At 31.0% G+C, this 132,333-nt stretch overlaps 9 protein-coding genes, 3 long non-coding RNA genes and 1 pseudogene across 20 annotated transcripts in view; 5 read left to right on the top strand and 8 right to left on the bottom strand.

Moving 5' to 3' along the window:
• The first annotated feature begins 14,148 nt into the window (after positions 1-14,148).
• LOC137823451 (uncharacterized) lies at positions 14,149-14,932 on the top strand. The gene is made up of 3 exons (XR_011083130.1): positions 14,149-14,220; positions 14,690-14,770; positions 14,853-14,932. It is a non-coding gene; the product is annotated as an uncharacterized lncRNA (long non-coding RNA).
• A 571-nt stretch (positions 14,933-15,503) lies between these two features.
• Positions 15,504-21,168, top strand: LOC137827106 (probable disease resistance protein At4g27220). Its single transcript, XM_068633317.1, has 4 exons — positions 15,504-18,653; positions 19,605-20,340; positions 20,424-20,546; positions 21,025-21,168. Exons 1-3 carry the CDS (start codon positions 15,582-15,584, stop codon positions 20,429-20,431), a joined length of 3,816 nt encoding a protein of 1,271 aa, XP_068489418.1. The 5' UTR covers positions 15,504-15,581; the 3' UTR covers positions 20,432-20,546; positions 21,025-21,168.
• A 5,515-nt stretch (positions 21,169-26,683) lies between these two features.
• On the bottom strand, positions 26,684-27,466 carry LOC137825427 (uncharacterized). Its single transcript, XM_068631095.1, has 2 exons — positions 27,015-27,466; positions 26,684-26,882 (listed from the first exon to the last, which is right to left on the bottom strand). Exons 1-2 carry the CDS (start codon positions 27,464-27,466, stop codon positions 26,684-26,686), a joined length of 651 nt encoding a protein of 216 aa, XP_068487196.1.
• A 2,909-nt stretch (positions 27,467-30,375) lies between these two features.
• On the top strand, positions 30,376-40,960 carry LOC137825426 (probable disease resistance protein At4g27220; annotated as a pseudogene).
• Positions 40,961-50,265: 9,305 nt separating this feature from the next.
• LOC137825423 (disease resistance protein SUMM2-like) lies at positions 50,266-55,096 on the top strand. Its single transcript, XM_068631092.1, has 2 exons — positions 50,266-53,346; positions 54,326-55,096. The coding sequence occupies exons 1-2, from the start codon at positions 50,266-50,268 to the stop codon at positions 55,094-55,096; spliced, it is 3,852 nt and encodes a 1,283-aa protein (XP_068487193.1).
• A 53-nt stretch (positions 55,097-55,149) lies between these two features.
• On the top strand, positions 55,150-56,012 carry LOC137823612 (uncharacterized). The gene is made up of 2 exons (XR_011083153.1): positions 55,150-55,273; positions 55,750-56,012. It is a non-coding gene; the product is annotated as an uncharacterized lncRNA (long non-coding RNA).
• A 2,630-nt stretch (positions 56,013-58,642) lies between these two features.
• On the bottom strand, positions 58,643-63,713 carry LOC137823728 (protein NETWORKED 4A-like). 2 transcript variants are annotated; one of them, XM_068628969.1, is made up of 4 exons: positions 63,387-63,713; positions 62,474-62,522; positions 62,254-62,365; positions 58,643-60,777 (listed from the first exon to the last, which is right to left on the bottom strand). In XM_068628969.1, the coding sequence occupies exons 2-4, from the start codon at positions 62,486-62,488 to the stop codon at positions 59,036-59,038; spliced, it is 1,869 nt and encodes a 622-aa protein (XP_068485070.1). In that variant the 5' UTR covers positions 62,489-62,522; positions 63,387-63,713; the 3' UTR covers positions 58,643-59,035. The 2 variants fall into 2 exon arrangements, with proteins under 2 accessions (XP_068485070.1, XP_068485071.1); XM_068628970.1 differs by having other exon boundaries at positions 62,657-63,586.
• Positions 63,714-72,377: 8,664 nt separating this feature from the next.
• LOC137827179 (eukaryotic translation initiation factor 2 subunit beta) lies at positions 72,378-76,993 on the bottom strand. The gene is made up of 10 exons (XM_068633401.1): positions 76,849-76,993; positions 76,063-76,112; positions 75,723-75,831; positions 75,566-75,621; positions 75,389-75,443; positions 75,159-75,247; positions 74,465-74,610; positions 73,444-73,586; positions 73,151-73,236; positions 72,378-72,679 (listed from the first exon to the last, which is right to left on the bottom strand). Exons 2-10 carry the CDS (start codon positions 76,105-76,107, stop codon positions 72,602-72,604), a joined length of 807 nt encoding a protein of 268 aa, XP_068489502.1. The 5' UTR covers positions 76,108-76,112; positions 76,849-76,993; the 3' UTR covers positions 72,378-72,601.
• Positions 76,994-98,319: 21,326 nt separating this feature from the next.
• Positions 98,320-100,338, bottom strand: LOC137827235 (pathogenesis-related genes transcriptional activator PTI6-like). Its single transcript, XM_068633497.1, has one exon. It carries the CDS (start codon positions 99,484-99,486, stop codon positions 98,644-98,646), a length of 843 nt encoding a protein of 280 aa, XP_068489598.1. The 5' UTR covers positions 99,487-100,338; the 3' UTR covers positions 98,320-98,643.
• Positions 100,339-103,978: 3,640 nt separating this feature from the next.
• LOC137826066 (uncharacterized) lies at positions 103,979-104,844 on the bottom strand. Its single transcript, XR_011083399.1, has 2 exons — positions 104,613-104,844; positions 103,979-104,177 (listed from the first exon to the last, which is right to left on the bottom strand). It is a non-coding gene; the product is annotated as an uncharacterized lncRNA (long non-coding RNA).
• Positions 104,845-107,774: 2,930 nt separating this feature from the next.
• Positions 107,775-113,298, bottom strand: LOC137827234 (probable inactive receptor kinase At5g58300). Of its 5 annotated transcripts, none has more exons than XM_068633496.1 (4): positions 112,637-113,164; positions 111,719-112,194; positions 109,784-111,132; positions 107,775-108,719 (listed from the first exon to the last, which is right to left on the bottom strand). In XM_068633496.1, the coding sequence occupies exons 3-4, from the start codon at positions 111,117-111,119 to the stop codon at positions 108,088-108,090; spliced, it is 1,968 nt and encodes a 655-aa protein (XP_068489597.1). In that variant the 5' UTR covers positions 111,120-111,132; positions 111,719-112,194; positions 112,637-113,164; the 3' UTR covers positions 107,775-108,087. The 5 variants fall into 5 exon arrangements, with proteins under 5 accessions (XP_068489597.1, XP_068489593.1, XP_068489594.1 ...); XM_068633492.1 differs by having other exon boundaries at positions 111,719-112,570; positions 112,637-113,129; XM_068633493.1 differs by lacking the exon at positions 111,719-112,194 and adding an exon at positions 112,397-112,570 and having other exon boundaries at positions 112,637-113,103.
• Positions 113,299-126,655: 13,357 nt separating this feature from the next.
• LOC137825540 (uncharacterized) lies at positions 126,656-129,903 on the bottom strand. Of its 4 annotated transcripts, none has more exons than XR_011083310.1 (3): positions 128,887-129,903; positions 128,414-128,545; positions 126,656-127,092 (listed from the first exon to the last, which is right to left on the bottom strand). XR_011083310.1 is itself a non-coding variant. In XM_068631231.1 (2 exons), the coding sequence occupies exon 1, from the start codon at positions 129,743-129,745 to the stop codon at positions 128,960-128,962; it is 786 nt and encodes a 261-aa protein (XP_068487332.1). In that variant the 5' UTR covers positions 129,746-129,903; the 3' UTR covers positions 126,656-127,092; positions 128,912-128,959. The 4 variants fall into 4 exon arrangements, 2 of the variants coding, with proteins under 2 accessions (XP_068487332.1, XP_068487331.1); XR_011083311.1 differs by having other exon boundaries at positions 128,912-129,903; XM_068631231.1 differs by lacking the exon at positions 128,414-128,545 and having other exon boundaries at positions 128,912-129,903.
• Positions 129,904-131,368: 1,465 nt separating this feature from the next.
• The window catches only part of LOC137823897 (root phototropism protein 2-like), a 3,309-nt gene continuing 2,344 nt past the window's right edge, over positions 131,369-132,333 (bottom strand). Inside the window, exon 4 of the mRNA XM_068629218.1 lies at positions 131,369-132,143. Coding sequence (XP_068485319.1) covers positions 131,649-132,143 — 495 coding nt within the window. The 3' untranslated portion in view covers positions 131,369-131,648. The remainder of the gene's footprint in view (positions 132,144-132,333) is intronic.

Genomic DNA, 132,333 nt, shown 5'->3' with positions numbered 1-132,333 from the left:
TATGCAAGTTTGATCATATTTGAAATTAATATAAGACATTTTTTTTTCAAACGAAGAAAATCACTTTTAAGATGATAAATGTGACTCGTGTGAAATTGTTTAGTTTATAGAAGTTAATACACTTACTTTCATATTTTTTTCCTGTAAGACTCATGATTTTCTAAATTTTAGCGCAAATACACAAGTAAAATTTAATTTTTGTAACTGACAATGTTTTTTCCTCTGCATATTTTGAAGTTCTTCAAATATTTCTTTTTAAAAAATAACTAACGCTAACTCACTGACCCACTAGTCTATGACACACATTTTGGAGAAGGAGCATAATATTAAAACATTAATACTAATTATTTTATAGGGATACAATTGCTGGAGGGAAGCAGAGTCTAGTGACGACTTAAGGGTGTGGGGGTAATATTAAAATCTGTATATAAATAATCAATAACAAAAAGAAAGTTCTTTGTGTTAAATATTTATCTCTGTGAGTGTTTATTTTCTTGTTTTAGGATTCAAGAATTTGATAGGGAATTGGTGATATTCTAAGATGCCTATGTCTTATGTGTGTATTGTGTAATATGAGACACTTAATGTTATATGTAAGTGTTTGATTCTTTTTTCTTTGAATTAATTTTTTAGAATGATTCTCCAAATATTTTGATATTTATCAATTCATATTATCGGAGCTAGTTAGCAAATCCATGTAAGAACTAAGGAAATCAAGTATTGAAATCCTGATAGCCTAAAACACATGTGATTGGTAGTTCAAAAGTACATGGAATGCACCATCATAAACTAATCTCCGTGTTGTTACAAAATTGATTAATTATAACTAACTACTCAACCATGTTGAACTAAGTGGTGTTCAATGTTTTGAAGAATCCAAATCCTTTGAAAGGATGTTGAAGCCTCTGTTTTGCTTGATGCTGCTGTGCTGGTTTAAAGCTTTGTTCTGGGGTAGTTTAATGTTGTAATCCACCCTTAGATTAAATCTCAAAGCAATTAGCATCTCAATCTTTAACAAAGTAAAATGTTTTTCAAACTAAGTTGAAACAACCGATTGTTTTGTCGAAACAACCGATTGTTTACACTTAGGTGTTTTGACAAAATTTGAAAATTGTTTTTGAATGGTGAAATCTGTTAACTAACAAAACAACCGATTGATTCGAGGAAACAATCGATTGTTTGTTTTGAAAACATAACAGAAAAACTGTTTTCTTTGACTGAGTTTTAAATGCTTTAATTGAATACGCTCCAGTCATTAAATGCTTTGACCAATCAGTTTTAAAAGCAATTAAGAGTTTGTTAAGATTTGATAACAAACTATATCTTTGAATATATTCAGAAAAACTGTTTTTATGTATCAAGAATCTTGAGACAAAGTTTTTGACTAAGAGTTTTTCAAAGAGTTCTGAGATTGCTTAAGAGTTGAGAGATTGATCAAGGTGCTGGAATAGGATTCTACTTGTATTGATTTCAGATATTCATTTGTAACAAGTGTAATCTTTGTAAACTGCTGAACAATTCGTTTTGTGTGTTTTGCTGAGATTGGCTGTGTGTTCTTGAGGTGTTCAAGATCAGCAATCTTAGTGTTGGCCAAGGAGAGTGTGTTTCTTGAGGTTTTCAAGGTCATTCTCTTGGTTGTTGTGTAAGTGATCACGGTGTGGTTGCTTAGTGGATTTCCTCAGGGTTTCTGAGAAGACTGGATGTAGCTCTGGTTTGGAGTGAACCAGTATAAACAACTGTGTACAATCTCTCTATCTCTATCTCTTTAATTTCAGTTTGTTTGTTGTTTGCTGGTATAAACAACCGATTGTTTCGAAGAAACAACCGATTGTTTTTTTCTAGTACTACAGTTTTGCTTGCTGTTTTGGCTAACTGAATTGCTGAATCAATTGGTTTCTGAAATAAATTCATTCTAGTTTTGAAAAGTTTGCGAAAACCCCTTTAAACAATTCACCCCCCCTCTAGTTTAAAGCCATCTTTTCTAACAATTGGTATCAGAGCTTGGTTCTTGAAAGTCATTCAAGTTGATCCTAAAATCTTTTAAAATGGCTGATAGACTACCGTTTGGGGAAGGTGCCTCAATAAACAGACCACCCTTGTTTTGTGGTTTGAATTACCAGTTTTGGAAAGTTAGAATGAAAATATTTATGGAATCTTTTGACAAAGGAATTTGGGATGCAATTGAAAATGGTCCTTTTATCCCAAAGTTTGAAAAAGATGGTTCTGTCATTGAGAAGCCATGGTCTCAATGGACTGATGCAGAAAGTAAAAAGGCCAAATTCGATTGCATTGCCAAAAATATTATAACATCTACTTTAAATTCTGATGAGTTTTTCAGGGTCTCAGAATGCAAATCATCAAAAGAAATGTGGGATACTTTGGAAGTCACTCATGAAGGAACAAATGAGGTGAAAAGAGCTAGAAAGCATGCTCTCATCCAAGAGTATGAGATGTTTAGAATGCTTAAAGGTGAAACAATAGCTGAGGTGCAGAAAAGGTTTACACACATCATCAATCACCTTATGAGCCTAGACAAGACGTTTGACAAAGAAGAGCAAAACATCAAGATCTTGAAATGTCTTGATAGAGCATGGCAACCAAAGGTAACTGCTATCTCCGAATCTAAAGATCTAACATCATTAAGTGTTGCTTCTTTGTTTGGAAAGCTTAGGGAACATGAGCTAGAGATGAATAGACTCAATGTTCAAGAAAGTGAAGATAAGCACACAAGGAGCATAGCCTTGAAAGCATCCAAACACAAGGGAAAGCAAGATTCAAGTGATGAGGAAAATCTCAGTTTGCTGTCAAGAAAATTCAGCAAATTCCTAAAGAGAAACTGCAACAAAGACAACAACAAGGATAGGTATGGAAACAAGAAACCCAATGAATTTAATTCAAATAAATATACTTGTTTTGGTTGTGGTGAGCAAGGTCACATAAAGGCAGATTGTCCCTACAAAAGAAAAGAGAAAAAGACAAGCTACAAGGAGAAGAAAGGCAAGACAAAAAGAACCTACATAGCTTGGGATGAAAATGAGGTGTCATCATCAAGTTCTTCATCAAGTGAAGATGAAAAAGCTAACATATGTTTAGTAGCTGAGGATGATGATGATTCTTGCAGTTCAAGTGAGGTAAGTTCATGTGCTTCCTTAAATGAACAAAACTATAGTGAATTGCTTGAAGCTTTTCAAGAAAAACTTGATGAAGCTAATAGATTGGTTCTTTCAAACAACCGATTGAAAGATCTTAACAATGGGCTTGAAAAGAAAGTTAAATCACTTGAAGAGGATATGAGAAAAGCAAAAATTGATTTTGAAAATTTGGAAAATCATTTCAAAAATGCCTCTTGCAAGTGTGATACTCTCATTTGCACAAATTGTGAAAATCTTGAGAAAAAGGTTCACTATCTTGTTGAAACTGTGGACAAGCTTTCAAAAGGGAAGTCAAACTTTGAGAATGTCTTGGCATCTCAAAGTTGTGTTTTTGGAAAAGGCTGGTTTTCTGGTGACACTAATCTCATTGAGAAGTATAGGTATGAAACATGTGTCAAGAAGATAAACAACCCCAAGGTTGTGTGCTTTGACTGGCTGAAAAGTCAAAAGCTTGACAATGTGAGGAGGCTTCTCAAGGACCAATCACTCAGAAAGTTTCTGGAGCTAAAAGGGAACATCTATCCAGATTTGGTGAGGGTATTCTACACCAACTTGAAGTTTGAGGGAAACAATCTAGTTTCTTATGTGAAAGGTGTGGAAATGGAGATAACTCATGAGGTTTGGGCTGCTGTTACTAGGCTTAAGTTTTCTGGACTAAGAATCAACAAGGAAAACCTTGGTGTGGTGGAAGATTTCAACAAAATCCAGTTCTACAAAAGTTGCTTGAAGAACAATCAATCTCAAGTTAGCACATGCTCGGTTGGAGGTTTGAAGCTTGATGAGAGGTTGCTTGCTTTCATTGTAACTTGGATTCTAACTCCAAGGTGGAGTAATCACTCTGTGTTGACTGAAGAAGATCTGGTTTACATCTTCTGCATCACCAAGAAAGTGAAGATCAATTGGATTCACATAATCAAAGAACATATGCAAAAAGCTATGAGGTTAGGCGATTACCATTATCCCTATGCTGTTTTAATATCTAAGTTTCTACTCTATTTTGAAGTTAATCTTGAAGATGAAACTTCTGAGCTGGTCAAGTCAACTCAAGAGTTGAACAATGGATCACTCAGCAAGATGGGCTTTACAAAAATAGGTGGAAAATGGTTAAGTAAGGATGGTGATCATGGTGCCTCATCTAGTGGTGCTGCACATCTTGAACAAGATGAACCTGCTGACATGGATGTTCAACATGAAGATCCAGCTGAAGCTTTTCAAGATGCAGGACCTAGTGCTGATGATTGACATCAAGGAGAAAGAATGCAAACCATGTCTCCTTTTGAAAGACTCATGGTGAATAGGCTTGATAGTTTTGCTGAAAATCAAAGGAGCCTTCATGAACTGTGTGTTAGTAATTTCCAGAGGATTGACACAAGGTTTGACAACATGGATGCAAGGTTTATGACTCTGGATGAACAAATTGAAGCTGTCCAGAATCAAATCTTTGATCTTCAGTTTGCTGATGAAGAAGAATGAAGGAAAAACAACCGATTGGTCATCAAAACAATCGATTGTTTTTTGGCTGTTCTTTTCTGGTTTTAAAATTTCTTTTCTTCTGTTGTTGCTATTTTATTCTGATGTAATGAAAACAATATGTTGCTTTATCTCTTATCTTTGTCTATTTGTGAAGACAAATAGAGGGAGATATATGTTGTGTTTACAATTTGTTTTAAGTTTCTGTTTTTCAAGTTGTTAAAAATAGTTTGGGTGATGTTATTTGGTTCTGATATTAGATGTTTTAAGCTTTAAATGTTTATCTGTATGCTAACAGAATCTCAGAAGTTCAATGTATTGCTCAAAGTTCTATTGCAGGAACTGCTTCAGATTTAATCAAGTACAACACAAGCATCAGGGATTTGTCTTCATCAAATAGGGGGAGATTGTTGAACCAAGTGGTGTTCAATGTTTTGAAGAATCCAAATCCTTTGAAGGATGTTGAAGCCTCTGCTTTGTTGATACTGTTGTGCTGGTTTAAAGCTTTGTTCTGGGGTAGTTTAATGTTGTAATCCACCCTTAGATTAAATCTCAAAGCAATTAGCATCTCAATCTTTAACAAAGTAAAATGTTTTTCAAACTAAGTTGAAACAACCGATTGTTTTGTCGAAACAATCGATTGTTTACACTTAGGTGTTTTGAGAAAATTTGAAAACTGTTTTTGAATGGTGAAATCTGTTAAGTAACAAAACAACCGATTGATTCGAGGAAACAATCGATTGTTTGTTTTGAAAACATAACAGAAAAACTGTTTTCTTTGACTGAGATTTAAATGCTTTAATTGAATACACTTCAGTAATTAAATGCTTTGACCAATCAGTTTTAAAAGCAATTAAGAGTTTGTTAAGATTTGATAACAAACTATATCTTTGAATATATTCAGAAAAACTGTTTTTATGTATCAAGAATCTTGAGACAAAGTTTTTGACTAAGAGTTTTTCAAAGAGTTCTGAGATTGCTTAAGAGTTGAGAGATTGATCAAGGTGCTGGAATAGGATTCTACTTGTATTGATTTCAGATATTCATTTGTAACAAGTGTAATCTTTGTAAACTGCTGAACAATTCGTTTTGTGTGTTTTGCTGAGATTGGCTGTGTGTTCTTGAGGTGTTCAAGATCAACAATCTTAGTGTTGGCCAAGGAAAGTGTGTTTCTTGAGGTTTTCAAGGTCATTCTCTTGGTTGTTGTGTAAGTGATCAAGGTGTGGTTGCTTAGTGGATTTCCTCAGGGTTTCTGAGAAGACTGGATGTAGCTCTGGTTTGGAGTGAACCAGTATAAACAACTGTGTACAATCTCTCTATCTCTATCTCTTTAATTTTAGTTTTGTTGTTGTTTGCTGGTATAAACAACCGATTGTTTTTTCTAGTACTACAGTTTTGCTTGCTGTTTTGGCTAACTGAATTGCTGAATCAATTGGTTTCTGAAATAAATTCATTCTAGTTTTGAAAAGTTTGCGAAAACCCCTTTAAACAATTCAGCCCCTCTAGTTTAAAGCCATCTTTTCTAACAAACCAATCCTCTGTCAATTTATCATACAAGTAGCACAAAAAGAAGAAATGAAAATTAGTAAATTTGGTTTCATTGTTCAATTCACAAGTTACTAAACATCCTCATATCCAGTCAACTTTTTTATCTAAAGAAAGATATAATTTTTCAACTTCTATCTTGGCTTGATGGTTGGTACACTTCCACTGACAGGTCACAACCTGACACATCTCCTGAAATAAATGGAGTATTTTTATAGTAGATGATGAAGGTTGTGAATTCAATAATGTACTTGAAGAATCACTTGTAACATATTCAGTTCCCTTGGAATCTGGCTTAAGTAACATAAAATCGATGTATTCAAGCTCTTTAGCCACTTCTACCATTTTAGGCCTCTCATCTGGTAAATCTTTGCAACAACTTAAGGCTAAAGTAAAAAATCTCAGTGCATACTCAAATAGATAAGACTTAATACGTTTATCAACAACAAGAGAAATCCCACCAAATTGGTGTGCCACATTAACCTGAAATTAAAAAGGAACATTACAAGAAAATGATTAACTATAACTAATTTAGAAAAAAAAAAAGTTTCTATAATAACTAATTTAGATATGATTTTATAAACTAAAAATTATTGGATACTAAAATAGTATTTATAAAAATTATAATATAATTAGATATTATATTTTTGGTAATTAATAATATTAAAAAAATAAAAATAAAGTTTAGAGACAATTTTTTAATCTCTTGTTAAGATGTAATTGGAAATATTTTTTAAGTCACTTTTAATCTATTTTAGATATTAGTTTTTTTGTCTATAAAAATAATAAAATTAGAAACTAATTTTAGTTTCTAATCATCATATAATTAGATACTTAAATTTTTAGTCACTATTATTTAAATTTAGATACTAATTTTAGAGTAATTAAATTTTATAAAATTAATTATTAATTTATAAAATATTTTAAATTGATATGAATAAATTTACTAATTTGTTAGTTTTAGTATAATAAAATAATTAATATCAATTTAAAAATTATATTTAAAATGGTATTTTAATCTTTTAATTGTATTTAAATATATAATTAAATTAATAATAAATTAAAAATTTAATAAATTAATTTAAATAAAGATGCATATTTTCAAAAACTTATTTTATTTTTTAAAATCTGAACAAATAGTCTAATTTCAAAGTTTATCTACTCATATCTAAGCAACGCACTCTGCAATTAGACCGCAAACCCTGCGATAACACCCTACGTACCCGCGACGGAACGCATCCTGTGACGATAACGCATCTTGTGACGACAACGCACCCGCAACTGCAACGCATCTGTGACGACAACGCACAATGCGACAATGACGCTTCTATGCTTCGAAGGAGGCCAACCTCTTTAAACTTATCATCGTAAGTTTCATTATCACTCCATAAATTCATGTTCCATTCTCAAGCTTCACAACTTTCTTTTCTATCTTAAAACCTTAGATTCTCAATAGGGAATGACCTGCGTTCAAGAATAATTAGGAATTATGTTGGTTCAAATGTCTAGTTTCATACGCCTGCATTTGATTTCAAATCATTTTTTCCTTTTATTTTTTATTCACTATGGTCCACTGTTCCTTATGCAACTCTTTTATTTATGCTATTTCAAAATAATATATCTATACTTTATTATTCATAGTGTATTACTTACAAAGTCATCCTCTAATCCTGAAGCTGGTGATATTTTAATGAGATTTTTGGGATCTGTCATTCTCTCATTTTCCTTCTCTATGTTCAAGCAAAGAAAGGTAACCATCGAAGTTTCCAGTAAATAAATCGTACACTGATGTAAAAAAATTAAGCGAATGAATACAATGTGTATACTGTCAAATGGTTATGGTATTTTACAATGTTTGACAAATTGCAATCAAACTTGTACCCAGCTATGTTTGATATGATATTTCTGAGTCGCTAATGATATAGAGTAATAGTTCTAATAATATACATTAATAGCTCAACAAGTGAGAGTACTTGATGTCAATTTTATTTGAACATTTAACCCTTGCCAGCCTCTCAAGATTAAAAGTGTGGATTGGTGATTTCATTTTGAATAATTTGAGTTGCATTCATTGAATTTGAGTAAAAGTACATCATTAATATTGTAATATCATATTGCAGTGATGTTAAGTCACCAGGGATGGGCTAATGAAGAGGGTTTTGGATAGTTTGCAAAAGGTTATAAGTACCCATGGTAAATCCTCCCCAAAGATGTCTAGATGCTAGTTTTTTTTTGGTTTTTTGTCTGGATATGTAATTTAACATGGTTATACCACTAGAAGCCTACCTATTTTATATATATATATATATATATATATATATATTCAATTTCTTTCTAAAGTAGCTAAGACTTTGAAAGGTGAATGGAATAGTTATTGGCTTATATGGAGTTTGATTTTATGTGAATATATGAATTCAATAGAGCTACGAGCTAAGAACATATCATATACCCTTCTACGCATAATGTTTCATTTAGCAATTATTAGCATGATTCATACCCAAATATCAAATTTGCTTTGTAACATTGTTTTGACATCTCAAACATGTGATAGATGAATCATTTTATCATTGGTTACTGTTTTTTTCCATCATTTTCAGCTTGTGAAAAGACATGAAGTTGAGATTTTCACCTCTGTCATCATCTCAACAGTATTCTCACTGTATTTAATTGTCTTAGAACATGACGTCCCACTATATTAGAATTGTTTCGTCGCATATACCAACAACAACGTAAAAACAACTCTTGGGTGGATAAAAAATTACTAATGATGTAAAGATAACTCTTAGTTGGATAAAAAATAGAACAAGTAAATATAATGAACTATTATCTTTTATTTTATTTGTTGTTTTCTGTTTTTTCATTTTCAATGATAAAGTTATTTTAAATCCAATCTCCAAAGTAAATTGTTTCATTTTCAATGTTAAAGATCATTAACGCAAATCCAATCTCCAAAGAAAATGTATTAAGTTATACAAAAAGCAAATAAAGCAAGTTGTCTTTGCAGTATTCCCAAGAGATAGAACAAAACATTGCTCCCCCACAATTTCGAAGAAATATAGGACAAAAAAATAAGTGTAAGTGGAATCTTCTTTTATGCCAACTTTTGACGTTTTAACTTTACATGATGTATCATAGGGCATACGTTAGACACGTACGTACACCAGTTTCAATGTATGTGTGTGTGTGTTAGTGGCCCTTATACGTGGCCAACTAGATTACTCTCCCTTCTGAGTAATGGCATGGTGACCATGAACATTTGACACCTCAAATTATTCTCACCATTCAAAGAAAGTGGTGGAACTTTCCACCATGAATGGATGTGTATATATGCTTGTTTATGTACCAAAAATATGAACTTATGAATCAATTTGAAATTTGATTCTGAAACAAAGAATTCTATTGACTATGCAACCTTAAACAATATATTAAATTTTTTTTCCAATGAATTAGTTAGATACATCTTTGTATTTTGGTTTCAAAAGATCAAAACATCAAACTTATTTCTTAAACTGTATCTAGAAGTACACTTCAAATTACAATATACAAAACACTAATATGACTGCCATAAGTTATTTTCTATGCATGACTGTCTAAGCAATCCCGCACTTTGAGTTCCTATCAAGATCAGACTCTCAATGTTTCATATGTGTTGATAGTAAACTTGAGTGTGAATACAGATAAGTATCCTTTTTTTTTCACCATTTTTCTGAAACTTCATAACTATATCTGGTGTAAAATTATCACTAGTTGAGAGAATAACATGTTTAAAAGAATGTGAAAATGTAGCAAGAGATACAAAAGACTTAATGGAACATTTGACTTTATTGTTATTCTCACAAAATGGCAAGAGTAGTCTCAAAATCATGAAAATATACAAGAATACTTCTAGTCCTAGTGAATCTTTAAAGAATATATTTATCAATAACATGATCAATATCAGGCTCAATATCTCCGGTCTCAATTTTAGTAACATTTTGATCATTGAGAATCTCAATATTAATTTAGCTTCTTCAAGAGGTAAAGAAATCTACAAGAAATTTCTATTTTTCTCAAAAGAATGTGTGTAAAGAAATTAATTTTCATAGATAACATTCCGATAAACATTATGAGGTAGAAGATCATAAAAAATATAACTTTAAGTATTTGGAAAAAACCTAACCTTAGCACACACTACAAGAAAAATGAAATAGAAACCAATTTTTAGAGACCAAAATAATTAGTTACAATAGGAACTAAAATAGAGACCATTTTAGAAACTAACAAAAAAAATTGGTTTCTAAATTAGTTTATATTATTTTCTATTATTGTTAAATAGTTTCTAAATTGGTATCTAATTAGCAACTAAGGTTTTAACTACCAATTATTTAATTTCTAAATTTGGTAGCAAAAACCTTGGTTGCTAATTAGATACCAATTTAGAAACTATTTAACAATAATAGAAACTAATTTAGAAACCAAATTTTTTTTAGTTTATGGTCTCTAATTTAGTTATTATTGCAACTAATTATTTTGGTTTCTACAAATTGATTTCTATTTTTTTTTTTTTTTTTTGATCAGCAAAAAATAAAATAAATTAAAGAGATACTTTAGGGGTATCCCAACCCGTATACAAGAAAAATCACTTTTGAACTTAGAACAAAGCACAAGCATTCTAAAACCCCTCCAACCAGTTTAAGCTTTACATAGTAATTCCCTTAGACCACAAAGAGAAGACCAAAAAAGTGAAGGAACACTTAAATCCAAACTCCAATTCATAAAAAGCTTCCCCGTACCTCCACCTGCACACTTATCCTACAAGAATTCAGCACATCCCTAAGATATCTTTCTAAACGAGATTAAAAACCCTTGAACTAGTATCCACTGTACCACACCACATTGAGAATTTTTATTAGTGTGATTTCTATTTCATTATTTTTCTTGTAGTGTGATTTTTTATTAGCAAAGATATTCGTGTGATCTTTTTATTAGCAAAGATAGTAGACATGTAACATAAATAACGTCTAAACACACCAATTTGACTTATATCAAACACTTTATCATATAATTTTTCAAAAGAAGAAAGGTTTTGAGAAATTTTTTTATCAAATGAACAACTTATTTACTTTATTTATAGAAAAACACACAAATCTTGTGTGTTTGTGAGAAAAGAAATTTTTTTATTTAAAATTATGATAAACTAATCTTAATGTAATGAGGTTGAATTAAAAAAAATAAAAATCTTACTCAGTTAAAATTTTTAGATACATAAATGAAAATGAGTTCAAAACTTAAAACTTTAGAATATTCGTTAAACTTTAAACTTATACGAAAAGGTCCTTATCCTTATCCTTAGTCGATGTGGGATCTCCAACAAGTTTTAGTATTAAACACTAAATGTTAATGCACAAATATATATGCTAAATGACCTGTTTGATCTCTATTTAGTTTATTCAATTTAAGCAATTCTAATATTAAAAAGTTCGATTTAGTTAATAGATTGGGTAAAAGAAGTTGACTCGTTGATTTTTCAAAATCGATACAGTGTTTTTTTTTAGATTCATTAAAATTAACGATCCTAAATTATTGCAATGATGTGATTCAATCACAGTCATTATTGTAGCAAGTTTTTAACTTTACATAATTTCTTGAAGTTACTGACAATGAACTATTATCGGGTGATAGTGTATAAAGATTTAACATATTATGTCCACTGAACTGAATAAAATATTACAAAAATAAAATAATAATAATAATAATAATAATAATAATAATAATAAATATTACAAATTTATAATAGAAGTGACGAAATAAAAAGCTTAAAAAGTATACCACCATAATAAAATAATAAAGTTTGGTGAAGACTTATTGTTTAACATTATGAACTACGGCGGAGAAACATAACGAAGTACACTCTTTCTTCCTACACTTCCATACCTTCTTGTCTCATCCTCATACTAGATATGAAAATATTATTTTATTCTTTTTTTTTCACTCCTTGAATTTGAAATAATAAGTCTATGGATTATGTAATCTGGATAAATTCTGGATTACATAATTCGAAAGTCAATTTCATATTTAGAAAAGACTTCCAGATTATGTAATCCGGAAGCTAATAACACATCTGAAAGACTTGGATTATATAATCTGGAAGTTAATCTTATGTATAGAAAAGACTTCTGGATTATGTAATTCGGAAGCTAATCACAAAAGACTTCCGGATTACATAATTCGGAAGCTAATTCTGAATCTAGAAAAAAACTTTCGGATTATGTAATCCAGAATATTGAAAAAGATATTTTTGGAATAAGAAAAATTTATGGGAGTGACACAAAAAGGTATGGAGGTGCAGGAAGAAGCAGCCAGTCCGAAGTCAACATAACCGACATATTTAATAAGAGATAGCAGAAGCCCAAAGAAAACTGATACTGCTACATTACCAATAACATTCTATATTACTGTAAGTAAGAGAATTCCAAATTTTAACTCTGCAGATCTCATTTTTTCCCAAGTACATCAAATCAAGAAAATATCTTATTGCATTTACATGTTTGAATTTTAATTCTAAGGTGGAAATATGGGTTGAATAAAAAATTAATCTAACACCTAAATAAATTTTAATTGCAATTATTTTTTTACCTTCCACAACAATATCATTTTCATTCTCAATTCTTACTTTAAAAATATTTGATTTCTTGAACCTTTATCATGAGTCATAATTTGTACAATCACTATTTATAAGTCTTTAAATTTGGTGAGACATATATTTTCAACATGTTTTTCACTAATCTTTTACACTTATGCTTGAAAGACGTGTATCAATTTTATTAAAGTAATTGTAAATAGATAATTTCCATTTTCAAATGAAACAATAATGTTTTTGTATCTCTTAACACAATTACCAAAATTTTCTCAATTATTATGGAATCAAGATACTCATTATCAAATGGTCTTAGACTCTTTCTTCCGCACAAACCCCCTTATCAAATTTAGCACTCTCATGCTTCAAATCTTCTCATTTCCTTCATATTTTCCTTTAAAATAATTTCAATTTTATTTGAGTGACTTTAGGATCATGATTATTATTTGTGAAACAAACAAACATGACTTCACATTTATTTATTTTTTGTAATTTTTTTCTTTTAAATTTTGATTCGGCCATGGTGTGATTATCAGTATGAAGGACTTTCTGATTTATTTTATTAATGTACTTTACATATATAAAACAAAATAATATCAAATCTTAACAATATATTAATCTTAACTTCCTAAATCTAAATAATAAATAAATACTTTCATCTTTATGTAAAATATATTTTAAAAAAATTGAAATATTTCCTAAAATTTACTTTAAATAAAATATATTAAGTAAATATTATCAAAATGTGTAACTTTAATAGTAGTACACATATAAACATGTAACATATAATGTCGGTATTTTTTATTATATATATATATATATATATATATATAAAAGAAGTTGACCTTAAAAAAATCATTAAATAAAAATTAATTTAAAAATAAAAAATAATTAGTTGTTATATTGATTAAATTAAATACTATTTTTAGAGACTAAAAATATTATTAATATTTAAAATAATTTTTACTATTATAAAATAAGTTTTAAATTAATATTTAATTAATTACTAAACTTTTAAACTACTAATTAATTTAGATTGTGAAGTTAGTAAATTTGCACATCCGAGTTCTTTTTCAAACATTGTTTGTGTTTTGTTTATTTTTTGTTAGCTTATATTTGGTTTAAGTTAGAATTATTAATAATATGATGTCATTTAAAAGTAATAAAACATTTTGTCCTGATTTCTTGTATATTCGTAACTTGTGCAGAGGTGAAAGCAGAAACACAACAAAATTGGAAAAAGAATGTGTTGTTATTGATAAAGTGAAGAAAAATGAAGGAATGAATTGCATCTTTATGCCTTACTTGGAAACTGAGGAACTTCATGCTTCTTTCTTATCCCTTCTCATTCTTTAAAATTGCATCCATTCACTTCATATTGTCTTTCGCATCCTAAATTCTTCTTCTTCTTCACATTCTAACTATACAAATCCTCAGGTATGTTTCTCAATTCAAAATCATCAATTTAGTTACATTTTGTTACTCTTGTATTACTCCTATTTTACATCCATGTCAATCATATAAATTAAAATTACTTTCCAAAGTGGTTCATCTTTTGAAGATATTAGTCATGTACTTTTTAGGCTTAATCTTCTTTCTTTTATATAATTCTAGATTTACTTGTTTATTTAGCCTAATTAAATTTTTTATCTCATCTATAATCTTTTATTTACTCCTCATTTACACTAAGATGAATAATTTAATGTGATAATTAAGTCATACAAATAGAATGATAATATATTATATACAATATTCATTATTTTTTCAAAATATATTTTTAAGAGTCTGAATTTCAAATAGACCTATAAATATATGGTAATTCTCATAAAGTACACATTAAACTCTTATACTCATCTATCCCCACACAAATCTCCTAATCTCTTGAGTGTCAAAAATTCTTTTATAGGTGGATTCGTCCCTCCTCTCTTTCTTTTCTTCGGTCAACATCAAACAACTTCACATCTCCAAACTCCAACGTTTTATTCCGGTAACTCTTTATTCCAACAAAAACAATTAAACTTAATATATATTTCTCTGAATAGTGGATTAATAAATCAAAAGTTTCGCAGCCAGGTTGGTCCTAAATTCTTCTTCTTCTTCACGTTGTATCTCTGCAGAAATCTATAGGTACGTTTATCAATTCAAATCATCAATTTAGTTAATTTTCTTACTCTTATATTACTCCTATTTTACATCCATCTCAATCTTATGAACTTATGAAATATATCATCAACTATTTCAATAGTGAAAGTTTATTAACAGTTTCAGTACCACCTTTCCGTTTCAATAATGAACAATATTTTCTTTATATTAATCTGACTATTTTAAAAATTTCAACTCAATCTTGATTTTTTACTTTTCTCATGTACGTACCTTTTAGGCTTAATCTTGTGTTTTTTTTTTATAAAGTCTAGTCACTTGATACTTAAAAGAAACTAAGTACGAGAAAAAAAATAACACTTTAAAACTAAAAACTAAACTGATGATTTATTTTCCTTTATATATATATATATATATATATATATATATATATATATATATATATATAAACAAAGCAATCGCACAATATTAATTTTAGTTTTTTCTTATATATAAAGATAAGGTAACTTGTAATAATAATTGCTTTTATCTCTATGTAATATAATAAGTATGACATAATTTTTATTTTTTATTTTTTATTTTTTATTTTTTATTTTTTTAATTATATCATTCTTTCTAGAATACATGACATAATAATATTTTATAACTAATTAAAGAATGATGAACTCATTCATGTTTAGAAAACTGTATCAATTCAAATGGAGGACTTTTTTCTTTCCATTGCGACAAAGATTGTAGAATATGCCGTATCTCCAATTTTAGATCATGCTCGGTACTTGTGTTGTTTCCACGACTTTGCTTTGAATCTTTCAAATGACAAAGAACAACTAGAATTGACACGAGACAGTGTGGAGAAGAAAATTAGAGAGCCCACCAATAGGATTGAAAAAGTTGAGCCACCTGTTGAGAAGTGGTTGAAAGATGTTGAAAAAGTCTTGGCTGAAGTGCGACTGCTAGAAGAAAGAATATCGATTGTAAACAAGAGCTATTTGAGAAGGAAATGTCAATATTCTCTTGCAAAAGAAATAGCAAGAAAAACAACTAAAATGATTCAGCTTAATCGTGATAGCAAGTTTGAACCGTTTTCTACAATTATTGAACTTCCAGGCATGAAATATTATTCTTCTAATGGTTTCTTTATGTTCAAATCTACAGAAGCATCATACAACAAGCTTCTAGAAATATTAGAGAATAAGAGTGTTTCCATGATTGGGTTAGTTGGATTAGGAGGCTCAGGAAAAACTACTTTGGCAAAAGAAGTGGGTAAAAAGGCTGAAGAGATGAAACTGTTTCATAAGGTTGTCATAACAACAGTGTCTCAACCGCTAGATATCAAAAGGATCCGAAATGAGATTATTTTACAATTGGGCTTGGATTTAAAGGAAGAATTAGATATAGGTAGAGCACAGAGACTATCACAGAGATTAAGAAAAGATACTACTCTTCTAATCTTGGATGATGTATGGGAAAAACTAAACTTTGAAGATTTAGGTATTCCATTTGATGAAAGCTACAAGGCTTGTTGTATACTCATAACAACTCGCAGTAAAGAAGTATGCACTTCTATGCAATGTCAAAGTATAATTGAACTTAATCTCTTGAGTGATAAAGAAGCATGGACTTTGTTCACACATTATGCAAACATAACTGATGTCTCCTCAGAAGCTTTGAAAGGTGTGGCAAGAAAAATTATTAATGAATGTAAGGGATTGCCCATTGCAATTGTGACGGTCGGAAGCACACTATGGGGGAAAACTATTGAAGATTTTGAGTTAGCATTGTCAAGACTAGAAAATTCTAAGCCACTAAATATTTCAAAAGGCTTGATAAGTCCTTATGCATGTCTCGAATTAAGTTACACTAATTTGAATAACCAATTGGCTCAATCTTTATTATTGTTGTGTTCTATGTTTCCAGAGGATTATGAAATAGATTTGGAAGATTTATTTCGATTTGGAAGAGGATTTTGCACAATTGGGTCGTTTGGAAAAATGGAGAATGCAAGGAGAGAGATGCATGAAGCCATTGACATTCTTAAGAGTTGTTTTTTGTTAATGCAAGTTGGAACAAAAGAAAATGTAAAAATGCATGATTTGGTTCGTGATGTAGCGTTGTGGATTGCATCTAAAAGTGGTCAAGCAATTTTTACAGGTACTGAAGTGGATCCAAGTGTGTTGGCAGATGATGAAATCATGAAAGATAAGCAAGCAATAGCCTTATGGAATAATGTCAGAAAAAATGGTTTTCTCAATTATAGAATAAATTGTCCGACTCTTGAAATTCTCTTGCTTTATTCTAGAAATCGCATAAAAGTATCAGATATGGGTCTTCAAAGCTGGGAAAAGATTAAAACCTTAGCAATCAAAAGTTTAAATATATACAGTGAGGATTTGTCTTTGCCAGAGTCACTGAAGTCATTAAAAAATCTTCGAACACTGTGCTTGAGAGGTCATGATTTAGGTGACATATCTTTTGTGGAAAGACTGCAAGCACTTGAGATTCTTGACTTGCGTGACTCTAATTTTGAAAAACTTCCTGTTGGGATTGTAGAATTAAAGAAGTTGAAGATTCTGGATTTGTACAGTTGTATTATTCAAGAAAAGAATGTTGAACCTTACAAAGTTGTAGGAAAGTGTTTGGCGTTAGAGGAATTGTATTTGTACTTGATCGATTCAAAAGAGTACTTTGGACATGATGTCTCTTTCTCCAAATTACAGAGGTATGTTATAAGAAACACCAGTTATAGTTTTGGAGATGAATTCGACAATACTACAATTATGAAAAAATATGCACAATATAGAAGCTTATTACTAGATAAGTTTGATGTTCCTGCTCAAAATTTTATATCACTACCAATCAAGGATCTCTTTATGAGAGCAGAGTTCCTTCATTTGGAGGACCTTAAGGGAAATTTTAAAAATATAATCCCATCCATGGATCAACGGGGCATGAATCAGTTGAATGCCCTAAGACTCAAATATTGTAAAAAGATAGAATGTCTCATTGATAGCACTATGAATACCAGCAACAACGTATTCTCTAAACTTGGTTACTTAAGTTTGGAAAGTTTACGTAGCCTTCAAAAGATTTTTTGTGATCCCTCTTCGCGATGTTTCCTCGAAAATTTAAGAGAGCTCTTGATAAAAGATTGTAGTAAATTGAACAATATATCTTTTCTAAGGAAGTCTAAGCTATGCAATCTGAAAGTCATTTCAATATCAACATGTCCTCTGCTAACTTCTCTCTTCGTGCCATCCAGTGAACAATCTCTAGTGTTGTTAGAGGAACTAACAATATCTTCCTGCAGCGCATTGAGGCACATAACAGAAGAAGTGGAAGAAAGGAACAATGTTCTTTCAAACACTCAAAGTCCTTCATCTTTGACGCTCCAAAAATTAAGGATTCTTCGTATTGAAAATTGCAACAATTTGGAGTATATATTCTCTGTGTTTTTAGCCGTAAGGCTAGTAAGTTTGGAAAGTGTGATTATTAATGAGAACAGGGGGTTGAAGTATGTATTTGGCAGTGAAAAGGAACGTAATCTTGCAGTGTACCCGAGTTTTCAGCAGACTGATACCAAAACTTTTTCTAATTTGGCTACTCTATCGTTGATGGACTTACCAAATATGATTGACATTTGGCCTGAATATTGTCGCCCACATCTTCCAAATCTTACAAATTTAGACTGCACTGGTTGTCCCAAATTGCTTGACTCTTCCATACTTGAGATGGTGACCGCTTCAAATCTCCACCAAAAAACAACTTCAATGGTAATATATTATTATTTATTATTTCATTAAATTGATTAAAAATAATGAGTTTTAAAGATAAATTAACCTTTTACAAAGATTATCAGGAATGAGTGTAGTTTCTCCAATGTTGTTGTTTAAATGCATTAAAAATAACAATCATATCGCAGTAGTTTTTTTATCATTACTTTTATTCTGATAATTATTTATATTCTTATTGTGTTTGAGTTGAAAAATATATTTATAAACAATCATAATTATATAAAATGGATAATCTTTTATCTAGCTAATAAACAAAGTATTTATCAATTTAATGAATTATAGTTTAATGAATTGTATTCAGACCCACTGATGATCTTTTTTCTTTCGATTAGTATTGTAATGTTTTTATAGGTATTTTAAATAATGAGTTTTGATCTAGTTTTTTTGTTTTCTTTTTTATTTTTTTAATACATTTTAGGTATGCTTCCTCACATTAAGTTTATTGAAAAATAATATATATTCTTTTCAAAGATGCAATACATTTAAATAAATAAAAAATCATACTATAATTACAAGTGATATATTTGTCAAACTAACTTCAGCGAGTTTCTGGTTTGATTAATGTCTAAACTTCTGGTATGTATGTACTCAAATAATAGTTGCTGATAAAGTGATGAGATTGGTCTTTGAATTTAAGTCGTTTTTTGGCTAATTGTGAGAAGGTAGACAAACATGATTTTCTTGAGGTATTTGTCTGTTTTGTTTTGTAAAAAAGTTAGATCATCATTAAAGTGGATCAAATTTATTATATTTTTTTGCTGATAAAAAAAAATAAGATTTTAAAGTGAGTTATATGATGTTTAGGGTTTAGTTATATAATGTCATATTCTATTTGAAGTACGTTAAATTGCTGATTTAATGATTGAAATATATAAAGGAGAATGAAGTGTAAAATGAAGATATTAAGAATGAATTATGTTGTGTATACAGGAGAATCAAATACCATGCTTCACCATTACCAAACTTGAACGCCTTTGCTTATCTGATGTTAGATTTAAAGGTCTCTTCCAATTCCAAATGGGAGAAGAAGGGGGCAGTGGAGAACTTCTTCCTCTAAACTTGGATATAACTTATCTACAATTGGAGAATCTACCTGAGCTCAACTTCATATGGAAGAGCCCCACAGGTTTTCTAAGCCTCCAAAACCTTGAAACTGTTTACATAGATGGATGTCCAAAATTGAAAACCATCTTCTCCATCACTGTTGTTACAAGTTTACCAATGCTGGAATTTCTGTATATAGATAACTGTGATGAATTGGAACAAATATTTGATTTAGGTGATGCACGACAACTCCAAATCCTGTATTCTTCCCAACAACTCTGCTTCCCAAAACTCTATTCCATTACAGTTAAAAAGTGCAATAAGTTGAAATGTCTTTTTTATAATCTATCGGCTAGTCATTTTCCCAGTCTGGGAACTTTGGAAATAGAAGAGTGCTCTCAGTTACACAAGGCTTTTGGTTTTGAACATGAAGTTGATGATGGTGGTGAAGAACAGACGGCTAAAAAGGGAGAACAAGTTCTACTACAGGAACTGACAGATATAACACTCAAAAATTTGCCAAACTTCGAAGAGATTCACCACGGATTTAAGTTAAAAGGAAATGTTGAACATAGCATAAAAGAATGTCCAAAGTATTCTCCAAGTTTATATTTACATCCAGGTAAAATTCACATGTCATTTTTCTAGACACAATTACATTGTCTTTGGATTATGATGTTGTTAAGTCAAATATTATTTTATCAGATATGTAAATAGAAGGCTACAATTAAGCATGCAGATTTAAGTATTGATTTAAAAAACAAAGTGTGCAATGGACAATGCAACAATGCCTCAACTTTTCACCCTCCGATGCATTAAATTGGTCAGGTAACTTTTTTTTTTCTTTTGCTATTTTAGCAATAGCATCATGTGGATAATATATATTTCGGCCTCTTTTACTCAGTAATTAAAAAGAGGTAGTGTTGCTTATATATGTGTTGTATAAATATGAAAGTTTGGTCATATTTGAAATTAATATAAAACATTTTTTTTTCAAACGAAGAAAACCGCTTTTAAGATGACAACCGTGACTCGTGTGAAATTGTTTACTTTATAGAAGTTAATACACTTTCATATTTTCTTTTCCTGTATGACTCATGAGTCATGATTTTCTAAATTTTAGTTCAAAAACATAATTTTTTTTTGTAATTGACAATATTTTTTCCTCTGTATATTTTGAAGTTCTTCAAATAAAAAAAAAAATTTAAATGACTAATGCTAACTCACTGGCCCCACTAGTCTATGACACTCTTTATGGAGAAGGAGCATAGTATTAAAACATTGATACCATATAATTATTTTGTAGGGAGACAATTGCTGGAGGAAAGCAGAGTGTTGTGACGAGTTGGGGTTTGGGGGTAATATTGAAATTTGTATATAAATAATCAATAACAGAAAGTAAGTTCTTTCTGTTAAATATTTATCTATGTGAGTGTTTATTTTCTTGTTTTAGGATTCAAGAATTTGATAGGGAATTGGTGACTGTGAGATGTCTAAGTCTTATATAATGTATCGTCTACTATAAAACACTCCATGTTATATTTAAGTGTTTGATTATTCCCTCTCTGAATTAATTTTTTAGAGTGATTCTCCAAATATTTAGATATTTATCAATTCATATCATCATAACTAGTTAGCAAATCCCGATAAGAACTAAGGAAGAAGAATTTGAAATCCTAATAACCTAAAAGACATGTGATTAGTACTTCAAAAGTACCTGGAATGCACCATCATAAACAAATCTTTGTCGTTGTTACAAAAATTGATTAATTATAACTAACTAGCCAATTCTCTGTCAATTTATCATACAAGTAGCACAAAAAGAATAAATGAAAATTAGTAAATTTGGTTTTATTGTCCAATTCACAAAATGAATAAATGAAAATTAGTAAATTTGGTTTCATTGTCCAATTCAGAAGGTACTAATTAACATCCTCATATTCAATCAACTATTTTTTCTAAAGAAAGATATAATTTTTTAACTTTTATCTTGGTTTGATGGTTGGTACACTTCCACTGACAAGGTCACTACCTAACACATCTCCTGAAATAAAAGGAGTTTTTATAGTAGATGATGAATGTTGTGAACTGAATATTGTACTTGAAGAATCATTTGTAACATATTCAACTCTCTTGGAATCTGGCTCAAGTAACATAGAACAGATGTATTCAAGCTCTCTAGCCACTTCTGCCATTTTAGGCCTCTCATCTGGTAAATCTTTGCAACACCTTAAGGCTAAAGTAAAAAATCTCACTGCATACTCAAATTGATAAGACTCGATACATTTATTAACAACCAGAGAAATTCCACCAGATTGATATGCCAAATTAGCCTGAAGTAAAAAAGGAAAAACAAAAAGATTAAGGTCTTACTTAGATAACTTCTCATTAAACACTTATATGAAGAAGAAAATAAGAAGGTGAAGCAAACTAATCTTCTCTTATAAGTTAAAGTTAAGTTGTACACAAGTTAAACCAAGTTGACTCAATTTACCTTTATTAAATTGTGAAGAAGAGAAACAGTGACATTGAGTATCTCCTGTCTATATCAGGCCAGTATCTCCAGTCTCAATTTTAGTAGCATTTTGATCATTGAGAATTCATTATTGATATTAGCTTCTTCAAGAAAATCACTAGCGAAATTAACTTAATCATTAGATAAACCGGTAAAAGAATTTACAATAAATTTCTTTTTTTCTCATAAGAATGTGTGTAAGGAAATTAATCTTCATAAAAGGTAATATTCCAATAAACGTTGATATTATGAGATAGAAGATCACAAAAAAATTATATAATCTTTAATATTTAATTTAATTCCAGAAAAAAAAAATCTAACCTTACCACAACGATCAAGTTTCTTTTTATTAGCACTCATAGTAGACATGCATGTAGCATAAACAACATCTAAACACACCGATTTGAGTTATATCATGTAATTTTTCAAAAGAAGAAAGGTTTTGAGAAAAAAAAATTGTCAAAGGAACAACTTATTTACTTTATTTATCAAAAAACACACACAAATCTTGTATGTTTGTGAGAAAAAAAATTACTTTATTTAAAATGTGATCAACTAATCTTAACTTAATGAGGTTGAATCCAAAAATAATAATTTTTTTTTATCAGAAAAAATTAATTAAATAATGGGACACTTAATCCTTATAAAAAAAATAAACACTACTTCCATCATGCTGGAAGCATATCAAAAAGCATGATACGAAGGAGGTTGATGAAGAATGAGATTGTTTCCTACTCCTAGTTAGTTAGACATTAGCTTGAAAGCTAAGGCTGTCTCACAAGAAAACCAAAACCTGCGAAACAGCTCCACAACATCCCATTAAGATTGGTTCTGATGGGAAAAACGCACGCGGAAACAACACACATAATCTCGAATTAACTGCAGACAAATAAACGACACAAGATTTAACATGGTTCGGTCGCCAACTGCAACCTACATCCACACGGACAACTATTAGGTTTACATTATATCCTTTTGCACACCAATTACAAGTACAATGATCTCTTTAAATAGAGATAATAAAGGGACACAATGATTAAGCCCACTCACTAAAACATGGTGTCTACTCAGTCCAACCCAATTTGTCCTGACTTCATACCCAACAGGTTCCTGGTGATGTTGTACTCCCCCTCCTTCACTCATTGCGGAAAACCATAGCCTCTACCCTTCATATATCTACCCTCTATCAGTTTATTTGGTGGTTATACCATCTGATATCAGGACCTTCAGATGCATCTACATAGCTCCAGACTTAAAACCAGCAGCGCCGAAACATAATGAAGTCCGAACTCAACATAACCCACATTTTTAATAAGAGATAGCACAAGCCCAAAGAAAACTCATACTGCTACATTACCAATAACATTCTATATTACTGTAAGTAAGAGAATTCCAAATTTTAACTCTGCAGATCTCATTTTTTCCCAAGTACATGAAATCAAGAAAATATCTTATTACATTTACATGTTTGAATTTGAATTCTAAAATTGTAGTACCTTACCTGCTCTCTCCTTTTCTCATCATCTTCTCTCACAGAACTGGGTTCATCATTCTTCAAATCTCAAAACAAAGACCTCTTCCAGGGAGTTATATTTTAGATTTCTAATCAATAATTTAAATTATAATAAAAACTAAATTTTAATTATTGATAATTTTTTTTAGAATTATTGAACATAAATTCACAAATAAATATAAAATATAAAAAATAAGTAGGTAAACAAGATAATATTTTTTAAAAAAATATTATTAATTAGAGATAATTTAGTGACCGGCATTTACTCTTTACAAATATGCTCACTAAATTAGTTTTTGTATTAATGATCAATAAATTGTTTATATATATATATATATATATATATATATATATATTAAATTAGTTTTTATATAATTATATAATATGGTAATTAAATTGATTTTTAATAATTGGTTACTAAATTGTTTTTATATTTTTTTATCAGCAATAAAAAATAAATAAATGGGAACCACTTCAGGAGTGGTCCAACCCTTTTACAAGAACACATAGAATTCAACTCCTAACTTGGCATGCAAAAACGTCGGACAAAGAACCAACCAAACCAAGCGCTACCTAGCTTTACCGAATCAGCCGTATATAGGCCAAAGGATCCATGACCCAACAGGGGTAGGAAAAGTAAACTTCGCAGGACTTTGCAGCAATCCAAGACCACACATTTACTTGCGCAGAGGCAAAAACTTCTAACACATTTGTCACTCCTCCATTAAAGACGACCGAGTTCCTATGCTTCCAAATTTCACTCACAATTCCAACCCAAATTGCCCCCCAAACATCATTAACTGAAACAGATGTCTGACTCAACCTGAACTGGATAAAATTTTGCATAGGATCCAAATGGATTACGAACGACACTCCAAGCCACTCAAAGCAAAGACACCAGACCCTCCAAGAAAAGTCACAAACGGAGAACAAGTGACTCGACGACTCTTCAACCTTCCCACACAAGCAGCAAACAGGGTTTTCAACCACCACCCCGCGCCTTACCAAATTAACCCTAGTCGCAATCCTATTTTCCAACACCCTCCAGGCCAAGAAAACAGCAGAAGGCAAGGCTTTACACCTCCACAACCTACAGTAGATCGGAGAGAATTCCCCATCACTAACCCTCCTTACCTTAAAATAAGCTGAGTTAACAGTAAAACTTTGAGACCCTTCAGCCTTCCAGACCCAGCTATCCACCCCTCCCGCAACCATCTTTATCCCTTGCAGCAACTGACTCAACTGCTCCTCCAACAACTTCTCCCAGTCAAAGAGGGATCTACGCCAGCACAAAAGCCACAACCAAACACCATTAGACCAGTTCCCGATCTCGGCCACCTTAGCAGCTTTAGCCGTGCTAAGCGAATATAATCTCGGAAACATTCCCTCCAGGGCACCACAATTCAACCAGTTATCTTCCCAGAAAGAAATATTCCCTCCATCACCAACTTTCCACTCAACCCCATCTTCAAAACTTCTGCCCCAGCCCTCTGAGGCCCAAACCTCCTTCAGGTCTCTCCACCATAGGGAACCCCTGCAAGGTTTACCTTTCGCTCTCAAATTCCTCCAACCACCATATTTAGAGTCGAGAATCTCTTTCCACAAACCTCCCTTGGCCGAACCCCACCTCCAAATCCACTTGCCTAGCAGGGCCAGGTTAAAAGTCCTTAAATCAATGATTCCAAGACCCTCGTAGTCCCGAGGCTCGCAGACCTTATTCCAAGAGGCCCAAGCGATTTTCCTTCCGTCAGAGCCCCATCCCCAAAGGAAATTCCTTTGGATCCGAACTAACATGTCAGCCACCCCAGATGGCATTTTAAAAAAGGACATAAAGAATAACGGGACTGAGGAGAGGACTGACTTAATCAAACAGATCCTCCCAGCCATCGACAACAACCTGCCTTTCCATCTCGACAGCTTGCCCTGAACTCTCTCTAACACCCCGTTCCAAAAGACACCGCGCTTGTGGCACCCGCCTACCGGTAATCCTAAATAAACAAAAGGAGTTACCATCACCTTACAGTTAAGAATAGCTGCAAAACGCTGAAGCGAACACTGATCCAACCCCATCCCGCCAATTCTGCTTTTTAGAAAATTCACCTTAAGCCCAGAGGCAAGCTCAAAGCAAAGCAAAATAGCCTTAATATTAAAAACACTTTTGGTATTTGCTTTGCAGAAGAATAAAGTATCATCAGCGTATTGTAACATATTAACCTTCACCTTAGCTCTTCCAACCTCCAGACTGTCAATCAAATTCTTCTCTTCCGCCATCCTAGACACCCCAGCCAACCCTTCAGCAACTATGAGAAAGAGGAACGGAGCAAGCGGGTCACCTTGACGAAGTCCCCTCCTAGGAGAAAATTCCCCAATTGGGTTGCCGTTCACTAATATAAAGACTGAAGCAGATTCTAAACAACACTTTATCCATCGAATCCATTGAGCACAAAAACCCAACCTTTCCAACATATAATATAGGAACTCCCAGCTAACCGAGTCATATGCCTTTTCATAGTCAACTTTGAAGAACACACAACTCTTCTTCTTCCTTTTATATTCTTCCAGCACCTCATTCGCTACCAGCACACTATCCAACAATCCCCTACCTTCAAGAAAAGCATACTGTCTAACATCAATCACTTTGCTAATAACCTTTTCCAAGCGTAGCGACAACGCTTTTGAGATAATTTTATACAAGCATCCTACCAAAGAAATAGGTCTAAACTCGCCAAGCTGCAAAGGATTTTCAACTTTTGGGACAAGACAAAGGAAAGAAGTGTTTGAACCTCTAGGCCAGTGGCTCTTTGTCGCAAAATCCTTCTCTGCTGACATCACATCCATCCTTAAAATTTCCCAACAAAACTTTATGAAACCAAAATTAAATTCATCAGGCCCAGGGCTCTTAGAGCTTTCACAATTCCAAACCGTAGCCCTAATTTCTTATTCAGAGAACTCCCCCACCAACATCTCATTGTCTGCTTCCGAGATAGAATTGAACCTTACATTATCTAACCTGACCTGACAAACATCGTTCCTGTCGAATCTATCCTTGAAGAAATCACGAACCTTGTCCATGATTACCCCCTTATCCTCACACCACCTACCCTCAACAAACAACCCGTGCAATTCAATCCTCGACCTTCTCCATTTCACAGATGAGTGAAAAAACTTTGCGTTAAGATCCCCCTGTTTCTACCATTTCTGTCTTGCTTTTTGAAATACAACCGCCTCTTGTTTAAACATGGCTTTGTTCAGATAAGCCAAGAGTGACCTTCTCTCCTCCCTTTCTGACTCTTCTAAACCATAATCATCATCCCGTGTGTCTAACTCATTAATCCTTCTTTGTAACTCCTCACTAGCAAGGTTCACATCTCCAAACACTTCTTTGTTCCAGATTTTCAACTCTGTTTTAAGCTTTTTCAATTTTTCTTTTAAGACATAAATTCCACTTCCTTGAACATCAAAGTTGTCCCACTTCAATCTCACAAAATCTTTAAACCTACTATCCTTTTGCCATACATCCAAACTCCTAAAAGGTCTTGGACCCCAGTCAACAGACACTTCCTTAAGGACAACTGCACAATGGTCCGAGATTGACCGGTTTAGGACGAACTGTTGGCAAAGTGGCCAGGCTTCGAGCCACTCTTTTGACACAAGAACCCTGTCAATTCTACTTTTCACCGATCCATTAGGCTTATACCAAGTAAACTTCCTACCAACCATCGGGATATCCACCAACTCAGATTTTTCTATAAACTCATTAAATCCTTTTATTTCTCTAGAATAGTCTATCACCGAGATCATACTCTTCCTCTCCTCTTGTTGTCTAACTGAATTAAAGTCTCCAATAACACACCAGGCCTTAGAGAGTTGATTCGACCTGAACCCAATGATCTCTCCCCATCACTTTCTTCTCCCATAGGGAGCCAGAGCAGTAGACATTCACGATGGAGACATGTAACCCATTGCCTATCTTCCAAAGGCCCTCAATGAAAGAGTAATTCCTTCCATTAACAAAACTAATTATCTGAAAAGTCGTATTGTTCCAGATCGTAAGTACCCCTCCAGCACTGTTTACCGCTTTGTTTTCAACCCAATCCACATTGTTATTTCCCCAAATAAGGCACACTTTCTCTTTACTAACTTCAGAGCATTTCGTCTCCTGCAAACACACCATATCCGCCCCTTCCTTACTTATCAAATTACTTAAATATTTTCTTTTCATAGTGCCTCCTAGTCCTCTGACATTCAAACTAATTATCTTCATCGACAAACTGACTAGTCTCCCCCCTTGACTTCCTTCCCTTACGACCATCCCGAAACGTCAAAGCTTGTAAACTACCAATAACTAAGTCTTCTCGCCCAGGGTGAGAATACCCAGCTTCTTTACCAACAATCCACACACTAGAGGCTTCGTTCTTGTCATTTTCCACCCAAAAAATTTTATATAATGGTAACTAAATTGATTTGTGAATTACAATCTAAATTGGTTTTTTAACATTGGTTATCAAAGTTTACTTACTTATTACGGTTAGATTTTAAATTAGTTTCTAATTAAACTAATGCCTAATTTTATTATTTTAAAGGTTAATAATTTAATTTTTAAAATTAATTTTTTAGTGATATTTTTAAAAGATTGAAATATTTTCTAAAAACTAATTTAAATAAAATATATTAAGCAAATATTCTCAATTAACAAATTGTGATTAATTTCATGAACATATAAGACATAAAAAATTAATCTTACACATGAATGAATCTTAATTGCAATTATTTTTTTTACCTTCCACAACAATATGATTTTCATTCTCAATTCTTACTTTAAAAATATTTAATTTGTTGAACCCTTTAAAAGGTTCTCTATCATGAGTCATGATTTGTACAATCACTATTTATAAGTTAATCTTTTTGTAAATTTGGTGAGACATATTTTCAACATGTCTTCTAATCTTCTTTGTTCTTATGTTTGAAAGATGTGTATCGCTTTTATTAGAGTAATTGTAAATAGGTTCTTTCCATTTTCAAATGAAACAATAATATTTTGTATCTCTTCAACACAATTACCAAAATTTTCTCAATTATATCTTGTTATTCAACAATTTTTTTTAGTATTTCTTAATGCTCTTAGACTCTTTCATCCGTACAAACTCCCTTATCAAATTTAACACTCTCGTGCCTCAAATCTTCTCATTTTTTTCATATTTTTCTTTAAAATAATTTCAATTTTATTTGAGTGATTTTAGGATCATGATTCTAGTGAGAATTATTTGTGAAACAAACACATATGACTTCACATTTATTTTATTTTTTTCATTTTTTTCTTTTATATTTTAGTTTGGGTCATCACTACAAGAAAATCATGAAATATAAACCAATTTTTAGAGACCAAAATAATTAGTTTCAATAGTAACTAAATTAGAGACTATTTTAGAAACTAAAAAAAAAATTGGTTTCTATATTAGTTTCTATTTATTGTTAAATAGTTTCTAAATTGGTATCTAATTAACAACCAAAGTTTTAAAGACCAAATTTAGAAACTAAATAATTGGTATTTAAAAGATTTGTTGCTAATTAGATAACAATTTAGAAACTATTTAACAATAATAGAAATTAATTTAGAAATCAATTTTTTTTTTTAGTTTCTAGAATGATTTCTACTTTAATTACTATTGCAACTAATTATTTTAGTATCTAAAAATTTATTTCTATTTCATATTTTTTTTTTTAGTGCATGGTGTGATTTTTCGGAAGTATGAAGGACTTTCTGATTTATTTTATTAATGTACTTTACATATATAAAACAAAATATTAACAATATATTAATCTTAACTTCCTAAATCTAAATAATAAATAAATACTTTCATCTTTATGTAAAATATATTTTAAAAAAATTGAAATATTTCCTAAAATTTACTTTTAAGTAAAATATATTAAGTAAATATTATCGAAATGTGTAACTTTAATAGTAATGCACATATATACATGTAGCATACAATGTCAGCATTTCTTCTTCTTTATTTATTTATTTATATATATATATATGAAGGGAATTCACTTAAAAAAAAACTTAATATTTCTCTGAATAGTGGATTAATAGATGAAAAGTTTCGCAGCCGCCAGGTTGGTCCTAAATTCTTCTTCTTCACATTGTATCTCTGCAGAAATCTTTAGGTACATTTATCAATTCAAATCATCAATTTAGTTAGATTTTCTTACTCTTATATTACTCCTATTTTACATTCATGTCAATCTTATGAAGTTATGTTATAAAGTCTAGTTTCACTTGATACTTAAAATGAAACTAATTACGAGAAAAAAATAACACTTTAAAACTAAACTGATGATTTATTTTCCTTTTATATATATATATATATATATATATATATATATATATATATATATATATAAAGCAAACGCACAATATTAATTTTAGTTTTTTCTTATATATAAAAATAAGGTAACTTGTAATAATAATTGCTTTTATCTCTATGTAATATAATAAGTATGACATAATTTTTATTTATTGTTTTTTTAATTACATCATTCTTTCTAGAATACATGACATAATAATATTTTATAACTAATTAAAGAATGATAAACTCATTCATGTTTAGGAAACTGTATCAATTCAAATGGAGGACTTTTTTCTTTCCATTGCGACAAAGATTGTAGAATATGTCGTATCTCCAATTTTAGATCATGCTTGGTACTTGTGTTGTTTCCACGACTTTGCTTTGAATCTTTCAAATGACAAAGAACAACTAGAATTGACACGAGACAGTGTGGAGAAGAAAATTAGAGAGGCCACCAATAGGATTGAAAAAGTTGAGCCACCTGTTGAGAAGTGGTTGAAAGATGTTGAAAAAGTCTTGGATGAAGTGCGAATGCTAGAAGAAAGAATATCGAATGTAAACAATAACTATTTGAGAAGGAAATGTCAATATTCTCTTGCAAAAGAAATAGCAAGAAAAACAACTAAAATGATTCAGCTTAATCGTGATAGCAAGTTTGAACCGTTTTCTACAATTATTGAACCTCCAGGCATGAAGTATTATTCTTCCAATAATTTCTTTATGTTCAAATCTACAGAAGCATCGTACAACAAGCTTCTAGAAATATTAAAGAATAAAAGTGTTTCTATGATTGGGTTAGTCGGATTAGGAGGATCAGGGAAAACTACTTTGGCAAAAGAAGTGGGTAAAAAGGCTGAAGAGATGAAATTGTTTCATAAGGTTGTCATAACAACAGTGTCTCAACCTCTAAATATCAAAAGGATTCGAGATGATATTATTGATCAATTGAGCTTGGAGTTAAAGGAAGAATCAGATATAGGTAGAGCACATAGACTATCACAGAGATTAAGAGAAAATACAACTCTTCTAATCTTGGATGATGTATGGGAAAAACTAAACTTTGAAGATTTAGGTATTCCATTTGATGAAATTCCATTTGATGAAAGCTACAAGGCTTGTTGTATACTCATAACAACTCGCAGTAAAGAAGTATTCACTTCTATGCCATGTCAAAGTATAATTGAACTTAATCTCTTGAGTGACAAAGAAGCATGGACTTTGTTCACACATTATGCAATCATAACTGATGTCTCCTCAGAAGCTTTGAAAGGTGTGGCAAGAAAAATTATTAATGAATGTAAGGGATTGCCCATTGCAATTGTGACGGTCGCAAGCACGCTAAAGGGGAAAACTATTGAAGATTTTGAGTTAGCATTGTCAAGGCTAGAAAATCCTAAGCCACTAAATATTCCAAAAGGCTTGATAAGTCCTTATGTTTGTCTTGAATTAAGTTACACTAATTTGACTAACCAATTGGCTCAATCCTTTTTATTGTTGTGTTCTATGTTTCCAGAGGACTATGAAATAGATTTGGAAGATTTATTTCGATTTGGAAGAGGATTTTGCATATTTGGGATGTTTGGAACAATGGAGAATGCAAGGAGAGAGATGCATGAAGCCATTGACATTCTGAAGAGTTGTTTTTTGCTAATGGAAGCAGGAAAAAAGAAGAAGGTAAAAATGCATGATTTGGTTCGTGATGTAGCCTTGTGGATTGCGTCTAAAAGTGGTCATACAATTTTCACACGTACCGAAGTGGATCAGGGAGTGTTGAAAAATGATGAAATCATGAAAGATACGAAAGCATTAGCCTTATGGGATAAAAAAGGATATGATTTTCTTAATTATAAAATAAATTGTCCAAAACTTGAAATTCTCTTGCTTTTTTCTTCTGAAGGTGGCCTAAAAGTACTAGATGCGTGTTCTCAAAGCTTGGAAAAACTTAAAACCTTAATCATAAATCCAATGCTGAAAAGAGATAGGCTTTTTTTGCCAGAGTCGATGAAGTCGTTAAAAAATCTTCGAACACTTTGCTTGAGAAATCAAAATTTAGGTGACATATCTTTTGTGGAAAGACTACAAGCACTTGAGATTCTTGACTTGCATGACTCTTCTTTGGAATATTTTCCTGTTGAAATTGTAGAATTAAAGAATTTGAAGCTTCTAGATTTGTTCCAATGTGAGCTTGAGAAAAGTATACTAGGTTATAAAGTTTACGAAGTTGTAGGAAAATGTTTGCAGCTAGAGGAATTGTATTTGTACTTTGTCAATTACGAAGTGGACTTTCCATATGATGTCTCTTTCTCCAAATTACAGAGGTATGATATAGTAAACACCAATTCTTTTGACCTTAGGCGTACCAGAGCTATGAAAAAATACGCACTGTCTAGAAGTTATGTTACTGTTGAAAATTTTATATCATCATCAATCAAGGATCCCTTTATAAGAGCGGAGTTCCTTCATTTGACGAACCTTGTGAAAGAATATTTTCTGTTTTATTCAATCTGTCTTTCATCTATAGCAATGATACATATATATAACCATAGCATTAGAACCGTACAGATTCTTTTTCTAACATAACATCTGTAATTAAGACTAATTATAGACCCATTAATAGTGATTATATTCTTATAATTAAGTCTAATTATAGACTCATTAATAGTGATTATATTCCTGTAATTAAGTCTAATTAAGTCTAATAATGATTTTGTCCGGTAATATCCCCTCAAGTTGGAGCATGTAAGTCTTGAATGCCCAACTTGACCAAGATGGCTCCAAACTTTTTAGCACCGAGAGCTTTGGTGAAAAGGTCAGCTAGTTGTGTATGTGTGGGCACATAGGATGGAAGAAGGCGCTTGTGAATGATTTCATCTCGAACAAGGTGGCAGTCAACTTCAATGTGTTTGGTGCGTTCGTGGAAGACCGGGTTTTTAGCAATGTGAAGTGCTGCTTGACTATCACAATAAAGACGAATTGGGTCAGGATGAGGAACATGTAGAGAAGCGAGAATGTCTTTAATTCACTTTAATTCTCGGGTGGTCTTAGCCATTGATCGATATTCAGCCTCAGCAGAGGAGGCAGAAACCGTTTGTTGTTTCTGGGTTTTCCAAAAGATTGGGGAAGTGCCGAGTTGAATAAACATCCGGTGAGAGATTTCCGTGTCAGTGGACAACTTGCCCAATCAGAATCACACCACCCAAAGAGTTGTAAGTTGTTCTCTCGAGGTAGGAGTATTCCTTGTCCAGGATGCCCCTTTAAATATCGAACAACACGAAGAGCAGCTTGCCAATGCTCGGAGCGTGGATTTTGCATAAATTGAGATAAAGCTTGGACACCGTAGGCAAGGTCAGGTCGAGTGAAACACAGATAAATTAACCTCCCAACAAGTCTACGATAAGTAGCCGGGTCAGAAAGAAAAGAACCAGTAGCGGAGCTCAATTTGTGATTTTCTTCACATGGTGTAGTGGCGGGCTTCGCACCCAACAATCCGACTTCAGTAATGATATCTAAGGCATATTTCCTCTGACAAAGGAAGATTTTGTTGGGGGAGCGAGCAACTTCAACCCCGAGGAAGTACTTGAGGCGGCCTAAATCTTTCATATGAAAGCATTGATTTAAGTAGCCTTTAAAACATTGGATGGCAGTACCATTATTCCCTGCAATCACAAGATCATCAACGTAGACTAGCACAACCAACTGTATGTCATTATTATTGAGAGTAAACAGGGAATGATCCTTCGGGGATTGTTGGAAGCCGTAACGAGTGAGAGAAGAAGATAGTTTAGCAAACCAACACCTGGGGGCCTGTCGGAGGCCATATAGAGACTTTTGAAGCTTGCACACTGTCCCTGGTTGAGATTCTTGGAAGCCAGGAGGGAGTTTCATATAAACCTCATCATCAAGATCACCATGGAGAAACGCATTGTGAACGTCCATCTGATGAAGCTCCCAATCTTTTGCGGCTGCTACTGCTAGAGTTGTGCGAATGGTTACCGTCTTTACGACAGGAGAAAACGTCTCGTTGTAATCCAAACCCTCCACTTGATGATTGCCAAGAATTACCAATCGAGCCTTGAATCTTTCAATTGTTCCATCCGAGTTGTATTTGATTTTGTAGATCCATTTACACCCAAGTGCCTTCTTTCCAGGAGGGAGAGCGGTGAGTTTCCAGGTGTCATTGAGTTCGAGAGCATGAATCTCCTGTGCCATAGCATCACGCCACCGGGGTTCTCGGACCGCTTGAGAAAAGAACAGGGGTTCCTGCTCGGTGTGTAAAGAGGTAAGAAAACTTTGATGATGTTTAGAAAAGGAATCACAATTCACAAAATCATGTATAGGATACGAAACACCTGAGGATTCTGTTGAAGGAGGTGACGGAACAGAGGGCCTTGACGGTATCGTGGTGGCTGCGACAAAATCGCGTAACCGTACGGAAGGCAGCTTCGCGCGATGCCCTCGCCCAAGGGGAACCGCGACCGTCAGCGGTGGTGAAGAAACCGACGGCGCCGTCTCCGTCGGACGCGGCGGTGGATCCGCGGGTAGCGTCGAGGCTTCTATACATGGATCGGAGTCATTGATAGTGTAGTCAAAGTCATCTGTGAGGGTAGCATCCTCCTTGGCTGGGATGGGAGATGCAATAGGTTGGTTGACGATGCATTCATCTAGGTTTGAGGAGGCAATTTCATGAAGAAAATGTGGGTCCGTTCCAGTTTCTAAAGAGTTGGCAATAATTGGGTTTTGCAATGGTGGTGCAGTGTCCATCTTTTTGGCTTCAAAATATGGAAATTTATTTTCGAAAAAATGTACATCACGAGAGACAAAGAAAGTTTCTGTTTCCAAATCAAATAATTTCCATCCTTTTTGGCCATATGGATACCCGACTAACACACATTTTCGGCTACGACTATCAAATTTATCCCGCTGTCTATTTTGATTATGAGCATAACATAATGAACCAAATACTCGTAAGTGCGCGTAACTGGGTACACATCCATGGATCACTTCATAAGGGGTTTTTCCTTTTAGAATGGAGGATGGTGTGAGATTGATTAAGTAGCCTGCAGTCAAAACGCATTCCCCCCAAAATTTAATGGGAAGATTGCCTTGAAACCGTAATGACCGAGCAACATTCAGAATATGCCGATGCTTGCGTTCGACGCGTCCATTTTGTTGCGGGGTCCCGACACAGGAAGTTTGGTGAAGGATACCTTGTTGAATGAAATATTGTTTTAGACACATGAATTCGGTTCCATTGTCAGAGCGAGCCATTTTAACACATTTGTTGTATTGCCTCTCAACGAGTGTGAAAAAAATTTTCAAAGTCACTGATACCTCTGTTTTTTCTTTTAACAAATAGATCCAAACTGTCCGTGAACAATCATCCACAATTGTCAAAAAATATGAAGCACCACAGGATGAAGGAGTTTTATAAGGACCCCATAAGTCACAATGAATTAAATCAAAAATATTCAAAGCTTGATGCGCACTTAAGAAAAACTTATCTCTCGTTTGTTTCGATTTTTCACAAACTTCACAAACTTTATTCAACTCATCACGAGTACATTTCCCACTTATATCAGGAAGCATTTGCACAATCTTAAATGACGGATGTCCTAATCTTTGGTGCCAAAGTGCTAGTTGATTTTCCATCTTGACATGACATGCTTGAGTCTTCCGTACCCCACGATACCAATAAAGCCCATCTTTCCGTTCACCTGCTCCAATCAGCGTCCTCGAAGTGCGGTCCTGTATAATACACAATTTATCAGTGAATGTTGCAACACAATTTTCTTCATCCGTCAATTGAGGTACTGAAAGTAAATTGCATTTTAATTTGGGAACATAAAGGACATTTTTCAATTCCAGTCCTTCTTCAAGAGTCACTGTTCCCTGTTCGCAAGCTAGAACACGTTCACCATCGGGTAACCCTACGGGGCACCCTTGTATAGTTTCCTTTTCACTCAAATTTTCCAGTGACCCGGTCATATGGTTTGATGCCCCACTGTCAATAATCCACAAATCCCAAATGCTCTTACCAGTCATTTTCTCTGATTCATTTGATTTTTGTTTGCTGATCATATCAACCAGTACCTTCCATTGTTCATTGGTCAGACCTGCCATCTCAAGTTTCTTGTCGTCATTGTTGGCTTGACTGTTGCTTCCACTAGCGTGTGCCACATTTGCACGTGTCGGGTTACCTTTGTTTCGCATCCCTTGGCGTCCCCTGCCGTTCCATTTGCCTTCACTTTTTGGTCTGTCACCCCACCATTCGGGATATCCGATCAATTGGAAGCATCCCTTCATGTTGTGACCATTTTTACCGCAATGACTGCACGTCATTAATTTTTCTACCATATCTCCACGCCCTTTTTCTTTATAGTTGGCCTGCATCGCGAGACCCACGACCAACCCCCTTTCTTCCGTTGATTTGGCCATCATTCTCACTCTTTCTTCTTGTACCAACATAGCATATACGCGGTTCAGAGACGGCAATGGGTCTGAGGCCAGAATGTTTGATCTTACTGTCCCGTAGCTTGTGTCATCCAACCCCATAAGGAGTTGATGAACCTTCTCCTCCTCCCTTCGTTTTTCCAACTGAGCACCAATCCCACACTTGCATCCACCACACGTACAAGATGGAATTTTGTCACTGTTAACAAGCTCATCCCAAAGGACCTTCAATTTTCCAAAGTAAGTTGCCACCACCATTCCCTCCTGCTTGCATCTTGACAAGTCCGACCTTAGTTGTTGAATTCTAGGTCCATTCACGACCGAGAATCTTTCTTTAATGTCTTCCCACAAGTTATGTGCGGTCTCAGCATATGCTACTGTGGATCGTAAGCTTGGTTCAATGGTGTTTAGAATCCAAGAGACAATCATGGACTGCACGGTCCACCAATCTTCAAGGTCGGGTGCCTCATCCTCTGGTTGGATATGTGTTCCATCAATGAAGCCCCATTTTCTCCGGGCACGAAGCGAGATCTTTACTGCTCTTGCTCATTCGTCGTAATTTTCTCCGCGCAATTGGACTTCCGTGATTATGTTTCCGGGATTGCCACTCGCGTTGAGATCATATGGCGAGTAGGTCTTCTTAGCACCTCCTCCTTCGTGCTCTGCTTTGTTGGCATTATTCTTTTCTGGTGCATCTGCCATGGTTGTGCATCGTTGCCTTTGCTTTGTGTTTGTCGGGTATCAGAGTTTTGTGCGCTGATACCATGAAAGAATATTTTCTGTTTTATTCAATCTGTCTTTCATCTATAGCAATGATACATATATATAACCATAGCATTAGAACCGTACAGAACCGTACAGATTCTTTTTCTAACACCTTGGGGAGATTTCAAAAATAAAATCCCATCCATGGATCCACAAGACATGAATCACTTGATTGTCCTACAACTCGTATAGTGTGAAAAGATAGAATGCCTAATTGATACTAACAATATCAACAACAATATTGATTTTCTTCAACTTGAATTTGTGCTCCCTAAACTTGTTTACTTAAGGTTGGAAAGGTTATGGAACCTTGGAGAGCTGTTTTGTGATCCCTCTTCCCGATGTTCCCTCGAAAATTTAGAAGAGTTCTTGATAGAAGATTGTAGTAATTTGAAGAGCATCTCCTTTCCAAGGAAGTCTAAGCTATGCAATCTGAAGGTCCTTTTAATATCTGATTGTCCTATGCTGACTTCTCTCTTCGTGCCATCCGATTTCCAATCTCTAGTGTTGTTAGAGAAACTAACAATAATTAACTGCAACGCCATGAGGCACATAATAGATGAAGTGGTGAAGAAGGAAATGATGTTCTTTCAAGCACCCCAAGTCTTTCATATTTGACGCTCCAAAAATTAAGGATTATTTGCATTACTCAATGCAACAATTTGGAGTACATATTCTCTGAGAATTTAGCCGTACGGCTAGTCAGTTTGGAAAGTGTGGACATTCAATTTTGCTTGAAATTGAAGTATGTATTTGGCAGTGAAAAGGAATGTAATCCGACTAATTTCATAAATTTTTCTAATTTGCATACTCTAAGCTTGTCATATTTACCAATTGTGATTGACATTTGGCCTCAATATTATCGTCAACAACTCCCCAATCTTAAAAGGATAGAGTACTATGAATGTCCCAAATTGCTTGACTCTTCCATATGTAACATAATGACTGCTTCAAATCTCTTGCAAGAAACAACTTCAAAGGTAATATATTATTTTAAAATCATGTATCTTCCACATGAGCTTTTATAGAAATATAGTTATTATTTATTATTTCATTAATAAATGAATTTTCAATATGAATTAACATAGAAATGTTTAGGAATCAGTATGCTTTGTGAAGTGATGTTGTTTAAATGCATTAAGAATAACAATCATATCGTAGTAGTTTTTTATCATTATTTTTATTCTGATAACTATCAAGATTACAGTTTATATTCTTATTGTGTTTGAGTAGAAAAATATATTTATAAATTAATCATAATTCTATGGAATGGATAATCTTTTATCTAGTCTAATAAACAAGTATTTATTGATTTAATCAAATATATTTTGTTGAATTGCATTCAGACGTACTCATAATCGTTTATTTTTGGGATTAGTATTGTAATTTTTTTATAGGCTTTTTATATAATGAGTTTTGATCTAGTTTTTTTTTAATACATTTTAGGTCTGCTTCCTCACATAGAGTTTATTGAAAAATAATGTATATTCTTTTTAAAGATGCAATACATGTAAATAAATTTTTTTTTAAAAACGATATTGTAATGACAAGTGATAGATATAAGATTTTGAAGTGCGTTATATAGTGTGATATTTGAATTGCGTTAGATTGATAATTTAATGATAGAAATATACGCACTTAGTCCTTTATAAGGCAAAAATAATAAATTAAATCTGTACAAAATTCCATGCTTTGTATAAAAGAATATACTTATTTCCTTTTCATTACATGTATAAAAGAATATACTTATTTTCTTTTCTTTTGACTTAGAGACAACTGTTTTTTGCTATTTTTAATGGTGAAGGAATTTAGATTGTTTATTCAGAATTTGAAAATACATTGTTTACCCTTTATTGAGTAATAAAAAAGTCATTGCTAGAAAATTAATTCCGCAGAAATTCAATCCTTTCGTATGATTTTATGAAGTCATTAACGTAGTTAGCTAAATAAAATTAAGAGAAAACTTTTCCCCATATTTTAGTAAATGTGCAATTTTATTCATAATTTTTTTCAAAAACAAGTTTCTTGATTTGAATTAGGCATAACTTATGAATTGTAAAATGTAAGATATTAAGAATGAATTATGTTGTATATACAGGAGAATGAAATAGCATGGTTGATTACCAACACATTCAACCAATTGGGTTCTCTATTGTTTCCACTCCAACTTCAAAAGCTTAAATTGTCTCATCTTAGAGTAAAAGGTCTCTTCCAAATCCAAATGGGAGAAGAAAGGGGCAGTGGAGAACTGCTTCCTCTAAACATGGATGATCTATCCTTGAGGAACCTACCTGAGCTCAATTTCATATGGAAGGGCCCCACAGGTTTTCTAAGCCTCCAAAACCTTGAATATGTTACTGTGGATGGATGTCAAAAATTGAAAACCATATTCTCTACTTCCGTTGTCAAAATTTTACCAAAGTTAAAAGAACTGCTTATAGATAACTGTGATGAATTGGAACAAATATTTGATTTAGGTGATGCACAACAACTCCAAACCCTATATTCTTCCCAACAACTCTGCTTTCCAACACTATCAAGTATTAAGGTTAAAAAGTGCAATAAGTTGAAATGCATTTTTTATAATCTATCGGCTAGTCATTTTACCAGTCTGAAATCTTTGACAATAGAAGAGTGCTTTCAGTTACACAAGGCTTTTGGTTTTAAGCATGAAGCTGATGATGGTGGTGAAGAAGAGACTGGTAAAAAGGGGGAACGAGTACTACTACAAAAACTGAGAGATATAACACTCAAAAATTTGCCAAACTTCCAAGAGATTCACAACGGATTTAAGTTAAAAGAAGACGTTGTACATATCATAGAGGAATGTCCTAAGTATTCTCCAAGTTTATATCTACATCCAGGTAAAATTCACTTCTCCTTTTTTCTAGACACAATTACAATGTCTTTGGATTATGATGTTGTTAAGTCAAATATTATTTTATCAGATATGTAAATAGAAGGCTACAATTAAGCATGCAGAGTTAAGTATTGATTTAAAAAACAAAGTGTGCAATGGTCAATGCAACAATGCCTCAAGTTTTCACCCTCCGATGCAATAAATTGGTCAGGTAACGTTATTTTTTCTTTTGCTATTTTAGCAATAGCATCATGTGGATAATATATATTTCGGCCTCTTTTACTCAGTAATAAAAAGAGGTAGTGTTGCTTATTTATGTGTTGTATAAATATGCAAGTTTAATCATATTTGAAATTAATATAAGACATTCTTTTACTTTCATATTTTCTTTTCCTGTATGACTCATGAGTCATGATTTTCTAAATTTTAGTTCAAATACATAAAAAAAATTATAATTGACAGTATTTTTTCCTCTGCATATTTTGAAGTTCTTCAAATAAAATAAAAACATTTTTTAAATGACTAATGCTAACTCACTGGCCCCACTAGTCTGACACTCATTATGGAGAAGGAGCATAATATTAAAACATTGATACCATATAATTATTTTGTAGGGAGACAATTGCTGGAGGAAAGCAGAGTGTTGTGACGAGTTGGGGTGTGGGGGTAATATTGAAATTTGTACATAAATAATCAATAACAGAAAGTAAGTTCTTTCTGTTAAATATTATCAATGTGACTGTTTATTTTCTTGTTTTAGGATTCAGGAATTTGAATGGGAATTGGTGATATTGTGAGATGTTTAAGTCTTATGCCGTGTATTGTGTAATATGAAACACTCAGTGCTATATTTAAGTGTTTGATTATTTTCTCTTTGAATTAATCTTTTAGAGTGATTATCCAAATATTTAGATATTTATCAATTCATATCATCAGAGCTAGTTAGCAAATCCCTGTAAGAACTAAGGAAGAAGAATTTGAAATCCTGATTGGTACTTCAAAAGTACCTGGAATGCACCATCATAAACAAATATATCTTGTTGTTACAAAATTGATTAATTATAACTAACTAGTCAATCCTCTGTCAATTCATCATACAAGTAGCACAAAAAGAATAAATGAAAATTAGTAAATTTGGTTTCATCAATTCACAAGGTACTAATTAACATCCTCATATCTAATCAATTATTTTTTTCTAAAGAAAGCTATAATTTTTCAACTTCTATCTTGGCTTGATGGTTGGTACACTTCCACTGACAATGTCACTACCTGATACATCTCCTTAAATAAAAGGAGTCTCTATAGTAATAAAGGTTGTGAACTAAATATTGTACTTGAAGAATCACTTGTAACATATTCATCTCCCTTGGAATCTGGCTCAAGTAACATAGAACAAATGTATTCAAGCTCTTTAGCCACTTCTGCCATTTTAGGCCTCTCATCTGGTAAATCTTTGCAACACTTTAAGGCTAAAGTAAAAATCTCACTACATACTCAAATGAATAAGACTCGATACATTATGAACAACCAGAGAAACTCCACCAGATTAGTATGCCTTAACCTGAAATAAAAAAGGAAGAAATAAAAGCATTTAGGTCTTACTTGGATAACTTCTCATTAAGCACTTAAATAAAAAAATATTAAACCAATATTCTTAACCGTCTGTGTGAATATATATTTATAACTGTTATATTATCGTCGAAATTATTTTTTAATCTATAAATACTAGATACGGCAGAAAGTAAGTAAAATAAAAATATGAAAAGAAAGAGCAATTTAGTTTCAATATTTTTTCCTTTTATTCTACATTTCCTACATAAGTTGCATTAGCTATCATAAAACTAAGTTCTTGAAGGTTACCAACCAGCTTCACCTTTAGAATACCACCGACATTATCATATCTTGATTTGCTGATTAAAAAAAATATCATATTTTGATATTTTATACTGATCCGCATGAAAGGCATAGCCATCTGGACACTGTCTCGGAGATAGGTTCGGTGAAATAAACATGTTTGTGAAGATGTGGACTACATGTACTTGGACAGAAAGAGCCTATGAAGCTTCACTGTTTTCTGAGATTGACTTTGGGCTTTTCCTATGCAGCTTAGGTGGAAGGCAAAGAAGGCCTTCTTCTGGAGTCAAATCAGTGAGATACCACTCTGGAAGAGCTAGAATTCTAACATTGTGCAGGACCTACGGGCCGGGAGCAATATCAGGTATACAGTTTCTATTTTCACCTCTCCAAAGATAACGAAGGCGTGCAAAGATTTTCTCGAACCAGATGAAGATTGGTCCTCAAGTGCAAAGATAGAAGGAAGTTTGACTACAACACCCACTCGTTTAAAAGGTAAACTTTAAGTTTACGTCAACTTTATAAAATCAAGAAAAAAAAAAAGCTTTAGATCCTTTTACACAAATTTAGATTTAGTGACTTGTGTCACCTCTTCATTACTTCTAATATTGTTAACTGATTATAAATTATAAATCAGTTACAAGTGTCATATGATTTGGATCTCTGCACCATAAATATCAACTCAGACCTTGAATTCATTCTTCTCACTTTCAATATACAGAACGCTTCCCTATTTCTCTGTTTTCAGTATATATTCAAAAGGAAATATCCATATTCAGAAGAGAAGAATTTTATGTAGTAGAAAGTCAAGAAATAATAATTTATTTGATCACATTAAATTCTTTAATTTGGCAATCAAATATTAATCTCTTTAACAAATAATAGAACACCTTTGTTTATGATTTTGTAGGTTCAAAACTAAGCTGATAATAGATTAATTAAATTAATATATAAGTGACGAGAAGAAAAGTATGAGTTGTCTGTTGGTAGATTAAAACCCTGCTACTGATCAGGCCTAGATTCGATTCTCGGCTAGTTTTTCTGAAGAGCTATGACGAATCTTTTATCTGTCCTGATTTCTTGTATATATTCGTAACTTGTGCAGAGCTGAAAATAGAAACACAAGAAGATTGGAAAAAGAATTTGTTCTTATTGATAAAGTGAAGAAAAATTAAGGAATGAATTGCATCTTTATGAATTCTATAGACCCTTACTTGGAAACCGAGGAACTTCATATTTCTTTCGCATTCTTTATTTCATTCTTTAAAATTGCATCTCCACACCATTCACTTCGTGTTGTCTTTCGCATCCTAAATTCTTCTTCTTCACATTCTATCTGCACAAATCCTCAGGTATGTTTCTCAATTCAAAATCATCAATTTACTTACATTTTGTTACTCTTATATTACTCCTATTTTACATCCATCTCAACCATATAAATTAAAATTACTTTCCAAAGTGGTTCATCTTTTCAAGATATTAGTCATGTACTTTTTAGGCTTAATGTTCTTTTTTTTATATAAGTCTAGATCTACTTGTTTATTTAGCCTAATTAAATTGTTATCTCATCCATAATCTTTTATTTACTCATTGATTTCCACTAAGATCCGCATCAAGTTAATAACCATTAAATAATTTAATGTGATAATTAAGTCATACAAATAGATGATAATATATTATATACAATATTCATTATTCTTTCAAAATATTTTTTTTAAGAGTCTGAATTTCAACTAGACCTTAAAATATATAGTAATTCTCATAAAATACATATTAAACTCATATACTCATCTATCCTCACACAAATCTCTTAACAAATTTTACTTTTTTTGAGTGTCGAAAAGTCGAAAATTCTTTTACAGGTGGATTCGTCCCTCCTCTCTTTTTTTTTCTTCGGCCAAAATCAAATAACTCGACTTACAATAATCATCTTTCTACCATCTCGAAACTCCAACGTTTTATTCCGGTAACTCTTTATTCCAACAAAAACAATTAAACTTAATATTTCTCTGAATAGTGGATTAATAGATCAAAAGTTTCGCAGCCAGGTTGCTCTTAAATTCTTCTTCTTCTCACATTGTATCTCTGCACAAATCTCTAGGTACGCTTATCAATTCTTTACTGTCTTGAGTGTCAAAAATTCTTTTATAGGTGGATTTGTCCCTCCTCTCTTTCTTTTCTTCAGTCAACATCAAACAACTTGACATCTCGAAACTCCAACGTTTTATTACGGTAACTCTATATTCCAGCAAAACAATTTAATTTAATATTTCTGTGAATAGTGGATTAATAGATGAAAAGTTTCCCAGCAGCCAGGTTGGTCCTAAATTCTTCTTCTTCACATTGTATCTCTGCAGAAATCTTTAGGTACGTTTATCAATTCAAATCATCAATTTAGTTACATTTTCTTACTCTTATATTACTCCTATTTTACATCCATCTCAATCTTATGAACTTATGAAATATATCATCAACTATTTCAATAGTGAAAGTATATTAACAGTTTCAGCACCACCTTTCCGTTTCAATAATGAACAATATTTTCTTTATATTAATCTGACTATTTTAAAAATTGAACTCAATCTTGATTTTTTTACTTTTCTCATGTACGTACCTTTTAGGCTTAATCTTGTTTTTTTTTTATATATAAAGTCTAGTTTCACTTGTTTTTTTAGCCTAATTTCAACTTTCTAATAAATAACCTTATTCATTTTCATCTCTTCTCCAATTCAAATATAAAAAAGTATTGTAGGATCAATTTCATGAATACATAGAGAAGGGAGGTCAACTTACACCCAAAATTATTTTCATCATTTTGATCTTAGTTAATTCATCGGTTAAATATGAATTAGTTAGTATGATCATTACATACATAAATAAATAATTTCACTTCTGGTGATATCATATTTCATTCTCAAAATATTACTCGTTCACTTCTTGTATTTTTTGAGACATTTATCCTATTACTCTCTTGATAAATTAAACTATTCCAAAAAAAAAAATTCATGTAAATGTTAAATTAAATCATTTTATCTGCAAATTCACTTTAATTCCTACCTCCATTTTTTCTCGTGATTATTGTGTCAAATTTTGATTTATGTCTCACACTTCAGCAACATCATCCAATAGAAACTAATTTTTAGATACTTTTTTAGATACTTATAGTGACTAAATTAGAGACCATTTTAGGAACTAAATAAATTTTTAGTTTCTAAATTAGTTTCTATTATTATTAAATGGTTTCTAAATTGATATTTAATTAGCTACCAATGTTTTAACTACCAATTATTTAGTTTCTAAATTTGGTAAATTTGGTAGCAAAAATTTTGGTTGCTAATTAGATACCGATTTAGAAACCATCTAACAATAATAAAAACTAATTTAGAAACAAAAAATTTATTTAGTCCATAAAATGGTCTCTAATTTAGTTATTATAGTAACTAATTATTTTTTTTTTCTAAAATTGGTTTCTATTTCATGATTTTTTTTAGTGTCATTTTCAATTAAAAAAAATATTTATTTGTTTTAATGCTCCAAAATTTAAATGATTTCACTATAAATATTACGGTGTTGGTCATAATGAAAAGAATTGGAGAAAAAGGTTTTAAAACAAGCCATCAACAAATTTTACAAAGGTACATACACAGAAAAAAAAAATGCCTTTTAGAGAGGCTTTTGCAGCATTAGAAATTGAGAGTTTTTTTTTATAACATTTAAGCCACAATTATCCTATATGTACAAATAAGACAATTAAATTAAGAAAAAAAAAGAGATTTATTAAGAAAGCTGCCAACACATAAAAAATTTATATTCCCTCAATTATACTTTTATTGAAGAATTGCCTGCAGTAAAATAAAAAAATACAAAGTCAAATGATTGTTGCTTTTGAAACCCTTTAATACAATAGAGGGATAAAAGGAATAAACATCTATTTTGAATTTTATATTAGTTTTTGATACTTAAAAGAAACTAAGTACTAGAAAAAAAAATTAACACTTTAAAACTAAACTTGATGATTTATTTTTCTTTATATTTTTTTTTATCAGCAATGAATAAATAAAATTAAAGGGGATTCTTCAGGGGTATCCCAACCCATATACAGTAACCACAAGTGTGTTGGGTTTAATAGTGTCAAAGTTCAAGAGGGGGTGAATTGACCTTTTAAAAGTTTCTCGCAGAAACAGTGTTTAACACAGTTTACAAAATATAAATCGATTTATTTGGCAATGAACAGATTTATTTTGGCACTGTTTGTGTGTTTGAAAAGCTTTTATACAGCAAGGTTAATCACAAGATTATGCAGATGGATTTTTCAGATTCACACACACTGATATAAGAACGAAAACCAGTGAAACACCAAAACAGCAACCTTCAATTTCAAGCAAGTGATTAAGGTTCAATTAATGGCTTTGACAGATTATTGAGTGATCAATTACAATCAACCTGTTCTAATGGCTTTTAACAGATTATGAGTGTTCTTATTGAAATCAACCAGTTTTCCAAAAATTAAGAACAATATGAGCCGAGCCCAGAAAGAACAAATTTATTTTTGATTGAACAAATTTATTTCTTTGCTGTTTTAACAATTATGCAGAAACTTAAGTGCAGAGATTGAGAGAATGAACACAAGGCAGTTATACTGATTCACTCAACTGAGCTACATCCAGTCTTCACCTAAACCAAGGTGAAATTCACTAAATCACAATACAAACAAACACAATTCCCACTATTCTTGAAACCTACAAGAACTTAGGTACTCTTGCTGAAAAAACCTATTTCAGCACACACCCACTCTTCAAGAAACCCTATCAAGAAGAGTGTACAACCAAACTTTTACAAGAAATGAAAAGTGAAACGACTACACCTCATAGAGGATACACATATCTGCCTTAAACCAGTAGGCAAGATTGCTAGAACAGTAGCAGCACCTCACACCAAGCTTTTGGAACCAACCAAGAACAAGCACTTTGTGATTTTAGGAATCTTTGAAGAACAAATGCTAATTCTATGTAAAATCTTAATTCTCTGTTGTAAAACTTGTTTTCTCAAATGTGTGAACAACTTTTAAACTCATAAACAAGTTTTCATTTTATAGAAAACCAACTTATAACATATTTTTGAAAAACAGTTAAAGCTGTTATAAAATGAACAGATTGAAAATAAAATGAACAGATTTATTTTCAAAAAGCAGTTAGAGAGTTTGTTATGTGAGGAGACTTAGTCAACCATTCTGGTGCAGAGATAAAACTGTAAAACGTTTAAACTGGACATGGCACCAGAGACAAAAAGAATCTATTCATTTACAGATGAACAGATTTATTTTTCAAAACGAAAACAGAAAAGCTTAACTATTTGAAACACAGTCGTTTTGAAAGGTAGAAGACTTAGTCAAAATACATGATGCACAAAATCTAATTTTCACAAGACTTAGCCAAGGCATCACTTTAAAAATGAATCTGTTTATTTAGAAAAGAACAGATTTATTTTTATGCAGTAAACGTGTTTTATGTAAAACATGTGAAAAACAGTTTAAGAAATCTTATGCTTGTTCTTATCACATGGCCAGTGGTTATGAGGTGAGTTACTCAGCAAAAAGCCCACTCTTAAACAACCTCTAAGCACTACCTAAGACACACTTAAAGCAAAGAAAAATACACATGAAAAGTACATATAAGTCTTCATCAAACACATGTGCAACAACCATCTTCAACAAAGTGGACTTCCTATATCATCCACAAAAGAAACTCTCCTTTATGGTTGGAGCAGAACAACCATAAAGTGAGAAAAACACATCTCATCGCTCATGTTTAGGTTTAACAAACATCTTTATCGAACCAACACATCTGGACTTACTCACTTAAAACTCCAACAGCTTCAAATAAGCTTTCTGGAGAACCCGGCGATGTGTCTACCTCGGCGATTTCCAGTTATCTGATCTTCTGTTCTTCGGATACGGCGATGATGCATAACTTCAGCGACCACCGACTACGCACGCATGGAGAACGTCACTTCATCGACCGGCGGTCATGTTGACCTAACTTCGGCGACCACCGACTACCCACATGGAGAACGCCGCTTCATCGACCGGCGATCATGTTAGCATTTGCGTAACTTCGGCGACCACCGACTACACACGCATGGAGAACGCCGCTTCCTCGGCCGGCGATCATGTTAGCATTTGAGTAACTTCGGTGACCACCGACGACACACGCATGGAGAATGCCGCTTCCTCGACCGGCGATAATGTTAGCATTTGCGTAACTTCGGCGACCACCGACTAAACACATATGGAGAACGCCGCTTCATCGACCGGCGATCATGTTGACCTTTGTATAACTTCGGCAACCACCGACTAGGCACGCATGGAGAACACCACTCGCAAGGAGAACGCCGCTTCCTCGACCGGCGATCATGTTGGCATTGCATAACTTCGGCGACCACCGACTAGGTACGCACGGAGAACGCCGCTTCAATCGACCGGCGATCATGTTGGCTTTTGCAAGAACGCCACTTCATCAACCGACGATCATGTTGGCCTTTGCATAACTTCAGCGAGCACCGACTACGCACGCATGAAGAGCGCGCCACTTTACCATAACACCTTCCATTACCTACAGCACCTACTCCTTTAGCACACCTGCAACCTGCGTTCTCTCCAGCCCCAACACCAGGGATCCTCTTGCACTAGACAGCCCCTTTGAAGGCTTTCTACCAAGCCGCTCTTCTGCTCTTGATGACAACTCCTCTATTTTACCTCTGTTCCTACAGTACCTAAGGCCTCTCCTCAAGAAAAACCTTTCCAGCAACCCGTTACTTAAAGCTTTTGATACAGATAAGTGGATTTAGGACCCAATCAGCCAGAGAATAGTTACAACGGTGACCTTTATACTTTAACAATTGCCATGATTTGAGTTGAGCCAACAAGAAAGTCTCTTCCGCATCAACAACACCTTGTTTGAACACAACAACATTCCTATGCTCCCAAATACTCCTCACTACACATGCCCAAACTCCTTTCAACAAGAGATTTTGCTTACTACTCACTTGAGGCAAGCAGAAGTTTTCAAAGTGCATCAATGGAACATTGTGTTGCACAAACGAGATGCCAATCCATTTAAAACACTGCGTCCATACTTTCAGGGCGAAGGGACATTCTAAGAAGATATGATGGCACGATTCCTCCTTTGCTTGACATAGCTCACATAAGATTGTGTTTAACAACACTCCTCTCCTCCTCAAACCAACTCTAGTTGGGATTCTACCTAGAAGGACTCTCTAAGCTGTGGTTATAGTATTGGGGAAAGCTTTGATTCTCCACAGATACTCAAACACTTCCTGGTACGGACTTCTGACCTGTTTAGCTAGGTATTCATATGCAGAATGCACAGAGAAAGACCCCGATCCATCACACCCCCACGTCAGGACATCCTTTTGATCCCTTAGCAGGCTAACTCGGTATAAAAGTTGGACAAGGTTAGTTTCCAACGGGATTTCCCACTCAAACCTATCCCTTCTCCATCTTAAATTCCACCTCCATGCGGCACCTACCCATTCCCCAACCTCACTCACCATTAGACCCTGGTCTAAGGATAGTGAGAACAGTCTAGGGAAGAGGGATTTGAAATTCATACTGCCAATCCACACATCCTCCCGGAAGTTCACTTTCTCACCTCCTCCTACCTTCCATACTAAATTATTTTTCTTTATATATATATAAGAAGAAAATAATGAAATAGAAACGGGAATAAATTAGAAACTAAAAAAAAAATTGGTTTCTAAATTAATTACTATTATTGTTAAATAGTTTCTAAATTGGTATTTAATTAGTTATCAAGGTTTTAACTACCAGTTATTTAGATTCTAATTTGGTAGCAAAAACTTTGGTAGTTAATTAATTAAATACCAATTTAGAAACCATTTAACAATAATAGAAACTAATTTAAAAATCATTTTTTTAATCTTTAATATGGTCTCTAATTTAGACACTACAACAATTAACTATTTTTTTTCTTCTAAAATTAATTTTTATTTAATAATTTTCTTGTAGTGATATATATATATATAAAGCAATCCCACAATAATTGCTTTTATCTTTATGTAATATAATAAGTATGACATAATTTTTATTTATTGTTTTTTTAATTACATCATTTTTTCTAGAATACTTGACATAATAATATTTTATAACTAATTAAAGAATGATGAACTCATTCATGTTTAAGAAACTTGTATCAACTTAAATGGAGGACTTTTTTCTTTCCATCGCAACAAAGATTGTAGAATATGCAGTATCTCCAATTTTAGACCATGCTAAGTACTTGTGTTGTTTCCACAACTTTGCGTTGAATCTTTCAAATGACAAAGAACAACTAGAATTGACACGAGACAGTGTGAAGAAGAAAATTAGTGAGGCCACAAATAGGATTGAAAAAGTTGAGCCACCTGTTGAGAAGTGGTTGAAAGATGTTGAAAAAGTCTTGCACGAAGTGCGACTCCTAGAAGAAAGAATTTTGAATGTAAACAAGAGCTATTTGAGAAGGAAATGTCAATATTCTCTTGCAAAAGAAATAGAAAGAAAAACAACTAAAATGATTCAGCTTAATCGTGATAGCAAGTTTGAACCATTTTCTACAATTATTGAACTTCCAGGCATGAAGTATTATTCTTCCAATGGTTTCTTTATGTTCAAATCTACAGAAGCATCGTACAACAAACTTCTAGAAATATTAAAGAATAAAAGTGTTTCCATGATTGGGTTAGTTGGATTAGGAGGCTCAGGGAAAACTACTTTGGCAAAAGAAGTGGGTAAAAAGGCTGAAGAGATGAAACTGTTTCATAAGGTTGTCATAACAACAGTGTCTCAACCGCTAGATATCAAAAGGATCCGAAATGAGATTATTTTACAATTGGGCTTGGATTTAAAGGAAGAATTAGATATAGGTAGAGCACAGAGACTATCACAGAGATTAAGAAAAGATACTACTCTTCTAATCTTGGATGATGTATGGGAAAAACTAAACTTTGAAGATTTAGGTATTCCATTTGATGAAAGCTACAAGGCTTGTTGTATACTCATAACAAGTCGCAGTAAAGAAGTATGCACTTCTATGCAATGTCAAAGTATAATTGAACTTAATCTCTTGAGTGACAAAGAAGCATGGACTTTGTTCACACATTATGCAAACATAACTGATGTCTCCTCAGAAGCTTTGAAAGGTGTGGCAAGAAAAATTATTAATGAATGTAAGGGATTGCCCATTGCAATTGTGACGGTCGGAAGCACACTAAAGGGGAAAACTATTGAAGATTTTGAGTTAGCATTGTCAAGGCTAGAAAATTCTAAGCCACTAAATATTCCAAAAGGCTTGACAAGTCCTTATGCTTGTCTTGAATTAAGTTACACTAATTTGAATAACCAATTGGCTCAATCTTTATTATTGTTGTGTTCTATGTTTCCAGAGGATTATGAAATAGATTTGGAAGATTTATTTCGATTTGGAAGAGGATTTCGCACAGTTGGGACGTTTGGAACAATGGAGAATGCAAGGAGAGAGATGCATGAAGCTATTAACATTCTTAAGACTTGTTTTTTGTTAGTGCAAGCTGGAACAAAAGAAAATGTAAAAATGCATGATTTAGTTCGTGATGTAGCCTTGTGGATTGCGTCTAAGAGTGGTCAATCAATTTTCACAGGTACTGAAGTGGATCCAAGTGTGTTGGAAGATGATGAATTCATGAAAGATATGCAAGCAATAGCCTTATGGAATAATGTCACAAAAAATGGTTTTCTTGATTATAGAATAAATTGTCCGAATCTTGAAATTCTCTTGCTTTATTCTAAAGGTCGCATAAAAGTATCAGATATGGCTCCTCAAAGTTGGGAAAAGATTAAAACCTTATCAATCAAAAGTTTAAATAAGGACAATAAGGATTTGTCTTTGCCAGAGTCACTGAAGTTGTTAAAAAATCTTCGAACACTGTGCTTGAGAGGTCATTATTTAGGTGACATATCTTTTGTGGAAAGACTGCAAGCACTTGAGATTCTTGACTTACGTTACTCTAATTTTGAAAAACTTCCTGTTGGGATTGTAGAATTAAAGAAGTTGAAGATTCTGGATTTGTACAGATGTAGGATTAAGGAAAGGAATGTTGAACCTTACAAAGTTGTAGAAAAGTGTTTGCAGTTAGAGGAATTGTATTTGCACTTGAGAAATTTAGAAAACTACTTTCCACATGACGTCTCTTTTTCCAAATTACAGAGGTATGTTATAAAAAACATCTTTTCTGTGTTCGATGATACTACAATCATGAAAAAATACGCACAGTCTAGAAGCTTATTAATAGACAAGTTTGATGTTGCTGCTCAAAATTTTATATCACTACCAATCAAGGATCTCTTTATGAGAGCAGAATTTCTTCATCTGGAGAACCTTCGGGGAGATTATAAAAATATAATCCCATCCATGGATCCACAAGGCATGAATCACTTGACTGCCCTAGAACTCCGATTGTGTAAAAGGATAGAATGCCTAGTTGATAACACTAGCAATACCAACAACAATATTGATTTTCTTCAACCTAAATTTGTATTCCTTAAACTTGTTTACTTAAGGTTGGAAAGATTATGGAACCTTGAAGAGGTGTTTTGTGATCCCTCTTCCCGATGTTCCCTCGAAAATTTAGAAGAGTTCTTGATACAAGGTTGTAGTAATTTGAAGAGCATCTCCTTTCCAAGGAAGTCTAAGCTATGCAATCTGAAGGTCCTTTCAATATCTAGTTGCCCTATGCTAACTTCTCTCTTCGTGCCATCCGTTGTCCAATCTCTAGTGTTGTTAGAGGAACTAAGAATATCTAGATGCAGCACATTGAGGCACATAATAGAAGAAGTGGAAGAAGGGAACAATGTTCTTTCAAGCACCCCAAGTCATTCATATTTGACGCTCCAAAAATTAAAGATTCTTTGTATTGAAAAATGCAACAATTTGGAGTATATATTCTCTGTGTTTTTAGCCGTAAGGCTAGTAAGTTTGGAATATGTGAGTATTGATTCGAACATGAGGTTGAAGTATGCATTTGGTAGTGAAAAGGAACGTAATAATGCAGTATATCCGAGTTTTCAGCAGACTGATACCAAATTCTTTTCTAATTTGGATTCTCTATATTTGCGGGAGTTACCAAATCTGATTGACATTTGGCCTGAATATTGTCGTCCACATCTTCCAAATCTTAAAAGTTTAGAATGCAGTGATTGTCCCAAATTGCTTGGCTCCATATTTGAGATGGTGACTGCTTCAAATCTCCAGCAAAAAACAACTTTAATGGTAATATATTATTATTATTATTATTTGTTATTTCGTTAAATTGATTAAAATAGTTTTAAAGATAAATGTACCTTTTACAGAGATTATTAGGAATGTGTGTAGTTTCTCCAATGTTAATGTTGTTGTTGAAATGCATTAAGAATAACAATCATATCGCAGTAGTTTTTTTATCATTACTTTTATTCTGATAATTATTTATATTCTTATTGTGTTTGAGTTGAAAAATATATTTATAAATAATCATAATTATATGAAATGGATGATTTTTTTATCTAGTCTAATAAACAAGTATTTATCAATTTTTTTTATCAGCAAGTATATATCAATTTAATCAATTATATTTTAATGAATTGTATTCAGAGCTACTGTACTGATGATCGTTTTTTTTTTCGATTAGTATTGTAATTTTTTTTATAGGTTTTTTAAATAATGAGTTTTAATCTAGTTTTGTTTTCAATATATTTTAGGTCTGCTTCCTCACATTAAGTTTATTGAAAAATAATATATATTCTTTTCAAAGATGAATACATGTAAATAAATAAATAAATCATACTATAATTACAAAGTGATAGATATAAGATTTTGAAGTGCGTTACATAGTATGATATTTGAAGTACGTTAGATTGATGATTTAATGATTGAAATATATGCACTCAGCCCTTTATTTAGCTAAAATATTACAAATGAAGTCTATAGAAATTCCATGCTTTTGTATTTATCTTTTTCATTGCATGCATAAAAGAATATAGTTATTTTCTTTTCTTTTGACTGAGAGACATATGTTATTTGCTATTTTTAATGGTGAAGGAATGCTAGATTGTTTATTCAAAAATTGAAAATACGTTTTATTACCCTTTATTGAATGATAAAAAAGTCACTGCTAGCAAATCAATTCCGCAGAATAAAATACTTTCGTACGATCGTATGAAGTCATTATTCAATTTTTAATTTCGAAATGTGTATTATGTTGTGTATACAGGAGAATGAAATATCATGCTTCATTACCAACACATTCAACCAACTTGAATGGTTTTGGTTATGTGATGTTAGAGTGAAAGGTCTCTTCCAAATCCAAATGGGAGAAGAAGGGGGCAGTGGAGAACTTCTTCCTCTAAATTTGGATATAACTTATCTATACTTGGAGAATCTACCTGAGCTCAACTTCATATGGAAGGGCCCCACAGGTTTTCTAAGCCTCCAAAAGCTCCACTTTGTTAACATATATGGATGTCCAAAATTGAAAACCATCTTCTCCATCACTGTTGTCACAAGCTTACCAATGCTGGAAAACCTGTATATAGATAACTGTGATGAATTGGAACAAATATTTGATTTAGGTGATGCACAACAACTCCAAACCCTATATTCTTCCCAACAACCGTGCTTCCCAACACTCTCAAGTATTCAGGTTGAAAAGTGCAATAAGTTGAAATGTCTTTTTTATAATCTATCGGCTAGTCATTTTACCAGTTTGGAAACTTTGAAAATAGAAGAGTGCTCTCAGTTACACAAGGCTTTTGGTTTTGAACAAGAAGCTGATGATGGTGGTGGAGAAGAGACGGGTAAAAATGGAGAACAAGTTCTACTACAGGAACTGACACTTATCACACTAAAAAATTTGCCAAACTTCGAAGATATTCACCACGGATTTAAGTTAAAAGGAAATGGTGAACATATCATAGAGGAATGTCCTAAGTATTCTCCAAGTTTACATCTAGATCCAGGTAAAATTCACATGTCCTTTTTCTAGACACAATTACAATGTCTTTGGATTATGATGTTGTTAAGTCAAATATTATTTATCAGATATGTAAATAGAAGGCTACAATTAAGCATGTAGATAAGTATTGATTTAAGAAACAAAGTGTGCAATGGACAATGCAACAATGCCTCAACTTTTCACCCTCCGATGCAATAAATTGTTCAGGTAACGTTTTTTTTTTCTTTTGCTATTTTAGCAATAGCATCATGTGGATAATATATATTTTGGCCTCTTTTACTCAGTAATAAAAAGAGGTAGTGTTGCTTATATATGTGATGTATAAATATGCAAGTTTAATCATATTTGAAATTAATATAAGACATTTTTTTCAAACGAAGAAAATCACTTTTAAGATGACAACTGTGACTCGTGTGAAATTGTTTACTTTATAGAAGTTAATACACTTTCATATTTTCTTTTCCTGTTTGACTCATGAGTCATGATTTTCTAAATTTTAGTTCAAATACATAAAAAAAAATTGTAATTGACAGTATTTTTTCCTCTGCATATTTTGAAGTTCTTCAAATAAAAAAAACATTTTTTAAATGACTAATGCTAACTCACTGGCCCCACTAGTCTGACACTCATTATGGAGAAGGAGCATAATATTAAAACAGTGATACCATATAATTATTTTGTAGGGAGACAATTGCTGGAGGAAAGCAGAGTGTTGTGACAAGTTGGGGTGTGTGGGTGAAATTTGTACATAAATAATCAATAACAGAAAGTAAGTTCTTTCTGTTAAATATTATCATTGTGACTGTTTATTTTCTTGTTTTAGGATTCAAGAATTTGAATGGGAATTGGTGATATTGTGAGATGTTTAAGTCTTATGCCGTATATTGTGTAATATGAAACACTCAGTGCTATATTTAAGTGTTTGATTCTTTCCTCTTTGAATTAATTTTTAGAGTGATTCTTCAAATATTTAGATATTTATCAATTCATATCATCAGAGCTAGTTAGCAAATCCCTGTAAGAACAAAGGAAGAAGAATTTGAAATCCTAATTGGTACTTCAAAAGTACCTGGAATGCACCATCATAAACAAATATATCTTGTTACAAAATGATTAATTATAACTAACTAGTCGGTCCTTTGTCAATTCATCATACAAGTAGCACAAAAAGAATAAATGAAAATTAGTAAATTTGTTTTCATCAATTCACAAGGTACTAATTAACATCCTCAGATCTAATCAACTATTTTTTCTAAAGAAAACTATAATTTTTCAACTTCTATCTTGGCTTGATGGTTGGTACACTTTGAATGACAAGATCACTACCTGACACATCTCCTGAAATAAAAGGAGTCTCTATAGTAGATGATAAAGGTTGTGAACTAAATATTGTACTTGAAGAATCACTTATAACATATTCAGCTAACATAGAACAGATGTATTTAAGCTCTTTAGCCACTTCTGCCATTTTAGGCATCTCATCTGATAAATCTTTGCAACACTTTAAGGCTAAAGTAAAAAATCTAAATGAATAAGACTCAATATGTTTATCAACAACCAGAGAAATTCCACCAGATTGGTATGCCTTAACCTGAAATAAAAAAGAGGATTTAGGTCTTACTTAGATAACTTTTCATTAAGCACTTATATGAAGAAGAAAATAAGAAGGTGAAACGAATTAATCTTCTCTTATAAGTTAAAGTTAAGTTGTACACAAGTTAAACCAAGTTGAGTGAATTTACCTTGATTAAATTGTCTAGAAGAGAAACCATGACATACCTGTCTAGTCCTAGTAAATTTTCAAAGAACATATTGATCAATAATAGGATCAATATCATGCCCAATATCTTCGGTCTCAATTTTAGTAGCATTTTTATCATTGAGAATCTCAGAATTAATATTAGCTTTTTCAAGAAAATCACTACTGAATTTAGTTTGATCATTAAGATAAACTGATAAAGGAATCTAAAAAAAATGTCTATTCTTCTCAGAAGAATGTGTAAGGAAATTAATCTTCACAAAAAAAGTAACATTCCGAGAAACATTAATATAATGAGGTAGAAGATCATAAAAAAATATAACCTTTAGAATTTGGTTTAATAAAAAATATATATAACATTAACACAATGATCAAGTTTCTTTTTATTAACAAGGATAGTAGACATGTAGCATAAACAACATCTAAACACACCGATTTGAGTTATATCAAACACTTTATCATATAATTTTTCAAAAGAATAAAGGTTTTGAAAAAAAATATATCAAATGAACAACTTATTTACTTTATTTATCAAAAAAACACACAAATTTGTGAGAGAAAAAATTACTTTATTTAAAATTATGATAAACTAATCTTAACGTAATGAGGTTGAATCTAAATTTACTCAGTTAAAAATTTTAGATGCATAAATGAAAATGAGTTCAAAACTTAAAACTTTAGAATATTCGTTAAACTTTAAAAAAATTATTCCTTACACCAGTCATCTATGCTAATGACATTTTATTTTACTCGCGTGAACTTTAGTATTAAACACTAAATGTATTAAACACTAAATGTTAATGCACAAATATATAGAATAATGACCTGTTTGATCTCTATTTAGTTTACTCAATTTAAGCAATTCTAATATTAAAAAGATCGATTTAGTTCATTGATTGGGTAAAAGAATTTGACTCGTTGATTTTTCAAAATGGATACAGTATTTTTTTTTTTTACATTCATTAAAATTAACGTTGCTGTCTTTAGTTATGATTTTTAACCATCCTAAATTATTGCAATAGTTTATAATGTGATTCAATCACAGTCATTATTGTAGCAAGTTTTCAACTTTACATAATTTCCTAAAGTTAGTGACAATGAACTATTATCGGGTGATAGTGTATAAAGATTTAACATTATGTCCACTGAACAAAACAAAATAAAATAATAATAATAATAATAACAATAAATATCACAATTTTATAATAGAAGTGACGAAATAAAAAGCTTAAAAAGTATACCTCAATAATAAATAAAAAATAATAAAGTTTGCGAGGTGGAATTTCGCCCCACCCATTGTGAAGACAAATTGGGCTGTTTCTTCCTGCACCTCCGTACCTTCTTCTCTCACCTCCATAGATTTTCATATTTCCAAAAATGTCCTTCATATTTCCAAAAATGTCCCTCTGTAATATTCCGGACCCTCTGTAATATTCCGGATTACATAATCCAGAAGTCATTTTTTAAATTTGTAATTAGCTTCCGGATTATATAATCCGAAAGTCCTTTTTCATATTCATGATTACTTTACGGATTACATAATTTGGAAATCTTTTTTAACTTCTGGATTATGTAATCCGGAAGTCTTTTTTCAAATGCGTTTCTGGATTACATAATCTCTATGGAGGTGGCACAAGAAGGATAAAAATGTATTTTCATGTTGTGTATGGAGGTGCCAGAAGAAGATATGGAGGTGCAGGAAGAAACAGTCGACAAATTGTTTAACACTATGAATTGGGCGAAACATAATGAAGTCCGAACTCAACATAACCAACATTTTTAGTAAGAGCTAGCACAAGCCCAAAGAAAACTGATACTGCTACATTACCAATAACATTCTATATTACTGTAAGTAAGAGAATTCCAAATTGTAAAAACATTGAAAAAATAAGTAAAGAACGTTGCAAACCATTCACATGAGACCAGACGGGTGGATTATACAAATATTAGAGCAGACTAAGGAAATTTTGAATCTCTAATGAACCCTTAAGGAAGGGTTGTATGGCACAGCTTCTTACAAAAATCGATGAAACTTAGCAATGCCATCAGAATATGTCTAGTATAGCTAACATGGTCATCACTTCTCCGTACTAGTACACATGATATTGACTCATATACACTAGAACCATAAGCATAAGAAAAACATTCCAAGACAGAGAAATGAAGATAGCCAAAGCAATATACAAGATCACCTTCACATTTATTCATTATTAGGCAGCCAATACTGGAACCCGTTTGTGGCCCACAACGTGCTGTCTAAGCATATTGTAGCTATTTCTGTAGTGGTCGAGTGAGAAACATAGCTGCCTTATGGCCTCACGTTTCTCCTCCGCTCCTTCTAAGATCACAGTTTTTTGCCTCTCAACCTCCTCCTCCAGTTGCTTAGCTTTTGATTTTAGCTCTTCCGCTTGTTTATGTGCCTCCTCCATTCCAGCAATCAGTTGTACATGTTCCATGTGTAGCTGGTTCAAATGACTGTTGAGGTGTTCAATCCTAACATCTTTAGAGTTCACCTCTTCCATAAGCGAACCAACTTCAACATGGAGATTATCTTTCTCTAATTTTAGAGTATGAAGGCTAGTGTTGAGCTCTTTTATGTTGTTCTCTCTCTGCTCAATGTCCGCCTTTAACAGCTGAATCTCAACCCTGAGTGCCTCCTCCATCTCTACTTTTTCAGACTGGATCTTTCTGATTTCCTCTTCAAATGAACGGCCTCGACATTCCCAATCTCTGATCTGCTCTTCTAAATGAGTCTGTTCCTCCAGCAACTTTGACATTTCAGACTTCAATTGAGCTTTCTCCGGGAAGATTTTCTGCTCAGCATCAGATACTGCTGTTTTCAAATCCCTGATCTCATGGTCTCGGTCAGATAGACTAGTCTTTAACCTTGCAAGTCTTTCATTGAGTTTGGTGCTCTCTCTTTTCTCACTATTGAATTTGTTTTTCCAAGAAGCAATGTCTTTAGTAGCCAAATCAAGCTGATCCAACAACTGCTGAATTCTTTCAGATGATTTATTGGCCTCAAACTTCAGTGAAGTAAATTGTGTTTCTGAAGTTTTAAGATTTTCTTTGGTAATTCTTAGCTCCCTTGCAAGGGACTCAATCTTCGCATTTTGCTCAGACAACTCCTTATCCACACCATCAATACTTCCTCCAACATCTATCATCTTGTGCTCCAGGGCTTCGCCTCCATTATTGATGTGTTCTTTAGTTGATGAAAACTCAAAACCAGACTCCAAATTCTGTGCATTGAAGGGTCCGTATTTTTCTAGCTCAATTTTCAGTTTAGTAATTTCTTCTTCTGAAAGTCTTAACTTCTCGTTAACATTCATCAGTTCTTGTTCATATGCATTGATTTTGGTATAAAAATCTTCAGTACTCTCATTTCTTGATCCCCTGGATGAAACCTCTGCATGTTCCTCTTCCTGCATCCAAAGCTTTCCTTTTACCTCACGTAGCTCAGTTTCCAACTCCATTATTCTTCTGTTTATCCCCAGATCACTTCCATTCTGTAAGAAACCAGAATAATTATTAACCGATGAATCATCAGATTCGTCCTCAGAATCCGTCAAAGTAGAGGATTCATCTCCATCTTTTTGTGCATCAGAACCATTTCCACTAGTGCCAAGAAAGTAATCAAATCCAGCAGCTCGGTTACTTGATTTAAGACGATCCCCCCTCTTTGGAGTTGGAGAAGGCCCAGCAGAGGACGGTTCAGAGCCGGCATCAGAAATACCAGAACCTTGGGATTGGAGATCAGAGGGTATATTCTTTCGCAATTCTACTGTCACATGATCATAACGTTCAGCCAGAGCCCGGTAACCACGGTAAAATTCCTCAACCAGAGCAACCAATTCTGGCCTCTTTTGATAATACATTTCAGCCTTTTTGGCAAATGAATCTGCATCCTCTTCTATCAGCTTCAACATGCGCTTCACACTCCGATCCATCTCTGAAGTTGAAAATCACATCATTTTCTTGGAACACTTTAGGATAAAAAAGGATTGACTTATATACATAACAACATGCAAAACATGTCTGGGAATAATTTTTGGATGGGAATGATTTTACAGAACCTGAACAAAAATATCTACCCCTTTAGGAAAAGCAGGAGTTTGTATATGTTCCACAGTTGAGCATGAATGTCGAAAGTACAGTTACATGGTCTACTAAAGATAATTAACTAGCATTCCATTAATCAAAAGAAAAGGATAATCAATATTCATAGATATCTTACAGCAATGTTTGGCTTCTCTAAAGTGAGGGTGGAGAGAGAAGTGTGGAATTATAGCCATTGATTAGAAAATCAGTGGCTGAAATTATGATAAAATATATATTCATGTATTACAAACTACTATGAACTATGAGGTTGTTATTGATTTTCAATCATTGGTTATCCATCCACACTTTCTCTAACTATGAGGTTGTTATTGATTTTCAATCATTGGTTATCAATCCACACTTTCTCTAACTATGAGGTTGTTATTGATTTTCAATCATTGGTTATCAATCCACACTTTCTCTTCTAAAGTTCACCCACTCACATTAGATATGCTAAATCTCTTTATAGGATATAATAATTTCAAATTACAATAGTAGAGTCCACTTAAAGATAGAAACACGTCAGTTGAACTGTTGAAGAGTTATCATTCGAAACACACTTTTCCCCAAAGTTTTAACAATATTTATTTTGTAGCTTTTCTGCTGAATACACGGAATATTAGAATCTAGCAAAAAGTTTGAACATGGCATATCAACTAATAAAAAATGTTTTATGGCTCTCTAGTCGAATAGGTTTTAGTACTCGCTCCTCAGAAATGGCAAATAGACAGATTAACGTAGTGGCAGAAATGGAAAAGTTTGTCAATTAGGCAGGCAGTGGTATTTTGTGGGTATAGGAATTTAAAAGGTATAATAGATAGAATCAAAGTGTAAATAATATAAAAGACACCCTACACCACCAATTAACCTGATCCAAAACCAATTGAAAGGCATTGTTTGTTGGTGAGGGGATGTTGCTCCAAGACCTGAACATAACCTAGACCAGTTAAATGTTGTTGATCCTTATTCCAAGCATATATGTACTAAATAGATAGGGAGGAATTACCGGAACACCTATTTACCTACTTACACCCCTGTTCAATTTTAGTTGTCTAAAATAATTGGGTTGATTCGTAAGCCATGCTATAATGATGTTCAATTTCTACAAAATTAATACAAAATTTTAGGCCGATTGACCTTAATGCAGTTTTGATTACGCATTAAGCCTTGCCACATGAAAACAAAGATTTTTTCTGATAAAGTTCATGAAGCTTTTGCACAAAAAAAGTTTCATATGAAGAGAACTTACATTTAAGAATTACAAGTAACAGAGCAACAATTTAACTTTTTTTCACAATTTAACCATAAGACAATTGCAATTGCATACCCTCAAGGTTCTCGAAAAGCCACTTAGAATTCTTGGGACTGATGTGACTATCCCACCACCAAGAATGGGACTTCCTCGATTCCAACCTCCTCATTTGCTTGCTAGAATGAACCTGAAATGAAACACAAAAAAACACCATTAACATGTGCATCAATGAACGCATCATTCTTCTGAAGCAACCTACATGTATAGCTCAAAAATTAAGCTCCGTCACACTTACCCGAGAAGCTGCCATTTGCGAGAGCTAGTTCTAGCCCAAAAGAGAAACTCTGGTGTCAACAACAAGCCCAAAGAAGAAAACAAACATCAGCATTCAAAGTTCAAAAGATGGAATAATTAGTTAGCGTAACGCCTGAAGATGGCTTAAAAAGATGACAACAAAGCACTTAATATGATATATTACGATATGAATGCTGTGATTTTCCCCACACTATCACCAATATGGGCCCCAACTACGTGGGCCTTCACTCTCCCCGAAAAGGCCCAAAGTGGAAAAACAGATACCAACAGTGAAATCAAACAGTCCACCGAAGAAACGAGAAGCACATGGCCATATCCATGAGTAGGGCGCGGAGAAATTTAAAAACCAAAATTAAATAAATAGTCATAAATTTTGACCTTTTAAAAAAATTATCTTATCTCGACGCCCAAAATCACAGACAACTGGCTACAGCTATATCCACGCGTCGTGCAGCGCAATCGCCTCATTTAAACGTGGTAGTTGCATTTGGCACTACGCACGCAACAACAAAAAAACTCTCTCTCTGACTATTTTTTATTTAAAGCAAAAACTCACGAAGAAAAGGATTTTATTTATTCACGATAATTACGCTGTTTTTGAGTAATTCGATTTCCCGATGAGTCCAAAAACTAGTTCGGTGTCGCGGGATAACAATGACTACGAAAGAAACAAAGTTGTAGCCGCGATAGGATAACGATGAAAACAGACAAAATACGAGAATCCTCCTCCTCGCGACCAAGATTCGATGTCACACATGTAATCTCAATACTCCCTTCCCTTCGAACCAAACAAACAAACACAATCGAATTTCGGACATAACAAAAACAGTAAGAGAAAATGAAAGTGAATTAAGGAGAATAATCGGAAATGGAAAGGAGAAAGATGTTCTTACACGAGAGAAGGGCGTGTTTGGAAGCAGTAGCAGAAACTGTGAGAAAAAGCAATGGATCTGAGAATAGAGAAAGGGAGAAGAAGGTAAGAAGGGTGGAATATAATGAGAGAGAGATTTTGATTTGAAGTTTGAGGAGAGATTTGTGTTTGTGTTGTTAATAAGAAGAAGAGAGAGAGTGAAGACTGAAAGCAAAAGAAAGTGCAGGGAAAGGAAGGGCTTGCTCCATTTAATGTCCACTAAGCTTCCACTCTTCGCACATGTTCTTCTTTTCTTTCTCTCTCTCTCTCTCTCTCCCCTTTTTTCTACCTTCTTTTTATTAGTAATCACAATTACATATAGAATAAAATTTTATTTAGAGTAATTACATTTTTGAAATAAAAGATCATATTATGATAAAACAATAAATGCTTTTTTGAAATATAATATAATAAAATAATAATTGCTTTGAATGTGAAGTGGAATGAAATTGGTGAAGTATGATGATTACAGATTACATTTTTATACGGATGCTTTCGTACATACACGTATTTCTTCTTGAATATTGAATTCGCCTTCACAGTTCAAACGCGACGTTGATTATTATTTTTTATTATTTTATTTTTTTTGCCTTTCATAAACAAATGTTGTTGTTGATTTCACATCTGGGCGCGTTGAATATCAAAGTTGAATTAATTAATTAATTAATTAATCTAAGGAAATACACGTTTAAACGTGGCAATGCCGTCCATGGGGGCAAAATGGACTTTTGGTGCAGTTGGAGGTTGCAATTGGTAATCAATCTTTTTCTTAATTCCCCGTAAGAGAAGGTGCATGGTGCAATTCATGCCTCAAAAATAGAAGAAAAGTAAGATACCATTAATTACGAATGTTGAAGATTGAGGTACCTAACGTTACTCAATTTAACAATTAATCCAAAATTTTGAAAACAAAGTTAGATTAGAGTAATGCGTATAGGCTTTAATAATGCAAGGGACCATCGTAGGATTCATTTTTTTTCAAAAAAAACGCGCTATAATTAACTCTCTCTTTAATTTAACTTGGAAACACAAAAATGATAAAGATGAAAGTTGTATTATGTAACGGCAAAATATTTATTGGTCGTTGATTTAATTACCTGATATGCTGACACTGTTTCGTTTGTTGATTTAATTACCTGATTACGTTTAATGCAAATCCAATTGGAAAGTTAAAAAGGGAATAACACTTCGTAAAATACGTGAGTAGCACAAAAAAATATAAACTGCTCTATGTTTCGTAAAGAGATTTAAATAATTTTTCATTTAGTTTAATAGGATTTTGAATGAAATTTTAAAAACTAATTCAAATTAATTTTAGATCTTTTAAGCCAACAAGTTGATAATTGATTTCTCAAATATACTTTCATAGCATTTGTGCTCTTTTTTTATCTTTCTATCACTTAAATTCTTTAGTTCAAAATTTTCACTCTTTCTTTTACACATAATTTCACTTTTATAAGCTTTATTATAGATATTAAAGAAAAGATTTAAAGTGGCTTCATATAAATTGGCTTTTTAGGAGACACGATGACAATCTCGCGAAAAAAAAACAAGTTCTATGTTTAACTTAAAGATTAAAAAAAACTAATTCTTTAAAGTCATGTCATGTATCAAAGGATTGTACAAAGAATCTACACACATTTATATTATATAGAGAATACTTAATGCATCTTATAATTTAGACATAGACATACATAAGGTAAAGATTAAGAACAGTAGCGTAAGATGTTATTAAACCTTATTTGATTAAAATATTAAAGTTTGATTCAATTTTATCGTTCTTCCTTGCATTTTTATTGTTCAAAAAGTGATATTAATTACTACAACCAAGTAAATAGATCAAAAATATAAAAAAAAATACAAAAAAATAAAATTGAAAAGTAGCGAATTAGCTTGCAAATTCACCCTATGACAGGACGAGTTACTAACTAGAGTTTGTATAACATTGGCAGGTCAGTGACAAATCAAACTATAACAGATCAGACTAGTCAATTTTGTCACTCCTATAGAAGTAAATATATACATTCGTATTGAACCACGTTAGGTTGTATCCTAACTCCTTTGAAAAACTTAAAACCATATAAATCTAAGTAAACTTAGTTAATATTGAAAAAGATTTTTTTTTTAAAAAGAATAAAGAAGAGAAAGAAAAATTATTAAAACAAAAAAACAATAAAAACCAAAGAGAAGGGTAAAAAATATATTTTAAATTATCTAATAAATTAATAATATTTTACTAATTTAAAATAAGAAAAAAAATGTAACATAATATATATATATATATATATATATATATATATATATATATATTCATCTCTCCTCTCATACTCAATTAGAAAATTTAGATATTACCAATGTCAATACCAACTTTTTCAATCAATACGGGTTTATTCGTCAAAGTCGGATTAAATTTGGATAATACTCCGTATATGAGTTAATTTATCATTTGTGTCTCAAAACAATAACAATTCCATACAAGAAATCATGAAATAATACCAAAACTTTTAGACGGATGTAGCTTCTTCAACTAACAAACCAAAACATTGGTGAAAACTTGAATCAATTTATATAACAAATTTCTCAGTTGATTAAGCCTGTGAAATTCCAAAACACTCATGATAATAATGAAAAAAGAACAGACAAAAAGTTAAAAGAAAATAAAAGTTAACTCTAAATCAAAATTATAATTACTGAAAATAATCTAAACTTATTCACATACTAGGTGCTGAACCTAATGACGAAAAAAATTAAAAATCCACTCCAAAAAGTTATAAAGGACACGCAAAAAAAAAAGAGAGATATATTTTTTATAAATAATTAAAATTATAATTTATATCATTAAGTTATAACTAGAATTTTAATATTTATCATTCATAATATTTTTAGATGATACAAACAGGTTTTAAAATGTGTTGTTTTTTTAATATTATATTCCTCAAAATATTTTTCCTAATTGTGAAATAAATAATAAACATTTTCAAATAATATAAAATGATTTTTTTATGAGTAGCCTTTAAATTACACGATTTTACTAACAAATTAATTTCAAATAATAAAACAAAATTATTACCTCATAATTTAAAATGCTTTTCTTTTTTCATTGAGTGCTTGAGCCACTCTCTTCTCTAGTGACCCAACAGTCCAACATCTACCATGAATTATGCATTCTGCATAACTCCAAACCCAACATCTTTTCAGCTTCAACCACTGCCTCATCATATTCAAGATATTCCAATGTGATTTTATGCACACCCTCAACAGTACTAAATTAATTTAATATTTACATAAAGTAATTCAAAAACTGAAAGAAATAATTATGATTTAAATTTGTTTTCATAGTCTTTTTTCTATAATCGTATTATTTATGAAATCTAATTTTTATATCAATTTTTATACTACTTTTTTGTCAGAGTGCAAAACAAATAATAAAACCCTTAAGAAAATCTACAACAATAACACTATACATGTATACTTTCAAATACAAATATTAAAATAAAATATATTGCCTCATAATTTGAAGTAGGAACTTTAAAAAAAGCCTTGAGGCACCCTACAGTGACTGAACATGAAGTAGCATGAATTATTCATTTATATGCATTATTATGCATATGTCGAAAACCTGTCACTTGAGAATGTACATTTGCATTATTTCTGGCCAAAAGAAAAAGTCCTTTCCCTTTTTATTTTTGTCTTTTTTAATGGCCGAAATAAAAAGAAACTCCAAAATATAAAAAGCACTTTTAATTGAGGGACCCGACTTTCAGAAGTCAATTTGTAGATAATGCTTAATATCCTACAACTTTTATTTTTTTTTTCTGTCACCCATGAGTCTCACCTCTTAGTCCTACCTATTAATCTATTGTTAACTAAAACTGCAAGTCTCATGGAATAATAATCATCTCTCTCTTCTTGGAGATTCTGTTATGGTCACTTCCTATTTTCAAAGACAAATTTTAATATATATTTTTCAAAATAAACATTTAAAAGAAAATATTGAAAATCTTCTCGAATATAGTTGAAACCAATAGAACAATTAAACATCTCCTTGGTTGGTCGCTCGGTCTGCACCTCACTCTCCCTGCTCTTTCACTCCTCATCCTTATTAGTTTCGGACTCAAATGATATCTGTAAAAGGTACTCCGAAGCTTAAGTCAAACTTCAGCACTCGACATTCAATATTTAGGATTAGATAATTGCGTACCTGATACTTTGAAATTTGTGCTAATTTATATAAATATTAGCAAACACGAGATCATTAATCAGTCTCACGATTGATCATGTCGGTCGATCTGGACCGGATTTATAGTTAGAGTCTCAGTCGTACAGACCATATCGATAAAAAAAATGCTTTTCACTTTAATTTTCAAGTTAAATTTACTACTCACGTTGAGAATATGACTCTTTGATGACCCAATTTTCAATGAATCTATTCATGTGTTGGAAAATTGGCCGAGATTTGATTTTGGGAAAACTAAATTCTAGTAGGGATTTTATTTTTGAACGTGTGAAAAGTATATTGTTCTAGTGTAGAAATTAAGAAAGAATAAATTTATTTGGATAAACTTTTTTTTTAAAATCGGTATATTTTGGAAAAAAAAAATGGCTAATTTGATTATTCGACCTATAATGAATTTTTGTATAAACTAGACTGGAATACGAAATTTTTACTATTATTGTGTAACAAAATAATTACCCACTAAATCTAATCACAGTATTTTTTTTTTGCATAAAAGTTGGGTTTTGGAGTTATTACTAATTAAAATAAAATTAAAATGAGAGAATGAAATGAAAGTTCAGAGACTGATAAAATAGTTTATGTTTGAGCCTAAGCTTCTTTTTCTTTTTGTACCCCTTTTCTTTTGGGCCTGCTGTTTGGCCCATTTTCCTTCTTTGCGTTTATGCTTTTTATACCCATGTAATACTTTTGTATTTTTTTACTTTTCAATACACGTTTATTCATTCTCTCTCGTTTCTCTTCTCTCTTCTTTCTCTCTTATGACTTTCTATTAAACCTGGCTTAATATTTGAGATTCTTTTTTTGGTTTTCACTCCAAATATAAAGAAATATCTAATTAAATATATACTTTTTACAAAATTTAGAAATAAGAATATGACCAACTAATTATGAGTAACGAAGGAAAGAAGAAGTTGAAGAGTTACTTTGTTGTTGCATGCCACAGTGGCACACACCCCATTCATTATAATCCTTTAAAATTGCAAACCCCATTAGCTATAGGACGATGCAATCATTGTATTCCACCTCTTTATTTCCGACACAAACCTCCAAACATATGTTTCATTTTTCTGTCTTAGCCAAAGCCTTCACACTGCTATGTTTCTAAAGTTTCAAACGTGGCCTTGTTTGTGTCAAATATGCTTGATGCTTTATTCTTATCATGAGCTGAACATAACAACATTTTTCCTAGTTTTGATCCAAGCAAGTTTTATAGATCTGAGACATATATAAATACAACATCCTGCAATGACAGAATTTCCTCGTGAAACAACTGGTCAAACAACTGTCCTTAATAATTTGATCATTAAGGAACAATGATGAATGGCAAAAGCAGCTTCCTTGTTTGCTTTTCTTTTGGGACATTTTTTCTCCTACTCACCCACGTCCATGCTGAAAGTTAGTACTTCTTTTTTCTCACTTTCTTTTTCTTTCTTGATGTGTTTGGAAGAATTTGTTTGTGGTTAAAAACACTTATCCAATTACTGAAAAGGGTTATGAAAATAACTTCTGTCAATGAATTACTTATAGTTTGTTTCAACAAATTGTTCAAGATAACTGATTACAATTTGCATGAAAATGATTTAACCTGATTTATATGATTATAAAAAAACAACTTATACTTAAACACTCACATTCATAAACCTTAATCCTTATTATACTATTCATTTTGGTGATTATATCTTGTAGAAAAATTCATGAGACTAGAAAAGAAACATGACTTTTTGTGTGCTTCATTTCAGATATAACTGAACCAAGGAAAAATGCAAACCGAAGTCCATTTGAGAGTTGGAGGAGTGCTTACTTCTGCATGATGAATGTAATGAGTTACATGCGATTGCTTTTTAAATTCCTCTTAATGGTTATCAACTGCTGTGCATTAGCAATGAACATAGTTTGATTAATTTTATCTCTTTGATAAAAATGCTTATTATTTCAACATATATGTGCAGACATCAGATTCTTGCACGATAAAAGATGGATACACACTTGGAATCAATGGTGTGCTAAATGTGCATGATTCTGATATCAAGACTTTTTGCAACGATGGATGCTATGACCACACTTTAGCTGTCTTAAGTTGCATCCAAGATGTGAAGTCGGACTTCTTCTTCCAGACCAAGCAACCCGTTTCTTATCTCCAGAATGTTACTGACAGGGCTTGCGCTAGTCAGCTTTATGGTAACAAATTTCTACATATTTGGATCAATTTCTTACAGACATTTTTAACAAAAAAAAAGTTATTTTACAAGTTCAGATTAATTTAAATATATTAAAGGTTTTTTAAAAAAACAAGTTAACTACATGGTCTATCTTGTACAATTGTGAAGGATCCAATCAACTGAATAGACTAAAATGGTACATTGAAGACACAAGAGAGGTGCAATAAAGAACTGAAATCACATTGTTATTGTTATGATACTTAAAAGGATAAAAAATAGAATTAAACCTAAACTTTAGAAGGTTTCTAGTAGCAATGAATGAAATGAAATGAGTTTTGGTTATGCAGGTTTCAATACAAATGTTACGACTAAGAATCCTAACAGTGCCACCAGTTTGTACGGGAGAGTTTATATGCCTCTTGTTTCAGCACTAACCACCATGGCCTTCATTGCCACCTTTGGTGTGTGACAGTTTTCTCAGCCTGATGGGAATGGATAGGGAACAGAAGATATGGCAGAACACATGGATTGAGTCTCATGATTTCATATGCAATCTATACAAATAAATAAACTAGTGGTGTAGTTACTCACGACAAGGGAAAATATAACAGACATCTAATTATAACAACAATTACTTGCTATTATGTATGTCGTTATACATACCTAAAATACCAAACTATGTTCATAAATATTCATATAGAGTAAATTTTGCACTGAATTATTCTTGATATAATTTTTCTTTCAAAGTAAGAGTTTAATAATTAATGTCAAAAATTATATTACCAATTAACGAGAGATCATTTTAGTATGGATTTTAATATGATTAGTATAAAAATCAAAAAAATTACAGCTTATTATATGTATATATGTTAGTTATTCTTAGTGTAATTATTATAAAATTAGACACAACAATTTATAGTCCGATAACAGTGTAAAATTCTTTATATTGACGCTCTAATTAAATTTTAAAAAAATCGGCATTATATGTATATTTGATGAAATAAATAGTGTTTCCCGTATAGGATTTATCCTTTTAATAACTATTTAATTGCGGTATGAAAAAATTAAGACAGTTTAAATAATTGTTGGGCTTAAATAATTTTTTTTGGTTTATAGAATTTGAGTAAATTTTAATTTAGTACCACTCCCTTTTTTTTCAAAACTAACAAATAGATGTGGCATTTGTATATCCAAATTGTTTATTATATTAAAACAATATAATTTAAAAATATATATAGTTTTGTAAAGATAGTTTAAAGGAAATATATAAGGCAATTATTTTTAAGTGGAAAAATTATATAGTTACGATTGAATAGAGAAATTATAAGGCTGTCCAGTTTCATGATTTATTAACCAAGAAAACTATTTTTATTTGTCAAAAAGATAAAACGTCTAATTAAAAATGAAACCAAAAGCAATTATAAAAAGATGTATCTCTCTTATATTATGGTATAAATATAAAAAAGATGTGGTTTCAAAATCATCTAATAATCAATGTAAGTTGACATAACCAAACAAAAAAATCATATGAACTATCCTTTCATTTTGGTGAGTTTGAAACCTCTTTACTGACACTTTTTTCATTAGGTAAACAATCTTCGTATGGAAGATCTCTGTGCTTTATTGTTCTACAACTTTTAAGACATGAACTAAAATGTTTTACACCCTATAAGTTTGATCAGAGTTATAGTTTGCACTTAGATTATTAAGAATATACACTGATAATTTTCATTGAATAACTAATTTTAGTGTTGAGGTTAAGAGAAACACACTGTTTGCTAGTGGAATTTTGGATTTAGTGGCTACCTATTCGCGCTATAATTTTTCACTATTAACGGTTTTTCGGCGTCTAATCGGAGGAAATATTTCCCCTGTAAATCTAACACTCAATTGTCAGGCTCTAACCATCAATGCAAAAGGAATAGTAGTAGTTGGCTCATTACAATACAGGAATAAAATGAATTAAAAACTGAAAGCAACTCTAAAATGGTGCCCCATTTCAGTGCTTGTTATAAGGTACTGGACTGGAACTTCAAGAAATTACCCTAAGTCATAATGCACAAATGCAATAAATCTTAGTTTGGATAAGAAACGGAATTGGAATCAAGATAAGATTTTGGTTATGCTCAATCATTACTTCAGTTTTTGAATGTGTAGGGTGATCGTTGTTTAACCCCTGAACAAAAGGGAATTAAAACAAAGTCGCGTGTTAATAACTGTTAAATGACACTTTTATTGACATTCATGTGCAACCACATACCATGAATATCCTAGTTGGCCTGACAGACGTCCATGTGTCACCATTCACTAAAATGAAGAATGTAATTCCCTCGGCATTTATACACTCTATTGACATCCACAAACTGTCAAGTTAATGAGTGGAAGAACTCTGGATTTTTGGATGTTAAAACTGACAAGAGAAATTCTGGTGTATTACTATAGACAGGAAGCTACTCTTTGGTCGGGATTTTGGGAGGTTTTCTATTTGGGTGTGTCCCAACTATTGGAAGATTATGACTGTACCATCACCACTATACTGAGTATGAAAATCATCCTAAACTAAATAAAATGAAAAACATAATCTCAAATGGTAATAACATTAGGGATTCATGATGTATGACAATCATTTTCAACTAAAGAATTATACTTGACGCAAAAGACAAGATATAACAATATTGACTCTAAAGATACCGTTACCGAAACAAACTCAATTGTAGAGCAAGAGATACATCATTACATGGGCAAAACTTTCATAAAAAGGTTCATATCCTCCGCCAATTACATTTATTAAAGTAGGACAAATCATGTACCCGTGTTCCTTCGGCCAACACGAGCAACAAAACCAGCCTTGATTGGAGCAACTGATCTTCCTGATCCACACTGTAAGAAATAAACCACATATATGATATTTAATGACAAAATGTAACAACACAAGTACTTTTTTTTCAGTATTAACAGACAAATTTCTTTGCCCAAAAATTGTCCAAACATTAATAACGATCAGAAGTGGGTAAAAAATATCCTAAAGCATTATGATGAGAAACCATTAACCAAAAATTGGATGAAGTACCAATCAAAATCCATTAGTGGAATTGGGTGTCCACTTATTGGTTGTGAAAAAAGTAAAATAGGAAGACTATACCACTATCATCACCTACATGAAATAGCTATCCACTTTACGCAAATCATTACAAATTAAATAAAATGATAAAAGTACAAACTTAAAAGATGTTAAATAAGACAGAATTTACATCATTTGTTAAATATGATTGTCTCTAGATCGGTAAGACACTTGGCATGAAAACTAGAAGAGAAAAAAGAAAACCAGGCAAAGATGTAAAGAAAATTAACCTTCTCACACCGGAGAAAGAAGAGACGATTCTCCTTCGTAAGAATAGTATCTGGGCTCTTGCATCCAAGGCAAATGACATACTCATCTGAGAAAAACAATATTATACATAAACTTCAACTCATTTAAATATCAATGGGGAGTTTTAAAGTTCTTGTCCTGCTAGGCTGCATGTGTTAAAAAAACAGCCCAAAATATATAAAGACCAACTAACACAGCACAGAACTTTCATACATATACCAACCTTCCATTACTGAAACCCCACAGACTATCAAAATTCAAAACATGTACTTACTGACATATCGTCGCAGAATTCCTTCAAAGTTCTTTGGTGCAAACCTTCCCTTTACAACCAATCTCTGCTGTCCGTCAAGGGATCCACTTGTACCCAATTCAGCAAGCAAGAAAGCCATGACATGGTCTGGCTGCCGATGCATTCTAAAAGATTGCATAGAAGAACATTCACAAAATGGAAGCATATATAATGTAAACACTTCTCTTATTATATGCAGACAAATAAAGCATGGAGAAAGACATACAGCAATAAAAGAAATATAAAAAAAACAATGGTAATAGCCATTATTAGCTGAACACAGTCAACAATTTAGTACCAAAGTCTCAAACTCCTTTTTTTAGGCATTTATAGATTGGGCAAGCATTTTCCATTCCTCCATGAAAAGTTAATATGAAGAAAAAAGAAAACTAAAAAAGGTTTTAAAAGATATGCCATTTAAAAACCATTCCCCTTTAATTAAGTCCTCATCTGGTTGATATTCATGACCTGTCTCTGATATTACACTGACATAAAATATCAGTATTGCCATACTGATGGAACACCACTTCTGTTAACAGAAATTGAAAGGGGATCTTCTTTGAATTCCGGATAGTAGGGTTCCTCAGCAAACTAGTCCTCATTTCAAAGAATGACATACAATCTACCAAACTCCTAGCTTTCCAATTAGAGAAAAACAGACCTAGCTCCTTTAATAAATTTCTCTTCTCGACAGTTTTTTTCTGCAATAACTAACACTTAAATTCCCAGTAACTTGCTTCATAAGGACTTTATGTTCTTTCTGGAGTAAACCTGACACTGATGGATGGTGGACTTGGGTTTGGATTCAGGAACTGATCCTCCTCCAACCCCACAAAGTCATGGACTGTATCACATCACAAATGGTGTGTCCATTGAGTGAATAATAAAACTAAAACTAAAACTAAAAGAAATGGAAAGACTGAAATTAGGCCTGGTGTTTTGTGAACTACTCTCATCATGTTAATCTATACTATTAAGCATTTTCAATAAAATTGCAACATACGTTTTGCACAGATCCATAAAATTCACAAACACAGTTTTCTTTGTGCCTTCACGAAGAACTTGAGGAGGCCTCATTACTGTCCTTCGCCTATCTCCAGCAAGTTCAGGATTATTCTCACGAAGAATGTTAAACACCCTGCCAAGAAGCTGCACGAAAAACATCAGAATCCATAAGAGATATGTACGGGAAGGGGTATGCAAGACAAGGACTTTGCAAGTAAAGGCATAACAGAATATAATAAATGCTTTTGCCATATTTTATGGATTTATACTTGGACCCTATGGAAAAAATTCATACAGATGGTTCACGGTTTATAGAAAACTGACATTTCTTGATCCAAGAAGGATAAAGCACTAAAAAATCCTTTATAATCAGATGTATTACCAAGGCACACATAAACCATCATTAATAAAATGAATACTACGGTACTGCCATACTAAAATTTCAACCATATCCATGAATTTGCAGCATCATCAATACAGCCCAATATCACCCCACTAAAAAATGACGAGGAATATCAGGCAGATCTATAAAATAAATAATTAGTATTATGGAAGGAATTAAAATCAACTCATAGAAACATTTTTCGACAAAGTGATGAAGAAAAAATCATAGAAAAAAAAGTTTCATGTTAACAATTAAATTGAGAGGTCCATACAGCAGCTTAGGAGAAAAACACTTAAATATGACAAACCTCCTCATATTCATAATCACGATCACTTCCTTCCCAAGGATAACGAGCCTGAGGAGCAACCATTTCTCCTTCATCATCTTCAGCATGATCTAAAAGCAAAATTTTACTAGATATTAAGTGTTCAATAGGATCCCCTCAAGACATACATTTAGAACAAAATACTCAACCACAATTCACATAAACCAATATTTACGCAAGTATATATAGTTACACAGGTATATGCTGCTCACCATCCAAATCTTCAATTGCATCTCCGCTATCTTCATTCAAGTTACTGATTTCAACCTATAATCAAACAACATGAGGTTTTAAATTGTTTCCAACAAAAAAATAGACACATTAAAAAAAACTCTGAAGTGATATAATTATCCAAAAATACCACATTAAGCATAAATATGACAACTTACAGGCTTTTTCTTTTTCTTTTTCAAACCAGTAAATGCAGCCTCAACCCCATCAGAAACTGCAAATGAAATATAAATGAGAATCATACCTATGCACAATAGCTGGATAGAACTGAAAATAAAACCACAACAGGAAATTACTTGTATTATTTTAAGATACCTGTGAGGTTATCCGTCTTCTCAGCCAATTTCTCCACTGGGTCATCAGCCGGATCTACAATTGTAATTTTCTTTTTCTTCTTCTTCTTGGTAGGGTCAAAAGGTACAATCTGTGATTTAGAAATTCAGGTATCAGATGATGGTACTGCTACAACAAACAGATATCTCAACTAACAAAGTTGAACTACCGAAATATGCAACACAAGATCATTGCAACAAGTAAGCAATACAAGAACTAAAGTGAAAAAACCTAATTGTTAGGTTTAATGCGCAATAAAGGAAACCATACAGCAGGAAAGCATTTTTCAAGTTATAGATAATTAAGGGGTCAATGAACTCACTTCTGGAACCTCCTCCTTCAGCTCATTTTGAGCTTCATCCGCCATGATTCCTGCAACGCATATAAAATAAGATTTCGTAAATAAGTAGATAATTGGGAAGAGATATAAAAAAACGTGAGGACAAAAACGAATAATTAAAAAATGGTATTAACAAAATCAAGTTTTTGAAAAAAATGATACTTTATCAAAGCCTTCCTAATATATAGGAAACCCATAACACACTTTGTGCTACTAAGGAAAGTCCTACATTTCGCAAGTGCTGTAAACCAATAATGGAAAAAGGGAAAAAATAATTAAAAGGAAAATGCAAGAGAACCCTTGCTGATTGAACAGCTGAATCCTAAAAAGAAACAAGTTTCACAACCTAATTAAACCAAAACCTCAATCGTTAATGCACAACGAGAATCTTACCAAATCGAGCATGAGAAGCAGGAGGAACCTTAATCTACAGAAATTACAAAAAACCACAGATCCAAACGGAACTACGTGTTCCTTTAAATTAGCTTATTGTGTGCTCTAAACATCTTAAAGAAAGCGATTAGTTCGCCCTAAATTTCAAAAACCTAACACGCCGTACGGAAGTCACACAAGAATTCAAGAATCACGCACCGAAACGGATTCTGGAAATGGATGGATAAAACACAATAAATAGCACATATTTTGGACGTGGAAGAGCGAAAAACGAAAAAATCAATTGAAATTGATTAGGTACAAACATCGGAGAACAGAAACAAAAAAGGAGAAAAATAATAGGAACAGATATTGAAAGGCGAAAATGAATAGTACCTGATAGAGCAGAGAAAAGCTTTGAAGTGAGAGCAGAGATAATGGAATCCCTGGAGACAAGAGTGCGGCCGGTGTTTGCGAAATGAAAAACCCTTTCTTTCTGCTACAAAACTCAGCCTTGCACTACCTCTTTTTTTACTTTTTTCTATTTTCGTGATTTTTTATGGGTATTCTCGGGCTTCAACTATGGGCCTTCCAATGGGCCTATACAGGTAATTAGTAGGCCGCTGGATGAACAGGGCCTCCACGTTAACTAAGGAGATAACGTTCTGGACCCAAAATATACAACTTAATGAATAAAATATGTTGAATCCATGACAACCAGTTGAACATAAAATACTTGTCCCACTTCGGTATCATGTGTTGAAAAACTAAAAAATAAATTTTTATCAACACTTGAAATAGTAATTTTAGGTATCCACTTTGAAATAAGATCTTGAGGTCAATTTTTTTTACTAATAATAATTTTGATGGGTTAAATATTAATTTTTTATGAGACATGTCAAATACAAGTCTTTTATATATAGTTGATAAGTCTTACATACTAATTAAAAGTGATTCAATAATAACTTGTGGTGTCAATTCTCTAATGTGAAATTGTGTATGATGACTATCATCATTGGGAATAATATTATTGTTTTGAGTTGATAGTTATGTGAAAATAAAGTATAAGTTATATGAGATCGTTATTTACTATATTAGTCCACCCTTATGTATGTATGATATGTATTGTTATCATAGTACTTTGTATACAAGCAAATGATTTTGCAACTTTAACAAGAATACTTTGTATTGTGATTTTGGATAACTAATATATATATACACTTGTTGCATACTATAGGTACGTAAATTTTGTTATTTATCGTATTAGTATAGTTATGTTGTACAATATGCTTTGATGTCTCTAAATCTGTGTGGAAAGCTTGAAGACCCTGTTGTTATGTGTGTGTTGTCTAGTAGTTTTTGACTTGTTAATTCACACATTGTATTGATTCAAGCTCACTTAACTCTTCATCTCTTTTGAAAGAAATGTTTTCTTAAAAGTTGACAAATTTTAGTCAGTTGTTTTTCTAATTAACCAGTTGAAAAAGTTGTTACTCAAAGGTATACAATTTTTTCAATGTCGAAACAACTAGTTGTTTGACACTTAATGGTTTTCAAAATGATTTGGAAAAACTTTGCTTTGTTTTGTCTTTGTTGTTTACACTGGAACAACCGTTATTTCGATAAAACAACTAACTACTTGCTTAAGTCTATATAAAGGCTATTTGATATTATTTTCAAACACCTAAGAAAGAGAGATTATTAAAAACGTTTTTCAAGAGATCAAGAGCTTTGGATCATCACTTGTGTGTGGAATAGTATTGGGTCTTTGTATACTTCTATTATTCTACTTTGTAAAGCCCAGGTGTATTCTATTCCTTTCACTTTGAACACTGTAGTTTTGTGTGTTTGGCATAAGACAGTTTCAGAGAAGGGTTTCTAAAAATTGTGGTGTGTGTTATTGAGGGGTTCAAGATCATAACTCCTAGTGTGTGTTTTGTAATCTATGTTTGATTGCATAGTAGATTCTCAGTGGTTAGTTGAATACTGGATGTAACTTTTGGTTAAGAGTGAACCAATATAAACCTCTTTGTGTGAATCTCTTTATCCCTTCTCTTTTACATTGTTTTTAATTATTGTTCTTTCTCTACTAGTATAAACAACTTGTTGTTTCGAGAAAACAACTGGTTAAACTTCTGTAAAGAACATTAAAATTGAACTTTTATCCGGTTGAACAAAATATCAATTGGTTGATTTTTCTAAAATTTTCACTTTATTTTCAAATTTTGCAAAAATCTTGTGAAGACAAATGAAACTTATACAACGATATCACAAGACGCAATTTAAATGGTGAGAACACCTAAAAATGGTTAAAGTTGACTAACACATCCAAAATATGATTTTGACACAACAATTTATTTTGAGTTTGTAGTGCAACACAATGTTATCAATATTGCAAAGAGAGTTTATATCTTAAAGATGTCATTCCCATAGTATTTTGAGTGTTACAAAGAAAAGTTATCAACATAAAGTCATACATGTTCTAAAAACATTAACACAAGGACAAAAAAAACACTCCAAGTAAATAATTTTATGATGTATATAAATAAAATTCATGACATGCAATAACAACTAATGAATAAAAAACAACAATTGCAATATACACAAATTATGTGAAACACTACATGCAAAAGAATCAAAAGTTTCTTAATGTTAGTTTATAATATCATCTATTAGAAGACTTTAGAGAAAGATTTATTTGTATTATTTTTCGAATTGTGTGAAGTTAGTCTCTAAACACGGAGTGTCGTCTTTACGATAGTATCATTGCAAACTCTTGAAACATTTCTTGTAATTTTGCTAGGAATAACATTATCAGCTCGATTCAGAGTAGTATCGTGTACTTTCTTATTAATGACATACTTTCTTATTAATGACATTGTATATCTATGTTTTATTTGAAAAAATAAATAGACACTAAGGAGTGACTTTACTCGTTGTAGGATAAAAATAACATCATTTATAGTTGATAAAGGAAAATTAGATATAATTTATATTAGACTAAACTAGTATAAAAACAAAATATTTAATCATAATTCTATTATATTTTTATAATCATTGCCAAACATTTATTAAATTATTTGTAAACATAATATAAAATTATTAGATAGCACATAATCTTAAGATAATTTCTAAAGAACTCTTTTAAATTTAACCTTATTTTAACTATAAGAAATTATAGAGTTATGATAATGTTTTAGGGGTTTTTCTAGATTCTCCATTCACTTATTTTAATAATTTTATAGTAACAACTAAGAAATGACATTAGTAAAAACTTATAATTACAAACAAGTAGAAGAAAAATTTGTATTAGTTAAATATTGTGAACTTTTAATAATAATAAAAGAAATGAAAAGTTGATAAATTGTTTTAATGTTAAAAAGGACGAATTTAGCAATTTTGTAATCAACGCAAATACACCATTAAACAATTATCAATCAAACTCAATAAACATTTAAATATATTAATAAAAATGTTACTTTAATCCCATTTTTTCTTAACTACATTCTCTTTCGCTTTTGAATCTTTCTAGATATTGTTTCCCGTCCTTATAAATATTTTATTTTTTATTTTAGTTCAAAAAAATATAATTTATTTATTTTGGTCTATGCAAAAAAATATTTGTTTAGTACCTACTAACATATCACTTTTTATTTAGTCAAAGAGTTATACTTACATGCCATTTTTTTATATCGAGTTAATCATGTTTGTTTGAGAATCTGAAACAAACAAAGAAAAGTATAATTTAATAAAGATAAAATAAACAAATAAATATTAAAACTAAAATGCTTCTATGTTATAAAATGAAATAATTAATTAAGCCAAAATTATTGAAAGGGAAAACTCCAAGAGAAATTTATTATTGCCATATGTATATACACATAAAAGAAACTTTCATGTACGTAGAAAAAAGATATCAAAGGCAAGGAAGCATAGCACATGGCAATCAATAGTTTCCTTTCCACTAGAAAATAGAAAATAAAAAAATAAATAAAAAAAGCTCAACCATGTTTCAACTTTCACCAATGAATTCATGGCATGTGTTCACTCTAAGATCAAAACCTACCTAAAGTCAACCTCCAAATAAATATTATCACCACATGTTGAAGTAGGTAAAATCAAATTAATGGTTTGCTACAAAATTCAATTCCATCTAGAAACTCCATTCCTACTTTTCCATCTTCTGAATTTCATCTCCTTCAATTCACACACTCCATGTTAATATTTCTTAAGCATAACATACCATTTTTAGTATAAAATTTATTAGTGTGAAATCACATAGTTATGAGTTACATATTTCTTAATCTCATTAAATATTTGAGATTTCTCCAAGATATTTTAATAGACTATATATATAATTGAAAATTAAAACTTTGACCATATATTAAAAGGATAAAAAAAATTATTATGAATTATATCACGTTATATCCATCAATTCTCATAAAATATTAGGTTTAGAAATTTACAATGGACCTAGTACTGTTGGGCCAAATTTGTGTGGGTCTAGATCTGTGGAGTGGATCTAGAACAAAATCCACATTAAGCAATATTTTGTTATGCTTTTATAATGGCGTAAACAATTTAAATGGAAATTTATAAAAATATTAATATCAAGACACTTTTCGAAGACACCATGGATAATGTGGTGGGTATGTTGAGCTTCAATATTAGTTTGCGTCTCTTATTTTGCCTTAAATGTTCAATATGTTTGAGTAGAAAAAAAAGTTAAATGTGTTTTTAACTTTATCCCTCTTTTAATTAACGTTGAAATACAAAATAAAATTATAAATAAAAAAAAAAACAAATTGTGACATTTATATTAAAAATGATATCACTTTGGTATTAAGGTCAAGTCTACTCCTAATATCTTATGGTGATAACATTAATTAATTAGTAGTTTCTTTGGCTAAAAACACTGTGTAGTCGTGGTTCAGTTTTGGACACGTAATCACTATTAAGTCAAAAAGTTGGTCTTCTGATGGACAAATTCAATAAAACATGATGAAATGTCTGTAATATATTTAATTAATAATTAAAAATTATCCATTGTTGTAAAATATTAAAATTGTATTAGAAAAAGTATCAAAAGCTCTGGTCGACGATGAAAAACTCAAAACCCTAACTATGGTATCCACCAATATAAAAGAAAAGTTATATATATATAATAAATACATAAAATTATTTGTGTTGACCATGGTGTGAGTGTTAAGCTGTAATAAAAGAAACCTTTATTGAATTCAAAGACACCTGAGTCACCAGTATGCAGAGTGCACATGCAAAGAGAGACCTTGTATTCAACATAATTGAAGTACACTAATTAATACAAATATATCTGCACATAAATTTTGCCAAAATAATAAATAAAATAAAACTAAATTATAATGGCATCTTTTGCTTACATTATATTCTTTTTAAAAAAACTTTTTAGAATCGCACATGGATTAGAGATTAGAATATTTCATGGTATATAAGTGCGTGCAAATCTCATTCTCATGAGCCTGTTTTATGAGATTGAATTAAGTTTAAAATTCACTTTGTAATATAATATTAAAACCATTTTGATCATATCCTAATGAGTGTTAGTTGTCTTTATCAGGTTATCCGCTATCAAACTGTTATCGAACCACCTATAATATAATATCACGCACGAAGACACTATCAACATGAAAAAGTGCTTTGTGCAAACCAAAAGTCGACTTTGTAATAAAACTCTTAAATAAAGTCACTAATCAATTTACAATAATGAATAAAATAACTTGATATTTTTTCCCATAAAGTTCATATATTTAAAATTATGAAGTGAGATCCCTAAGAAAAAGACTTTAAAATTAGAAATAAAAATGTCTAAGGTGAAGGGCGGTTTAAGGTTCAGCCCCCCTTCCATTCCACGTCCTATTCAATCCACCACTCAAAACTTACAAACCCATCCACCCATTAATTAATTAATTACTGTCACATACTTAATAACTTTATGCTCAATTTTTAATTTTCTTCTCTGAATTTGACTACTGTGCCTAACAAAAATTCTGCATTCACAAGATCTTGAGAACGGGTCTGAAGGACCAAAAGACCAAGAGATTTCTAAGAAAACACAGAAACATTGTTTGGAAGCATAGAAAAGAGCAGAATACAAGATTTTTCTCTGTTCTTATTCACTTTATCAGTTAATCACATTTAGCAGCTGTTTCGTCTTATTCGGAACAAGTGATGGCCTTATTCACTGAAATTGACAATTAAACTGTTTATAACCACTGATTTGGGTGCTATGGATGCTAATTGGTCTTCACAAATTTTCTACTAACTACACTTTTCAACATTTTGTCCTTCTCTCATCAATACACTGTGCCGTGTGCTTGCGTGAGGGAAAACACGTGTTAGACTTGTTTCTACTTTCTATTATTTTCTGACCCCTTCATCCACCTACCATCACCTCATCATCATATCTATCGTTTAATATTTTTTTTATTGCTTAATTTTATGTTAAAATTGCAAAATCCCAAGAGATATTAAGTAAATAATCATGTAATCGACTAATTTTTATAATTTCTGACAAATTTTATTTAACTCATGCATGTATTGAAAAGATGTGTTGCTTATCGTGTATCTTGGTTAATGAAATTTGTTGGATTTGTTAAATTGGAAATGCTTAAGATTTTGAAGGTTTGAGTTGATTGGTTCCATTATGTGATGTTTAGTCTTTATTGTCTTGACAAGACATGGTCAATGAGAATTCATGGTGGCAAAGGAGGAGTATGCCAAAACTTTTTCTTCTTTTCTGCCTTACGATTTCAAAATAAATGATTTTCTGGACTGAACACCAACTGTGACAATTGGTTTCTTAGGTAGCTTGAACTTAGAAAATTTGTAGTAAAAAGTATTAACCAAAAAAATAATCTGCTGTTGCTTTTCTTTATTTTTTCCATTTTCTCCTTAGTTTTGTCTCATAAAAAACACTGTTCCTATTCCTCACCTAATCTTCCTAACTTTCCGCCATGTTTGGGTTGACCAAGAGAAATCAGATGAACAGAGTAAAACTGGATGAAATGTATATGATAAGATGTATTTTGTTCAATTCTGTAAGATCAAATATAAATATATATATATATATATATATATATATAATATAGGTGAAGGTAAGTCTGTTATAAATTAATATTAAGTTTATTTAAATTTAAATTTATTTTTAAATAGGATATAACTGATGGAGATCCCACGTCGACCAGAGATTAGAGTCTTTCATTGTATATAAGTGGTGCAAACTTCAATCTTATTAGCCGGTTTTATGGAGTTGAGTTAGACTTAAAGTTCACTTTCGTAATATGGTATCCTATCTTAGTGAGTTAATAAAATATGATTAATAACATATTTTTCGTTAAATTTCAACCTTCTTTTCTAAGAAGGTGAGAAGCACAGTCATAACAAAATTTTATCTCAATACTTTAAATGAAGGACAAATAGTTTATTAAAAGTGTAAATAGATTGTGATGAGTTTATATATTTTTTTTATCAATTTTTATAGAGTAATTTTTTTTCTTTTCAAATTAAAATTGTAAACTGAATCAAAATGTTTATTATACTTCATTAATGTTATATATTTAACTTTAATTAACAACAAAGTAACATGTATATATTTTTTAAAGTTGTTTCCTCATTTATTATAAAAAACATACTATATATACTCATTTTCAAAGTATTGTATTATAAAAAACATACTATATATTTTTAATTCACAATTTTGTATTAAAAAATTGAAATACAATTCTAAAATATTTATTTGATTAATTTAGTTCAAATTTATATTATATTAAAATGAAATCAAAATCCAATTATTATTTTTTACTTTTATCTTTAATTTAAGTATTTTTTTAAATAAAATACCGAACCTAAGGGAGTTACAAACATTGCCATTTAAACACAGTTCTCATAAATCTTTTATAGTTGCCACTACCTCAAATTCCCTTTAGAATAGTCTCAGTCAACCCAAAATTACACATTGAAATTAAATGAAAAAAGGGATTAAATTTGTCAAATTTTCAAATGTGCAGAAAAGAAAAGTAAGACAATTATAGATGTTGGGACCAAAATCTGTAGATTCCTATAAAAGGTAACGAAAATGAGTTGTTCCCAGTGTGAATCAGGGTCCTTCTGCCCTCTGTAAGAAGCTAAAACAACAAGTATATACACTAAAGCTTCCATAGTTAAATTAAAACCAAATCAAGATGAATCAATAGGGTCAATTTTTTCAGAATTATAAGATGTTTAGTTGAGATTAATGTGAAGAGATATAGAAAGTGGAAAAGATTAGAGAGGAAGAAAGTTGCAGTGTGCAATGAAGGGAGTTGGCAGACACAGGTTGAAAAGTTGTGATGAAAGAGATGGTGATGATTAATGCAGAGGATGTGAATGGGGAAAGGAAGATAGAGAGTGGGGTTTTGTAGCCACCCATTAGCATCACAGTGTGAAGTGAATGGCAATTATCAGCATGTGGATGTAACTGACTCTGTATATGCCACATCATGGCTACTCCATCAACATGTCCCTAACTTTTCCATGTAAATTTTCACAACTCTGTTTCTTCTTTTTCCTACCCTCTCATTGCCTTATGTCATTCCCCTACTCAACATCTACCCTCATTTCTTTGTACCACTCAGATTGCCAAATCTTAGGGTCCCCTTCAGAATCATTTTTCTTTATTATACCACATTTTCACAATACTTTCTTTTACATTTTTCTTCTTTCTCCTTTTGTCACATCAATAACCTCCCTGCATACTTTCTCCTCTTTCACATAAACATTCTTTTTTTAATTGCTTCTAATACTCCTCATTTTTAAATTTTACAACAATGTTTTAGTAAATAAGAATGAATTTCAATTATAACATTCAGTTTTAGCTACAAACAATCGATTTTTTGTTTGATTTTTTTTATCATATACATTTCTTTTATACTTTATCTATACCACAAGAAAATAATGTGAAGTAGAAACCAATTTTTAGAGACCAAAATAATTAGTTACAATAGTAACTAAATTAGATACCATTTTAGAAACTAAAATAAAAATTATTTCTGAATTAGTTTCTATTATTGTCAAATAGTTTCTAAATTGGTATCTAATTAGAAACCAAGGTTTTAACTACTAATTATTTAGTTTCTAAATTTGGTCTCTAAAACCTTGGTTGCTAATTAGATACCAATTTAGAAATTATTTCACAATAATAGAAACTAATTCAGAAACCAATTTTTGTTTTAGTTTCTAAAATGGTATCTATATTAGTTACTATTGCAACTAATTATTTTAGTTTTTAAAATTAGTTTCTATTTGATGATTTTCTTGTAGGGCTATCTTTCTCACTCTTCTTTATTCAGTCCTATTTTTAATTTTCTTATAATATTTTAATAATACAATAAATATTTATTATTATTTAAATCTGTATCCATGTCAACTTTATTCTTATTTACAAGAATCTAAAAATTGTTCGAATCCCATTTATGACACCACAATCCTCTAACATCAAATCAATACCTTTGAGACAAACTAATCAGAACCATAACCATACACTAAATGTATGTTTATTGAAATAGATTTTTTAATATTTTTCTATCAATTTACTCTAAACAATGAAGTTTTTTAAGTATGTAACCGTGTTAAATAAAGAAAGAAACATAATATTATCCATGATAGAGTTTAATTAGTTAGAAAAATGCAATTTTTGTGTGTGTGTGAAAGGTGTGCACAGTCTGTAAAAATGAAAGAAATGTACAAACATTATGTGTAAAATGAATTTATGTACTATTTGCTTCGATGGCTGGGTCTCCCATGAATGAAAAAATTTAAAAGCATAGAAACATATCTCTACAAGGTTAATTGTGTCGCACAGCCATGTATGATTTTGGTCCTTCCTGCTTCCTTCTAGATTGTAATAATGCACGAATCAGTGATGGAAAATAAGGAAGAAAAGTCTCTTTCACCTGTTGAAAAATAATAATAAAGGGTCTTCGGAAGAGTGAGAGTCCTTTAGGACTTAAATGATGAAGAGGAAAAAGGAGAAAAAACACAAAATTATTGTTCTTGGTTAAAGCATATATGTGTGTATAAACATGATAGTAAATCCTCCAAGTTAAAAATGATGAGAAAATTGTTGGAAAAAATAAATTAGAAGTGACATTTTTATATGTATGTTTGATGAAAAGGTGGTGAAATTGATTGATGGTTTGCAAAAGCAGCCACTTGAGCTGTTGATACAATTTAAACTTTATGGTCTCTTTGTCTTGTACTACTAAATGTATCCATCATCTCAATCAAACAACACAAACTAGATAAGTCTACATATGCTGTTGCCAATGCTTCCTTTTCTTTACTTTTTTCCTCTTAATTTATAAAACATATTAAACTAATATATATATATATATATATGTTAAATTTTATTACCTTCAATTGGATAATTTACTCTCTTTTTTCTCACAAAACTAAAATAATTTATATTTGGGGAAATGAGTAATTTGATCAAATAAATAACTTTTAAACATGTGGAATTCATTTTTAATCCTTTTAAAAAATATTGATAGTTAATTTGTAGTCTGTTTAATATACTTAATGTTATTTTTTGTTTTGTGATGTCATGGATCGAGTTCACAATATAAGTAGATATAAGTAGATTAGTTGTCCAACAATAAGATACAACATATTAAGTACAATTTTTTTCTTTCAAAATGCAGTAATTTTTTAAAACTGTGTTTAATGTTATAAAAAAACACATGATTTTTTAAAATTGACTTAAAATGTTGGATAGTGTTTATTGTTATAAAAAAAATTAGAAACAAGATCAAACACAAAAAATAGGAAGAATTTAACATAAAAAGATAATATTTTATTAAAAGAAGATAGATAACAACTTGACTAGAAATTCATATATTTCTGACAAAAGATAATATTTTATCAAGAGAAGACAGATAACAATTCGACTATAAATTCATATATTTATGACAAACGATAGTGTTTATTCTTGACTATAAAAAATCCCTTAAAATGAAAAATATTGTTCATAAAATTAAAGAATTTCAATTAAAAAAACTTTTTCATAAATAAATAAATAAATTTAAATTTGGTTTTAACTTTATAACATACCCTACACTTATGCTTATAACTTTATTTATATTACTCTCTCTTTACTCAATGAAAAATAAACAAGTCACCAACTATAAAGAAATCATGACCTACAATATTTTCATTATTCAACTTTCTCTAAACAACCATTCTCACCTTCAAAAACATAACAAAAATAAGGGTTATTATTTATTCTTATTCATAACGAAGTATTAAATAAAAATAGAATATTATATATCAATGTATTTCATTGAGTAATAAAGGACACAAACTACTAAAATAATGGTTAACTTAGTACACATGACACAATTTTTATTTTATAAGAATTAAAATCATACAAAATATTTTTGACATACCGAGAATTTTATCTTAACAATAACAAAAATATTTTATCTGAAGTATTTTTTACATTACTAATTTTATTTGAGATGCAGGTCTCTCGTTTATAAAAATACTATATGAAATTAGATTGACACATTTTAATTTTATAAAGAAAAAATGTATAATTATTTTTTTGAGTAACTAAAATTAATTTACCAATATTTAGAAGGATGAAAAATCATATTTTATCCGACATATTTTTATTTAATTATAGTGAGAAATGTTTTTCATTTAAAAATTATTTATAGTTACGATTTTTTTTATAAAAATTGAAAGATAGCTCTAAAGAATAATTAAAATATATTTTTTTTCAAAATTTTATAAAGCGAGTAGAAATATAACTTTTTTACAACGTATTTTTATAAATTTTTTTATGAACAAAATATAAATAAATAAATAAATAAGGATCCCTTCATGGATAATTCAATCATTATACATACCATAGGAGATATACATGACACATTAAAAGAAACACAACACATAATTAAGCTAACACCTAACAACATACCCAAAACTCCAAGAGAAGCCTCCAACCAAGAAAGTCGAAAACAAATACCAAACGAAAGAAAAATCCAAAACAAATATCAAACAAAAGAAAAACTAGAAAAAAATATCTTTTATGAATGATTAAACTTATAAATTCATACTTCATTTCAAATTTAAATTTGAGATATAGTATTGTAACTTGATTTAGTTTAATAATGTCACATAAGATTTTTTACATCCAAAAAAGGCATATATTTAGAAGTTATTGTAATTGGACGATGAAATCTTAAAAAAAAGTACAAGACTTTAGTTTCTCTATAGAATAAATGTAATATGAAATTTAAAAAGATAAATCAAACACTAAATTAAGATTAAAAAAAGTTAGTGAATTCATATACTAAAAGATCAAAAGCGAGATGTTAAAAATAAATATTCAAATCTTGATATATAGATAAATTAAACCCAACTTATTAATACTTATTTGTTTAACTAAATCCTAAATCTTATACTAAATTGACACATCAATCGTTAATAATAAAATAAAAAATGCTTTAACTTTGTGTAAGTTTAACACAACTGAACAATGTGATGATAAAAATACATATCCATCTAAGTCTCCTAATTTCTTACTTCTTTTCTCTCAAAATCAAAATATTTCAAACTTTAAAATTTTTGTGTTCATCTCGTTTAGGGTTTAGATTTGATTTGAATGTTATTTATGTTATAGATGATATTACCAAACAGAAATTATATATGTCAAGTTACAATAAAATTGTAAATTTGAGTTGTTACACTGAAAGTTGTATCTTAACCATCAATTATAATTTTTAACTTAATAATAAATACTCAATCCAGAAATTTAGAATTATAATTTAATGTTTATATTTAAATGATAATTTATATGTATTATTTTTATATATATTAACATATGTTATACTAATAATATCTATGTTAGTTCTTTAAATTTCAACTATAAAGGAGCCAAATTAGATTGATTTACCTAATTCCTAGTCAGTTAGATCGATCTATAACGTATGGTTGCCCTGCACAAATTATTATAATAATTTATTAATTTGTATATTTAACATCTTAATTTTTTTTTTTTGTTAATTTACTAATGGTGTAAAATATTTTTCAGTGAAAGTCTTGTTGATTTTGGCTTAATCCCAAGTCCCACATCGGTGGGTTCATGTTTGGGAAGGAGGTTTGAGGGTTATAAATTAAACCCTCATCCTTTACTGTTATATATACCAATTTGTAATATCTTCTCCCATAATAATAAAAGTTGGCTATTTGAGCTGTGCTCGGAGATTAGACTAAATTGGCCAAACTCCGTTAACAATTTTTTGGTGTGTTTTTTCTCTTTATCTCTTTTACTATTCCGCTTTATTTATTCAATATTATTTGTCGGGTAGCGGGTTCTGTTTTAGTGGGAAAATTACCCGTTTTTTCCAAAAAGTCTTCTATTATTAATATCATTATAAAATTATAGTTTAATTTTAGAAAAAAAAAATAGTTGTGGTGTGTGGATATTTTGTTAGGTGTAGTTTACCCAATTAGGCAAAGACATTGTTTTCTGTGGAAGGATCTTCTTCTTATCCGCATCCGAAAGAAGAAATGAATATTCAGAAGCATTTGGTTTGGAACAGTGTGTGAGCATTTAATAATGCAAATTATTGGACACAAATTGCAATCTAGTACTACTATAATCATGCTTTCACTTCAAAATTTCCACCTATGACCATACAAATACAACGTAAGTAAGTGTTTCAAATTAAAAAATAATAATAATAATAAATAATAATGCGGAGTGGAAGGCGGCTACGTAGGATAGGGAGGTGGGTCGTCATGTTTAGGTTTTTTCTCAACTTCGTATCTCTTTCGGTCACCAACCGTGGGACCCACCAAATCAACACCATTCATGTTCTCTCAAGTTCCAACTTATTTAAATCCACTCATTTTCAGATTTCTTTTATAGTCAATTACTTTACCAATTCACAAAACAAGATCTTCAATCATCAAACCCTCTTCTTCTTCTTAAATCTCTTTAACTATCACTTACCTACTTTAGTTAATTCAACTAATAACATTTATAAAATATATTTTATTTTAAATCTTAATCCACTACAAAATCATGAAATAGAAATAAATTTTTATAGAAAAAAAAATAATTAGTTGTTATAATGACTAAATTAGAGACTAAATAAATTTTTGGTTTTTAAATTAGTTTCTATTATTGTTAAATGATTTCTAAATTGATATCTAATTAGCAACTAAGATTTTTGCTACCAAATTTAGAATCTAAATACTTGGTAGTTAAAATCTTGATAGCTAATTAGATACCAGTTTATAAATTATTTCACAATAATAGAAACCAATTTTTTTTAATTTCTAAAATTATTTCTAATTTAGTTACTATTGCAACTAATTATTTTGGATTTTAAAAATTGGTTTCTATTTGATGATATTCTTGGTAGTTAAACCCTAAACTAAGTTTTGTGATTGATATTAAGAATTAGTAGCGAGTTAAACTCCTACTTTACAAATAATAATGTAATGATTTATAACAATATATAAAAAGATAAATTATATATAATTTCATACAATTTTATTCTTTAAATATTGTTTTAAATTTAAATAATTATTTATAATAAAAAATTTCATACACAATAAATAAATTATTTATAATATAATTAAAAAAGGTTTATTTTTATATTTACTTTTAATAAAAATATTGTTATAATTTAATTTTTATTTCAATAATTATAAAAATAATAATATTTTTGTCAAAGAAAAAAGTGAATAATATTTAAATCATTTATCCTTTCATAAATAAAAAATAATTTATTTATTTTTTAATAAAATGAATAATTAAATATTTTTTTTAAATAAATTTTCTTAAATAATGCCTATATATAATAATTTAACTTTAATAAATAAATTAAAAATATTTATTTACATATATCAGCTATACAATATTTATTCTTTTAATAATTAATTAAAAAAAATATTTTTCACTACAATAAAATCATTAAATAAAAATTAATTTTAGAGATAAAAGGTAATTAATTGCTATATATTAACTAAATTAGAGACCACTTGAGACTAAAAAAAAAATGATTTATAAATTAATTTTTATTACTGTTAAATAGTTTATAAATTGGTATCTAATTAGATACCAAAGTTTTTGCTACCAAATTTAAAATCCAAATAATTGTTACTTAAAATCTTAGTTGCTAAGTAAATAGCAATTTAAAAACTATTTAACAATAATATAACTTAATTTAGAAACTAGAAAAAAACTAGTCTCTAAAATGGTCTTACATTTAATTAATATAACAATTAATTTATTTATCTTTAAAATTAATTTTTATTTAATAATTTTGTTATAGTAATTTAGTTTTAAAATAATAACTACTATTTATAACTATGACTTACACTTTAATATATATAATCTATCCTTTAAAAAATAAATTATAGATGCTTAAATTGTAATTTTGTTACATTGTAGTATATTTTATTTTCTACTTAAATTATTTTTTAAAATATTTTTATATTTATCAGATAAAATAAATATTATTACTTATTTAATAAAATAAATTATTTTATTTTATTTTAAAATAATTAATATAACTTTTTTAAAATAATGAATACATGATTTTTTAGTTTATTATTGAAAAAAGTATATATATATACATTAAAATGTATTATTTTTTACTTTTAATTAATCATTAATAAAAATAATAAAATTATACTTTTTTAATATAATAAAAATATGAATGTACTGATAATGATAGTGACAATACCGTGTTTGTATAAGAAAAAAAAAACTAGAAACCGTTATCTTTATCTTTATCTCAAATTTTCGGATCCACTGCAAGGTTGAAACGTGTCACATCTCGATATTAAATAGATGCATATAAATAATATGTAAATTATAACGTATAATTTTTAACTAATATACTAATTTTTAAAAAACACATAAACACTGTATTTATAAATATTTTATTCTTTATCTATTTAATAATATACCTTTAAAAAATAGGTACTACATAAATATAAAATGTAATGTAATGTTAAAAATTATTTTAGCAGACGTTGCAAATTATTTTTTATTGAAACCTTTTTCGAGAAAGGCGATTACTGGTGAATCAACATCAAGATCGTAAATGTAATATTTTTTTTTCAAAATAAATTTAAACTCCGTGTTAATAATTGTTTTAAGAGTATCGAATAAAATAAAGAGCTACATGGAAACAAAAATAATTATTTTAGGGTGTGTTGGATTGTTATTTTTTAAAAATAAAATTCAACAATCAATAAATTTTATGTTAGACCTAATATGTATCATTTAATGTCTTGATCATTTACTAGCTTCGTATATAAATGTTGTGTTAAGTAGAAGAAGAAAAATTATTAATATTTTTACATTAGTTTTTAAATTTATATTATTAAGTAATTATAATAATGAGTAAAAAATAATAATTAATCTTTCTTGTTAACAAAAAGAGAAGGTAATAAAAAATAGCTTGTGAGGAAACAAAAACAAATCTTACTTGTTAACTTCAGATGGTTGTCAACAGATTCAAACACATCTCAGCTAATTAATGCAACTAATGTGGAGCAATATTATTAAAGTATTAATATTATATTATTTTATATTAAAACAAATATTTTTTGTGACTGAAAAGTCCAATCACCTCACCCTTTGAGAGTGTCTACTGTTGGGAAGCCTCAGCCGCCGGTAACTCTTTATTGGGTGGGCCCCAGGCCCAATGGAGAGGCCATTATGTACAAGCACGAAGCAGCTTAGTGGGCCCTCCCGCTATTATTATAATTAACTGTGTAGCCACCTATTGGTGGGCTCATGGGCCCCACGGGCCCACTTTGTTACTTGTCTTTAAACTGTGGTCAATCAAACTTAGATTTGGTCTCATCTTGACACGTAAAAACTGAAAAGGAGGAGGGGGACAGGGGAACCACAATTGCAGTAAAAAAAAAAAATTAGGGTTTTGAAATTATCTTGTTCAGATTGAAATATCTTTCTCACCAAAACCAAGATGCCAATGATGTTATAAGTTTTATAAATAAATTATTAAAAAAGATAACATTTTGACTTTGAAAAAATATTAATTATATTTTGTAGAAAAAATTAATTAGTGACCCTTTGTACCTATATATGAGATCTAGAATTTAGAATTGTAGCTAGGATGCTGTCAGATGTTGCAGTTAAACAGTAGGTTTAGTTTTTGATCCGTACGAGGATATTAATGAATTTAGTTATTTTTTTAAAAATTATTCCATTTTATATATATAGATAGATTTTATTTAAAATTTGATATATATTTACTTTTTTCTTGTACGAAGTCAAAAGTATAGATTAACCACAATATTTGAATCAAGCATATAAAGAAAAAAAAGAAAAAAAGAAATGTTTACGTTAGTTTGGATGTCAACTATAAACTTGATTACTGATGTCATAATTCAAATCATTAAAAATAAAAAACTAAGTTAGCACAAAGAAAGATGGGAACAGGCTAGGTTAGAAATTAAGTTTATTAAAATTAATTTGAGTACTTTTTTGAAAAAAATATTCAAAGTTATATGTGTTTGTTATTGATTACAAAATAAAGTGTTGATTTTTGTAATCAGAAGTTGTTGTTGTTTTTAATATGCAACACCTGGTATTTATTCATTTTAATGAGCAATAAAGTGTTGTTCTGATTTTCTTCCACAAACATTATTTTTATTTATGATATTTAATTACAAAGTTTGAAGTTGTTGAACTTTAGGGTTCATTATTATGTTGCTTTAGGACCTTTATTTTGAATACATACGCTCTAGGGCTATGATTATGTTATAAAATCAGCATGGGGTGATAAGACTTAGCTATTGTCAAAAATTAAATAAATATATTTGGTCAGTGCATGAGGTGTTCTCATTCTTTGAGTTTTTTTTTTATTCACACTCCTTTTTATTAATTACTTATACTAAAATCTATGTTCGGTTCATAAAGAAATTTATCAAAACTTACTTTTGTGCATTAAAATACATTTGGTATTTATCATGACTTGCTCCCAATTCACAAAAAAAAAAAAAAACCTTTGTTTAATGTTTAAAGTTGACTCAACTAATGTATGAGCCGAATTCTATGGTTCTCTAGTGCTTAATATGGTGGGTGGTACGAAAATAAAGTGGAACAAAATTAGAGGGTGAAATAATATTTTAGCCTATTTGGTAGAAAAATAAATGAGAGAAAAAGACAGATACTTTTTTAGTTGTATAAAAATGAAGGGATATATCCTTGATGAAAATGAAATGATAAAAAGGTTATTTTTCAATAAATATAAGAGATTATTAAAAAAATCGTTAGTCATTTATTTTTCACTCACTTTCTATAATGCCCCAAAACTATAATTTCAAATTAAAAAATATAATAAATCTCCTATTTAGTTCATACTTATACCATATACTGAAATAAACAATATATGTATATATAAATAAAGAGAATGTCTGGCTGGAATGCGATTCTGCTTTGATTTGTGTTGCGTTTACTGCTAGGGCAAATGTTCCTTGGATGCTTCGTAATCAATGAAATGCTTGTCTTAATTACTATGGAAAAATTAGGTTTATGGTTACTCATATTTTTCGTGAAATAAATGCATGTATTGATAAGTTGGCTAATTTATAATTTTTTTATAGAGAATATTTTTTTTTGTATAACAGGCTTCCACCTTATTTGTTCTTAAAATTCTTTATGAATATGTATAGTCTACCTATGTATTGTTAACATATGGGTTTTGGTCTAGTCTCCCGTATTTTTGTATTTTCTTTCTTTTTTCTTTTGTTTAATAATACTTTTTTCATGTGATGACAAATGATGGTTGTTACTTGAGGTGTAGTGATGCCTAACAGGAAAACTTTTATTTAAAAAAAAATAAACAGAATGTAATTTTACATACTCTTCTAACACTATGTCTAAGTAATATATAATCATCCAAATCAACATAATATAATATCATATTATTGTTATATTTAATTTTTGAATTAATAATTATTTAGACTTTAAAAATGTTAAATATAAATGTGTAATTAGTTGATCAAGTGATAGTCATATTTGCTTAAAGTTAAAATTATCTATTAAGCGTTGTCCGAATACAAGCTTGATTGTATATAAACAAATGTTATTATTTATTAAACTCACAACTCGTCCAAGAATACATTAATCTATATAAATAAATATTCTAACAAATTTAGACTAAAAGAAATTTGTCCAAAATATTTAATAATGCTCAATTTAGCCACTCCAAACAATTGTTGAAATTAACACTTTTATCAATTGATCTAACCAATATTAAACTTAAATATTAAAATAAAAGAAATTAACAAAGTTTATTTAGAGAAAAAAAAATCTTACTCAATCAAGAGAAAAAAAAATTCAAACTCATCAACTAATAAATTGTAATATGTGATCTTGAAACAAAATTAAAATAAAAATCTTAAAGATAAAATGTTTGAGATAGAAAACTTCTTGAAATTAAAAATAAAAATAAAATAACAACTTCATAAAATCTAACATGATATTGTTTTTTAAATAACAGAAATAATAAAACCAGTCACAAAACTAGTTAAAAATATCAAAATTTCGACGGAAGAAAATGGTAGAAACTGTAATTTAATTTATCAATTAATTCAGTGTTAATTATTTTCACTTTACAGAGGATTAGAAAACATAAATGCAAATTTAGAGGGTTGACCACACTTTCTCAACCTCTAATCTATTATATGATGTTGACCATCTTCAATGAAATGCAAGAGTTTACCCTAAACCCTAAATCAATATTTCAATGGTAGTTTAAGTTATAAAACATTACAATATAAATAACAAAATTACAAAATTGTGAGTTATTAACAAAATTACGTGAAGTAATAAAATCCATTTAAAATAGAATAAATTTCCAGATTTCTTATAATACTCCTATAGATTTTGTTAGAAAACAAGTTTCACATCTAACCTAAGTATTGCAATATTTTTTATTTATTTTTTTAAAAAAATTACTTAAGCTTCTTCTCTATTTTAGATTTTTTTTTAAAATATTTTCTTAGAAACATACAAACATACCCTAACTAATATATTTTGTTAAGAACATTATGCAAGGATTTTTTTATTATTTTAAAATCCAAAAACTGTGAGCAGGAATATGTTTATAAAATGTCATCGTCTGCACCAAAAAAATGCCTCTTTTCACAAAAGCAAAATCATCACTTGGCGTCCTTCATCATTTCACTCCTTTTGTTTTTTCTTCTTCTAATTATAAATTTAAAAATTTACAAAAATAAATTATTCCTTTCTAATTTGAATAATATTTTTGTTTTATAACTTTAATTGATCCATAAAATTAATTTAATCCAACTTATTATTGTGTAACAACAATTTATGATATTATGTTTTCAGTAGGTTTTATTACAATAATGATAAATTAATAGCCATTATTTTGAAGATAATATATATATATATATATATATATATAATACCTTTATAAGATGTGTGTGAGAGTTTATATAAAATTTAAAATAAAAACAAGTTTGTATAATAAATCAAAATCTCCATAAATATATTTTATTAATTTTATACAAAATCAAAACACTTCATAAACTCCAAACCTGATTTAAATATATCGAATATAGTATTATTCAAGTTAATTACCGTTGATAAAAAAAATCTTGTGTATTTTGAAAACAAAATCATTTTAACATAATTTTATATACCATTTTAGTAATCACGGTTTTTAAAATAGATTTATATCAATACTATTTATTCACGATTCAATACTTTAAACCTACCTTTCAAGTAAATGTTTCCATACATAACTAAACTAATTTAAGTATTTTTTTTTATCGAAATTAATTTCATAAAATCAGGTCAATTTTTTATTTGTTTTTTTTCCTCCCTTAACTATTTTCTATATACATACATGGTATATATCCATATATAAATTTCATTACTATCATAAATGCACTTTTCCTCCTTCAAATTACCTCAAGAGACACATTGCCACATACATAAGATAAATTGTTAAAGAAGTGAGTAGTAACATGAATAAATTTTGAAAAATACGTGTTATTCAAAATTTTGGTCGATACTGAAGCCTATTTCGTAGCTTAACTTTAACAAAATCATTCCTATTTCAGAAATGCAAATACTAGTTATAGAAAAGGCTCTTGGAACAACATAACAACCATACAAATTGGAGAATTTTAAGGATTAAAAAACATGTAATTCATAAGAGACTGGTCATATAAAAATATTCCTACAATTATATAGATTATCTTATGTTACTGACTGGTTTTGTAATATTCAACAAACAGACATTGTTATGTTTTATGGTATGGTGAATGATTCATGTTTTCGAATTCACGATTAGATAACTTTTTAAAAACATGTAGCAGACACTAAGTTCGAATAGTTGTTCAGGACTTTTCTTTTCTCTTTTGAAGTCAATTATTTTTAGAATATGCATTTTAATATTTATTCTTTAGCTAGGTAAATCAACATCGTATAGTTCAAAAATCAGTAGAGTCCCACTTGCAAGAATCTTATTATAAAGCATTTTCTTTAAACAACACTAATAAGAGAGTGGTATGATTTTTGTGCTGTCCCAAAGATCCATCAGCTAGTAATTTCGTCAAAGCATGCAAATAAATAACTCATAAAGCACGATATCAATTAAACCAAACCAAGAAATAATAAATAAATTTAAAATATCTTATAATGAAAATAGAATGATTCCAAACAAATATGAACATTGATGGCAGGGATTGAGCAGCCAAATTTTATGAATGTGTGTGTCCCTTCTTTGCACTAACCCATCATTGTATATAGATAACATCAAAATCTCTTTAAATAATAATTATCAAAATTTATATACCAAATTACAATATAATCCTTGCTTAAAAGATCTCCTTCTCATTCACTAGTTTTGACACTCAACTTTTTTATACTCTTCGTGATAATTACAAATTAAATTCTGCCAAATACGACACAAAGAATCGCCGTTTCAGGTGGTAGTAGAAATGGGACTAGAAACTCTACACTCTTCCAAAGATCCAACGAGTACGACAAAATTTCAAACTAATGACAGGGGCACATTCGGAATTTCAACTTTCACACTGCACCAAGGGCCAAAACGCGACACAATTACCAAACTGTCCCTCAGACTTTTAGTAAGGCCACTTCATGAACTCGTCGAGATCGAATTCATCGAACGCCTCCTCCTCCTTCCCGTGATGACACGTCAGCGCGACGTCAACGTCCGCTAGACTTAACGGCGCGTCGATGTGGAACCCGAGCGCGTCCACGTTGCCGTAAGGGAAACTGTCGAACGGCGTCGAGTCGCAGTCGTAGGTTAGAACGGACGTGGGCGAGGCCACCAAGTCGGAATACGACGCGCCACCGTCGGTGCTGAAGCTGTCGATTGCGGCGAAGGGAGACGCCGCCGCCGGAGGCGGCGTTGTGAGGGGGAAGTTGGTGACGGCGTTGGGCCCCTTGAGTTTGACGGCGGCTTTGTCGTACTCGGTGGCGGCTTCCTCCGCCGTGTCGAAGGTTCCGAGCCAGAGGCGTTTCCGGCGGTTGGGGTCGCGGATCTCGGCGGCCCACCGCCCCCACGGCCGCTGGCGGACGCCGCGGAACTTACTACGGCCGTTGGCCGCCTCGGAGGATGGTGGAGGTTTTTTGGGTTTTCTGCACTTTGAGGCTTGTTCGGAGGAACAAGTGGAAACAGAAGCTGAAGCAGAAGAATAGGAACAAGAAGAAAAGGAGTTGTCAGGGAGAGGAAGGTGCATACTGATTTGGGTAATTTCCCTCTTGACTTTTCTTGCTTTTGGGTTGTTTTGTTGCTGTTCGTCGTCGGAGTCAGAATCAGTGGCATCGTGGTCGGTGATTATGATCCGAAGGAGCCTCTTTTGGGTTTTGGTCTTGGTTTTGCATGGTGGGTTATCATCAAAATGAGAATTTGGGGTGGCGAGGTTCATGGGGTGGAGGTTCACTGTGGAGTGTACGGACATGTCTAAAGGGTTGACAGAGAGATATGGAAGAAAACTGAAGAATTGAAAGTTTTGTGAAGGCTGTTTATGTTTGAGTGAGTGTGAGAGTAAGAGGGGGAAGAGGGAAAGTGGTGGTGGTGTTGGAGTGCATGAAGGGTGGGTTTAAAGAGCTAGAGAATTTAGAGGGTATGGGGGAAAAGTGAACAAGTAGATGTATATGCTGGGGGAATTGAGACGTTTGAGAACTTTTGGTGCTGGTGATGCAGAAAGAAACCGAGATGTTTATGGGTAACAACTAACAACTTTTGCTTTTCTTCCGGAGATATATTCCAAGAGAGAGAGAGAGAGAAGAGAATATGGCCAACCTTGGATACGCTTCTAATGAAATCTCACTCCACTTTTGGTGGAAGGATCTAACACACACGGGGTAAGCGTGAGTGAGTGAAGAGACAGTGAAGAAGAAGGTTCAAGAATTCAAGGCCGAACCTTGAATCCTTGGTGATGACAGGGGACGTTTTGGCGGGAAGGCAGAGCAAAGATGTGTTTACGGCAACCGGGGCTGAAGAGAGAGCGAGAGGTTGGAGAGAAACGGAGAAGAAAACGAGATGAAGGGGTACAGGGTAAGGGGTATTTATAGTGCACGGGGTGGTGTTTCTCCATTGGTTAGATTGTGAAAAACATTTTTCTCGTGAGAGTGGGGTTTTGGATTGAAGAGGGAATTGAGTTGGAGTGATTGGAGTGAGGTAAGGGGTGTGAGTGTGAGTGTGTGAGTGGAGGGTGGTAACCTGCGAGAGTGCGTGTGAGTGTGAATGTGTCCTTGTCGGGAGTAGAAAAAATCAGAGGTTCCAGCTGGCAGGCAGTGGTGACGTGTCCCAACCCAAGTTTCCCTCAACTAAAAAATCCCACTCACTTACATATATATATATATTCCTACTCCCACTCCCCCCAATTAACTCTCATACCTTTTACTCTTCAAAATTCATAATCATCATCTCCTTTTAAGCCCTACCTATTTTCATTTTGTTCTTTTACTTCCAGCGGGCCTTATATGCACAAGGGCGTGCTTCCTAATGGGGGCATGGCTGACAATACCTCATGTGAACTTTCTTTATGACTTTTCAACCTATTTTATTACTCCCAATGTATGCTTTCACAGTGAAGAAGGGTTTAGAGAAAGAGGGTCCAACCAAAACTCTCCCTGCTTTACACGTTCTTCAACCTTAGCTCCCTCGCACCACGCAATTCACCAGCCCTGACTTTCGAAACTTTTTCTCTACCGTTGAAATTGGTGTCAATGTGTCTTGCTTTCTAGTTTTTGCCAACGCGGTCCAATGACCTAAGACCCTCATGCAACAAAAACACCAAATTATGAAAGGGTCATCACTAACATAAACTAACATATAATTTCACATCAACAAATTCTAACTCAGATAATTGTGTTCCTTAAATACCTCCACAACAGTTTAATTATGTTAGTGTGAAAAATATTTTGTTAAGACATCTATGTGTTGTTTTTTTCTTCATTCTTCTACTCCATTTCACTGTCTTGCTTCCCTTCTACCTATCTACAGAAGGTTTTGATGAAAAGTTATGTATAATTTAGGAAGGACACTATTGGGCTGGGTTAGTCCAACTCATGATGAGGCTGTAAGAGAGTCTTTTCAGTACAAACTTGTGCAGCATTTGTCTACCCAGAGTTTTCAGGACACTGCTCCGCTGTAAGCATTAGTTATCTGCAGCAAAAAAGGTCCAAAAATCATCATGCACGGATTGTATTTCACCAACCAAACCAAATTTGTGTGGTGGCCGAGAAACTTGTTTTTTCCTATTCTTTTTTATCTCAAACCACAATACACTTACCGCAATTGTATTTCAAACTAGGATTCTACAAATGGACAACCTCTTACTATTTAAATCATTTCTGATTTCAGTGAAAACCATCCATGCACACTTAAATGCTAATTCATACCTAGAGAAAAATAGAAACAAGACAAAGAATTACATTTATTATATGTGATGAAAGAAATGCAAGAAACTGATAAATTTACTTTTCAAAGTATGAAACAAACAAACAAGGATTTGCATGATTAGGGTTAAATGAGGGTTTACTTATTTTAAACAGATCACTAAATACGCCATTAAACGCAAATAAACCATTTGAATCTAATCTTTTCCTATGGACACAGAGCTAAAATATATTACGTAACAAAGTTTTATTTCCCTTTTACTAAACTTTTAATTTAGACAAGTGAATTTTTTTTTCTTCGTTTTAGTTAATAGATGCTTTATTTTATGTCTGACATCTGATAAAAATATTTGTTTTGATAGCAAAAACTAAAATAAAACAAAACACAAAGCTAGGAAGACCATGACACACCCATGTCTCCCCTCGCCCTATCTGACCACCTCTGCATTGTTCGAAGGGCAAACAAACGATTCTCAATCGTCAGAGACGTGTCTCTTGCTGCTTCTTCTTCTTCCTTTTTTAATTCTAACTATCATAATCAGACATGGACCCTTCTTTTAAGGTAAATTGTCGTCTTCAAATGGCGGTTTATGGACAAATTATTGTTTCAAATTTTGAAGTCAGAGGTTATCTATTATGTGACTATGAATATATACACTGTAAAAATGTAAAAACAATAACACACATCTTAATAAATATTTCAAATTACTTAAAAAAAAAAAGCAAGAGTTGAACAATTTTTTAATATATTAAATATTTTCATTTACCATCACCTATTCTAAATTCCCTTGATCTCCTCTAAAGTTTTAATTGTAATAACTCTTGAAACAGCACTTTAAGCTCTTAAGAAATTTTCGTATGGGTGTGGTATGAAGAAATTCAATTTTAAAGTGTGATGTTCTTCCCAGTCTACATCATAATCTTAAAACACAAGTTCTGAAGCATGAGTTGGACCAATAATTAATACTTCAACCGTTGAAATTTCTAGTTAGACAAGAAGGACTCTGCATGCTTTATCAAAATTGCTATATTATAAAAATAAACTGAATTAACTAAAACAAAAAACTACGTCATCTGTTTTTTTTTTTTATTTTTAAATTAAACTACTTTTAAAACAAACTATTTTGACAGACTTGAATTAGTCTGCCACAAAATAGGCTTCAAAATAAGATGGGTACAAAGAAAGATTCAAAATAGTTTGAAGAGTTCGATATTTTTGTTTGAAGTTTTAGAGAGTATTTAGATTTTAGTTGCAACAAATGAACCAATTTTAACTTTACCTTCTACTAAATATTGGGTCAACTATTGTTTTGTATTCGGATTTAGTTAAATGCAAAATTTAGATAAAACTCCAACTAACTTAAAGCTAATTACTTTTTTTAAGTTAATCTCCGAACTAAAATTCAAACCCCCTTAATTTAGATATTAGATGAGTTATAACAGTTGGGTTAATCTATTTGATTAAGTTGCATGATACACGTAAGAAGGAGGAATGAGTAAAATGAGGGAATGTTAACCTGATATGATGGATCTTAATTAAAAGGTTTAGTTAGGGTTTGGCTTGAAGGAGAAGCAGAGGCAAAATAAGGGTGCTAGATAGTTAAACACGTGTGGTGTTACCCTTCTGGGAGTGCGAAAACATTTGACAAGAAGACTGTGACCCCGCAATTTGCTTGTCAACCAAGTCAAGACTCTTTTTCATTACTTTTTTTCCTTAACTTTTCCTCCAAGTCTTTCATTTTTCTATTAACCACTCACTTCAATTCTAGCAACTTGTTATGACCTCACACACAAACGTGCCTTTCAACCATGCATTTTTCATGCACCACAACAACTCAACCTCACCCTTCAACTATGTTTAGATATCTGCCTAATTTCACTGCATGATTTGGCAAACAGAACACAGGAAAAAATTAGTCATGATTCAACCATTTTTTTTATAGGAATGATATGAAATGATAAAGTGGGAGGAATACAAGTGAAGAGCTTCCTCTTCCTCTGCAGCATCACATCATACCAACATGAACTTTCAAATCTTATCTGTGGAAAAAAAATCTGAAGAACCCTTATAATTGAACATATCCATAGCATGCCTTTCATTTTCCAAGTACTAAGCAGGCAATAAACACGCCCAAGTGATTCAACTTTCCTTTTGTTTATGCCAAAGGACAAATATATTCCTCATTATCTTGACAAGTTTGAGGTTGGACTGTCTCCATCAAAATAATGTTCAAAGACAGACCTTACTAAATATCAATACCTTGGTCTTTGCAACATCCACTTTCTACAATTACAAACTAATATTTTATGAGTCCTTCTCTACCCCTTATGCTAGACTGATGTTTGGGAAGAAACACCAAAAATGATAGATAAAACTGCATAAAACTTTGCTACATAGACTACATGCTCACATCATAATTTCATTTTTCTTTTGTAAAAGTATAAGTAGCCACTGCCTAATTTGTAATGATTATTTGTTTGAAATATCAACTCAACTAGCCGAAAGTTTGCATAGCACTACATTCTCCAGTCCCCAGAAATTGCTAATAATGAAAAAAAGTATTCAAATTCATTTGAAAGATATTTTGTTCTTTTACATAAATTAAGATTTTGCTGCTTCATTTAAACAGCTAACACATGATCATCTCCCAAGGCATAATTCTGTCTTGTACGTGTGTACAATTTCTGGTACAAGTGGATCATTGTTGTTGGGATCCGTCCAAAATGAGCCATTTGACTAAAGGACCTAAAAATAGTGGAATTAGTTTCCAAATAATCAAGATTTCTTTAGTATATAATCTGCAGTTCAAGTCAACTGTGCAGAAGTTAAAAAATTTGAACAGACAATCATACACAAATCTGAAGTTATGAAAAGGAAAATCAGTTATGCATATCCTAATAGACAACTTTTACACATCAAATAACCCCTGTTCATGTACTTACAAGCTCCCATTTCTCAACCCTCAAGTCCCAATAGCACAACAGGCTTTGAAATTTTTTACTCAACACAACTTTTACTATATTCCAATGCTCAAACATGCACTGATTTAGCTTATCACAGACAAAATATGAGATGGTGATTCAGAAAATCCATCTCTTTTCTATCAGAAAGTTGAATACAACTCCAATCTTTATGCAAAAGTAATAAATATCAAGATGAAAAAGCAAAGTAAAATAAAACCTTGGAAACGGCTAGTGTTGGGCTCCATTGTTCCTTGAGAATGTCAAGACATATACTGCCATTGCTGTTGATGCTTAGTTGGAACACCTTAGTCATAAGCATGATAGTGTCATCACATCTAAGTAGGCTATGTTTAGCTTGCTTCGAAGATCAAATATATAAATTAGAAGCTGATTGATCATTTTTGGTCTTTTTAGATCAGGAATCAAGCAAGACGCGAAAGAGGAAAGAGAGGGAATGGTTTGGACTCTGGTCTGGACTTCAGAACACGTCAAATCCTACCCAACACAACCCGATAGTTTACTTTTCCAAGTAATAATTTGCTTTTCTGCTTTTATGTTTCATTCAAATTAGATAGAAGATTAGAGTGAAAATTTCTTTTCCACATAAAAGAGTATCATTCGGGTCAAAATTTCTTACAGAAAATGATTTTAAAGATAAAATCTTTCCTATCAGTAGTATCTACAATGCCTGTTGATTCAAAGACAATTGTGCAATGCTAGTACAATGCTGAAACCAATCATAATAATAACAACAAAGTTTGTATACAAATTTTTTACATTTTAAGGAAATATATTCAACAAGAGAAACCATTTAAGACCCTTATCATAAAGTATTTCTACGTTTTCGCTTTCGACAAAGACACTGATGTGCTGTTTGATACATGTAGTACAGCTCAATGAGCAAAAAACTTGCTATTTTTTAAACAAAACCTATTCATGCCAACTCATTCTGCAACGTACATGTTTATGCTGAATTTAGACAATAGGGGTGGGCGTGGTTTGTATTTTGAAAAGGCCCAACCAAATCCAAACCAAACCATATTTTTTATATAAAGTGGTTTGGATTTATGTGAACCAATACGAAACCTTTTTATAAACGGGTTTTAGGTTCAAAACTGGCTTTAAAACCAGTTCGATTCCAAAACTGATGCTAAGCCCACAATTAATAAGAGGCTGTTTTAAATTTGGTTCAATGTTCAAGTTTTTTAAGAAGCTAAATGAACAAACTCTTCCTCCACCTCCTCTTTTTTAAAATTTTAGATGATCTTAAATGAAGGATAGCCTGAGATTTCTAAATAACCTCAACAGCAATTTCATACTTCTTTTCCAACCGCAATACTTCTATTCCTCACAACATATTTTTTAAATATCTTTTTGTTTTATTTGATTTAATTTTTCATTATTAAAAAAGAAATAATTTAATAATTATTAATTTTTATTTTTATGACACAATTAGCTCAAATAACTTTTATTTAACTTTTTTTAGTACTTAAAAATAAACAAAATTAAAGGGATCTCTTAAAAAAAAAAAATTCTACTAACTATTTCCTATACTTTATTGGAAACATCTTTTTAGTCTCTTTTTATTTATAGATTAGAGGTTTTGTTCATTTCAATTTGAAATTAAAAAAAATATAAAGATGCAAGAGAAGGTATGAAGATAAAGGGAGAATTTAATAGCTAAGTCTGCTTCATCTTATTTTGAGAGAAAAACATGGAAAAGTTGGATTTAAAAACTAAATTACCTTTTTTTCACACTTTTTGTTTATTAATTCTACTTCTATTATTGTGTATTCTTTCCTTTTTAGTTTTAATACATTCCAATGAGATTTTTTGTTTAAATTTCTTTCTTACCATCAATCCAGAAACACACCTGACTTTTCTTTATATCTGGATCTCTTCTCTTTTCTTTTATTCAACTTCTTAAAGAGAACAAATTTTTCCCATCTTAGATGAAATGGAGAAATCCTTCCAAGTATAAATGATCCGAAGTTGTCTGAAGCTCAAGAAATTTGAGTACAAAGTTATAGAAAAAAAACAAAATTTTGGTGCTAGAGACAAGACAATAAAGTAACAAATAAAGTTCAAGATAATGTAATTTCATAATTTAAATTTGAAAACATTAATAAAATAGTTAATATGTAAAATAAAATTATGAATACCAAATTGAAAGAAACAAATACCTATAGAAAACCATAAATCAAATAGACAGAAGGAAAAACAGGAACATGAACATCCATGATTGCCCCAAATCCTCATAGGAAATTTCATCCACAAAAACCCCAAAAGGGAGAAAACTAGTACAAATATTAACTGAGGCAAGAGATTATAGTTTAAGACTATTTAATAAAATTTCGTCAAGACAATAATAGATTTTACTTGATACCAGTGTCATTTCTATGAAAGGAGGCAAAAAAAGAGGGCACATTAAATTTTCAAAAAATAATAATAGCCAGGTCATTTTATTTCCTAAAATTATATGAGTAATGCAATGCAGACATACACAAAGACAGCAAAAATCACAGTCAATTAACTTTCTTTTGGTAAGTGGGAAAAGGAAGAAGAAGCAGTCATTATTGAAATCTTTGGATTACAAAAATGGCAATGATTGATAATGGCCTTCCAACAACATGATTGTGGCTTTTTTGTTAGTTTATTTAATGTATAGAACTTAGAATAGTGAAAAAGGTGACATGGTCATGCATTAGAGATAAGCTGCTGATAAAAATTTAATTTATTTCTATTCACCCAGTTTTCAACCTGTATTTGGGATACTCATGCCCAAGAGTGTAAGTTTAAGTTTAAAGTGTTAGTCTAAATGTCACACTAAATAAAAATAGAAAGACTAACAAATTCATCAAGGTTTTAGATTGGAGGTATATTAATCCCTTATTTAAGTTTGATTTATGTTTCATTGATGTTAAATCTCTCTTATTCTCATTTATTCAGATAATGTGATAGAGTGAAGTATGACATGTTTTAAGATACATGGTAAAGTTAATAATGTCATGATATAAAACAAATTATGGAGAGATGATAATATAAGTGTATATTAATTAGATTTAAATTATCAAGTAATTTAATAATTGAATAAATAAAATTCATTTTCAATAAAAATTTATGAAAAATATTATCTTACAATAAACCAGTAGTATTATGCTATCGATCAGAGCCATTATTTGGATGGAATATATCAATGAACAAGTATTAACTGGTAGATTTTATTAAACCAGTGAAGTGAAACTTTTGGGATGTATGTACATGGAATTTATGCCAAAAATGAATATTAAATTTATCCATATATATTAGATGCCTTTTGAAGCATATATTAAGACATCACCACACTGTAATTGAAAGAATCAACAGACAAACAACAGGGTATTAATTATTTATCATATCATTTGCCTATCCATGGCATGATTTGGTGATTCAGAAACACTGCATAGTTCTAACAATCAGTAGAACAAAGGGGACAGATTGTTCTTGAATGAAGATCATCAATTGAATCACAACGTTAATCACAAGAATACAATAAAATAAACCTTCCTAGGGAACAAAACAACTGAAGTGATTCCATCTGTGAGAACTGTTTCATGCACTCTTATATATACCACTGAATGTTGCTTTCTGAAAAAACAAGTTCAAGAAACCAATTTGCTTGGAACACAAGAAAGAAAGAAAGACAGAGTTAATTATGGAGTTTGAGCAGTTGATTCCTCCTTGGATCTATTCTCTTCTGAAGATGGCCGGTTTTCGGAGTCAGATAGCCGGATCTCTTCAATCATTCTCGCTACTTCCTCCATGGTAGGCCTCATATCTGGAACCTTTGCCACACAGGCCATGGCAATTTGCAACATTTGCACCATTTCTTCTTCAATGTTTTGGTACCTCATTAGCTCCACATCAAAAACCTCAGCAGTCCACTCCTCCCTAACAACAGACTGCACCCACCTTGGGAGATCAACCATGTCATCGCGTCCTGGAGACTGTTGAGGCGCTTTTCCGGTCAGCATTTCCAGAAGGAGAACACCAAAACTGTACACATCTGACTTGTGAGAGTGCTTACGAGTTTCAATCACCTCAGGGGCGCGATAGCCTGCAGCTCTAGAAGGTGTTGCAGGAACATTCATAAGTGGGGTCAGGCCGAAGTCAGAGATGCAGCCATCGTTATCCTGGTTCAGGAGGACATTCGAGGATTTCACATTTCCGTGAGTGAATTTTGGACCACCAACTGAATGTATGTGAGCAATTCCTCTGGCAATTCCAACAGAGATTTTTATTCGGGAGTTCCAATCTAATGGAGTTCTTCCACTTGCCCTGTTACCTGTCATTGAAATCAGATCCAATTTAACTCATGTACATATACCATAAGAAGGTAAACAACATCAACAGGTACAGAAAATGAGATTATCCTAAAAGACATATTCAAACAATAGAATAGTTTCCAAAACTATGATAAGAATTTTCATCTCTTTCAAATATGACCATATTTCTACTGCTTTCATAGCAGTAAACAAGAAATTCAGTGTGAATATGCGAAGCAAATAGCATGCTATATATGATGATGATTGTGACAGACTACAATAAGGAAACTACGTGCAGTTTCAGTTGCAGGTACATAATGATGGGAACTAATTACAAAATGGGCTAGGAAGGATTTTCATTGATGGATTAGAGACACCTATAATAAGGACTATATATGATATAAAATAACTTGTATTTGTAATTCTTAGTTCTGTAATAGAAACTACACGATGGCAATTATTCATGGAAAATAACTAATGGCTGTTGTGTATTAGCAGTATATTAAAAAAAGGGAGTGTAATTAGGCAAGTGTATGACTTGCAGTTATGGGTAGAAAATACTCACTAAACTTGTCTCGAAGACAGCAAATGTATTGCTGTATAATGTAGGATTATGTGTTCTGTAATGTATTTATTTCTTCATCAATAGGTGTTCTATCACATAACTAGTGGTCAATGATGTACTTACCAGTTTTAGTATGCTGACTAAATTCAGTCAAAACTTAATACATATTACTTATAAGGTCAAACATATTACAGCTTTACTTGCGGGATTAATGATATAAGAGTATTTTCTATCAATTAACTAAGATAAAGTGTCATCACCTCATAGTGAAGCAATGGATCACTTATTTCAACATTTCATAGTCACATTCAATGGAGATGTCAGAAATTGATTCCCCATTACTTTTTGTTACAATTTATTTAATAATAATAGATCTAGTCCTTCTACTCAAATATCATGAAGTTCAACTCTGTACGTAAAATTTCATGCGAAATATGTATAAACTCAAATACAGAATAATAGAAAACTAAAACAAGCTTAGAAGTTTTAACTGAAATAAAGAGAAACAGAAATGCATACCATGCAAGAGGGTTGATAGATTGCCATTTGGGATGTAGTCATAAACCAAAAGCTTCTCATCCTTGGAATAATAGTAAGCACGAAGTGGCACAACATTAGGGTGCTGTCCAACTCTCCTCACAATCTCCATCTGCTGTTCAAATTCTCTTTTGCCTACAACAACTTCCTTCAACCTTTTCACTACAACTGTTGTCGACTCTTCCAATATAGCCTTATATGCAGTACCATAACTACCCTTTCCAAGAACTTCAGCCGAAGCTCTCAGCAAATCCTCTAGATCAAAATTATAAGAACTGCCCTCAAAGAAAACCAACTTGTTTTTCTCAGGTTCTTGCACCCCACTTCCAAACTCTTCTTTTGGCTTCTCACTTCTCCCACCACTAGGACCCTTGCCTTTAGTAGCTCTGGGGCTTCCGTCATTCTTTTTCTTTAAACAACACAGAAAAATGATGAGAGCTACTAAAAGTAATAATAGCACACCCCCACCAACTGCAATTGCAATGATAGCAGCCTTACTCAATTTACTTTTGGAGCTATGTCTTGAAGGACTTGGTGGGGAAGGACTTAATGGAGAAGGTGCAGGGGGGACTAAAGAGCATGACTTTAGAGGTAATCCACATAGAGAATTGCCCTCAAAAGAAGAATTGGGGAAAGTCTGAAGGGCAGCAGGGATAGAGCCATTCAAATGGTTGTAGCTTAAATTCAAGTGCCTGAGCTTAGTGACATTGAGATTTGGTATCTCACCAGATAGGGAGTTGTTCTGGAGGTTCAACCTAGTTAGTTGTGTTAAGTTTTGTAATGTCTTTGGAATAGCACCGGTGAAGCAATTGTATGACAGATCAAGTACATTGAGGTGGGTGGACAATGAGGTAGGTATGTTACCAGAAAGGTTATTATGCTGGAGGTAAAGATATTCTAGGGAAGGAAGAGAAGAAATATCAGGAGGAAGACTTCCACTGAGTAGGTTGGCACGGAGGCTGATGTTTTTGAGTGAGTCAATCTTGCCAAGTGTATTGGCCGGAATGGTGCCGACTAGTCCAATTCCAGGAAGCCGGACAGAAACAACACGGGTGCCATTCGGATTGCATGTGACTCCTACCCACGATGTACAGATTGAAGTAGCTGGATTCCACTTAAGGTCACGGCGATGGGGAACAGCGGCAGCAAAATCAAGAAGGGCTTGCTTGTCAGAACTTAAGTCAGCAAAGACCATAGGACAGAGAATAACAATTATGAAAAGGAAAGGATGCACTCGAGGGAAGTAGAACTTCATGGAGAGTTTTTTGGTGATAAGGTATGAGATATTGACACTTGAATTTGAAGTAATATCTGCCATCCTTCATATTTTCCTGGTTTAGTACCATGAGCACAAATCTAAGTTAGAATACAATAGCATGAAGAAGCAACCACTATCAATTATCATGACAACATTTCTGAAGGTATTCATAGAATAATTACAGTTAATTAAAAGGAACATCTGAATCAACCAAGAAATATTTAGGTAGCTGCAAGCTCTGAATCAATTTTGCAATATCTTTTTGCTTAATGTAAGATTTCCATTACCATCACAGTTGTAATGGAGGATTAAACCTTTTGAGGTTACAAAAAATACTTGATATTCAGAAACATACTTAATATTTTAAAAATGCCTAATGTAGCTTCAACTTTGCAGTGTGACACTTACAAACGACAGCACAACAGTAACCTAACGAAAACATTCATCTTGGAGCAGGTTATATACATCAGTCACAATCCTTGCTTAGTGTAACTAAGAGTATAAGTGACAAAATGAAAATAAAAAAATATTACATGATGTTGAATGAAAACAATAGCATCATTTTCAGTTTTGAACAGTGGACATTAAAAGATATCAAATGAAAATTATACCAACAAGGAGAATATTCAAGTTACAGTTGAAACAAACAATGGCCATACCTAAATCATAGCTGCTAATCAATTACAAAGAGAAATGAGCAGTGGAGAAGATGACTACAAAAAAGAATGTTAAGACAGCTTGGTCAAGAAGGAAAAGGGAAATGTTTGGTCTAAGAAATGACCAATTCCTTCTTAATTAGCCGAAAGCTATTAGTCAACTAGCTGGAACATTAGCCATTTTTGAGAGACAGAAGCTTTTCCAACAAATGGTCCCAAGTAGAAAGCCAAGTAGATGAACCCCAAAAGAAAAGAATCCCAGGATTTTTAGCTGAAGAGAATATAAAAGAACTTAAGAACAACATTTACTGTCCAATTAAGTTGTTGGAGTAGATACTTTAGCTTTCTTGTGACTTTAAAACTTGAACTAACATTTCTGCAGTTAATTCTCAGAACACATTTTCTTGCCAACCAGAAACCAATGTAGGTTCCTTCCTGCCTTTTCTTTTTCCTGCACGGAAGAGGAACTACCCGAATTTCTACATTGAATACAAATGAATGAATTATGAACCCAAATTTTGTTCACACACCACATTTAATGTATTGGGACGGAAGTTAAAAGACCACTAATAGTCAAAGTTGTTCAACAACTAAATTTTCATCGAAAAAACTAAAAACAAAACATCTAACATAAAATAAAAAAACAGAACCCCAAGAGTTCACATCATTAAGAAGTAGCACCCCACATCAAGAAGAAAAACACCAAACACTAGCACCAGAAAGAAACCCCAAAACTCCCTTTGAAGCACACATCCTTGGAAGCCAAACCCACAATGTGGAACCCATTTTATAGTTTGAAGCCCATAAGTGGGCATTCATGAAAACCACTGAAACAAATCACCCCAGATCTGCAAACTAAGTTACAAGCATAAGTTAGCAGGCAGAGACAAGGAAAGGAAAGATTTTTCAATGAGTAATCACCTGAAAGGAAGCAAACAGGAAGAAACACAAGGATTCATGGAACAGCTCAGAGATTAAACCACAAGGCAAGATGCATTCACACTGTAGAAGCTGAGCAAGTTGCAGTCTTGAACTATGCTTCAGATTCTCAAGTAATTAACAAATGATGTCTCGATTGGAGCATGAAAGCTCAACACCCCAGAGAATTTGCATGAAAATGGAGGGGCGTTTTGAGGTAGAGCTTACTATAGCAGCTAGAAGAAGTGAAGACGCATGGCTAATTAGGGAGTTCAAAATTAAAGTAAGAAAGGCTCAAGATTCAGGAAAGTGAGCCCTTTTACTTTAATTATTTATGTCAAAGTTGAAGATAGATATAAATAAAAAGCAAAGAGGAAACAAAAAGGTAGCAAAGGATTAAAGAATGGTTTGGCCAGCAGAGCAATGCATAACACACAGTGACCTCTTTTCTTGCTTCTTGACTAAACCAGAAGAGAGAGAAAGAGAGTGAAAAGTCAGATAACAATGCACACGAAGCACCACGACTATCATACTGTGTGATAACTCCTTAAACGGCCCAGATCAAAAGCACTGTAAAAAAATTAGCAATTGCACATGACAGGGGAAACAAAGCAATTTTATATGCTTTTCTTCCAATCCCTATTGTTTGTTTACCTTTTATTTTCTAGAAAAATGTCATTTGTAAAATAAATTGATAATTAGAGAGAGATATAATAAAGAAAAATAGACTTTCAAATGTAATGTATAAAATAAAATATATATCTCTACTGTTACAAAAATCCCTTCTTTGAACATTTTGGGTTGCAATAGTACATGCAAAAATATGGATACAATTTGAAATGAATAAAAATAAAAGAAAATTGGAAAGAGGGTTTCTCTCTAATTAGGAATTAGAGAAAATAGGAAGAGTTGAACTTGTTATTGATCCTCTCCCTTTCAATCTTAAGAAATTAGGTTTCTTTATTTGAAAGTTTTTATACCTCGCATCACATGCATGGACTGCCATCACATTTAATGGAATCATCCATTCACTTCTTTCTGCATCTCATTCTCATTACACACATTTCATTTTTTTTTTGTACTTGTTTGTTCCATTATCTTCTCATTGTTTTTCTCTCTTTTCCATTTTTTCCTTTAGCAGAAATTTTACTTTTTATTTTACAAGAAAACAGTATTTTTTTTACCCTGTTAATAGTATTTACAGTGCATATTTACTGTAAATTAAGTGATAATTTCAGAGAGAAGCAATACAACAAATTCGTATAACTTTATAACGACAACACAAAAAGTAAATTTCCTTTACCTAAATGATACTTTATTACACAATCTTCTTCTTTTTGTTTTAAAATTATGTTTTTTTCTTTTCTGAAAGATTAATTCACATCAAAATGTTGTCCATTTTAATGAAAGGAATCCATTGAGGCACCATGATCGAGCAATTGGATTTTATACAGAAAGATAAAATGAAAAATATTTCATTTTTAAATTAAAAGAGTTATATAATAGTTAAAAGAGTTATATAACAGTTACAAATAAATGATTGAAACATTAAGTTTACATATTAACATATAATTTTTATTTTTTAAAATTAGAAAATTAGAAATTATATATTATTATTAGAAATGGAAATTTTAATCTTCCCTTCTGAAACCAACTTCAAGCATATAATTTAAGATCCATTTTTGTGAGTGAATAATTATATTATCATAACTAGTTTTGAATTCCTACTTCTATAGAATTTGAAAGTTAGAAAAGAAAGAAAGAAAGAAAGAGTTTGAGTTAAATTCAAATGGTTAACATCCAGCGTAAATCTATTTAAAGTAACTTAAACATTTTTTTCTCGATTTCACGTAATTTCTTTTGTCAATGTGTGGCAAAACACATACTATATTTTTAAATATAATTTTATTTATTATAGTTTATAATCTAATAATACAATATTCACAAATTCTTCAAATGTATCCTTTTATTTTATTCATTTCATTCTTTGTTAAAAAAGATATTCACAAATTATCTTTCAATAATCTCAGAAGTTGGAGAAAGAAAAATATTATATTATAAGATTTGGTAGTAATTTACTATCAACAATAAGCGTGGTTACATAAAATAAATATATTAGATCAAAAGGAAAAAAAAAGTTGTATTTAATTAGTTTTCTTATTAAGGAAATAATAATTATAAAATTATATGCAATTATTGTATGCAATATTTGACGATATTGTACCCAATTATATGCAATTAATTTAATAATTATAGAATCTCATGATTAGTATCCTACCTAATTAGATTGTAATTTGTGAGAGAGAAACTCCTATATATTTCCTATACATGACTGATGTAATATACACATAAGAGAATAAGAAACATCTTTTCTTCTTACCATTTTTTATCATTTTCTTATATTTCTTAACCTAATTTCTTGTATAAGTTTATGTAGTATCAAAAAAGAAAATAGTTTATTAACATTGTGGGTCAGAAGTGATTCGAATCCAATGATAAAACAATGTTTGACATGAAAATAAGTTGATTGATGATGTGTTGTAAAAAATGAATAGGGTGAAATAGTTTTTGTATATGATTTGTCATCTCCTAATTATAGTATAAAAGATTAGACAACTTTGCATATAATATTAGTGAAACTCTTTGAATATTGAAAGAAAAGAAGGAAGTGGGTATTTATTTCTTCATTTATTTGTGGCAGTGGGGAAATTGGTAAAAGAAGAGAGTCAAATGGGGTCTCTCCATTGAAAATTAATATGCTCATAAAACTAGGCAAAATGTTCTGTATTTCGAGAAAATCAACCAAATATAATGGAAAAGACTTAAATGCTTTAAAAAATTGTTTTCTTTGTAGTTTGCCTTTACTCCTAGTGGACGAGGTTTTTTTTTTAATTTTATTTCTTTAAAGAATGTGATTGTAAAAGTTTTTCTATATTGAATGAGTAAGACATTCTCTTTAATATAATTTTAAATAAATTAACATAAACATTGATAACTTTGTTATATTTAATAATTTGTTATTAGATGCAATATGAAAAGTATTGCTCTGCATAAATTATTGAGAGTATATTTAAAGATTTTTTTCATCATTACTTTTAATAAAGAAAATAACAAGAAACTGGATTTTTTTATAAATATTATAATTATATTGTGTTAAAAATGACAAAATGAGTTAGATATGAGAGTTAGGTAAAAGATTTCAAACAATTTTATTATTTTAAATTGTCCTCCTCTAGGTGGTTGATAACTAACTGATAATGCATGTCAATCTATCAAATATTTGGTCTGTAAAAAATAATGAGACAAATTAACTCACATAAGACTTACATATATGTCTCATATGAGATGTTTGTGGGTATGAAAAAAAAAAGTCATAAATTTTTTTTTATCCCAAATTTAAATATTTATAATTAAGAATTAAGTAAAGTATATTAGTTGAAAAACTTTATGATCAATTTGTTAGTGTTTTTTTTGTATGTTATTTTAACTTTTTCATTTTTATACTAGATATAAAATTCATACTTATATTTCTAATAGTTTCTCTTTCAAGTGTGAATAAAATTTTACCGTTTTACCATGAATTTTCTATGATAATGAAACATGTTTATCACCTCCTCCCATTTATCCCAACACATTTTTTTTAACTCTAATTGTTGTTAGGTTTTTACCGCACAAAATATGCTTATTTTCATTTTGAGTCTATCATCAAGCTAAACCATCAACTTTGATATCACAATGATTTTTTTATATTGGAAACATTCACCACCAATAAGTCACTAAGAGACTTTTTTAAAACTTAAGTATGAGTTGAAAGTCTCACGAGTAAAAATAAGAGAATGATTAAAAAAAAATCTACAATTTCTCGACCTTAAAGTTTTGAATTAAAAATAAGATAAACATATTTAATTTTGTGTAATTTGCTCATTAATCGTATTAAATCTTGGTAATGTATTCAATTTAATTATTTGTTACTTAATGCAAGTTAATAAAGAAACATAATAATTAAAATTAAAATAAAATAAGAAATATTATAGATAGATATGTGATATTCATAAAATAATAAATAAAAATATTAATAATATTAAACACAAAAAATAATTAGACATAAGCGTGAGGTGGGTTAGCACATTTTATGCAAATCTATACTAATATAATCCATCTCATATTTTCATCTTAATATTGATGAATCAATATAGACTAGCTCGTGAACTATTTTTTAAAATAAATATATATTAAAAGTTATGTTTAAAGTTTATATTATATATTCTTTTTATGTTTTAATATTTAAAAACAAATAAAATATGTATTTGTCAACATTGTTAGTTTATTCTATCAATATAATGTTTCTAATATTAAAAAAATAATGTTTAAATGAAATTTACACTAAAATATCTATATTTTATATATTTTAATTAGATTTTATGATAAATAAAATACTTTCTTTTCTTAATTTTCAAATTTATTTTCATTTGTACACTCTACCAACCCATTTCTGGAATTCCAAAATCGAATTGAGTTTAAATACGTGAAGATGACCTGTTTTATATCTCTAATTTATGTATGATTAGGTTTTATAAAAAAAAATCTACTTATTTATATAAAATATCATTTTTAAATAACGTCTAAGTTAATTTGAAGTTGCCAAAAAAAAATAGTTTTATTCATTTTAGTTTGTCTTCATTACAAACATGTCTTTATTTTATAGAATTTAGGAAACATGATTAATTGGTGGAAAAAATGCAATGGGAAGATATATGTATATTAAATTATTACTACTTTATTAAAATAAATAGCCATGTTCTTCGTAGGAATGATTTTTTTTTGTAAACATATATACTTTTTTTAGGAGAGTTCCTACAGCCTCTGTGGAAAATAAAGTTATTTAGTAACATAAACAATGTTGAAACTTGAGATTTTTTATTTGTATAATTTTATTTGCTTAAAGTAAATTCTAATCGATAATGTTTATATCAGTTCACATTTTCTATAGTGATTATACTAGTTACTTCATATTTTAATGGAACTATTTAATAAATTTGTAATGTTTATACGAATAACTTATTTTTGTTGATTAAAATTATATTTATTGAGACTAGTTTAACCGTATAAAGTTACAGCGTCACTTATAATAATCAGATCATGTTTTATTTAAGATATAACTAACTAAAGAATGATTTAAATCACAAACTTCAACTATAAAAGGATACAAAATATTTTTTTAAAAAATAATTAAAATAAAAAATTTATTGCACTAAAAAATAATTAATTCTTAGAAAAAAATAGAAATGTTAAGTAATCATAAGAATTAATTTATAATAATAAGACCAAGTGGTAGAAAAAGAAAACAATCAAATGCTAGAATATCTACAGATTTTATTTAGATAAATCTGCTTCAATTCAATATGCTGATGAAGTTCTACACTAAACAAGGAATGAAATATAAATTAATTTTAGAGAACAAATATAAATAGTTGGTACAGTGATTAAATTAGAAATCATTTTAGAAATTAAAAAGCTTTTGGTTTCTAAATTAGTTTATATTATTGTTAAATAGTTTCTAAAATGGTATCTAATTAGCTACTAAGGTTTTTCTACCAAATTTAGAATCTAAATAATTGATAGTTAAAACTTTAGTAGTTAATTAGATACCAATTTAGAAACTATTTAACAATAATAAAAATTAATTGAGAAACTAAAATTTTTTTTAGTCTCTAAAATGATATCTAATTTAACCACGGTAACAACTAATTATTTTTTGTTTCTAAAATTTGTTTTTATTTCATGATTTTCTTGTAGTGTTATTACAAAATTGTGGGAAGAGCTTTATTTTTAAGTAGATCTAATAAACTCAATTTATGTTCGATTTACCTATTTTAGAAAATTATTTTTCTTAAATTGTTTCACAAATTCATTAAAGAATTTCTGAAAAGTAATTTTATTTTTCTTTTAAATTATATTAAATGCATATTTAGTTGAAAATAAGTTTGAACACACAAAATTTAATTTTAATGGTTCTCTAATTGAGCTCATAGACCATGATAGAGCAATGAAATAAAATAAAATAAAAACTATTATACTCTCTTCAGTCTTCCCAAGCATTGGATTCAATCCTCGAATCTTGATAAAACAAAGTCAACATGTTTTTTAAACAAGATGAGTTCGCATCTCCAACCAAAATTTGTCGTATCATATGTTTGTTTGTTCAACATTGAAGACAGAATAACAGAGGGTACAATCAAGAGGTTCAAATTCAGTCATGCATATATCAATAACATGGGAGATAAAATATAATTTCTAATTTTTTATTTATTTCAGTTTTATTTTTTATTTCTTTTTTTAAATAAAAACTTTCAGGTTAGGTATCATTATGCAACTTGACATCTCAATTAATTATGCTGACACTAACAACCACTAGTACAAAATATTTCATTAACGACACTCTTTAAAGACGGTTCGAAGAAATCCGTCATAAAAAAACGAAGCGGTGGCAATTTTGTAATTTTTTTGAACTTTTTTTCCAATCATCGTATAAATAAAATATTATTAACAAAAAATACAAAAATATGTGAGAATTAGATCAAAATCCATATATTAACAAAAACGATACATTTATCTAACTATCAATTTTATTTCCTATTTTAAAAATTTATACTTTAATCTTAGTTTTTATTAGATTAAATATCCATTAATCCGTATTTTTTGACATTAACAATATTATTTTACCTGGTAACAAACATTCATTCATGATGATCTATGTCATAGTTTTCTAAAACTTACTAAATTAACTAAACTAATGTAATAAATGATCAAGCACACCAATTGAATCTAAGAGAACAATTTAAATGGCTAACATAACCAAATTGAAAAAAAAAGGTATCTAGAAATGTATTTATTTAAGTAAATCCGTGATGTTAGCAAAAGACAATGTTTTATTTTGTAGGAGTTGGTGGTGCTAAGTAAGTCAAAGCACAAGTTTAGTGATGGTGATTTGACAGATGATAAAAAGATGAGTGAGAGAGAGAAAGTGAGATCAAAGCAAACAAACAAATCTGCACCCAACTACTCCTCCCATTGTTTCTTTGCCAACCACTTCCACCTATTTTTTGGGATCTCAATCTTTATTATTATGGCTACAAAATTAAATGAACTTTATATTCCAAAACTAGTAACTAAGAAATACATAAAATGGTGAAGTAAACTATGCACAAATGGGGATCCAAAAACTCCAGGTAGGTTTGGAAGACAAAACATCCATTATAAGAATGTGAGTTGTTTAATATTAATGTGAAAATTTTATTACTGACCAGTACTTAAAGTATTTCTGTAAATATTATTTTTGAAATATGTTATGTTGATGAAATATGGTAAACTAATTCATAAACATTATAGCATTTGAATAGCATACAATAATGATGTTTTTCTAACATACATATTGGAATTTTTGAAACCTACAATGATGATGGAAGCTGAAAAAACTTGTGTTGGTTTTGTTTGAATCTTCAATGATAGCAATGGTCAATAATAGAGAAACCTAACGAATTTAAAGCTCCAACTCTTTTATCATGTCTCTACTTTGGCCTCCTAAAGTACATTATTACAAGATGCTGGTGGAACAAGAGCCACCAGTTTTTTTTGAAAGTTGTGAATTGGCATCCAAAATTTCATCAAAAGAAAGAGAAACAAATCATAGAGTTGTGAACAACGGTATAACACAAGTTTTCTATAACTAAATTAATAAATTTAGTGTTTTTATAAATTGATTAAGGTTGAATTTTCTTTATGAAAATTTAGTTTTGGATCTTTTGGTGTTTTGGATGAGTACTTACAAAGACACTCCGACGTTTAAGTCAACTTTAGATGTCTAGATTATGAATATTATAGTTCGAGAATCATTATCTTTTTTTTTCTTTAGATCCTCATTTATTTATAGTTTTCTTATGGGTTTGAGGATTATCCCAGACCCATGAAAGGTTGAATTTTCTCTATGAAGACTTCATTTTTGGATCTTTTGGTATATTGGGATGAGTACTTGCAAAGATACTCTGACGCTCAAGTCAACTGTGGATATGTTTAGATTACGAATATTATAGTTAGAGAATCATTATCTTTTTTCCTTTAGGATCCTCATCTATTTATAGTTTTCTTATAGGTCTGAAGATTATCTCAGGCCCATGAAAGCTTAATACTCCCGTAATCATCTTTAGAGAATGATTAGTTCCTTATACTGATTGGTCCCATTATGCTTGAAGGTCAAATCATTCTTTGGTGTGATTTATATTTGGATTGAATGATCGATATCCAAAAATACTATTCAAATATTCGAACTAAATGATTGATATATAATAATATCACTCGATAGTTGATAGTACATTTAATAATAAATTAATTCTGATATTCATTCACCGAAAATGTTATATACTAGTAAATTACTCCAAATATTATATATATTGTAGGAAAATTATTTGTCATATTTACTATCAGAGTGATTTAAAAGATGGGGGCTATCCCTTCTAGTATAATCCACACTTATAAGATGGAGCTATCCCTTCTAGCATAATCCACACTAATGTTTAGTTATAAATTATTTCTTTTTTCATAATCATATTTGAATATCATGATTAAAAAACAACCATCACTAAATAATGTTAGCTATTGCCAAAAGGAGTTAGGTATTAGGATATTATTTTTATTGCTCTCATCTTTATCTAAAAGAAATAAATTATAAGCGTAAATATAACTGTTTATTCTAATAGTATACATATAACATTTTTAAAAAAAAAGTAAATCTATCGTACTAATGTTTTACACACTAATCATACATATAATTTTTTATGACAACAAAATCATATTTTTAGTATAAGTTTTGAATATAAGAAGAAAAACTCAGATACGTAGAAAATATTAAAGAATTTAAACTAATCTTAGAACAAATTCTAATCATAGTGTTGTTCATATTCTAATCCATTTTTTTATACAAAAGGAATGATTATTAGTTACTAATCATAGTGTTGTTTACCTTGGAGATTATAAGTTACTTGTGAAACGTCAAGATATGTGTTTTAAATATTTAAACTAAAAAAATAATTATAAAATATGTGAGATATATTCAATTTTTTTATTATTTATTAACGACCTTCAAGTGAAAACCAAAATGAAGTATTTTTCACTTTTTTAAATGCATTTTTGGTGTTGAACAACACTATTAGAATTTAATTCTAAGACTTTATGCAAAGTATTCAAACGTCCACTATTATTAGACTAACTCTAATGGTAAAAAAAGTTCAAATCACACACACACTATCTCTTATTACTTGAATTTTAAAATTACATTGCGCTCTATTAAAAAAATAAAATCGTATTACACATACTATCTCTTATTTTTTTTAATAACAATAAGTATAAATGAAGATTGAGTATGGTAGTGAATAACTATCACCAATTAATACTTTAAACTAATAGCCAGCTTTCAGTATCCTAGTATCAGTATTTGAATTTTATAAAAAGATTAAATAACATTTTAAACATTTTTACTATCAAAATTGAAATGATGTCTTACATTACAATATGTCATTTGAATATTTTTCTTCTTATTCCTTAATTTTAATAAAACAGTGACATTAGCAATGATAATATATATAATTATAATTTAATAACTGAATAGTAACAACATTATGGATAAAAATATTAATAATATGTATTATATTTTCCTCATGGGTATAAAGAGAGAGTTGTGTTCTTTTATCGACTATGTATACGACACAGACATGGAGATAAGTATACATAAACACGAAAATAAGTATAATCTCTAAAGTGTAAAATACACGATGATGCATATTTATATATTATATAATTATGAATTATATCAATTGAAAATAAAGATTTATGTACACAAATATGTTACAAATTTTTTTAGCATAAAGATGTTTCTAATGACGGATTCAAAATAATTTGTTATTCATTTTTATAATCATAATAAATAATTTTTACAATAAATTTAAATTTTTAAACAATTAATATATTTTTCATTTTTAAAATTATAGTAAAACTATGTTAAAATTATTAGAAATTTAAAATATATTTTTTAAACTAAAAATAAGTGTCAGTATTCTATGCAACACATACACACAATTTTAAGACATTTGTGTGAAGCTCATTATTTATAAAAGTTTATATTAAGAGTATAAAAACGTTTGATTCCCCTATCAATAAATACAATTTATAATCAAACTCAAGTCACAGTGATAACAATCAGAAGTAAACTTGTTGACAGAGATTTGTCTTTTTATTATTATATTATATGAAATATGAATCATGACCAATTTGAATAATCGATTCTTCTATAGTTCAAACATTGCTCTCTCTACAAAAGCCATGTAATTTTTTATAACGAAATTGGATTTACGTAAGGGTTTTCACGTGGCTTATGATTGTCACCTTATGCATCATTGTATAAATTTATGCCAATATATTTGGCATTAAAAATCTACCATATGAAAGTGGGGTATATCATATGATAAATGGTTCCATATACTATCATATAAGATGCCCTTATGATGAATTTCAAAAAGCTTACACCAATTATGTCTACTATTGTCCTGGTGTTGACATTCAAATTCACATGATGTTTATTTTGAATTATATTAGCTTTCAAATAAAGAAGAAGATGAAGAAAAAAAAAGTGTTTTTAAAGTCCTTTCTAATAAGATTTTAATATTTAAAAAATTCAATTTAACTAAACCTATCTTTTCAAAATCAAAATGATAATGGGGTCATATTTCTTAAGATATGAATTTTAAATTACAAAAAAAATGTCGACGACAAAATGTTACAAAAATAAATATTTACAAGAATTAAAAAAATATTTTACTTCAATTTTATAACTTTTTTTCAAATAACATTTTCATTTAATTTAAACTACTTTTCTCTAAACCTATATATAAAAACAAGTATTACAGTACCATTATAATAAAGACTAGAAATAAATATTATCTTTTTAAAAAATTAAATACATATCTATTTTTTAGTTTTTATATTATTAGCTAATTAGGATTATCTCAAATGTAATTTTTAAAATAATTGCTAAAATACTAACGATTTTATTACACTTTCCACTTTATAATCAAATAATATAAAATATTTTACATTAGTAATACATCTGAGTCAAATTCTTTTAAGAGCGTGAAATGTGTGATAAAATAATTATAATTATACAATACACAAATACTATAAAATATTATATTTCTTACATACACATGCAAAAATAAATTTCGTGAATTGTGATTAAATGTAGAATATATTTTTGATGAATAATTGATTTTAAATAATTTAATAATATATTTTCATTTAATCTTGGGAAAAAATTAATATTAGAAAAAGTTGCGTATAGAGTTGGTAAGAAAACGAGTTAATTAAATGTTCCCAGTAGTATAACACATAAGCATTTATGAAGAAAAGTGAGGGTGCATTAATGATTCGTGGGAAATGGTGACATTTTAATATGAATTGTAGATGTGACAATAAATGAATGATCAATGTAATTGTTTTATATGCTATTTCTATAAAAATTAAAAACAGGGAAACAGTTGCCAAATTTATTTTATGTTCATATGTGAAGTGAGACTCAAGCAACTCTTTATAGTTGCACAGTTGAAAACAAAAACCAAAAGAAAAAATAAGTGAAGTAATCTTATTCAGAAAAAAACTCTAATAAAAATGATTTTCTTAAGAAATCATAAAAAAAAAATCATATATTCATATTTACAAACACTGTACCCATAAATCTACTTTTTACAGTACACATTTAAGAGTTTCAAAACAAACATTATGGTAAACAATTTATAACAAATAATTCATAAAGTTGAAGAGTGAGATGGTCCTCCAATGGAACATGGTCCCCTATATTCATTATTTTTTTTGTTGAATGTTAGGGTTAGTTTGGAGTCTGGACTTGTGCTTCGCTATTTTCACTGTACAAGACAACGATACACAAACACGGCCCAATAAATGCATAGATCCAATGTGTAATAGTTACCTTAGGTTAGATATATATTTTCTTTTCTCTATTTCTTTTTTTTATGTAAAATTAATTTTTGTTTTTAATTTAAATTGTTGGAACATTATTAATTTTCTTACGTGATAAATAAATTTTTAACATAAATTATATTATAATATTTATATTAATAATGAATCATATACAAATATTATAATATAAAGAAATTTATTTGTAATGTGAATAAAAAAATTAATAATAACTTATTTTTAATAGTTTTTTTACTACAGTAAGAGTAAAATTTGTACTAACAAAAATTAATTTCACATTACATAAAAAAAAACACATTTAATCGCTTACTTTATTTCTTCTTAATTTTTAAATATAAGAAAATTAAAAAAAAATATTTAAGTGTTTGGTATACATTAAAGAAAATATAATAAGAATAATATCCGATTTGTTTTCCCTATCAAGTTTTCTATATCTCATTCTAATAATGTTTTTTCAAGGGATTTTAAAACAATTTTTTCTCGGAATATTTTGAACTCTTGTTTGGAAAAAATACTAATAATGTAATTGTGAGTAATTTGAACAAGTTGTTATATGTGATGAATATAAGATAAATATTTAAGTTGTTAGACTAATTTTATCTTCTATATTGGATAATGGATAATGAATACAAGACAACGAAAATAAAGCTAAATTTACTACAATATTTATAAAAATTAATTAACTTAATATAATTATATTAATCTAAATATAAAAATAAAATTGAAATAATATTGATAATGCTGATAATTGTAAGAATGATAATAATTAATGATTAAATTTTTAAATATTTTATACTCGAAACATACACAAAAGTGTATGTTTAATTTATATGATAATATTGACTAATGTTTATACTTTACAATAACAATAATAAAGTAAAATTTATTTACTTGTTATTTTTAATTTCAGAGACTTATCTAACAATGCATTTCAAGACTATTGTCACAACCTCTTAACTCTTTTGGAGAATAGAGTACTTTTTTATTAGTATGCATCGAGTGCTTTGAGATTGAACCTTTTTAAGCCCATTACACATACATGACTCTTGTTACACGCCCTTATATTGAATACTAATCATCACACTTCCCTTTCATTAACTATTTAGGAGCTCATAAACTAAATGCAAACTTCTTTAATAACCCACAAACTAAAGGATTAGATCATTAATTATGTCAACAACAATTGATTGGAGTTTAAAGAGTGAGCGCAAATACTTGTTTTCTTATAACCAGTGAGAAAAAGTAGGGATGGCAAAGCGGGACGGGTCGTGCGGGCCGGTCCGCGGCCCGCAGGTAAAAAATGCGGGGCGGACTGACCTTTTCAACCCGCTAACCCGCATTAGCCCGCCCCGCATTAGCCCGCAACCCGTGCGGGGCGGGGCGAGCTGGCCCACAAACGTGGAAGCAATCATTTGTACTTCTAGTTGGAAACATGGATTTTCTGAAGGTAATTCGATTATTTTATTTTATCTTATTTTTATTGTTTTTTTTTATCAGCAATAAATAAGGATTGAATAACAGGAACCACTAAAATCTACCACTAAAAACCCGTACAAACTCAAAACAAACTGCAAAAGAACAACAACCCTTGGAGCAAGACACCAGTCAGAAGGTATTTTAGAAGTTACCCATGACCAAGCCTTCAATTGAACCAAAAGTTATCTTATTTTTATTGTATTATTTTTATGAAAAATTAATTAATTAATTGTCATTGTTTTAATATATGCAGATGACGGAGAAGATTATAATTATGAATAGGGTGGCATCTAATGTTATTGAAATGGATGAATGTCAATAATGTTTATGTTTAATGTTTTAGAATTAATGTTTATGTTTAATGTTTTAGAATTAATGTTTATGTTTAATGTTTTAGAATTAATGTTTATGTTGTTTTGGAATTAGGTATTTTTAATGTTTTGGAAGTGGAAGAATAGTGATATTTGATATTTATCTTAATGTTTAATGTTTTGATGTTTGACTATATTTGAAAAGAAAAAAAAAATTATGTTTGATAATAACAAATATATAGGTTTAATTTGACAATTTTTTAAGAACAAAATGTAAAAAAAAAAAATATTTAATTTTAAAAAAAAAGAACACGGACTGGCCCGCAAACCCGCGGACCAGCTCTTATGCGGGGCGGATTGGGAATTCTAGCCCGCAATAACTTTGCGGGACGGGCCAACCCGTCCCGCATTTTTACGGGCCAAACGCGGGGCGGGCCAATGCGGGACGGCTGGCCGGCTTTGCCATCCCTAAGAAAAAGTATCCAAGAGTGAAGAATATGATATGCTGAATCCCCCTATGTTGAACCTTCGGCTTGACCAAGATACTTAGAGTCGCAGTCCCAGCCACGGTCGCCACAAGTTGTGTTGCAGCAAACAAAAATGAGTGCCATGCATTCCCGCTTTAGCAGGTGCCTACATACATTCAGAAATTTCAGAATACCCCCAGAACCAGTAAAAATATGAGTATCTTTCAATTTTACTTCAAAAGGGATTCAAACATTTCATCGGATTAAAGGCGTAACAGTGAAACTTCTTTCACCCACACATCATAGATGCATTGATATATGTGGACACAGGAACATATACATGTTAGAATTTAATGGTATGGCATGGACACTTGCAAATAATAAGAGTGAACTCTGCGAGGTGCACTATTACCAAGTGTTAAGGAACTACTTTAGCATTTCAACAAGAAAGTGGCTTACATTAAATATAAAAAATTCAAATGTAGCAAAAGAATACTAATTTAATTTCATGCATGGAGAAAAATAGAGAGAAAAGACGGTCATAATAATATTGCATCTTCTGATTTCATTAATCTGCGAAGTAGCAACTAAAAAATTGCAATGATCAAGACTGGATTCTAAACAAGGCATACTCACAGACAAACTTTTTCAAAACTGTAGAAATTATAGGGTTTAGGCAGGAAGAGAAGGAGGCTTTCAATAATACTCCATTACATTGATATAATGTCTAATGATGTATCAGATGTGATATAAAATACTAATCCAAGCGACCTATTTACTGATACTGATAATTAAGTATTGGGTAGCATTAGGCCTAGCTTTAAAATGACGAGATAGAGTAATATTCCTTACACAAGCACAAACCCACAAATAGAATAACACTGCCCGCCCACCCTAATTAAAAAAGAAACGGGAATCCAGTTAAGAAACAAGTCCTAAGATTGCCTCCTCAATCAGATGAATAATTGATTCAATAATGTTTTAAATATCTATTTTAAAGAAGTGTAGAGATAATCTAAAACACTCAAGATAATCCAACACCCTTTCTCAAGCTAAAGTAGCATGAACAAGGAGGAAGAGATAACAATGTCAGGATGCACAATGGCCATTGGAAATATGTAAAATGGAAATCCTAGGATAGGAAATGATTTTCCATTTTCATTTTCAGAAATATCATGATGCAGTAAATTAGGTAACAAGATAAAGTAAATTATGCTCAGTCAGTTTAATATAATCTAGACCCATCAACGAAATTAAGTGCTGATTAAAAAAATCGACAAATTTAGGTAACAAGACCAAGTGATAGACTAAAATTGATGGCGGAACAAAATATCGATTGACCAGAAGCATGAATTCATGAAAACCAAAATCTACTGGGATTGACAGTATGCCAATTGGTTGGATTACTAAATTCTTTGAGGTACAAGAAATTTATTCATTCCATAATCTACAATAAACATTTATGAACATGGAGTGTGTTGTAATACATTGGTTCTATGTTCGGAGCAAACATTGAGAGTCATTTTCCATAGCTTTGATCAAAAGATTTGAAGACGGCTAAGGTAGCTGCGTGAAGGGTTGACTAACTTGACGCAAGAAATGCAAACTGAGATGGAAACCTGCATAAAAAAAAAAACAGAGACGCTCAAGATGAAACAAGGGATGGACCAGCGGCTAAATTTTGGCGAAACAATAAAAAGTGACAAGAACTTCGATGACAATGTATCAAACGTGGTGCTGACAAGACCTGTTCTTAGGCAAGAAAAATGAGTAAGTACAGCAGAATTATAAGCTAGAAACAAAAACCATCCAACATCTTGAGCACCTCACAATAACACAAAGCACATCCGCAAATTTAAATGTCGAAAAAATAAACCTAAGTTGCGAGTACCAGGATTAAAATGTTGAAAGAATACAAGGAAATACAACCCAATCAAAATCCACCAAAACTCTACATTACCCATTAGCAATTCCTAAACAATCACCATAATTGCAGTTGATGATTGCCTCCATGGACCTGGCCACAATCTCATTTAACGCCTACGACTACGCGTCTTCTTCCTCCGGCTGCTCTTATCATCCGAGTCAGAGTCGGAACCAGAATCTGTATCGGACTCCGACCCTGAAGATGAACTATGACTCCTCCTGCTGCGTCTTAATCTCTCCCTCTGCTTCTTCTTCCTCCTCCTCCGCCTCCGTTCCTCCTCCGAATCAGAACTCGAACTACTCTCAGAAGAAGAATCCGATCCAGTGACAGAAGATGTAACACTGCCACTATCACTCTCAGAATCATAACGACGACGCTTCTTTTCACTCTTCTTCTTCTTCTTCCTCTTTCCCTTCTCCTTTTCCTCCTTAACATCACCATCAGGAACATCGCCATCCAAATCCAAATCATACGCGACAGGCGCATCGACCCTCGGTCTCAGTTTAGGGTCTTTAAGCTGTTGCGTCCGCGAAGGCCTTGAAATATAAACCCTCTCGTTCTTGCACTCGTAAGTCCAGTGTCCGCTCTGGAAGCACTTTTGGCACTGCGCAGCGCCGCCGGAAGCGGATCTCGAAGGCTTCAGATCCTTCCTTTCGCCCAATTTCACGGCCTTCTCGGTACTCATCAGATACATCTGCCGCTTTGCCTCCCTCTTCTCCTGCCATCGGCTCGGCCCCTCCTCCTTCTGCCCGTATGCATTCACGTTCCGCGCAGCCGCCGCCGCTGCCCGCTCCGCCTGCGCACGGCTCAGCCCCTTTGCCGCAGTCAACGCCGCCGCCTTAATTCTGTCCGCCGCGGCCTGAGATTTCTCCTCGCTCTTATTTGAAGACATATTGAATACCGCTATCTATCTTCAAATTTGTATCTTATCACTGACAAATATTGGAATAACTCTCTCTTCGCCTTTCTTTTGTAGATTCCGGCGACGCATATACAAGGAGAGGCTAGGTTTTACAGTTTCTTTCTCACAACGAGATGGTGAAACTAGAAAATGGAAATGGCAAAGGTGTTTTTGTTTGAGAAGGGTGGGTTGGGCCTGTACTCGAATAAATTAGGGCAATTGCTTCCTGCACCATATCTGCACCCAATTCCAGTAAAAAATGACGAAAATGCCCTTAATGTATTCTTTTTGGTATTACTATTTTTTATTCGGAATGGGCTTTTGATTTTTGTTTTGGAAACATAAAAAGTTTTTTATATCTACTTTAGACTGCATTATTTTTAATTCTAGATTTTCATTTCCGAAATAAAGGATATTTTCGGAATTTTAAAATTGTGTTGGTTGCAGATTCAAAAATATTGGATGTAGGAAGAATTTGGTCACTATTCAGCCGCAAACAACTCGGGGAGTTGCTATTTACACCCATACACCTTTTTTTAATTTTATTTCCTTGAATCTGTACTCCCCCATTTTATAAATAAACCACCACCTCTGACCAGAGTGCAGGTTCTACGCTTTTATCACTAGTATATAGGTGTTACTTGTTTTCTTCTCTATAGGTGTGATCATGCCCTTATCCTATTTTAAGGAATTATTCTCCAACCCTTTCTTAAGTCCATCCAAAGAAGGGTCTCAACCTCGTACAACATATTAATTATTTTGTGCAGGTGGCTTCATTCGGTTGCAAGATTTTTACCGTGATCTCGCAAAACCTTTTGAGATATTCCTTCAATCACTCAAAACTTTATTTTCTTACATCAAATGTATCACTTAACTTTGATGACTTTACAGTGTTGGTTGTGAATTGGTCGATAAAAAGACGAAGAAAGTCATCAAGACACTGTATTGCTCTATCAGGAAGGTTATTGAACCAGTCTGAAGTTGTACCAGCCAATGTGCTGGCAAAACTTTTAAATTGTACTTCATTAGAACTCGGTTCAACATTTAAGCTCGAGAAGTCTTAATGTGAGAACTAGGATCCTAGCTACCAGTTAATTGAGTAATCTTGGACATCATGTGACGGATAATTATGGGTATGGGCTCTTCCATTGCATCCCAAGAAAAATTCCAAATAGGTATAATTCTTTTGGTAAAAATATATTAAGTATCTTAATATATTTGGCTCCGAGATTGACGCTCTCTTCTCTCTTGCCAGTGGTGTTGTGGGAAGCAACATTCTATTCCCATTCTCTTTATAAAACTTCTATTAGTGAGGTGGGAGTGAGAATTCGATTTGTTTAATACTTTTTTATTAAAAGGTTTATGAGAGGGATTTGACCACAAATCTCATTAAACTTAGAAATTATATCTAATAATTTTGTACTTACCTATATTTTATGACTTCTTGAAGTTTACCTGATATGTTTCTTATTAAGGACAAATTATATTTATGTTTTATGTTAACTTTTCAAAATTGAAAGTCGCGAGACTAATATTGATTAATTAATGTATTTGTTAAGTTAAGAAAATACAAGTGAGTCAAAATATCATGGCAGAATGAAAGAAGATGGAAAGTTAGCCCCAATCAGAACATTGTATTATAATTATAATTAATTCACACTGCAACTTGTAGCTCCTATCCCAATCAAATACAAATATGATCAAATCTAGTATAAGAAATAAGAAATCCAATCATATTTCACTCTTTTTATTAATTACAAATTGACACCACTAAAAAAGTAACAAACACGTAACTAACTTTTCAAAAAAATACTTTTCACGGGATATATTTTGACTAAAAAACCAGGAAATTTGAATTCAGTAAGAACAGTGATGACGGTTGAACAGAAGAAATCTAGGAAATGGAGAACCTTCTCCTTCTGGGCTTGGTCAAGTCCACGGGGGCATCGTCAATGTGTGACGTGTCCTTAGACCCATTCTTGAATGGGTTCAACTTGCTCAGTTTCTTCGACATGGACGACAAAAACGTTGGCCTTTTCGCAGGCGCACTAGTTTCCTTCCCAGACGACGACGTTCCGTTACCATTTTTCTGCATATCGGTAATGTACATTTTCATCTTCATCAGCTCCGATCGCAACTCCTCGTTCTCCCTCACCAGCGACACGTCAGCTTGAAGCTGTTTCTTCTCCACTGCCGCCGCTCCCGCCTCCTTGTCCTCCGCCGCACCACTCCTTAAGTGTAGTTGGTCGTAATACAGCGCGTGAAGGACGATCTGCAACGGCAACCGCTTGTTCTTCGACGCGTGCACACGCGCCTCGTATGATAGTTTCAGTGGGTCCATTACACTGCACACCTTCTCCTTCTCTATCTCGTCCAGGTTCGGGTGCGCCTGCAACAACACGCGTGTGGAGTTAGTTAGTTAGTTACTTGATCACTGGTTAGGTTTAGGTTAGATCGTGCCTTTCCTAAGTTACTTACTTGTATGGTTAATCGCATTTTGGACAATTTTTTAACTAATTATTAATTTAGGTATAATTTAAAATATAAATTTAGATAAATTTTTAAAATAATAACTGCAC

This window comes from Phaseolus vulgaris, chromosome 8, assembly GCF_000499845.2.
Source record: "Phaseolus vulgaris cultivar G19833 chromosome 8, P. vulgaris v2.0, whole genome shotgun sequence".
Taxonomy (NCBI): Eukaryota; Viridiplantae; Streptophyta; class Magnoliopsida; order Fabales; family Fabaceae; genus Phaseolus; species Phaseolus vulgaris.
This window is presented reverse-complemented; position numbering and strand designations above follow the sequence as displayed.

Coding starts and splice junctions, on each gene's coding strand:
- LOC137825423 (XM_068631092.1), top strand. CDS start 50,266: ATGGAGGACTTTTTTCTTTCCATCGCAACAAAGATTGTAGAATATGCA. Junction 53,347..54,325: donor AGCAAAAAACAACTTTAATG/GTAATATATTAT, acceptor TTGTGTATACAG/GAGAATGAAATATCATGCTT.
- LOC137823728 (XM_068628969.1), bottom strand. Junction 60,778..62,253: donor GCTTTTCGAGAACCTTGAGG/GTATGCAATTGC, acceptor TTTCAACTTCAG/AGATGGATCGGAGTGTGAAG.
- LOC137825427 (XM_068631095.1), bottom strand. CDS start 27,466: ATGGTTGGTAGGAAGTTTACTTGGTATAAGCCTAATGGATCGGTGAAA. Junction 26,883..27,014: donor TCAGAAAGGGAGGAGAGAAG/GTCACTCTTGGC, acceptor GAAATGGAGAAG/GTCGAGGATTGAATTGCACG.
- LOC137827179 (XM_068633401.1), bottom strand. CDS start 76,107: ATGGCGGATGAAGCTCAAAATGAGCTGAAGGAGGAGGTTCCAGAA. Junction 74,611..75,158: donor GTGATTATGAATATGAGGAG/GTTTGTCATATT, acceptor TTTTTCGTGCAG/CTTCTTGGCAGGGTGTTTAA. Junction 73,587..74,464: donor TTTATGGATCTGTGCAAAAC/GTATGTTGCAAT, acceptor GCAATCTTTTAG/AATGCATCGGCAGCCAGACC.
- LOC137827106 (XM_068633317.1), top strand. CDS start 15,582: ATGGAGGACTTTTTTCTTTCCATTGCGACAAAGATTGTAGAATATGCC. Junction 18,654..19,604: donor ACCAAAAAACAACTTCAATG/GTAATATATTAT, acceptor TTGTGTATACAG/GAGAATCAAATACCATGCTT.
- LOC137827235 (XM_068633497.1), bottom strand. CDS start 99,486: ATGTCCGTACACTCCACAGTGAACCTCCACCCCATGAACCTCGCCACC.
- LOC137827234 (XM_068633491.1), bottom strand. CDS start 111,119: ATGGCAGATATTACTTCAAATTCAAGTGTCAATATCTCATACCTTATC. Junction 108,720..109,783: donor TCTATCAACCCTCTTGCATG/GTATGCATTTCT, acceptor TTTCAATGACAG/GTAACAGGGCAAGTGGAAGA.
- LOC137825540 (XM_068631231.1), bottom strand. CDS start 129,745: ATGTCTTCAAATAAGAGCGAGGAGAAATCTCAGGCCGCGGCGGACAGA.